This window comes from Sus scrofa, chromosome 18, assembly GCF_000003025.6.
Source record: "Sus scrofa isolate TJ Tabasco breed Duroc chromosome 18, Sscrofa11.1, whole genome shotgun sequence".
Taxonomy (NCBI): domain Eukaryota; kingdom Metazoa; phylum Chordata; class Mammalia; order Artiodactyla; family Suidae; genus Sus; species Sus scrofa.
In genome coordinates this window covers 2,696,907-2,836,376 of record NC_010460.4, presented here as the reverse complement: position 1 = coordinate 2,836,376, position 139,470 = coordinate 2,696,907, and the positions used below count along the sequence as shown (strand labels likewise).

Sequence of the window (139,470 nt, the reverse complement as noted above, 5' to 3'; positions counted from 1 at the left end):
TGGCACTGGAAGGAGAACTACCAATCAAAGGGAAGCATAAGGTCCAGCACCAGGGTGCCCTCTCGTTGCCCTGGCATGAAAACTTAGACGCTCCTTCGACTGCATCGTTTCTGAAAGAAGAAACCCTGGTCCTTAGTGGTCCAGTGATACCCGGACTCTTCCCGTCAGCATCTTGTTCACCAACCCTCTGTGCTCGTGTTAGTGCATCCAGAGGTGTGATGGTCCCCTTGGGCAAACAAAGCCAACCCGCAGGAAGCCACGAGGGGAGGGGAAGGGCTAGATCAGCCATGAACCTGAGATGCGGACAGGAAGAGTCCCAATATCACTGGACCACTAAGGACCTATAGGTTTCTTCCGTTAGAAACGATGCAGTTGAAGGAGCATCTGAGTTTTCAGGCGGCGGGGGAAGCACCTTTCTGCCTCATGCTTCTGCTGGGGTCTGCCACTCTCCTCTCTGGGAACCTGGAGGGTCTCGCAGTGGCGCTGGCTGTTTACACCCCTTCCTCCCAGCCTGCCGCCATCATTCCTCGTATGAGCCCAGGCTCCCGGGCGGGGATGGCCAGAACCAGGCGCTGGGCTGCCCCCGGCTTGGGCAGGGGAGCCAACTAAACTGTTGGGTCAGTGAGAACACGCTCACTCAGGGAGCGGAGCTCTACCTGGCTCTGCCCCTGCAGCAATGCATTCCTTCCCGCCAGGGCCCGTGAGCGGTGCTTTGGGGCCTTAGCGTGAAGGCCCGAGGACCAGGAGCTGCCCTGGGCGTGTGGCAAGTGCAGAGACCTTGGGCCACACTGCCTCCCTGCTGGTTGGATGGCACAGGGTGGGAGTGCCCTCACAACACTGTAAGGTAACTCAAGGAACCCGAGAGGTCAGCCGGAGGTTTCACCGGAGGTCCCCAGCCAGTAAGGCACAGAACAGAATTTAAGTCCAGCTTCTTGATGCCGAAGCCTGCTGACCCTCCACTTCCATGCCAAGCCAGCCCTCAGCCCAGGTGTAGCCCCAGCAGGAGTAGAAGGAGCGGGTCCCCATTCCTGGGGGGCCTCCAGAAGCAGCCAGAGTGCAGGTATCCCCCACCCGCCACCAGCAGGGTGACGCTGAGCTGTGTGTGTTGTGGGGTGAGAAGGGAGCTGGCATGTCTGCCTGGTCTGAGATCGGGGAAGAATCCCTCCAGAAGAAAGGGACGGGAGAGCCAAGCCCCGGCCCTTAAAGGAGGTGCCCAGGCAGGGCCAGGGCGGTTCCAGCAGAGGGGCAGCCTGGCGGAGGCTGAGAGGTGGGGCTCGGCCTGTGGGCGCACCTGTGGGAGGTCATCCTGGCTGAGGCTCATGTGGCCAGTGACCAGTGAGTGGGAAAACAGGAAGAGGCTGTGAAGGACCAGCCTTCGCCCCAAAGAGTTGCCTATAAGCAGTGGTGATGCTGCTGCTGCTGCTGACAGGGATCACAATGACAGTGATGATGGGGAAGGGGGTGAGGATGATGGGGATGGTGGGGATCATTGATGATGGTGATGGTGGGGATGATGATGGGGAATGATGGGGATGATGGGGAGGTGATGGGATGAGGATGGTAATTGATGGGGATGATGGGGATGGGGATGATGGGGATGATGAGGTGATGGGGATGATGGGGATGGGGAATGATGGGGATGATGGGGATGGGGATGATGGGGATGATGAGGTGATGGGGATGATGGGGATGATGGGGATGGGGAGGTGATGGGGATGATGATGGTAATTGATGGGGATGATGGGGATGATGGGGATGGGGATGATGGGGATGATGGGGATGGGGAGGTGATGGGGATGATGATGGTAATTGATGGGGATGATGGGGATGGGGATGAGGATGAGGATGATGGGGATGGTGGGGATCATTGATGATGGTGATGATGGGGATGGGATGATGGGGATGATGGTGTTGATGAGTTAATGATGAGAGAGCATGGAGTTCCCGCTGTGGCTGCAGCAGCTCAGTAGCTGTGGAGGTGTGGGTTCGATCCCCGTAAAAGGGTCTGTCATTGCCATGGCTGTGGCATAGGTCGTAGCTGTGGTTTGGACTCGATCCCTGGCCCAGGAACTTCCATATGCTGGAGGTTCGGCCATTTAAAAAAAAAAAAAATGATGGGATGGCAGGAAGTACAGGTCTCACCCCCGCCAGGAGGAGGAGGTAGAGAAGAGCGCTGACAGGTGGGCTCAGTGCAGGGGGCCCAGGTGGAAGTGTAGATTCATGGGCTGGTAACGGCAGGGAGCGGGCACCCTGCGTGGCCTGAACCTGGCGCCAGAATGCCTCGGGATAGGCAGCAGCCCACAGTGGCCCTTCAGGCAAGGAGCAGGGGCTGCCCTCCTCACAGCTTCCCACCTGTCATTTCCGGCCGGCCCTCTCAGGGCCCAAACCCACCAGAGCCACAGGCAGGGGAGCCCAGGGGGTGGGGCCACAAGATTCCCCCTGGGGCTCAGAGCAGGTGGAGGGCCGAGGGGGCACCGGCAGAGCGAGCGGCCACACTCAGCCCCACCCCACCTCCATGTGACGGGGAAGCCTTGCCACACCTTGGTCCCCCTTATGTAAGCAGAGAAAAGCCCCGAGGTCACCTGCTTACGGCTGTGAGAGGGGCCATCCTGTACCAACAACTCTTCGATGGCTTATTTAAAGATAAGCTTTGGGGGGGGCGGGAATAACACATACACACAACTGTACGGAACAGCTGGTTAATGAGAACCGACTAGAGCACAGGAAAATCTACCCACTGGTTGGTAGTAACCGCTGTGGGGAAAAGAATGGATAGATTTCAGTGTGTGACCAATTCGCCTTGCTGTACGCCTGAAACTACTACAGCATTGTGAGTCATCTATACTGCAGTAACATTAAATTAAAAACAGCAACATGGAGATCCTCTCGTGGCTCAGAGGCTAACAAATCCGCCTAAGAACCACGAGGTTTTGGGTTCGAGTCCCGGCCTCGCTTCGTGGGTTAAGGATCCGGCATTGCCATGAGCTGTGGTGTAGGTCGCAGACATGGCTTGGATCTGGCGTTACCGTGACTGTGATATAGGCCGGCAGCTATAGCTCCAATTTGACCCCTAGCCTGGGAACCTCCATACGCTGCGGGTGCGGCCCTAAAAAGACAAAAAGACAAAAAAAAAATAAAGAAGAAAAACAACAACAAAGATAACCAGCATCCAGGAGCCCTGGCCCCTGCAGGGGGCCTCTGGCCACCAGCTCCCACCCCCTTGCCATTTCCCATCCTTCTTGCCCTCGTTACCTCTGGCCCGTGGTGCTGGCAGAGGGGGTGGGCTGGGTGGGTCCAGAAGGCCCAGCAGTCCTAGAAAAGCTCGGGGAAGTGCTTCCTCCTTCCCCGGTGGCGCTGGGGGAGAGGCCACTGGGAACACAGAAGGGAGCAGGCGTGTCCAGGGACTGTCGCCCTGGGGTCCTGGCCCCTGGAAGCGCTAAAGCGGTCCTGTTGCTGAGCCAGGCCAGGGGGAACCAGACTCTAACTTCTCCCTGTGGTATTCCTTCGGCTGCATTTCTACCGTGAAATAGGAGAGGGAGTCTGCAGACATGCCTTGGCTAACGCTTAGGAATCTGGTACGGGAGGCTCGGCGTGACCTGGCTGCATCATGTGGACAGAGCTACAGAGGAGGATGGACAGACAGACCCAGGCAGCCCCACTCAGGTCAGAAGTCCACTCTGGGACCGAGCACCAAGGGGCGGGGGGCAGGGGCCCGACCCCACACACATGACTGAGGGGTCATGACTTCCAAATCAAAACAAACTCGGCTTGCTTTCTTGAGAACGTTTTCGCAAGTTGTGTATGTTTGGGTGGGAAAACCAGTAAATGTCACAGAATGCTATCTCTTGGAAACCACGGCAGAATGAAAAGCAGAGAGCATACGTGTATTTCCCAATTTGATTTAAAAATGACTGTGACCCCCACCCCCACCCCGCGCCCCCGGTTTGGGAGGGCAGTGTGCTGCCCTCTGCCGGCTGGGCTGAGAGTTCACAGTCCCCAGCCGAGCTTGGCTGGGAGGCCCAGGGCTGCGAGTCTGTAAAATGTCTTTCTATATGCACGGCTCAGACGCAGAATTAATAATGCATGTCCCCCTTCGCAGCCACAGGTTCTCCAGCTGCAGACGGTAGCCAGGGAGGCCCAAGAAAGCAGCCCGCCGCAGCCTGGATTTGGACCCTGTGGGGCCTGAGTGGGAGGGAAATTTGCAAGTCATCCAGAAATCAGGGGCCTGCCTGCCCCTGCATCCCCCCTCAGGCCTGGCGGCAAATGGCTGTAGGACCAAAAATCCGTGAGCCTGTGGAGGATCTGGAAAGCCACAGCCCCATCCCCGAAGTCGGCTCTCATTCCCTGGGGAGGGGACGCTTTCTCCATGAAGTCCTGGGAGTGGGTCCGGGTGAGTGGAGTTGAGGACGCCGAGGGAAGGCCGGGGCCTCCAGAGGGAGGAAGGGGGCGGATGCCTGGATGCTCCAAAGGGTGAAGAGAGGCTCCGAGCTGAATGCTGGTGCACTGCAGCCTGAAGATGGAAATAGTGAAACGTCGCACTCCGGGATTCTGTAAGGTTGCTGTGGGTTTTTTCTTTTTATGGCTGCACCTGTGGCATGTGGAAATTCCCAGGCTAGGAGTCGAATCAGAGTAGCAGCCTCCAGCCTACACCACAGCCACGGCAGCAGCAGACCTGAGCCCCATCTGCAACGTACGCTTGCAGCAACCCCAGAGCCTTAACCCACTGAATGAGGTCGTGGATTGAACCCGCATCCTCATGGACACTATGTCAGGTTCTTAATCCACTGAGCCACAAAGGGAATTTCTTTTTGAAAAACGTATTTATTTATTTGGTCACAGTGTGCAGTGGCTTGAGGTGGGATCTCAGTTCCCAGACCAGGGATTGAACCCAGGCTGCAGCAATGGAAGTGCCAAGTCCTAAGCACTAGGCCGCCAGGGAACTCCCCAAATTCTGTAAGGTTTTTGGAATTTCGCAACGTTGAAAAGGTATAAACTTTTTAAAAATATTCAAAAAATAAACAAATGTAAAGGAAAAAAAGCCATCCACCACTACTCCGAAGAAAGAATATAAAATGGCTTTGTTTGCCATAGAAAGAATGAAAAAAACAGTTTTGTTTTGTTTTTTTTTTCCTTCAGGAATTGGGCTGGACTTTGAAAGCTGGGGAAAAAAATTAAAACTCAATTTTACATGAGTGGTGCTTTCTCTAGAATCCCCGTTCCGTGCCCATCACCCTAGCAGCACAAGGTCACATTCTCCTTAGATGCCAAGGTGACTATTTCACTCAGAAACTCAGGAGCCGCCCTTGGGGGAAGCATCCTCCTCTGTCTCCAGCAGCAGCGGAGGGGCAGCCATTCTGCCGTGGATCTCGGCCAAAGAGGGAAACACACCTCTGTCCAGGCTGGGTCGGAAAGGTGTTCCAGGCTTGCTTCTGGAGAGGCTCAGGTTCATCTTCAGCGGCTCTCAGGTGACCTGAGATGGTGGCCCTGAAGGATCCCTTGGTGGCTCTTTTCAGCCACAGGCATCCTGGCAGGACAGGGGGGTGGCTGCCCGCCTCTCCCAGCTCTGGTGATGGAGCTGCCGGTGGCCACGATGCTCACTCTGGCCCCGAGACCCACGGCTTTGGACCATGGGGCTCAGGTCAGCCGCACCCTCTGCAGGAGCAGCGTCTGCCTGAAGCCTGGACACCTGCCCCGTGTGGCATCTCTAGCTGTGTCCGGACCCTGCAGCCGGTTCCTTTCCTCGAGGCTGGGCTGGCAGGTCGGGGGTGGGGAGAGGGTTGGGCGGCTCCAGGAGCAGGCACTGCCCTTTGCTCCTGAGTGTTTGACTCCAGCAAATCAGAGATGCGGGCACTTGGTGCTCCCCCACCCCCTGAATGCCAGCTCTGAAGAGTGCTCAGCGGAGGGCGAGGAAAAGAGGGCAGTCACACAGCCCTGCCGAGGACACGGCCGACTCCGCTGGTCCCTCTTTTCTCCCCAACACTGCACAGCCGCGCCACTGAGCCCCTTTGTTCCTCTGACTGCCGTTCCGAATTTACAGTATTTGATTTTAGCTTGATCCCGCTTAAAATGGGTCACAAAGGCACGCCACGGAGCTGGCAAGGGGCCCAGTGTGACTGCCCAGCCAGGCAGAGGGCCTGGGGGCAGCAGCACAGGGTCCCTGCTGCCCCCAAGACCAGCGCGATGGGTGAAAACCCTCCTGGAAGGGAGTCCCGCTCGGCTATGCTTTTAACACCCACCTTAACCCGGCTGTGCTTTCAGTGTACGTCTTAACGCTGAGACGAGCACCTGGGCAGGTTGGGGGCTCCTCTGGCTTCACCCCCAACTGCTAAAAGGCCAGTGGGTGTCATCACGGCGTAACCCTCCCTCCACAAATGAGATCTTCAGGGAGCACTTAGCGAATGCAGGACAAGGGGAGAAACAGACCCGCACGAAGCCTTCAGACACCTCCTTCTCCCTCCCATGTACAAGTAAGTCGGTCTTTCCCGCTGGGGCCGGGGGCGCTGAGCTGCGAGGGAGCGTTCTCATTTACTGCCGCCTTCAGCTTTCTTTGAGCCGGAGAAGCCGCTCTCTAAAGGGGACCAGCAGCTTCTCAGAGAGCCAAGGGCAAGGTGAAGCAGCCTGGGTGAGGTGGCCACACACGGGCATCCATGTCGGCAAACTGCCTGAGTCCTGCCGCACACTAACTGTGAGACAAGCAACTGATGTCATCCTTCTGAGCTTCCACTTCCTTCCCTGTGCAATGGGCTTCAACGCGGAGGCAAGATTGTGGGTCTCAAGCGTTCCCCAGGGGGCCGCTGTGCTTGGCACGTGTAACCTTACCTGCTGCCCCGTCGGATCATTTCCGTGTAATCCAGGGGAGGGGAAGGGCTGGGATGAGGAGCCCGGGAGGCTGCAGACCAGATCAGACCAGATCACTGATGAGCGGGGACCGAAAGGGAGTGGAGGACAGTGCCTGGTCCCGGGCAGCAGGAGCTCAGGAGGCTGGGTGGTGCCTGGGGCCGGGACAGTACTGTCCACTGGGTTTAGTTGTCCTCAGGGTACTTTGCCTGCTCTTGTTTCGGCTGCTCGACTCTTGGTATGCCTATTTTACAGATGCGGCAGCTGAGGCTCGGGCAGATTGAGCAGTTTGTCTGGGGTTGTGTAGCCAGCAAGCACTGAAACCAGAATGCAGCTGAAACCAAGTCTGGTGCTGGGTCAGGGTCCCAAGGAGTTGAAAACAGGTGATGCAGGGAGTGTGTCCCCACCCCCGTCCCCTGTGGGACCTGCCTCCTGGAGACAAGGGCCCCGAGGGGGGTGAGGCCACCACCGGCACTGGTGGCCGCATGGCACCTGCTTTGCCCACCTGCAGCTCCTCGTCAGCTCCAGGGCCTGGGGCCCCCCACGCACGCTGCTCGGCCCGCAAACGTCCTCATCCTTGCTTTCGGTGAAAACTCAGTGTGGTAACATGGCTCATCTCAGTCTCTCAGGCTGCCCCAAGTTTTTACTAAATAACAGTCTCTCTGTGAGATAAACTATTTCAACCATGGAATCCGCTTTGGGAGATATTTTCAAAGGGGGTCTAAGAGTGAGAGGGTGGAAAACACCTGTTTCTTTTCTTTTTAGGGCCGCACCCACGGCATATGGAGGTTCCCAGGCTAGGGGTCCAGTCGTAAGTGTAGCTGCCAGCCTATGCCAGGGCCACAGCAACGCGGGATCTGAGCCATGTCTACGACCTACACCACAGCTCACGGCAACGCTGGATCCTTAACACACGGAGCAAGGCCAGGGATCGAACCTGCATGTTGGGAACTCCAAAACCACCTGTTTCTTTATTCCTTCCCTCCGCCCACCCCCCATTATCCGTGTCCCATCCCCACCCCCCACCTCCAGGCCCAGCCCGCCCTTGGCGTGACTTCCCGTCCCCTTCTCAGCTTTACTGCTTGTAACCACCTTTCAACATCTGTCCTGCCTGCCGGGGGCTGTCACCTGAGAGGGGTCCCGGCTCTTCCAGTCGGTGAACATGCTTCTGGACGTGCAGCCTTTTCCCCCCGCTGTAGCTGTTGTCTGTCTTTGCTCCCACAGCCCACGCTTGGAGCTTCGGCTGCAACAGTAGCTCCTTAAATACAAGAATAGGACTCACCTGAGGCGGCAGCCAGCAAAGGGGGCTGAACCAGAATCACCTGGGCGGTTCTTTTGCCAACACCCTCAGCCCGCAGGGCCCGTAGCCAAGGCACAGGAGGGGCTTGACGGCAAGCGTGGTGGCCTTTGCTCAGGAGGTTGGGACCCAAAAAGACACAGGTGGGGGTACCCCGGAGGCGGTGCATCTCTTTGTAGCTCCTTGTTTAGTCTTCAGTCTTTTTTTTTTTTTTTTTTTTTGTCTTTTGTCTTCTTAGGGCCACACCCATGGCATATGGAGGTTCCCAGGCCAGGGGTCCAACTGGAGCTTCAGCTGCAGGCCTACACCACAGCCACAGCAACATGGGATCCGAGCCGCGTCTGGGAGCTACACCACAGCTCATGGCAACGCCAGATCCTTAACCCACTGAGCGAGGCCAGGGATCGAACCCGCATCCTCATGGATATGAGTCGGGTTCGTTAACCCCTGAACCACGACAGGAACTCCCAGTCTTGGGTCTCGAGGTTTGACACTGGCCTCGGTAGGAACATTTCTGCCACGGAAATCAGCAAACCGCACAACCCCCAGCACCGCCACCGCCACCCCCAGCAAGGGGCGGACGTTCCCCAGCCCGGCTCTCTCTGCTTCCAGTGCAGGCCCATCCTCCACGGGTAGAAGGACCACCTGGGACACGAGAGTGAACCACGTGTCTAGGGTTTGTTTTTCTTTGACCCCGGACACCTGATCAGGTCAAATGAAGCGGGAAATGGTCTCCACGGCCTGATTCTGGTCCTTTCTCTAGCCCCGACCTCCCTGTTAGTTAATTCAGTGCAGAAGCTCATAAAAGTTTCATAAAACGCCCGTACCCACTCATAGGTAATGTTTATTTAACAAAGTACGTGCTAGGCTCTGGCAAAGGACTTCACGTCCACTCGCTGGTTCATTCTCTCTGGAACCTTCTGAAGCTAACACTAGTTCTCACATTGTAGATTGGAGGAAACTGAGTATTATGAGCTGAACTGTGTCCCCAAAAGATATGCCACAGCCCTAACCACCAGACCGAAGTATGTGCCCTTGGCTGGCAGTTGGGTGGTTGCAGATGAGATTATGAAGCTGAGGCCATCCTGGGGCAGGTGGGCTCTTAATCCAACACGACCTGGTGTCCTTGTACAGAGGGACGTCTGGACACGGACACGCGGGGAAAAGTCCGCGTGGCGACGGCAAAGGGGTGGAAGCGGGAGACCTCCAAGGGCCCCGGGCTGGGCGGGGGGTTCAGGCCATTGGGTGTCGCATGGCTGGTGGGCCCGGCCAGGACCAGAACGTAGAAGGCCAGGACCCAGGCTCACCAGGCCCCTGCCTCTGCTCCGTCCTGACCCCAGCTGCCCTCCTGGGCCGCAGCATCATCCGATGGCGACCCGGCATCTGAAACGTTTCTCCAGCCACCGCGGAGTGCTGCCCGTTCCTCCCATCCCCCGAAGACCCAGCGCCCTGGAGCCCTCTGGTTCCTTGCAGGTGGTCTGAAGGCTCTGTGTTTTCCCAGAAGAGAGAAACGTGATGCCTTCTCTACACTGAAAGTGTCTTTCTCCATTCAGTTCTCTGGACAAGGAGGAAGCCTCGATTTTAACTTCCAGCTGATGTCTCTCACGCAGTAGAGCCCAGGTGGCTGCCAGAAAAGGCCCTGGTGGGACAGAGTGACAGCAGAGACGCCTCCTAAGGCGGGAATTCTGGAGGGCACCCAGCATCTCTGAAAAGCTGGCAGGTCCTTCCTCTCCTTGGGAAGTTCCCTCCCTCCCCCGACGGCACATCCAGTGGCTCTAACACCCACTGCACCCCATCACCGGGCAGCCTGGGGTGACAGCTGCAGAACCTCCTCTTTGGGTGTTTTGTTTTTTGTTTACACCCACAGCATATGGAGGTTCCCGGGCTAGGGGTCGAATCTGAGCTGCAGCTGCTGGCCTATGCCACAGCTACAGCCACGCCAGATATGAGCCACGTCTGCGACATACACCACAGCTCTCGGCAATGCTGGATCCTTAACCCACTGAGCAAAGCCAGGGATGAAACTCTAGTTCTCGTGGATACTCGTCAGGTTTGTTACCACTGCACCACGACAGGACCTCCGTGGACCTCATTTTTGAATCTGAGCCTCACATGGTGCCTGGCTCCCTAGAAGCTTCAAGATCAGCCCAGTGGGTGGGAACCACACAGCCTGGGCCCTGTCCTGTTCCTGCCACGTGCCTGCTCTGTCCTTAGCTGAGCTGTGTAACCCACGTGAGTCTCAGCTTCCTCCCGTGTAGGGGTCAGGACGGTGCTGACCCCAAGCATTTGTGGAGATAGGGAGAGGGGTAGTGTGTGCAAAGGGCCTGGAAGGTAGGAAGCAGCACACCCCCAGCCCTCAGCCTGCTTGTCCAGGGCTGGGCATCTGGCTCAGGCCCACTGCCCCCGCAGCAGCCCACGGGGAGGGTCATGCGGGGTTCAGACGCCTTCTGCCCTGTTGCTCTGCATGCGTGTCCTGGAGCGCTGGGCACACTGAGGTGTCACTTGTCCTCGCTCTGGGGAGGGGGCCGAGAAAGGAACATCCAGGATAAGGAGTTGCCTTTGTGAGGAGGCGCCCTGGTGCACCAGCTTTTCCCACTAGGCAGAGTCCCCCTGCAGCTGCAGTCTCCCTCTGTCCGTTGTCCTGCTGACACTGAACATGCTTCTGTTACTAAAAGAAGGATGGGGAGACCAGAGGCTGGGGGCAGGGGGCAGGGGGCAGACTCAGCCCCAGAGTCTGAAGCCTGAGAGAGTTACCATCTTGAAAGCGAGATATGGCATGGGGTGAAACGGGGCCGGAGGAGCCGGGGGGCTTGGCTAGCCCTCACCTCGAGGACTTTCCGTGCATCTCCTACTGAGCATTCATTTCCTAAGCGCGATCCATCACAAAGGATGGCTTGTGCCCACAAGGTCACGTCGTGCTCACAATGACCCCGGACACCGGGAGGGTCCCATTTTGTAGGGAGTCTCCCCAGGTTTGTTTGTTCAGTATCACACAACCCACCCTTCTTGAGTCAGACTTGAACCCAGGCCTGGATCCCCCCTCCCTCGAGTCTGCTTTATGCATAAGAATCAGCATAAACACAATTTACTGATGAACAGGAAACGAGCATGATTCGATTGGACTTGAGCTGAGACTTTGGAAGGAGTCGGAGATGCTCGCTTCAAATACCCCTGGAACTTCAAACAGCACCATTAGTCCTAATCAAATGAGAGCTGATCTAACATGACTTTCCACGCCAGCCTCTTTCAAAAATGCAGGTCACGTGGGAAAGTCTGTGAAATGCTGAAGGCTCCGCTGTGTGAGCTGCAAAAAAAAAAAAATCAAAGTTTTCTGACTTTGCCAGCTCGGTAACACTGCCAGGTGCCAGCTTGTGGCGTTTCTGTCAGAAACCCAGCTGGCATGAAAGTGGGTTTGTAATCCAGCCTGGAGTAGCCTCCTGCACTCAGGGGTTGTCGGCACAACTACCGACGTTTAAAGCAGGCCTCGCTCTCCCCGGAGCTAGAGGAGCAGGGACGTGAGGTCTCGGAGACAAGGCGGCCCCGCTCTGGGAACCAGATTAACACCCACCCCCCCGGGGTTGGGGGGGCGGCCCAGCTCTTCAGCCCCCCCATCACAGCACCCCTGCCCTGCCAGCTGAAAATGACAGCTGGGGAGGGTGGTTATTCAGCCTGGGATTCAAGCACAGTATTGAAACTTAAAGAGAAAAACTCTTTGAAGAGATGAGATGCAACCGAATTTAAGAGAAATAATAAAGTCTGTGGCCAGGTCTTGCTGCCTCCGTCTGCTCTCCGTCGCGGGTCCCAATCTAGCCTGCTAAGCCCTGGTGGAGTAATTCCTGCCCAGGTCCATGGTGTAACCTCCTGCTTAGAAGGCTTCGGCTCTGGCCCATCACAGGCCGAAGAGAGTCCAAACACCTTTGTTTGAGTCTCCCTTTGTTTCTGCCTCGAAACACAGAACACTTTAGAAACTAACAAGGATGGTTGCTGTCGGCCCGCCCTGGGTCCCGGGCCACTTCCGTCCGTGGGCCTGTCTGTGGTTCAGGCTCAGGGCTCAGGTCCTGGAAGCCGCGGCTGGGGCCTGTCCCTCGAGCAGGGAGCCCAGCCTGCACCCTGGGCCCAACCAGGGTCCCTGCGGCACAGCTGACCCACCGGTCACATTCTGGAACACAGACCTGCCACTGAGGCCCCAGCATGGCAAGCAGCTAACTTGTGAGTTTCTCTGCCCAGGCCCCCATGGCCTAAACAACACAGTTTTTTTTTTGTTTTTTGTTTTTCCATTTTGGGCCTCCCCAAGGCATATGGAGCTTCCTACCAGAGATCAGATCTGAGCCGCAGTGGTGACCTAAGCCACAACTGTGGCAACACTGGATTCTTTACCCATTGTGCCAGGCTGGGGATCGAACCCACATCTCAGTGCTCCCAAGACACTGTGGATCCCATTGTGCCACAGTGGGAGCTCCCAGAACACAGTTCTGATCTGGCAATGAAGCCTCTAAGGCCCACCTTGGACTCACCCCCCTCCCCACCAGCCCCTGGCTCTCCTCGCCCTCCACTGGGCACCAGATTTTCAGTCCTCACACCCTCACCAGCAGCTCCCTTCAAACCCAGTACCCTCCCGTGTCCCCACCTGCACACACCTGCTCCCTTCAAGGTCCAGAATATGAGCCCCTTCTTCCAAGAAGACGTCCCCCCGACGGATCCAGCGCGTTGCTCCCTCCGACTGGCACAGCCAAGGACAGCACCGCTCTAACCTTGCCTGGGGCTTCTTGTTCAGGGCAAACATCACTGCCAGAGATGGCAAGTCCCTACAAGCGGGGGGCTGTGTTGTTCACCCGCACATCTTCTCCTGCTCACGGCCATGGACACAACCATGGCCATGGCCACGCACCTAAGTGGGGGGTGTCATGCCCCCAAGCCCTGTGTTGAACCCCAGCTCCCAGGACTCAGGATGTGGCTGTGTTCAGGGATGGGGCCTCGAAGGCAGTGATTCAGTTAATCTGAGGTCATGCAGGTGGGCCCCCCTCTAATCTGGGGTCCTCATGAGGAGATCAGGACACAGACACACACGGAGGTACGACAGCGTGAGGACACGGGGCCGAGGCCTGGTGGGGGAGCCAGCCCCGCCCACACCTGGATCTCCACTCCTGTCCCAGGAGCCTTTGCTTGTCATTCAGAAGGCAGCAAGTGGTCGGCGGCCGTCCTCGTCCTCCTTTGTAATGTGTGTTTTGTTTTGTTTTTTTTAAAGGGCCGAACCTGCAGCACACAGAAGTTCCAGGGCTAGAGGTAGAATTGGAGTCACAGCAACACAGCAACGTCAGATCCGAGCCTCATCTGTGACCTACGCCGCAGCTTAGTCCTTAAGCCAGATCCTTAACCCACTGAACAAGGCCAGGGATCGAACCTGCATCCTCATTAATGCTGGTCGGGTTCATAACCCACTGAGCCACAACGGGGACTCCATCCTCTTTTGCACTATGAGGGACGCAGGAGAAGCTCCTGAATGCGACATGCCTGCTGGGCAGTGGAAGGGCCTGGCCCTCTCCAGCCACGCGGGTCCCTAAGGAGCCTCTGACCGTCACTTATGCCGACAGGCACCTGTCCTGAGGCTGAGTCACTGGCCCCCAGGCGGGGTGGGTGGGACCTGGGGGCAGGGAAGACCCAGGGGAGGAGCAGCTGAGGCTGGGGGCCTGTCTCCTGCTCCGGAGTCTCCCCCCATCCCCATCTCCCTCCCAGTGTGACAGACAGCCCAGCCTGGTCTTTGCTGCTCACACCCCAGCATCCGCACCCCGGCCACACCCCTGCAGGAGGGCTGCCCCCCACCAACCAGGGGCAGGAGAGCCGGCAGTTGGTGCTGTTCTGAAGATGTCAGCATACAGGCGGATCAAACGCTGAGCCCGGAGGCTGCTGTCAGCTCCTCAAGCACATAACTTCATACAGTTCCCAGCTCTGCGAGCAGGCCCGGGGGGGGAGGATGACGCTGGGGTGGGGGGTCGGGGCAGCACGGGGGTGGGCGGAGGGACGGGGTCGGGGGGCCTGACCTCTCACCAGGTTCTCTGGGCCCTCTGGGGTCGCTAGTGAAACAGACGGGGCAGGGGTGTCACCTCGACACCACCCCTCCCCAGGGGCCGCTCAGCAACGCTCTGAGCCGCTGCGCCAGCATCGCCTGCTCCCAGGCTTCCCCAGAACAGTCTCGAGAAGACAGTAATTATTTTCTCCACCAGGCAGTTGAGAAAAGTCGAGAATTCATCCAGGAGCTGCCAGGACCAGAAGCCTGGCTCTTTCCCCGCCCACAGCTATGACTGTGGTGTAGGCCTGGAGCCAGGAACGGGGTGGGGCTGTGGCGGGCCTGGGCACAGTGCAAACCCAGGACTGGAATCGGGGGCAGCTGGTGGTGACCGACAGCCACATCCTGCTGGGTCATTTGAGCATTTCTGCAGGCGTTCACACCCCAATGGGTCCCTCGGTCCCCTCTCAGCTCCAAAGTTTTATTCGGTGCCCCCATGTCCTCAGCAGGCTCTGAGCTCCAGGCTGCGGATCCTGCCCCCTCTTGATTTTTTCCTGGAAAACCGAGATCAGAGGCACGCACAGCAGGCTGAGTATGCTGTGATGTTGGCATTTATCTCATTTGACAAACATGGACGTAGCACGTGCCACGTGCCAGGCCCTGTGCGAAGTGATTTACAAATATTCACTCATTTCAGCGGGTCCTCAAAATAACCCTAAGAGGCAGGTCCATAATTACTCCACTTGAAAGACAAGAAAAGCGAGGCACAGAGAGGGAAAGACGCTCAGGGCTGCACAGCCAATCAACGGCAGAGGCGGATTAAACTCCACACAGCCTGGAGTTCCCGCCGTGGCTCGACAGGCTAAGAAACCAACACCATGTCTATGAAGACACGGGTTTGCTCCCTGGCCTCACTCAGCGGGTTAAGGACCCAGCATTGCTGTGAGCTGTGGTGTAGGTCGCAGAGGCGGCTCAGATCTGGCGTGGCTGTGGCTGTGGCCGGCAGCTACAGCTCTGATCTGACCCCTAGCCTGGGAACCTCCATTTGCCGCAGGTGCAGCCCTAAAAAAAAAGAGATGAGAAACAAAACAAAAAACTCCAAGCTGTCTGAATCTAGACTCATCTTTTTTTGGCTGCACCTGAGGCACTCAGAAGTTCCCAGGCTGAGCCTGAGCCACGGGAGTGACATCTTTAACAGCTGCGAGGTCCTTAACCGCGTGGTCCATCAGGGAACTCCAGAATCTATCATTTTAAGTGTTTGCTACAGGAATGAGCCTTGATTTTTTAAACCTTTCTAACTGTAGATACCTACATAGTAACATGTCACCACAATGCCTGCATTTTGCTTTTGAGAAGAAGTCCTGCCCAGCTGGCAGTGGCCGGCTCAGAGTGGGCACAGTGGGGGAGGGGAGCGGGGAGGGAGTCCGCCTGGACCACTGGGTTTTGGCTCCCCCCACCTCCTCTGCCCCAGATGCAGCTCTGCCCAGGACACAGCACAGGGAGGCCCTAGTGGAGAGGCTCCTGTGAGCAAAGCAAAGCTCACCCCAGGGAGGACGCCTCTAGTTGTGGAACCACAGGCAGGTGACAGCATGACCAGAGAGTGCTGGTGGGGAGGACCCCACTCGCCACTCAAGCCCCTGCCCCGGATGCATCTGAGGACAGCCCAGCCCCCAATGGTCTGGGGACACAAGTCAGAGCACCAGGCACACAGGGGGGCAGTACCTCGAAGGCGGAGGGGCCTGCGCCCTGCTGGGGTGACCGGTCCTGCTGTGCACCAGGGTTTGCGTGGGTTACTGCTTCCTGGCCTTCCTCCTGGCCAGCCTGGCCCCAGACTCTCCCACTTAACCCGGGGTGCCAGGAGCTGGCGGGAACTCAGAGTCCTGACAATGCGGGTGCTTGGTTCAAAAAGATAAAGAGAGATGGGAGTTCCTGCTGCGGCACAGTGGGCTAAGAACCTGACTGCTGCGGCTCAGGTGACTGCAGAGCCACAGGTTTAATCACCTACCCGGCACAGGGGTTAAAGAATCTGGCATTGCCACAGCTGTGGCACAGGTCTCAGCTGAGGCTCGGGTTCAATCCTTGGCCTGGGAATTTCCGTATGCCGCACCCACAGCCATAACATTTTTTAGAAAATAAATTTAAAAAAGAAAGAAAGAAACGCAGGCTGACTCTGCAGCTCACAGCCTTTGGGTCACAGCTCCTGGATTAAGGTCTCGGCAGCTGAGCAGCTGGAGATGGTTTTAGGGTGTGTGTGTGTGGGGGGGGGCGCGCATATTCACACGGGCAAGTCCTTGTCTTGGACCAGCCTGCTTTAACAAGGATTTCCCATCTCCCAGCGGAATCCCGTAAGCCTGGGGCTCTTGGGGCTGGTCTTTCAGAGAAACCAGCCACTGAGATTCGCTCTGCTCTGCTGGTCTCCAGGATCCCAAATCTCTCTGAGCCTGAGCCCAGTCGAGGCATGTTGGAGTTGGCCACATTTACAGATGCCCTCGTCTGCATCGCATCCGCCTTGGCTACACGGCCTCAGAGACAGACAGCGCCCGACACCCCAGCCCCACTCCAGGAACTCCCCAGGGCCCAGCGGCTGCCGTGGCCACCCTGGGGCCCCCTTACAGCCCTGGGAATTGGGGGTGGCAGCTCCCCTCCTGGGGGCCCAGAGAGAGGTGGCTCAGTCCCTGAGCACTGACCCTTTCCTGCCCTGTCCCCGCCCGCCAGTCTCCAGAAGTGCACGTGCAGAGGGAGCCGCTCAGACAGCACCTCCCCGCTAACCCACGCCTGGAACCGGGGGTGGGGGACGGGGAACCCCTGTTCCGAGGGAGGCGAGTGAGCGTCCCAAACTGCATTGCCTCGGGAGACGTGCCGTTTCTCCCCTGACCCCCTGCCTCTCTCTGCAGCTCCCATGAATGGTAGCGCGCCCTCCCCTCCAGCCCTTGCAGACCTGCGGGAAGGCGTGAAGGAATCGGGTCCCGGCTTCATGCTCTTCCACATTCTATCCGTGCCTGTTCCCGCTGTGACCAATTGCCACCAACGCAGTGGCTTGAAACAACACAAATTTATCATCTTACAGTTTGGCAGGTCAAGTTCAACACAGGACACACCGGGCGGATCCCTGTAGGCCAGGCTGGTTCCTGGAGACTCCGGGGACAAGTCGTGTCCTGCCGTCTCCGGCTTTAAGGTCCCACGCTCCCAGGCCCGCGGCCCTCCCTCCGTCTTCAAAGCCAGCAGCCTTGCGTCCTCCAACCTTCCTCCAAGGTCCCATTTCCCTGTGACTGTGCTCTTCCAGGGACCCGGGGCCTAGGTGGGCCGCCTGGATAATGGCCTTTTACTTGACAGAAGTAAACACACACCCTAAAACCCAACTGTCAGCCACATGGATCTCCCTCCCACAGAGCAACCAAGGCTGGCTGGCCTCCTGCCGCCAGTGTGATGCTACTGAGTCACTCTCTAGGCCTCAGTTTTCTTATCTGCGAAATGGGGGTGGCCATGATACCGACCTTGCAAGGCTGTGAGGGGCCTCGCTCGGGGTTTGGTGAATTTAGCCATCATTATAGCCATCACCACCTCCACCGTAGTCGGCGGCGGCGGCGTCACGGTCAGGATTATCCCAAGAGCACAGGTCAGCACCAAGGGCACCTCGTACGCGCACATCAAAGGCGCCCAAATGGGGGAGGAGGCGCCCAGGGCCCCAGGGCGCTTCTGCCTCTGACAAGGTGCAGGGTTTGACCGAGTCACCTGTTCCTCTGGACCCTCCTCTCCCGCCAAGTGGGGTGACAACACCTGCCTGTGTCACAGGAGGGCTGAGAACCAAGCAGGGACAGGACGAGGTTTGGAAAGCGGCGAGCGCCTTGCAAATGGCACAGGGACCCGCTGCTTCTGGGATGAGGTGCGGCACCGAGAAGAGGCAAATGGAAGCGTTTATGCTGCGTGGGTCCCCGCAGCCTGGAGGTGACCCCCCCCGAGTGTCCCCTCCTTGGACACTTAGAAAGCCCATCCTGTGGCAGAGGGGACAGGGGCACGCAGGCAGGGGGCGCTTCTGCGGGCAGCTGCGTGCAGAGCCCAGTGCTCCTGTCACTGGGTGACACCTGGAGGATCCCCCACGCTGAGAGAGGAATGGTTCAGAGGAGGGGGCTCCGCCAGGTGCACATGTGCCTTGAGGCTGGGACCATGGCTCAGGCCCTGTCCCCACACTGGAGGAGCTGACAGGGACGTGGGGGACCCTAGGGGTGCACGCGTTGTGCCGCTGATCTGGAGGCACAGGAAGCCCCCAGAGGAGGGGCGTTGAGTCAAAAGGAAAAGGTGAGACAGGGCTCCTGGCGCAGCTCAGTCCCCATGCACACAACGTCCCCGAGGGGTGATACGTGGGTGCTCCAGAGCTGATTGCCTCCCAGAGCCGCCGCACCTCTGGGCACGGCTGTGAGAAGGAGGCCCCTGGAGACCGGACCCCTGGAACCTCTGCCTCTTCCTTAAGATGCTGGACAGGCCCACGGGCTAGGAGCCAGCTGAGATCAGGGATCAGGACTTGCTGATGTTGGTTCATTCGACAGGTGTGGCACGAGTGCCCACTAGCATGGAGCCGGGCGCTGCGCCATCTCCAGCGCAGTCTGAACGGCGGAGCAGCAAGCATCACACTCTGGAAAGGACGCGGTCCTGTGAACGCACCTGGGGGTCATTCTTCACTCGCTCGTTCACATGACAAGTGTCCCTGGGGCCCTCCGCCATCCTGGGTGCGGTGAACACGACGGCGAACAGGACACGCCCGTCCCCCCGGAGCTCAGACCTGTGATGACAATGACCGGTGTTCTCTCGCTCAGACCTGTGATGACGAGTGGTGACAATGACTGGCATTCTCTCGTGTCTCCTTGTACAGCAACCACAGGTGGAAGAAGGCCTGAATTGCGAAGGAAAAGCCCGGAACCAACTGAATGGCCTCATCAGTTCTGGGGGGGGGGTACAACTGACCAGTCACAGGTGAGGCTGAGTCCAAAACTAAATAGGAACAATGTAAAATAAATAAAAACACCCATCACACCTCCTCCCCCTCCCCACCTGAAACGCTGGTGCTTCTGCAGACACAGAAACAGCCCGAAATATAAACTGTTGATTTCCGTGGTTAACACGGGCTGGTTCTGCAAGGCATCTTGGCTTCTAATGATCCTAAAATGATTTCCAAAATTATGGGTTTTGGAGTTCCCGTTGTGGCTCAGTGGGTTAAGAACCAGACTAGCATCCATGAAGACGCAGGTTCGATCCCTGGCCTTGCTCAGAGGTTAGCGATTCGGGGTCGCTGTGAGCTGTGGTGTAGGTTGCAGACGCAGCTCAGATCCAGCATTGCTGTGGCTGTGGTGCAGGCCGGCAGCTGCAGCTCCGATTCGACCCTAGCCTGGGACCCTCCATATGCCGCAGGTGCCGCCCTAAAAAAATATGTATGTGTGTATATATACATGTAATTGTTTCTGTCATGAAAAGTCAGTGTCCTACTAAAGTTTGTGCACAAAAGGGAAGCCAGAAGCAGCATAAAGGACAGGTGTCCCTGCCTCTGGGCCCTGCCACCCCTCCCAGGGGACAGAGCGAGCCTCGCCCTCCTCTGCCTGGGGGCCGCCTCTGGGCCTGGAGTGTGAGGCCAGAGTCCTTCCAGAAGGAGAAGAAATGAGGTGCTCCCAGGGCTTCAAGGCCAAGAGGGTGAGACCCATTCCAACTGGTCCACGTCCTTGTGTGTCCTTGGACATCAATGCCTGTGTCCACAGGGTAAGTTACCTGCAGGGGGTCCTGCCCTGACAGGCACACGCGTTTTTTACGTATATTGTTACCATCGTCAGATCACGTGCTCCAGACTGTGCAAGAGACCGCTGTGCCCACATTCTCACCAGACACGCATGACGCTCTTTTTAAAACTCTTATTGGAGTTCCTGTCGTGGCGCAGTGGTTAACGAATCCAATTAGGAACCATGAGGTTGCGGGGTTCGATCTCTGGCCTCGCTCAGTGGGTTTAAGGATCTGATTAGACCCCTAGCCTAGGAACCTCCATATGCCGTGGGTGGTGGCCCTAGAAAAAAGCAAAAAGACAAAAAACAAACAAACAAACAAAAAACCACTCCTATTAAGGAAAATTTCAAACTGACACCAAAGTCCAGAGACTAGAACAATGAACTAAAATACGCTCATCACCAGCTGTAACGACCACCCACTCCCATTCATCGCCCTGCCATGTTTTTGGTTGCCATATAGACATCTGTCTTTTTTAGGGCCGTACCTGTGGCATATGGAAACTCCCAGGCTAGGGGCTAAATCAGAGCTGCAGCTGCCGGCCTACACCACAGCCACAGCCACACGGGATCCAAGCCTCATCTGCGACATACACCAGAGCTCATGGCAACACTGGATCCTTAACCCACTGAGTGCAGCCAGGGATCAAACCCATGTCCTCATGGATCCTAGTCGGGTTTCGTTACCACTGAGCCACACAGGAACTCCAGTTGAAATATATTTCAAACAAATTCAAGGAGTTCCCTTTGTGGCTCAGTGGTTAACAAACCCAACCAGGATCCATGAGGATGCAGGTTCAATCCTGGCCTTGCTCAGTGGGTTAAGGGGGTTAAGGATCCAGCATCACCATGAGCTGTGATGTAGGCTGCAGGCGTGGCTTGGATCCCATGTTGCTGTGGCTGTGGTGTAGGCCAGCAGGCAGCTGTAGCTCTGATGCAACCCTCAGCTTGGGAACCTCCATATGCCGCAGGGGTGGCCCTAAAATAACAACAACAACAAAAATCAAGACATTAAGGCATCTTACCCAGATATGTCAATATGCATTTCTCTCTTCTTTTTCCCTTCTTTTGGCCACCCCGAGGCATATGGGGTTCCTGAGCCAGAGATCACTCCAAGCCACAGCTGACCTATGCTGCTGCTGTGGCAACACTGGATCCTTAACCCAGCATGCCAGGCCAGGGATCGAACCTGCATCCCAGCGCTCCAGAGACACCATCAGTTCCACTGCACCACAGTGGGAACTTCCACGTGCATTTCTAATAGAGCCATTATTTGTTTGTTTGTTTGTTTGGGCCCTGCCTGCAGCATGCAGAAGTCCCCAGACCAAGAATTAAACCTGAGCCACAGCATGACAAGGCTGGATCCTTAACTGCTAGGCCACCAGGGAGCTCCCTGATAGAGTTCTTAGCAACATAACCACTATCCTGTATCCGCCTGATGAACTAACATGATCCCATCCCATCAGTGAATGCAGGATGGCGCTCCTTAGCCGGCAGGTGAAAAACGGCATCTCATCGCATTCTCAAAAGTCAGAAAGTCCTCCCAAAGGTTGGCAGGGGCCCAGCAGCAGGCTCCTCTGAGCTGCCCCGGGGGCAGGACTTACAAACTGCTTCCTCTGCCTCCAGAGCCTCCCTTACCCCCAACCCATCCCTCCCTGCTCTGCTTAGAAACCAACCCTCAGTCTGCACAGGCTCCCTGGGTACCAACTCCATCGGCTTCCCCACTGCTCATGTGACCCGCCTCCCCACCCCGGGCATTCTCCCATCTGGCTTTGTACCCTCTTAAGGGCCCTTATCAATTGGACCCTTCACAGCCAGAGTCCTAGTGCTGGAGTTGGCAAAGCAGGATTCTCACCAGGGTCCCACCCAGAGAAGGGGCAGCAGGGCTGAGCCACAGCCTGACCGAGCCTGGCCACCCAGCAGGGGCTTTCTTGGGCCATATGGTCTTTAGCGGTGTCACAGGTGGGCAATTTGTACCGCAGGCGGCCACCCTGGGAAGGGCGTGCAGTAAGGGCTGATCCTGGAAGAGGTGAACAGCTGGAGGCGGTGGAGGGTTAGAAGGGGTGTGGTCAGGGCCTCTCTCTCGTGGCCGACCCTGGAGGCCCAAGCAGGCCCTGGGGTCCTGGGAGCCCTGTGGACCAGCTCACTCAGCCTGGGGTGGTCAGTGCTGCCGCTGCCTGACCTCCATGGGGACCGGGCCGCTGTGTGAATTCTTCTGCTTCGCTCTCTCCTCCTCTGGGCAGTGAGGCTGGGGGCTGACATTGTCCCCTCTGACCCTGGCTGCCATGCAGAGGCACCTGGAGCCCGAGGGGCTGCTTGTGGCCTGTGTGCTGCCCTGGAAGGTGTTCAGCAAACTCACCTTAACTCGGATTTGCAAACTGCTCCGAATTTTAGGTTGAACACGGGTGTGTTACAAACTGGTAATTTGGTATTGAGCTGCAGGAGGTGTTTATAAATTTTGGAGATTAATCCCTTGTCAGACACTTCCTTTGCAATACCAGAAAAATAAACAACCCCATCGAAAAATGGGCAGTAGATCTAAACAGACAGTTCTCTGAAGTAGACACACAGATGGCCAAAAAACACGTGAAGAGATGCTCAACATCACTCATTAGAGAAATACACATCCAAACCACTATGAGGTACCACCTTACTCCAGCCAGAATGGCCATCATCCAAAAGTCTACAAACAGTAAGTGCTGGAGAGGGTGTGGAGAAAAAGGAACCCTATCACACTGTTGGTGGGAATGTAAATTGGGGCAACCACTGTGGAAAACAGTTTGGAGATGCCTCAGAAAACTAAAAAGAGAATTACCATTTGATCCAGCATCCCACTCCTGGGCATCTATCCAGAGAAAACCATGACTTGAAAAGACACACGTACTCCAATGTTCACTGCAGCACTATTTACAATAGCCAAGACATGGAAAGAGCCTAAATGTCCATCCACAGAGGAGTGGATCAACATATACACAATGGAATATTACGCAGCCATTAAAAGGAACGAAATACTGGCATTTTTAGCAACATGGATAAACCTAGAAATTATCATGCTAAGTGAAGTCTGTCAGACAATGAGACACCAACATCAAATGCTTTCACTGACATGTGGAATCTGAAAAAAAGGACACAATGAACTTCTTTACAGAACAGATACTGACTCACAGACTTCGAAAAACTTATGGTTTCCAAAGGAGACGGGTTTGGGGGTGGAGGAATAGGCTGGGGTTTGGGATGGAAATGCTATAAAATTGGGTTGTGATGATCATTGTATAACTATAAATGTAATAAAATTCACTGAGTAATAAAAAAAGAAAAATAAATTACCAGAGCACCAAAATATGAAAAACAAACAAACAAACAAACCTAGTAATTCATGGCTTTGTTCTCCAGACTGTGCCCGTGAGCCCCGTGGGCCTGGGCAAGCCCTTGGGTTTTGTACTGATTTGAATTGTCCCTGTCCTGGACCGGAAGGGTCAGCTCCGTTGTCGCAGAGGGTCACTGACCTGGCTCCTTTCACAGAGGAGACGGGAAGCGCTTGTCTTGCCAAAGCTCCGAGTCACCAGCGGGATCATTTGCGGCGTTTGGCACCTGCTAGGGAGGCTCTCAGGGAGGTGGAAGGAGGGTGGTCCCCAAGGCCCTCGGGCCGTCTGCGGTGCTGCCCTCCGGGCTCCGGGCCGCCCTGGAAATGAGGGCGGGGCTCAGACCCCGCCCAGCGGCCCATCCCCCTCGGGAAGGCGGGGCGGCCCCGGAGCGTGCGGAGGGGCAGCGGCTCCCAATGGACCCAGCAGGGCTACTGGGTCTGAAGGAGTGGGTGTCCACCGGCAAGAGGGCCAACCACGCTGGGCCTCGCTCTGGGCCCGAGGGCGCGCTCCCCGCACACGCATGCGCACGCACGCATGCGCACGTAGCCGCACGCACGCACGCACGCACACGCACGCACGTGCCGCAGAGCTCAAGACCCAAACAAGCAAAGCGAGTCAGCCCCAGTGCCCTTCAATGGGACCAGGTTCTCATTGGCACAGAGGCCTGGAGCCGAGATGGACCAATGGCCTTGGCCGCCTTGGCTGGGTCCCCAAGAGCTCAGCCAAGCAGGACAGGGGTGTTTTTAAAGGACTGTTACCTTGTTCCTGTAAGGCCTCCGGTTTCATCCATATCCAGGCTTACCCTTAAATTCAGCAGGCTCAGAGCTGAGGACTTAGTGAGAGATCTGCCACTCATCTGCCGAGGAGCCGCAAGGCCGGCTGTTAGGGCTGATAGACTCATCAGCGCTGGGCCCTGGGTCCCCAGGAGGAGGGGAGCGCTGGAAAGCCAGAAGGAGAGGCAGGAGAGGGCCGGGGAGAATTAGCTGCGGGAAAATGGGCCAAGGAAGGCTTTAGAAGCGAAATCTTGGGGATGGAGAGACACAGGCGGCCTGGCTTCCTTGGAGGAGGGGCAGGCTCAGCCCTGCTCCTCAGAGGCCGGCAGCTGCGTGGATGGGGAGGAGGCTGCTCCTCTGCTTCAGTTGAGTGCTGCATCCCGGAGTTCCTTTCGTGGCTCAGTGGTTAACAAACGCGACTAGGATCCATGAGGATGTGGGTTCGATCCCTGGCCTTGCTCAGCAGGTTAAGGATCTGGCATTGTGGTGAGTTGTGTAGGTCGCACACGTGGCTTGGATTCTGAGTTGCTGTGGCTGTGCTGTAGGCCGGTGGCTACAGCTCTGATTCCACCCCTAGCCTGGGAACCTCCATATACCACAAGTATGGCCCTTAAAAAAAAAAAAAAAGGAGTTCCCGTCGTGGCGCAGTGGTTAACGAATCCGACTAGGAACCATGAGGTTGCGGGTTCGGTCCCTGCCCTTGCTCAGTGGGTTAACGATCCGGCATTGCCGTGAGCTGTGGTGTAGGTTGCAGACGCGGCTTGATCCCACGTTGCTGTGGCTCTGGCGTAGGCTGGTGGCTACATCTCCGATTCGACCCCTAGCCTGGGAACCTCCATATGCCGCGGGAGCGGCCCAAGAAATAGCAACAACAAAAAGCCCAAGAAATAGCAACAACAAAAAGACAAAAAAAAAAAAAAAAAAAAAAAAAAGAGTGCTTTGTCCTAATTCCAGATCCCAGCTCTTTGGCCCCTAGAGCCCAGAGTCCCTGCCAGCTGTGCAGGGCCTGGGAGGAGGAGAGAGCCACTGCCCAGCTTTCCTCTGCACCCTCCACACCCACGACCACAAGGACCCGGCCACCACCCATGCCCACACAGAGCCTTCCCTGCCTGCGCGGCTCAGACCTGCCCTCTGAGGGGTTCAGGCCTTGAGGGATTCGAGGTCGATTGAGCCCACGTCTCTACAGAGCTTCTCAAACAGAAACAGAAGTGCTTTGGTTTGCATCTGCCACCCTCCACGTCTGCCACCAGCCTGGGTCCTTCAGGAGGGACCTGAGATTCCGCGGGGCGTGTGGTAGGCAGGATTGGCTGGAGAAGGCCTGGCTAAGAGAGGCTGTAAAGAAACACCCCACCCAGGGGGCTTATACACAACAGTTCTGGAGTCTAGAAGTCTGAGATCGGGGTGCCTTGGGGTGGGGTTCTGGCGAGGACCCTCTTCTGGTGTCTTCGGCTGCTTGCCAGGTCCTCAGGTGCTGGGAGGAGGAGGGGCGCGCTGGGCTCCTTTTCAAGAGGACACAGCCCGTTCATGTGGGCTCTCCCGTTATGACCTTGTCCCCTCCCAAAGGCCCCCCCCTAATGCCATCACCTCAGGGGTTAGGTTTCCAGACAAAGATTTGGGGAGGGGGCACGCACCACATCCCAGACCATAGCAGGTGGGATTTGGGATCAAGGGGAAAGCAATATGAAGAATGTCGTGATTTCAAGGGAATGGGGTGGAGAGCTGTGGGCAGAAGTGAGACAAGGACCCTGAGCAGAGGCACATGGCGACGCCCGGGCTGAGGCTTGGGGTTCTGGTCACCACGCCATGGAGGGCTGACACTGCCCCCACTCCCTTGGGAACCACGGCCGCCCAGCCGCTCCCCTGTGTCCCACCTACAGGAAAAGCACTGCATCCCCCTTGCCCCTGAGCTCAGGGAAGCCCCAGCCACCGCTACACTCCCACTTGGGAGGCGGGTTCCTAAATCTCAGCCGGTGAGTGGCCCCGACACAGCGTGTTGGGTCGGCCATCTGCCTCCTGGACAGCCACGTCCAGTCCCCTGGGTGTGTGTGGAGGCCAGGCCGCTGGACTCAGAGCCCAAGGTCCTCGGTTCTATTCCAACTTCACCAAAATCTTCTGTGATCGTGAGGTGGACAGTGAAAGTCTGGAGACACAGACACCTCATAATTCTCGGGCTCCTGGCTCAGGTGGATGGGGAAGAGCCTTTTACTGCCTCATGTTCCTGCCATTGGTGGCTCTGGCCCCGGCTGGCTCCCTCAGCGACCTCAGGTGGAGTGGGACGCCCCCACCCCCGGTCCAGGGTGATGTAATCCCCCAAGGATGTAAATTGACCAGAAAATACAACATGAGAAGACTGCAGCCTGGACAGCCCTGCCGTTCCTTACCAGACCCGATGGTGGCCTTCCCCACACCTCAGCCCCCGGGGGAAGCACAGCCAGGGCCCCCAACCACAATGGCCTGGGAGGAAGAAAGGGCCCCGGGACGCAGGAACCCGGGAGGTGGAAGGACGCAGGCGTGTCTTCTGTCCCAGGCTTTTCTACAGAAACCATTGGGCCTGAACCCAAAGGCCAGGCTGACCTATCCATCTGCAAACACCTTAGAGCACAATTGCCTGCTGTCACACCTGGATCACGAGGTACCTGATGGCATCATGGCAGCCTAGCCTGGAAGCCTCGGGTTGGAAGCAGCCTGGGGTACAGTCAGCACCTGTTTCTCCTTTCGTTACTGGCTGAGCCTGTACCTGGGCTGAGGATTGGAGGCAGGGCTGCCGGACTCTGTGACACAGTCAGGCAGGGTTGGCTCGGAACGTGCTCCCAGGACAGTGAGGGCCCCTGGGGACAGTGAAGCGGCCCCTCAGTTGTCCCTGACCCTTAGCGTCGTACCTCTCTTAGCACAAGCCACACCTGCTGGACTCAGCCCCGCTTTTCCCACCAGGTAGAAAGAATGTTTGATAAAACGCGAGGCTTGCCGTGCCCAGCGAGATGCTCTGACCATAAGTCCCTTCTGAGGGCAGGAGACCCTGGCCTCTCCAGGCCCCGGAAATGCGTGGAAAGGCCAGGACTTGAGGGCAGAGGCTAGAGGTAGGCCCCTGCCCAAACAAGCAACCAGAACCTGGCACAGGAGTGCCTGGCACTGCCTGGAAGCTTCCAGGCTGCAGGGTGGCCTGTGGGCCTTTGTGTCCAACACAGCAGAGGCAGTGTTGCAGGGGGTGGGGTGCCCAGATGTCTCCACCCAAGGCCGGTTCCAGCTTGGGGTGAGAGCGGAAGAGGGGTTCCCACGAACCAGTGAGGGGGCGCCCTCTTGGATTCCCCAACCATCAGAAGAGCAGCCAGGAGTTCCCGTCATGGTGCAGTGGTTAACAAATCCGACTAGGAACCATGAGGTTGCAGGTTTGATCCCTGCCCTTGCTCAGTGGGTTAACGATCCGGTGTTGCCGTGAGCTGTGGTGTAGGTTGCAGACATGGCTCGGATCCCAAGTTGCTGTGGCTCTGGAATAGGCCAGCGGCTACAGCTCCAATTCGACCCCTAGCCTGGGAACCTCCATATGCTGCGGGAGCGGCCCAAGAAATAGCAAAAAAAAAAGACAAAAAAAAAGAAGAAGAGCAGCCAGAGAGCTGCCACCCCATGCCAGCGAAGGCTGAGGACAGCTGGGGACTGAGGAGACCCAGAGACGAGGCCTGGGACGGGCTGGCCCTCCAGAAGGAACCAGCCCACCCCCACTTAACCTTGGGCCTCCGGCCTCCAACTGCAGGAAAACGAATTTCTGTGGTTCCAAGCCACACAGGGTCCGATGCTTTGTCACACCAGGCCCAGGAGATGCACACAGGGACCCACCCTGTCACCACTAGGACCCCACTGTCTCCACACGCTACAAGGAGGTGGGGGACAGCCAGATTAGAGGCGAACTTTTCCAGAAGGGACTAGGCTTCCCCCCCAAACATCTCTTGGTGATGGGCAAATGCAGGATAAAGGCAAAGCAAGACATCAAGGCAGGATCTCATCATGGAGACCAGCTTTGGAACAGTTAATAACCAGATGTGAGGGCATCTGTTCATGGCAGACACTGTGGGTTGGGTGACCCAGTGCATGTTTCCATCCACCTTCTCTCTCGCTGGCTTGTATTATAAACGCCTAGAAACCCCTGCCCGGCTTTCCTGCAGCTAAGGGTGCCCGAGTGACACAGTCTGACCCTTGAGGCATGACCAGCAACCCCCGGGCATCCAGGACAGCACACACCTATCCCCTCTTTACTCGACCTTGACCTCTGACCCTGCATCCTTTTGAGATCACGGTTGGAAAGGAAGACACGGGCCACGAGAACCACAGGCTGGGCCCCCCACATCCTCAAGGGCGGTAGCAATGCCCCCAGAGCCCGAGCAGGAAACCAAGGACGGATTCCAGCCACCGGAAGTCAGGCTTCCTGCTGCCTGACAGTGAAAGCTTTCCTCCCTGATCAAATGGTTCATTCTGAAAAGGCTGGAAATGCCATTATCTGTCATCAAGAATCTCCCGGGGAGGGGTTCCTGTGAGAAAACGAGGCCCCTCTGGGAAGTGGGGGGGGGGCACTGCCAAAGATACAGTGGATCTGAGACCCCAGCACCATCACTCCTTGTACTCCTGGCTGTCGTGCCAATGAAGAATGAACACGGTTACGCACGGAGTTTTCCTAGGGAGACACATCTTGGTTGAAAATACCTTCCTCCCTCCTCTACCGCCCCCCATGCTGGGCTGGACATGCTCCCAAACATGATGCCAAGGCCTGTGTTACTGTCTCAGAGTCTCCCTGCCTGCCGCCCGCGCTGGCCTGGGAGCACCCCCATCTCACACTGTCTTTAGGTCAGAAAACCTGGGGCCGGGGTTCTCCTGTGGCTCAGTGGGTTAAGGATCTGGTGTTATCACCACTGCGGCATGGGTTCGATCCCTGGCTCGGGAACTTCTCATGCCTTGGGCTCAGCCTATAAGGAAAAGAAAAGAAAAGAAAAAAGAAAAAATCTGGGGCCTGTGCAGGGCTGGACCCAGCTGAGTGGTTGCTGCACGTGGCTGAACAGGTGAGAAACATACGCCAGGCTTGGAGGCCCCTCACAGGCAGGAAACGGGTGCCTGTCCATTTTCTGGTGATGGAGACAGGCCCACTTCAACGCTGCTGACTCGTGTCCCCCAAAGCTATGCTGAAGCACCTGTGGACATGGCCTGCCAGGAAGTGGCGTCGCCCTGAGGCCACCAGGGGAGAACACCATACAACGACAGGTGGAACCAGGGGATGGGAGGGGTGGCCACGAGCCAAGGAGCCCTGGGGACCCACCAGAAGCTGAAAGAGGCGAGGAAGGGTCCTGCCTCACAGGCTTCAGAGGAAGCACGTGGGTGTTAGAGCCCCGGCCTCCAGAGATGTGAGACAGCACGTTTCTGTTGTCCTAAGCTACCAAGTTCATGGTCCTCCGTGATGGCAGGGACAGGATGCTAATATAGATTAAGGATGCCTGGGAACGCCCCTACACTGTGGAAACCCAAGCCCCAACCCAGAAATTTGGCTTAAGGAGCTTCAGGATGAGGCCTAGACCCTGCACTTTCATAGCTCTGCAGCCACAAGTTCTGCTTTCAGGAAGAGAAGCATGCTGGGCAGTGAGCTATCGCTCTGTCCAGGACAGACGGCCCCTGGGAGGAGGCAGCGCCCCGCACCCCGTTTCACTCTACTGGACCCGCAGCCAAGATCAGACCGCAGCCCTCAGTGCCGTGCCTTTGACCACCCTGGGGCCGCCCTGAACCCCAGGTCTTTCCACGCCTCCTCCTGCCTAAGTTCCAACAATGCCTCCTTGAGCCAGATCACAGCAAGCCAGTAGATGCCTCTGTGCTCAAGACAGAAAACTCATTAAAGGAAGGCTTCAGGTAAGATAAAACAAATTAGCTCTCTGCTTCGTCAGTTTAAGTCCCCGAACCTTGGCACTAAGTTTACTTAGGAAATCTCTGAGTAAAAGAAGGTATACCTTAAAAAAAAAACGGAAATTAAGTGTGTATAAAGATGACACGAATGGATTCAACTTTAGGAACTAGGTCAAAAATGAGGTTTTTGCCCTCTACGTGGGAGAACTCGGCAGCCGTTGAATTATTCATGCAACGTGAGCTCTGCTGTTTTAAACGAGACAATTGAACACTGGTTTGGAAGGTCATTAACACCCAGGAAAATGCAAATGGTTTCTCCATCTTTTTAATTGTCATAGCATGAGAAGCACCCGCACACGGAAATGAGATGGAAGCGGGTCCCCTCCCTGGTGGGGGCGACAGCTCACTCTTGCCAGACGCTTCTCGGAGGAAGACGAGAGACGCTTCCCCTGGGCACCTGGTCTCCACGGAGACCCGCCCGATGGGTGAGGACACAAATTGAGGTGCTATTTAAAGCCATCTTCTCATACGTGAATAATCCAGAGCCTTTTTCTCGGATCGGGTGGAATTGGGGGCAATGCTCAATTAGCCTAGAAAATATCCCCTCCGCCTGGCCACCTGTGGACGGGAACAGTCCCAGGTGGCATCCTGGTGGCAGAAGGGACTCGCCCTAAACCTTCGTCTCAGAAGCACAAAGAGGTGTGGGGATTCGCCCAGAGCTGCTCAGGGGCTTAATGACTGTAGGAGCGGGTTCCCCTCTTGTGCTCCTCCCAGCACCCCATTCACTGTATCTCCCGTCCTGGAGGAGGCACAGACTTGAAGCGTCATATGCAGAACATTTAATATCAGCCAAGGGCGTGTGGCTTGAAAGAAATGATTTCTTCTTTGCACTCCAGTCTTCAGGAGGCTCTGAATACAAATCATAGTTTCTGTATCTTAAATCCCCTCAGGTCAGTGGAGGCATCACGGGTACCCACAACCGGGCACTGCAAGGTGCAGCCAAGGGCTCCGGGCTCCTCCGACCAGGACCTGCAGGCTCCATAGCTGCGGGCAGTGTGGGAAAAAGACTGTCTCCTCCAGGAACCCACTGTCGTTGGAGAGGCAAACCCACCCAGAGAGCGGAAATAGGGAATCAGGGTGCCCACTGGTGCCTAGGGGAGGCACCGCAGGGTGGGGGTGTGGTGCCGGGCTTTGCTCTGCCTTGTTTGCTGGTCCCCACCACATTTTGTCTAGAAGAGAGATGATCAAATCCTAGCGTGCAAGAAACAACCCGACGGCTGGTTGAAAATGCTGATTCTGGAGTCACAGCCTGGACCCGAAAGTGGTGCCTCCGACTCCGTAGGGCTCGGTGAGACCAAGAGTCAGCTTCGTAGGGAGCCGCCCAGGTGCCCTTGCGTGAGAGGACCCAATTCATAGAGGCATCCCTGCAGACATGCTGTATCCCACAGAATGGCCCCCAAAGCTGCCCGCGTCTCAGTCCCCACAAGCGGAGAACGTGTTACAGCCACAGACTGAATGTTTGTCCTCCCCAGTTCATGTTGGAGACTAACCCACGCAGTGATGGTGTCGGGAGGCGGGGCCCTGGGGGAGGGGCCTGTGGGAGGCGGGGCCCCGGAAGGCGGGGTCTTGAGAGGCGGGGCCTGTGGGAGGCGGGGCTCTGGAAGGCGGGGCCTGTGGGAGGTGTTGAGGTCCTGAGAAGCCCCTTGAGTGGAGGTCAGTGCCCTAACAGAAGAGACCTCAGAGAGCCCCCTCACCCTTCCCCACCGAGGACACAGCAAGCAGCTGCCATCTGTGACCCAGGAGGTGGGCTCCCGCCAGCCACAGAATCTGCTGACCCCTTGATCTCAGACGTCCGGTCTCCAGACTGTGAGCAACAGGTGTAGACTGGGTAAGCCGCCCCGTCTGTGGCGCTTCACCACGCCTGCCGGGCGCTAGGACAGGGACCTGATGCGGCCGAGGGGACTCTGCAGATGCGACCGAGTCTGGAGGTGCTGACCTGGGAGTGTCCGGTGCGCTCACCCGCGTCTTCATAAGAAGGAAGAGAGAGGGTCAAAGCCAGAAAAAGGGAGTGAGACCGAGGCAGAGGCTGGAGGGCTGGGCTTTGAAGACGCAGGCAGGGCCACGAGCAGCGGAAGGCGGTGAGATGAAGGCTTCCAGGCTGGAAGAAAGTCAGGCTCCGCAGGCCGGGGCGGGCCCAGGACCCTGCCTTCCAACTCCTGTGGATCCGAGCACACCTTGAGCCTGTGGGTGACGTGGGGATGCCCTGGCACACAGTCCGGAAACGCTAGCCCCGGGGAACAGTCAGGGCGGGTTTGCGGAGGGATTACCGCCTACAGCCAGGTGGCTCTAAGTGAAAAAGCCCCTCCCTAACTAGGGCCTCTGCAGTCAGCTGTAGGCCCAAGAGGGAGCCCCAAGTTTCCCAGGGAAGGGGAAGCCACCCCCCGCCTGCGGAGTCAGCTCCCCCTGAGCTCCCAGCCTGCAGCCACCCCAAGGATCCCAGATGACGGGCCCACCACCTCGTGAACTAACTCTCCAAAACAAATCTCTTAATGACTCTTCCTGTTGGATCCTGGAGAGCCCTGACTGGTACAGGAGCCCGTGGGCCCTCGGGATTTCAACAAATCCCCCAGAGAAGATTCTAGAATGGTACCAAGGACACAGCCTTCACTCCACCAGTGAGACCTGTTGCAGCTGCTAGGTTCTGGGGACAAGCCATCGTGGTCCCTGTCCTTGGAGACTTCTCCAGCAACCACACATGTGTCTGCAGGCCCAACACAGATACCAAGAGGGTGGGTGGGGGGTTGTCTCTGAAAGCCAGTGACTGTGAACTTGGCGGGGGGGGGCAGGAAGGAGGGCATGCAGGGCAGGAGTGGGAGACCCCAGCAGGCCAGGGCACAGGGCCACCCAGAGATGGCGAGGCCAGTCTCTAGCCCTCCTCCTTCCCCCCACCCGCCTCCTCCCACCTTGACCTCCCCAACCACGCCCTCTGTCCACCCATCTTCTCGGCCTCCCCTCTGTGCTGTGGGCTCCCCTCGTCTTGTCCCTGTGCCAGGTCCCAGCCACTCGAGCTGCAGGCATCACTGCTGAGCCAGGAAGCCTGTGCAGCCAGGGGTCACCCCTCCCGGCAGTCCATCCCACACTGGCAGCCCCACCCTTCACCCTGTCTTAGCTGCTAGGGCAGCACCAGAGATGGGGCGGCCTGAGCAGCATTCATTTCCCGCTGCCCAGAGGCTGGAAGCCCAGACCAAGGCACTGGCTGAGTTGTTGTCTGGTGAGGACCTATTCCTGGTCCATAGAGTGGTCTTTCCGCTGGGTCATCACATGGGGAGGGGGGACTCCCTGGGGGCTCTTCTGTGGGGGCCCGAATCCCACTCACGGGGGCCCCACCCTCCTAACACCATCATCCTGGGGTGAGGATTCCTCATGTGAATTCTAGGGGGACACGGACGGTTGTCCTGGAGAACGGCCGCCCTCTTCCTCGGCACAGAAGCGTGTGCTGGCCTTGCTCCCTTCACACCCCCCTCCCGCCCTCCGCCCTGCTCTCTGCCCCTCCCCCTCCCCTCCACCATCAGGCTCACAGGTTTGGGGGGGTGGGGGATGGCAATCCCACCTTCCTTGGCTCTTACTCGGCCTCTTCCTGGCTCCCACCCCCGCCCCTCCTAGTACCACCAAGGACTCTGGCCTCATCTTCACTTGACATGTCGCTAGTGAGCCCGAGGAACCGAATTTCTCATTGTGTCAAGTTTAATTAACTGGAATGCAGACAGCCACGTGGAGCTGGGGGCAATGCATGGGGCGGGGAGAGGTGGCAGGAACAGTGTGGTTCTAAGATGAGGCTCACCTAAAACGGGGTTCTGAAACAGGGCGGCTGCATCCCACTCCGCCGCTGAAAACTCTCCATGGCCTCCCTCTGCCTTTAGGGGAACGTCCCTACAAACAGCACGTGCTATGCGCCAGGCCGTGCTTCAGCCTAAGCTCATTTGACACCCAGTAAGCCACTGCCACCCTCAGTTCATAAACAGGGACTGAGGGATGGGTGGGGGGTTAGGAATGGGCCACAGAGGCGGGTCCTCAGCAGAGCTCGAAGGGCTGAGGGAAGCGAGGTGCCACCCACCTCCCGTGCTGTTCCCCAAGGGCTGTGTGGAGTCGTATCCCCGGGTACCTAGGAGAGTGACTTGGCAATCAGGGCTTTGCGATGTCATCAGGGTTAAGATGAGGCCATGCCTGAGAAGGGTGGCCCCGATCCCAGGTGACTGCGTCCTTGTAGTTGAGGGAGGGGACACAGCCACGGGGAAGATGGCCTGTGACCACGGAGGCAGAGCAGGGGTGATGTGGCTTCAAGCTGGGACCTTGGGGGACTGCGGGCAATATCAAAAGAGGAAGAGGTGGGAAAGATCCCCCTACAGGTGTCAGGGAGCATGGTCTTGGACTTCTAGCAAGTTCCTTAGAGCCCTGAGAGAATCAGTTTCTGTTGCATGAGGCCACCAGGATTACGGGCTGTTGTTTCAGCAGCCCCAGAGTCTGATAGACTCCCAAAGCCACCTCCCTGCCCCCGCCTCGAGTAGAAAACACACCCGCCCTGACAGCCGCTTGGACCGCCACCTCCCTTCCTTCCCTCTGCTCTGGCCTGTGATGTCACGCTTTTTCCTCCCTAATGGGTGCAGGCTCGTTCTTCTGGACCCACACAGTCCAAGACACAAAGACTGTGCCCGTGAGTAATTTAGAGTTTTCTAGCAGCTGCAGGAAGAAAACTAAAAATAAAACAGGTAAAATTAACATTAATTTTGTTAGCCTGATCTATCCGAAATATGTAACATTCAACATGTAATTAACACAAAAATCAACAGGCTATTTTAACTTTCAGGGTTTTTTGTGTACTAAGTCTCAAATTCCCCGTGCATTTTGCAGCTAGAGTTTATCTCTAGAGAGATAAGCTTGTAGAGCTGTGAACAGGATCTCAAAAATATATTTGCACACCCAGGTTTATGGTGGCATTATTCTCAGTAGCCCAAAGGTGAGAGCACCCAAGTGTCCAAGAGGGGATGGTGGATAAAGAAAACATGGAAAAAAAAAAAGAAAAAAAAAAAAAAAAAAAAAAAAGGAGTTCCCGTCGTGGCGCAGTGGTTAACAAATCCGACTAGGAACCATGAGTTTGAGGGTTTGGTCCCTGCGCTTGCTCAGTGGGTTAACCATCCGGCGTTGCCATGAGCTGTGGTGTAGGTTGTAGACGCGGCTCGGATCCTGCGTTGCTGTGGCTCTGGCGTAGGCCGGTGGCTACAGCTCTGATTAGACCCCTAGCCTGGGAACCTTCATATGCCGCGGGAGCGGCCCAAGAAATAGCAAAAAAAAAAAAAAAGAAAAGAAAAGAAAACATGGGACACTATGGAATATTACTCAGCTTTAAAAAGGAAGGAGGAGGGAGTTCCCGTCGTGGCGCAGTGGTTAACGAATCCGACTAGGAACCATGAGGTTGCGGGTTCGGTCCCTGCCCTTGCTCAGTGGGTTAAGGGTCCGGCGTTGCCGTGAGCTGTGGTGTAGGTCTCAGACGCGGCTTGGATTCCTCGTTGCTGTGGGTCTGGCGTAGGCCGGTGGCTACGGCTCTGATTCGACCCCTAGCCTGGGAACCTCCATATGCCGCGGGAGCGGCCCAAGAAATAGCAAAAAGACAAAAAAATAATAATAATAATAATAAAAAAATAAAAAGGAAGGAGGGGAGGATTTCCCTTGGTGGCTCCGTGGTTAATGAATCTGACTAGGAACCATGAGGTTTTGGGTTTGATCCCTGGCCTTGCTAAGTGAGTTTCAGGATCTGGGCATTGCTGTGAGCTGTGGTGTAGGTTGCAGATGCAGTTCAAATCTGGTGTTGCTGTGGCTCTGGTACAGGCCATCGGCTACAGCTCCAATTAGATCCTTAGCCTGGAAACCTCCATATGCCATTCATGCACACCTGAAAAAGACAAAAAAAAATTAATAATAATAATAAATAAATAAATAGGAAGGAGGGGGGTTCCTGTCGTGGCGCGGTGGAAACGAATAGGACTGGGAACCATGAGGGTGCGGGTTCAACCCTGGCCTCACTCAGTGGGTTAAGGGTCTGGTGTTGTCGTGAGCTGTGATGTAGGTCGCAGACGCGGCTCGGATCCCGCGTTGCTGTGGCTCTGGCGTAGGCCGGTGGCTACAGCTCCGATTCAACCCCTAGCCTGGGAACCTCCATATGCCGCGGGAGCGGCCCAAGAAATAGCAACAATAACAACAACAACAACAACAACAAAAAAGACAAAAAAAGACAAAAAAAAAAAAAGTTCCTTTTCAATCTTAGGATTTACAGTTTGGGGGAGTTCATGGTGACCTGGTGGTTGAGGACCTGGTTTTGTCACTGCTGTGGCTCAGGTTCGATCCCTACCCCAGGAACTGCTGCCCGCCACAGGTGCAGCTGAAAAAAAAAAAAGGATTTACAATTTTCAAGCTGCCCAAGTCCTGATGGAACTTGGATTCTCAAGAGTGACACGGAAAGAAGAAAAAGCCTGGAAGCTGGAAGGCGTGGGGTGTGTTCAGCCCTCCCAGGGCCCTGAGAAGCTGCAGTTCCACATGGGTGGGAGACACAGCGCTGGGTGCTAGGGGCGGGGGCAGGGAAGGAGGCCCAGGGCCCCCCCAGACCTGGATCTCCGCATCCTGAGCCCTGGTTGGTGGGCTGCACCGTGCAGTGTAAGGAGAGACTGCGGGAGCAGAGGCACAGCAACCCTGGACCCCACTGCCCCAGTCTGAGTCTCACTTCTCCTCCCAGCGCTGGACCTCCGGCTGGGCCAGCTGCTAACCTCTGTCCCCAGTGGCACCCTTGGCCCATGACAATGTTGATAGAGGACTTTGACTACAAAACTCAAGTGCTTTTGAAATGAAAGCCACTTTCGAAACTTCAGTGGTAGGAGTTCCCATCGTGGCTCAGTGAAATGAACCTGATTAGCGTCCATGAGGATTCAGGTTTGATGCCTGGTCTTACTCAGTGGGTGAAAGATCCAGTGTTGCCATGAGCTGCAGTGTAGGTCGCAGACACGGCTCAGATCCCATGTTGCTGTGGCTGTAGCATAGGTCGGCAGCTATAGCTCTGATTGGACCCCTAGCCCGGGAACCTCCATATGCTGCGGGAGCGGGCCTAGAAAAGACAAAAAAAGAAAAGAAAAGAAACTTCGGTGGCAAAACCTGACCTGAATGGTGGTGAGGCTTCTCATGGCTGATGTGCCACAAATGCAACTATTCCTGAGCTGCCATGGCAGAAACAGTAATGGGTTTGATTACAGGCCCCGTCACCCCCACTGGTCACACACACTATGTACCCTCTGTCACCTTTCCAAAATCAAAGACATTCTGAAACACATCTGGTGTCAAGAGCAGCAGTAAGGACTGTGTATCCACCTCAGAAGCCTGCAGTAAAATGCATTCATTCAGGAGTTCTCTGTAGGCCTAGGGGTTAAGGATTCGGTGCTGTCACTGCTGTGACCCGGGTTCGATCCCTGGCCCAGGAACTTCGCCCTAAAAAATGCATTCATTCATGAAACATTCCTGGAGTGCAGCAGTACTCAAAATGCGGTTGGCAGATCCCTAGGAGCCTTCAGAGGGTTACACACAACTATCTGGACAGTTCTGCGGATTTGTTTTTTACCGTTGTCACCACTCAGCCACGGGCACGCAGGCCAGTAAAAGGCCGAGGCCTCAGCAGGACGGAGGTCAAAGCTCCAACCGCACCAGCAGGCGTTGTAGTCACAGTCATGAGCTCAGAGTTTTGCTTTAAAAAATGCCATTCCCTTAAGAATGTCCTTGAAGAAACAGCAAAAAGTATGAGCTTTATGAAAGCTTAGCCCTGGAGTCCACCTCCGTTGTCCTGGGGAAGAATCAGGGTGGGGGCTCGCATTCACAGGGCTGCACCCAGAAGCACAGGAGTCTGGAGGAAGAATGCGCCACAGATGGAAGAGCAAGGACAGCGAGAGGGACCCTCTGTGAGGTGGGAAGGCTTCGCTGCCCGGAGCCAGCCCAGGGACCAGCCATCCTTGGGTGAGGGAGGTGGCAGAGGGAAGTCGCATGGGGCTGTGAGGGGCATTTTAGGACCGTGTCTCATCCTCAGAATTCCTGGGAACTGCTGGTGTAGATGAAGGGTGGACAGGGAACAGACCACAGGGGCCAGTGGAGGCCGAAAGGCCAGCCCTCCAGGTGGGAGAAGAGATGGCAGCAGAGGGCGGGAAGGGGTGGAAACGGTGACTGTAGGAGGGGCTTGGAAGACAGAGCCTGCAGGCCAGCTGAGGACCCGGGTGATGGAGGAGGAATCAGGCCTGTCCGCGAGGAGCGTTGTCAGAGCAGCTGGGTGAATGGTGAGGAGAAGGACTCAACAGATCCCACCTGGACGGTTAAATGTGCCACTATGCCCGTTAGACCCGGGAGCAGAGGTGGCCAGGAGCTGGTCAGGTGCAGGGGTCTCAGAGCGGAGAGAAACCTCTGTTGTCATGGGGCAGAGATGCTACGCAGTTAAGGCCCCATCCTCAGGGCTGTGGGCAGGGGGGGCGGTGGGGTGGGGGGCGGAGGAGGATTAAGTGGCAAAGGATGTATCTACCTTGCAGTTTCCTTTTACCTGACTGCGCAGCTTTGGGAAGTCTCCAAACGTCAGAGCTCCTCTGGTGGCTGGGAGCAGTTCCTCCCAGAGGGAATTTATGCTGGGGAATCTGGGGAGGGGGACGCAGAGGGGGGCCTTCCTTCAGGTCTTCCCCAGCCGGTACCAGCGGGGGAGAGGGCAGAGGCAGGCCCTGAAACAGCCACCTTCTCAGAGGGGCACCATTCCCTGGGTGGAAGCTGAGTCTGGGGACCAGGTGCAGGTGAGAGGGCGGCCTCTGCCCCCGCCCCTGCCAAGGGAGACTCTCCAGGGGGTGTCACCTTGGGACGAGGCTGCTCCTTTTTCTCCTAGGTCTTCTAGCTCCCCACCCAGGCACCCTCTGGATTCCACGGTCTGTGCCCTTCCATTCCCCTCTTTGCGACAGGGACTCTCCTGTCTTCACTGGACCCACGCCCGTCCCCACCCCCCAAATTCTTTTTTTAAAAAGATGTCTGGATCCCCTGATTCAGGGATTCCGTCCCTTGGCCACTGAGGATGAGCGGAGCCACTAAGGCTTAATCCCTCCTAACCTCTGACCTCTCCCTCCTTCCCTTAAAGCAGACGTCCCTGCCCCCACCGCGCTCCAGGCTCCCCTCCCCCTTCCCCATGGCTCCCCAGGAAAAAAACAGTGCGCATACTTGGAAAGCGGGCAGCGGAAGCGGGGGGGGGGGGGGGCAGCTAAATGCGGGGTTAGGGGGTCTTTTAGGGGCGCGCTGCTGGAGCGGTGGGCCCCCTGGCCAGCGGGGAAGTGGAGAGGGCAGAGGGCCGCTTTACGCAGGCATTTCTCTCCGGAGGGGCTCTCCCCGCGCCCCCACCCGCAAGCAGAGAGACCGGGTTCCTCGGCGGGCCACCCAATTGCGTGCCCTCTCCCCAACAACCGGAACACGAGGCGGGCAACGAAAGACATTCGTTTCAAAAGGTGGGAGCATGGGGGAACCTTTTGAATCATCAGGCTGCAGAAGGAAGTGGGTCTGGCCAGACCCTCGAGGCTGTGGATACCCGAGCGGGGATGAGACCGCGCCCAGGGGCCCTGGGGGACGCGAAGGACCCGCACAGGGAGGGCCAGAGGCGGCCGGAAGCTCGGGTCACTGCGGTCAGGGCGGCCTGTGGGCGTTTCGGAGGTGGGGGTGGGGGAAATGCAGTTTCAGACGGTGCCACCCCGGAGCGCCACCCTTTCACTGAGCCCGAACGAGCGGCTTTGAAGTCGCGGCCTCGGCTCGGCCCCTCCCGCGTCCCCGCCCGGCGCAGCGCGGAACCGCCGAGCCGGGCCGTGGCCGGCTTTGTCGCTAAGCGCTATTGCAGCCGCTCATTGGACCACGTCGGTGGGGCGATCGCAGCCCTCTGATCTGTGAGCTGCAAAGAGCTCAGCGGTTCATTCACAAATCCGCGCCGGGCCGCGCCAGCCCCAGGCCCGGAGCTCCCGGGGAGTTGGGCCCCGCGGAGGGGGCCCCCGCTCCAGTCGCGCCCTTAGCCTCCTCGCGGGTGCCCGGGTCTCGCAACCCTCGGAACTTGGGGCCCTGAGGGGACAGGCTTTCAGCTCGGAGGGAAGTTCGTAGCCAAGTAGGCAGGCTGTCTCAAAGATTCGGGCTCCGACTCCCAGCACCTCACTGTCAAGCCAAGCGTCTCGTCTGGGCCGGGGTCCCTTCCTTGCCAGAGGGCAGGAACGTGGCTCGGGCGCATCCCCAGGGGCCTGCTCCGAGCCAGAGGGCGCGAGTGTAGACCCTCACGGGCTCCAGGGCAGGGCCGGCGCCGGAGCCACAGCGCCCCCTCCCTCCCTCTGGTGGTGTTGCGGGGCACCCGGTCAGTGTCTAGGAATCACTCCTACATCCAAGCTCGCCCAGGGTTCGGGGCTTACTCTGACGCTCGGCGTGGCGGGGGCGCTCTGAGGAAACTGGCTTAGGGCCTCCTGGGGCTCTCGCACTCCAAAGTCCAGCAAGGGATCCCGGCACCCAACCCGATGTCGCAGGGAGACGGGGAAGGGACTTTGGAGACGGGTAGAGGAGCCGCGCCTCCAACAGAGGCTGCCAGTTCTGGAAGCAAGAGACCAGGTCATAGCCGAGCCAGCAAAGGCCGGCGCCCCCACCTGCACAGGCCCGCTCCCGCCACGCGTGCGCGCACCGAGGGAAAATCCGGCTTGGGGCGCCCCATCCCCGCTTCCAACGGAGACCGCTACCCCCGGGCGGAGAACCCTGGTGCTGGGTACTCGCCGAAGCACCTCTAGGCGACACTGGGAGATGCGGGGAGCGCGGAGCCCCTCCCCCTGCCCGCTCGGCGGAGCAGATGGGATCGCAGTGGGTGCCGGGTGTGCTCTCGCCCTGCCACCCAGGACCCCAGCAAGGTCTACCCCACCTCGCCCCCATCCGCCAGCCCCGACGCGGGAGGCTCCGGGGTTCCCGGAGAGGGAGCTCTCCTCGCGCCCCTCGCTGACCGGCAAGCGCTTTCTTTTGGCTCGATTTCGTGCTTTCCAGGAGTTGTTTCCATTACGAAAAGGAGCTTCTCGCCCGGGCGGAGATCCTGCAAACCTGCACGCGGCCCGGTCTCAGTCCTTGGCAGATGCTCGCCTCTGGATTTCGTCTTGATCCGAAATCCTTTCTGGCCTCCGATTTCGGGAAATGTTTCCGGATCGAGGTTTCCTAACGGTCGAAGCTTGGTTTCACATTCTATTTTCAGGGCTGAGTTTTTCCTGGCTGCTTTGCACGAGCAGCAGCTGTATATGCATCTGCACCTAAGAGAGAAAAGCGTCGCCCCAAATGTATCGTTTGTTTGGGGAATCTGCGCTTTGCCGCCGGAGCGTGTTGGCACCAAAACTTCAGTCCCCGCTGGCGGCTTCAGACCCTCGCCCTCGGCGCGGGCCCCCAACATCTGAAACCCAGGGGCTGCTCCGCGGCCGCCAAAGTTAGCCCTGGCCCTGCACACGGAGAGCTCAAATGGGTAGTTAATTAGGCCAGCTCGCATTTCAGGCTCCCGGTAGCTGGGGTGGGGTGTCAATCCCTAGGAATTTAAGGGCATTAGCTACATATCTGGGAAATCCTGGTGCATATCGCGTTTCTCTCCCCAGCCTGTGTTTATGCTCCAGATGGCATAGCGTTCCTCCACTTTGCCGTCATCACAGGGGCTGCTGTGTCTTAGGGGATTAACTGATAGGAGACACAAACCCCTGAAACTCTTCTGCAACACAAGATGCAACACAAAGAGCTGCCTGCAGAGAAATATACTAATATTTTTAGAAGGCCTGGGGAGAGGGAAGGGGGGGGGAGAATGAGCACTTCTAAAATGTACTTTAACTTTAAAATATTGCTTTGGTGGGCTTTTCCTTAAGTGGGCAAGCTGTGCTGGGATGTGGGAACAGAACGGAAGTGAAGGCAGGGAGAAGCAGTGAGGAGAGTGGCCAGAGCTGCCCAGAGGGCTGTGGGCCCTGGTACGCAAGCCCTGAGTGCAGCCACCACGGGCTGGCCAGGCATCCACCAGGCTGGGTGATGGCTCATCACCAAGCCTTTGTGCTCTTAAAAGCCACCACTCCTCTCGAGAGTGTTCTTCTTAGCACAGGAATGTACCGAGGGACATACCCCCATACTGTACACTGAGAATGTTCATTGCTGACTCACGCTAAAGAAACAACCAGGTTTGTCGAACTCGGTGTAATTGATCAACAATTTAATCATACTTAGCAATGTTTTCATTTCACTTCACCATTTAGGTTTACCCTTTTATATCAAACTATAAATGTTAATATATTTCCATTCGATAAAATAAAAGGATACAGTGTCATGACTAACCTGAAGATAGGTTTCAAAAAAATCAATCTCCCCCAACTCAGCCAGTACCTTCTTCTACATGAGTTCCCCCAGGGAAGCTCTGTTCAGTTGTGGGTATTTGGGGGTGACGGTGAAAATCTTTTCTTCCTGACATAAACCTAGACTAATGAGTTATGTGTCTCCCTAACTATAGGTGCATTGGCTGGGCTGGATCCAGGTGGTCTAAGTTAAACCTGAGCTTGTCTCACATTCTGGAACTCTCTAGTCACTCAAAACATGTTTCCAAAATTTGGGTGAAGTCAGCATCCCTGAGTTAGGCTACACTAGCCTCTCTGTGATTTTCTGTGGCTTCTAAGGAAAGAAAGAGAAGAAACTTCACACTCTGGGAAGGAAGCAGGTGTTCCAAGGTTCCTTTGGACTCTCTTGTTTTCCTTGCAAAGATCAAAAGAAAGACCGCGGATAGATACTAGAATGTCTTCCCCTATGCGTAAGTAATTGTAAGAGCGGAGAGGGTGGCTGATTTTCTTCATGACTCATTATCCTTTCCTGTATCTTTTCCTCTTGTTTTCATGTGATTCGTCAGCTCAAGCTATAGGTGCCTCTCTTCAAATTCCTTTGCCAAACCAGTTCTGCTGATTTGCCTCTGGATTTTTCGAAGATGTCACTTCCTTCTGGGTTGCTGCACCTGTGAGGGGACATTTTCTTTACCGTGGAGGTGTGAGGTCATGGGCAGCTCCCAACCTTGACCCTGCAAGGCTGCTCCGTCTGTTTGGAGGGGATACTGTGGTCCGTGGGGAGTGGAAATGGGTCCAGCTTCCAGGGGCATCCAGATTTTACAGGAATGGACACGAGCAGTGAAACAGAGTGGAAGAGCTGGAAAGGGGCCCCCAGGGCACAAGGTGATTCCCAAGGAATCCCAAGGCAGGTCCTGTAAGGCAAGAGCCACCTGGCCCTCGAGAAAGCCAACAGAGAGTGGGTGGAGGGGCCCAGGAGGAAGAATGATATGGGGTGTGGGTTCCTAAGCGCTAAAGATGTGACACCCCCCCCCGCCCCCATTCCCCTTTAGAAGCATCCATTTCCCTGAAAAATCAGCTCAGGAGCGGTTTCTGCAGCTTTGGAGACCTGCCCATAATCCACCCATCTCCCCAGCCCTCCCAGCCAGGCGCTGCGGCTAAGCGACAAAACTCGGTTCTCTCCCTGTGGCTTGGACAGGCGGGCGGTCTCCAGTGGGTGCCTCACCCACTTGGTGCTCGCGACTCCCCGGGGCTTTGGCCGAGCACAAGCCGCTTCCTCTCCCGGTCTCGCGGCAGGTCCAGACCCGGATGCCGCTCGCTATTCGCCGCCCTCCTCAGCCGGGTCTCCGCGGGCGCCAACCTACCCGTCGGCCTGGCTCGGGCGCCCTGCGGGGCCTTTAGGGAGCTGAGCGCCCTTTGCCCGCCCCCCGGGCAGGGAGAGGCGCCGGTCCGGAGCGCCCCACTCTCCTTGATGCTTCAGGCCGGTTACAGGCCTTCTGCTGCTGCGCTTAACCCCTTCCTCCCTGGGGCTACTCGGCCGAGGTTCCTGACCCCAGCCCCAAGTTCGCTGGGTGCGTCCCGCGGAGGGTGCGTGGCTGGGAGGTGAGCGCACAGGCACTTCCTCGGCGCCGCCGCCCCCGCCCGAGCCGCCCCCCTACTGCGCGTGCCCCTTCACTTCAGCCTTTGTCTGCAGGCCGGTGTCACCCGGGAGCACCTGGAGCCAAGGGTGACTCTTGGCTGGCTGGGCCCTGTCTTCTCGCTCGCCCGGATTCCCCAGCCAGGCGCCCAGGATCCGGCCGCGCGGAGCTGGCTCTCGGCCACCAGCGCGGGGCTCCCCGGTCTGATTCTGCGGGGGTTGAGATTTCGCTCTACCAACCCAGGGACAAGGACCCCTGCAAGCGAACGGCGCTCACATTGCGTTCCTGGCTTTTTTTTCCTTTTTCCTTTGAGTGTACCCACGCCCACCCAGAGAAGTGAGGGGACAGCAAAGTGGCTGGAAAAGTCACCCTCCGTCTGCCTAGCTTTAAGAAAAAACCGAGGCTGGATCTGCAGCCAGGAGCCCAGCGTCTCCAGGAGCGCTTCTGCTACCCGCTGCTCTGCACAGATTTTATTTGGAACGTTACCGCAGTGCTATGCTCCACCGGGTCCAGACACTGCCTTGCCCTAATACTCTCCAAGGTCTTCCTTTGTGCAGAGGGCCCGGGAAGGATGGAGGCTGGTTCTCTGTAAGCAGGTGGTTGGGGGCACTCTCCTGGACCTGGCCGGAGGAGAAAGGATGGATGCTCCGGGCCACAGCCTCACTTTATGCTGGGCAGAAACAAACATCTAGTGCTGGTTCGCCTGTTCCCATAGAGAAGCCGAGCTGCGGGGTCGCGGTGGCTGGCAGGGTGGGAGACTGGGGCAGCGGGGCTCGGTGAGCACACAGCCTCTGCACTGCGGGTCCGTGGTCTGGAGCAGAGACTTGGAAATGTGGCCCCCCATGCACCCCCTGGAAGCACAGCCAGGCAGTGGTGGCCCAGATCCCACCTGGCTGGTCAGGCCTCACGGATGTTTTAGTGCTTCCCGAAACCGCTTGTTGAGATTTCTGTGTCTGTAAGATGTTGCAGGCGCTCAGGCCCAGTACAAACCAAGTTTCTGCTATAACATTGGGTGGCACCCACTCTCAAGGGGCACTCCCTTCTGGAATGACGTTCATGTTTGGGTTGGCTTTGGGTGGCCTGACACTCTCATGCTTTCTCTCCCCATCCCTTTCTGCCCCCCCCCAACCAGGCCCTTCCTCCCCCCAGGCCAGTAACTCAAAAATCAGTCTGCTTCCCCACACCAGCCTGACCTGCGGCCCAGAGGCCAAGGTCTGCCAGTTGCTGCCCCACCCCACCCCCAAGGGAGGGGGCCTGGACAGGACAAGGATGCTTTGCAGAGTTCATCCTAGAGCCAGTAATTTGGGTCTGGATGGCAGGAGAAAACCCAGCAGAAGTGCAACACTTGGGCTCAGTTAACGCCAAGACAATCAGAGGCAGAGATGGCCCAGACATTGGAAAAGACTTCTCAGGAGCGGGCCTACCTGGTTTTCATGGGACAGGGATGGTTTTGCAGGAACCAGCCAGCCCTGGGCCCTCCCTCTACCCACTTGGTGATCTGGAGACCCGGCGTAAGTGGATATTTCCAGAGTTGCAGGAAATTTTCCTCCTACATTTTAAACAGGCATAAAGAGCGTGTTCTCCTAAACCTCACCAGCCCCATTTTTCCAGGTGCAGCAGGCTAGGGGTTTCATTTTTTGAGACCCAGGTAGGGTGGCTGGTGGGTGTGCGCCTTGCCCGATAATTTGGTGAAGCTCTCTCCACTGGGGTTGGGGATTGGAGAGGAAGAGAGAAGAGTCACCCCAAGCAAGACGTAGCTTCTCCACCTGCTCCAGTCTCACAGAGGACCACCGAGCCTCCCCATCTGCCTCCAGAGCCTCCCTCACCCAGCCACCTACTGCACTGAGTGGCCAAGTGAGTCAGCCCAGAACTGCCTCCTGCCCGCTCCATGCCCCTCCTCCACGGGTTAACTTTCCCCAGAGTAGCACCTTGTAACTATTGCTTCTAGTTCAACTCCAGGCCTCAACCTGGAGGCTGTAGTGGGAGAAAGGTAGAGCCGGGGTGGAAAGAGAGTAGAACCAGGGTGGGGACCAGAGGAAAGCTGAGCCAGGCCAGGGTCAAGCCTTCAAGCCTCAAGGTGGCCTGGCGGTCACACGGCCAAGAGGGCTGCTTGTCCAGACCCTACTCCATCCTTCCTGGCCTGACAGCATCCTGCTGGCTGCCCCAGGCCCAGGGCAGCTCCACAGTGGCTTTCAGTGGCTGGGCACTCCACAGCCACCTGGGAATGCCAGACCTAGGGCACCCAGCCCCTCCCCATCCACTTCCCACCCGGCTCCAGTGTGCTTTTATTGTGCCAGCGCTCCAGCACCCTCAGAGTAGCCCTTTTGGATGTTTCTCAAGCTCCAGAAATTTCCATGTAAATTTTAAATGATGGACAGGCGTGGCTGGGGTAACAACCTGGTGTTTGGTGGGGGTGTCTGCAGCTGGAGGAAGGGAAAGAAGAGTGAACACAAAGGAGCCAAAAGGAGGAGAGAGGGCAGAAGAGGAAACAGAAGTTCAAGTTGGACATTCTGACAGCAGCTGGAAAGGAAGTTCAGAAAGGGATAGAGAAAAGGGGGGAAGGGAGAAACAATTTGGGGCCCCCACTCCACCATGTGACTTCTAATTTCTTTTTCAGATGGACCCCGCTCTCCTGAAAAACTAGTTTAAAGGATTTTAAGACAAAGGAAATTGGGAGAATGTCCTCCTGGTAGCCCCTCTGCCAGGACTTGGGGGAGGGGGCGGTGGGCAGATGACCGGCTGGGGACTGGCAGGAGGCCACTGCTCTAGAAGATTTTCTGTCCACGTGGTTTTGAAGGTTTGGCTGAACTGCCAGCTCTCCCTTTCTTTCCAGAAAAGAAGACTCAGTTAGAGCCCCCTATGCTCCTTTCTTTCTTTCCCCACACGGAGTCCCAAGCTCTACTGGATCTGCATGCATGTTTCAGGAGGGATCGGTGTCCCGGTTTGGAATCCTACCCTATGCACGCGGCTCCCTGCACACGCACACGCGCGCACACACACGCACACTTACAAGCAGGGTCTGTAGGAAGAGGTCCTGCGCGCCAGCTCTGCGTTTAAGACAGGCATCTGCCGGGTGACCAAAGTCAAACGTAAGTGACAATCCCCCCCTACACCAGCAAGGAAGGTGGACCACAAAAGTCCCTTTGTATCTCGGCAGCTCATTTAATGTTATTTATGCATTTTGTGCAAGGAATTGTGGGATTTTTTCCCCCACGGTAAACAATATGGAAATGTTAAAAATAGCAGGCTTCCAGCGCTGGTCCGCCTATGTACGCTGGGGTGACCTGGCGGGGCTGGCACGAGGGTATCGCAGATCCCTGAACCAAGAAGCGGCGGGGGTAACACGCCATCGAGGGCCGGGGACTCGGTCGCGGTCTCGCCGGTTCCGGCTCCCGCACCGGGAGCGCGAGGACACGGCCGCTTTAAGGGGGGAGGGGCGGCAGCGGCGGGGAGGGGCGGCGGGAGGCTCCTGTCACCCAGCGGCCGCCGGCGCGTCACGTGGGCGCGCGGCGCCGCGGCCATTGGCCCGAGGCACGTGTCCAGGAGACCGGCCCGCGACGTCACTCGAGGGGGCTCTGTTAAAAATAAGAACAAAAATCCAGAGTCAAAGTGTCTCAGGTTGCGCTAAGTGGCCTGGAAATTTCCGAGCCCGCGCGGAGGCCGAGGCGGCGAGGGCGCGCAGACGGCGAGGGAGCGCGGGCGGCCCAGCCCGGCCCGGCCCGGCCCGCGCCTCCCGCCGCTCACCCATGCGACTCGGGCCGCGGGGCTCGGCGGGGCTCGGCGGGGGCGCGGCCGCACGCCGGTGGGGCGCCCCGGCCCGCAGCGGGGCGGCGGCCGCCCGGAGGGGGCCCCGAGGCCGGCCGAGCGCAGCGCGGGCCCGCGGGCCTCCATGTGCGTGCTGGCGGCGGCGGGCGCGCTGACCGCTCGCGCCGCGCACCCTCGAGGGCCGGCCGGGGCGCGCGGGCGGGGGCGGCCGGGCGGCGGCGGCGGCCCGAACGGGCCCCGGCGGCCGTGAGCGCTAGGGAGCGCGCTGCCTGCATGCGCGGAGCTCCAGCCCCGGGCGGCCGCCGCTGCAGCGCCGGAACCGGGGGCAGCCGGACGTGGAGAGGAGCGCGGAGCCCGGCGGCGCCCCGAGTCCACGCTGGACCTTTGTGACTGTCTAGCGCCCGGGTGCGCTGCAAAGACGAGAACCGGACTCTTTCCAATCTCCCGGCATCTGGGCGCCGGGCGACTCTTCCTATTTTCTAACTCAACTCGTGGATGAACGTGGCTCGGCTCTGAGCGCGCCGGCGACTCGTAGGACTCCAGCCCTGGCTGCGGCCGCTGCGCACGCCTTCGGGAGACTCGGCGGGGTAGGGACACGGGCTGGCCGCGAGAGTCTGTGTACAGAGCGGGCGGGCCGAGGGCCGACTGGAGAGTGTCCTCGGAGGACCGGTTTGGGATTTGGTGTGAACAGCATGGAGGAGAATGACCCCAAGCCCAGCGAAGCTGCGGCGGCTGTGGAGGGGCAGCAGCGGCAGCCGGAATCCAGCCCCGGCGGCGGCGGCGGCGGCGGCGGCAGCAGCAGCAGTAGTAGCAGCAGCAGCAGCAGCCCGGGCGATGCGGACACTGGCCGCCGGCGGGCTCTGATGCTGCCCGCGGTCCTGCAGGCGCCGGGCAACCACCAGCATCCACACCGCATCACCAACTTCTTCATCGACAATATCCTGCGGCCCGAGTTTGGCCGGAGAAAGGACGCGGGGACGTGCTGTGCCGGCGCCGGAGGAGGCAGAAGCGGCGGAGCTGGCGGCGAAGGCGGCGCGGGCGGCGCGGAGGGAGGCGGCGGCGCGGGCGGCGCCGAGCAGCTCCTGGGATCCGGCCGGGAACCCCGGCAGAACGTGCTCGGCGCGCCCGGTGCCGGCGGGCCGCTGCCCGGCGGTGGCGGTGGCGACTCCCCCGGTGACGGCGAAGGCGGCTCCAAGGCGCTGTCGCTGCACAGCGGCGCCAAGAAAGGCGGAGAGCCAGGGGGCCCCCTGGACGGGGCGCTCAAGGCCCGCGGCTTGGGCGGCGGCGACCTGTCGGTGAGCTCAGACTCGGACAGTTCGCAGGCCAGCGCCAACCTGGGCACGCAGCCCATGCTCTGGCCGGCTTGGGTCTACTGCACGCGCTACTCGGACCGGCCTTCTTCAGGTGAGCCCTGGGAACCCGGGTCCCGATCCGCCGCGGGGTTGCCGGCACCGCTGGCCTGGGAACTTACCCGGAGGAAGAAGACACCAGGATCCCTCTCCCCTAACACAAAGACGCACACACAGCGACATTGTGTGCGGCTGACGCTGACCGCTGATGGGGCAGTGGCCAGGAGGAGAGGGGGCAGGAACAATTCACAAGGGGGTACGGACGTCTCAGAGCCGCAGAAGCACCAGAACCTCCTTTCTCTCTTGCCTTTTAGGGGTCTCTCCTCGCAGCCCCGAGCCCATCCCTCCCCTGTCTGAAGTTTATTTGGGGGGGGGGGATGGAAAACATGCCCGGAAGCTCACACTCTCAACCCTTCTCTTCATCCTTGCAACTCAGTCCAGCCCCGGGATCCACACCCAGCCTGCCCCAGTCCATGACTCTTCTTATGACCCAGTTACCCCAGATGCAGCCCGAAATGAAAGCAAGGCTGGCCGCCCTTCCTCAGTTGGGGCTAACTAAGGAGGCGTGGGGGCATCCAGGGAGGGAAGGGATGAAAACAGAGGCACTCTTTGCCCTGTGCCTGGTTTTATTTGCAGAGCCGGCGGCGTGCACACAGCTTGGAGGAGGGCGGCCTGCAATCCCCAAATAGAAAGGACCTTTCCCAGAGCTTCCCTGGGGCAGCTCCCTGTAGGAAAAGAGCAGATTTCAGAGGGAATGTTGGGGGGGGGGAGCCTGTAGAGGTGTGCAGAGCTTCGGGCGTATTTTTCATAAATCTGAGATATTTTAAAGCTAAGTCCATAACCCTGTAGAAAACATCAGCCACATTAAATGCGAGTCTGCGGCTGTGAACCGCCATTAGGCGCAGACTCCATTTGTCCCCGAGCTGGCAGCACAGACCAGACCCCCGCTGCCCCCCTCCAACCCTCGACTGGTTTGCGGGTGTTGCTGACCTAGTGCACGGCGCAACTAAGTCACCCCTTGGCCGCCTTCCTGCAGAAATGCTGTGTGTGGATCTGAGGCCATATCCGAATTTCTCCAGCTAGATCTGAAATTTGCTCCATTGTTCTCGCCACTCTCCTTTGTTAATATTTAATTAACATATAGGCTCACAATGCGGCCAGCGAGGAGCCTGGGCCAGGCTTTGTGCGGCGCCCGAGTCGCGGCCCAGCCAGGCCCCAGTGGCCCTCGGGAGCGGGGCGGCCAGGCCTGGCTCCGTTGCTGGTCCTCCTCCTGGACTTAAAAAAAAAAAAAAAAAAAATCCCCATCAAATAAGATGTATGTTTCTTGGTGTTTAAAAAAAGCAGCAACACAGTTTTCTGGTGGGGGTTGGTCTTGTTTCGGTGACTCCATAAGTGTGTGCATTTTGAAAGAAAATTAAGAAAGAAAAGGAAGTGGAAATTCACGTTATAGGGAGATTTTCTTTCTGTAACATGGTTTGGGTCTTTCTGTGGGCTGATTTCGTGCGGGCAGGGGACCCAGGACCGGAGGAGTTTGGGGGCGGAGAGAGAGGGAGTGGAGGCGGACCAGCAGCAGCACGGGGCTCCCGGGCTACCGTGGGGGCCGAGCAGGTGCGGGGCCGCCCCGGCCTGTCTCGGCCTCTCAGAGCCACCTCCTACCATCCGCGCGTGCCCTGGGGAGGCCGGCCGCCGCCCCCGAATCTGCACCCCGCCCCATAAAAGCCAGGCGGGTGGGCGAGGAGCCGGCGCCCTCGGCGAGTGCGCGACGGTGGTTTGTGAGGGTGCGCGCGCCGGGGCAGTGCGCGTGGTGGGTGTGAACGTGGGTGTGCTTTAGAATCCAAAAGGCCCGGAGTCCTTGGCGCCCCCTCTCCAGGGAGCCCCGGCCCCTCTTTCTGAGCCTGCTTCGGGGAGAGAGCGCCAGGCTCTGTCTTCAGGGGGAGGGAGTTCCCGGCGGGCGCCCCCAGGGCCTGCGGACCGGCCCAGACCCCTCGCTTGGCGCAGCCCCGGGTGCTGGTCCACCCTCCTGGGTCCCAATTCTGCGGGGTGCGGGGATCCCTCCGCCACTGCGCAGAGTGGCCCGGCAGTCCCTGGATGAGGGCGCCGGGTGGGGGCTTGGCCGTTCTGGCGGCCCGAGGTCCAGCCTTCTCCCGCCTCCCGCCTCGGGCGGCCTCGGAAGAAGCTGGGACCAGAAGCCCTGCAAAGTTAACTCACACACTTGACAGATTAAGAGGCCAGACTAGCAGTCGTCACCCCCTCTTCGGGACACCCTGGTGCTGGGACTGACTTTCCCGAAACCAATAAGGAGAAACACTTGGCCCTCTCCCCTCTGCTCTCCTTTCTCAGGCCTTATCACCAGGTCCTAGAAGCCCCACCACCGCGGTCCCAAACCCACCTCAAGTTCAGTGGGGTGTCCCAGCGAGGGGCGGGGCAGAAGTGTGAACCTTCTGCTCAGGGTCAACTGGGCCCCCCAACTCACAAGCGGTCAGGGTGCTCCTCCCCTGGATGGGGGCCGGGGGCAGCCGGGTGGGTTTGAAGGGATGGGAAGCCGGGAAAGGGTATGTGTGCTCCCTTCCGTCCCTCAAGGGAGCAGTGAACTTGGCCCACAAGGGGAGGGTAGCCCACTGGGCCCTTCCTGTTCTCAGGTTCCCGCAGCCCTTGGGACCTGGAGGGTGTCCCCTGTGGGGTCCCCTTACCCCCTCCAGGGCTCTTCCTGCTACTGGGGCTGCCCCACCTCTTCCACTCCTCCCCTGTCACCTCTCTCCCAGCACCTTACCCCCCCCCCGCATCTTTACTCCTGGATAGAACCTCAGAAAGGGCTAGAAAAAGCCTGGCCACAAAGTTTTGGGTGTTCTTTTTTTTTTTAACTCTTCTGCAGGAGTTTCCCTTTTATCTGGAGACTTTCCCCTAAGCCTGCCCTTTATCTGAACACTCAGCCCTCATGCAGACCTCCCTGGCCCCCTCCTCACTCTCAGGAGAGGGGTCCGGAGGTGGGTGGGAGCCCTGCCCCGTCCCAGCCTCACATCCAGCCTGACTTTCCTCCAGGTCAGCCAGCTGGCCCTGGGCAGCCCCTTCCCTCCCAGTCTCTGCATCCTTCCGACCCACTGTCAGCAGGCAGTCCCCAGCCCTCTCACCCACCTTCTCTCTGTCCATCACGCCCCGCCCAGGTCCCAGGTCCCGAAAACCAAAGAAGAAGAACCCCAACAAAGAGGACAAGCGGCCCCGCACAGCTTTCACAGCGGAGCAGCTGCAGAGGCTCAAGGCGGAGTTCCAGACCAACAGGTACCTGACGGAGCAGCGGCGCCAGAGCCTGGCACAGGAGCTCAGCCTCAACGAGTCGCAGATCAAGATCTGGTTCCAGAACAAACGCGCCAAGATCAAGAAGGCCACGGGCAACAAGAACACACTGGCCGTGCACCTCATGGCGCAGGGCCTGTACAACCACTCCACCACCGCCAAGGAGGGCAAGTCGGACAGCGAGTAGGGGGGGCGGGCGCCACGTCCAGTCTCAGTCCCAGCTAAACAATGCAATAATTTAAAATCACACATAAAGGGCCAGTGTATAAAGATTATACCAGCATTAATAGCGACGATATCGTGTATTAGCTATGGTTCTGCAATATTCATTCTATGTATATATAATTTACAGGTGGTGTAAAATCCAACACGTCTGACTATAAAGTATTTTTTTTGTTATTTTTTGTTGTTGTTGTTGAAGAGACCGTGCTAATTTTATGATTTTTTTTTTTTTTTTTGCAAAGGGGGCTGCCTAGGGTTTCATCTTTTTTAATCCCCTAAGTTCCGTTATGGGACATCGGACACTTTTTTTTTTTTAATTTCAAAAGAAGAAAAAAATGAAAACAACTTGCTGAAGTCCAAAGATTTTTATTGCTGCATTTCACACGACTGTGAACCGAATAAAGAGCTCCTACTTGGTCTTTGAGTTCTGCCACTTTGTGTGTGTGGGCTGGGGGAAGACGGCAGGAGGGGCCGCATCCCCAGCCTCGCCAGCGGCAGAGAGAGGGCCCTGGCGGGGCGGATGGTGGAGGCCTGGCCATGGGCAGTTACCGCGCCCAGAGGCCGGGTCTGCCCTGGGCCGGGTCCCAAGGCCCGGTCCCCTCCTCCCGCCTTCTCCCCGTTCTGCTCCTCCTCCTCCTCCTCCTCGTTGAGGCCTGGCCTCTGCCTCCCTGCATGCTTCTTCTGTCTGCGTCTATGTCGCTGTCCCCTGTCCAGCCACCCGGCCGCCAGCACCCACTCTCCCACCTCTGGGCCCAGGGCCGACGGGGCCAGGCAGGTGGGGCGCCTCCTCCTCCAGGCCTGGACATCGCCCCTGTGGCCACCACGGCCCCAGCCCTGCGGCCCAAGTCCGCTGCCTCCACCTCTGGGCAGGCAGAGGCCTGGAGAGGGAGCTGACATTTCCTTCCTTTCCTTTGTTTTTTAATTCCCTTTCTTTTCTTTCTTTTTTTTTTTTTTCTAAGTGGCCGCTTCTGCTATAGAGAGCATTCCTCAAGGTAACCAGGTGTGCGTGTGTGTGATACTCTTGTACACTCACACAAGCAGGCGTGCATGAGTCTGCAGTTCTGGACCGTGTGGCTACCTTGACTTTTAAAAGAACTCAGAATTCTCCAGGATCTAGAAGAAGGAAGAAAAATGTGTAAATAACCTTTTTTTTTTATCACTTTTTGTCTTTTTTTTTTAAATATACATTTTATTTTTCGAAGGTGTGGTACCGTGTAAATTAAATATATTCAATATATCCCCCACCAAGTACATATATATAAACAAACGCATTATCTATCTATCTATAACTCCACACTGTCTTCTGTTTCGTGTATGGAAAAAGAATTATGTCCAAACGTCCATCTGCATGGGGACAGCCCAGGGGGCGTGCCCATGGCTGAGACAGGCCTCGTGGCTGTGCCCCTGCGGACGGAGGGGGAACTTCTCTCTTTGCCTTAAACTTCTTTATTTCACTGCGATACTAGTTTCACTTTGTACATACTAGTGTAAACCTTTTTAAAAAAAAAAACTATAAGAACAAAAGTTGTAATTTAAAATTCTGTGAATAACCATCTGCTGCTTAGGAAACAATGAAAACGATAATGCCTTTTTAGCCGGAAGCCAAGTTCTTGGGTTTTTTATTTTTTTATGTTTATTTTTTCGTTTATCCAACATGTGCATTTTCCAGTTTCAGTAGCAAATATTTATAATCTTATGAGAAATGAATGTTTCTATTTACAACCGTGGTTATCAAAATTGTGAACACTCTCCCCCTGCATTTTTGTGTGTTTCAATTCTTGAAAATTACATTAAATAAAAAAACCCATTTTATTGTAAAATACGGGGTGTCCAAGGTGGAATGCCTAGCTTTTCAAAGTGTGTTTCTGAGTCCAGCCTCCCTGCCCTGGGCGTCCTCCCCTCCCTGGGCTCAGTGCTCCCAGCCTTGGCCTCAGTCGGAGCTGGTGTGCACAGGCCTATGTTTGCAGCCAGAGGCATCCTTTTTCTTTTCTTTTTTTTTTTTTTTTTAACAAGGAAGACACTGTGGGTATCTCCTACGTGAGGACAGAACAACCCCCGCCAGTTAAGTGCATGTTTCTTTGCGGGAAGGAAGGGCTCCAAGAAGTTTGATGTTTGGTTTCTTCACCGTTGCACAAGTATTTAAAATCCTACAGACGCAACAGGTCTCCGACCCCCTCGCTGCTCCCGCGCTGGACAGAGGCGCTCGTCCCCTGGGGAGAGGAACTCTGATCTGACCTGAGACAAAGAGGCTCTTCTCTTTTGTTTTGTTGTCATCCTCACTCCCCCCACCGCCCCCCAAAAGCAAAGGACGTGGACAACATCCCAAGGACCGGAGCTGACCGGATGCCTCCCCCGGAAGCGTTTGCGATTTTCCAGCTCCGCATGCACAACCCAGCAACACCCTGCACACCCAACTGCTCTATTTGCCAACTTCCTGGCTTAGAAGAAGTTTTCGTCTTGCAGTAAAACAAATGCAGAGACTGGAGAGTATCATCCATTCCAAAGGTGACCTCTTAGGCAGCCTTTTTTGGCACAACCGCGGCTTCTGCATCAGAAGGACACTGGGCCTCCTGGAAGGAGCGGAGCCGCCCCCCTCCCCTGCCACCACCCCCGTTGCAAGTACGATCTAGGTCTGCTGAGGCTCTGGAGCTCCAGCAGCCCTGTGCCAGGAGTGTTAATGGGGTACGATCATCTGCAGCGTCTTCCTCAGCCACCACCACCCCCGGCACGGTTCTGAGGGTTCCTAAAGACAAAACAGAAACACACAAGCACAACTTCTATTACCCAGGACCTCTCTCTCTCCCTTTCTTTAATAAAAAGACAATATAGTAACATTAAGCAATCATTATGGGGTTTTGTTTTTTAATCTGTTTGAAAATCATAGCACTGTTATGGGGCAATGTACAGTTTTGCAAGGTAATGAGTTCCCCATGCCCAGAGGCGTGCAAGCAAACACATGGCATAAGATTTTTTTTTTTTTTTGCTTTTTTTCCTCTCTGGTAGGAAAATGGACTGAATGAGCCCTCCGACCTTCCAAACGCTGGGATTCTGCTTTTGCACTTATGTTTATTACATTTTAAAAATTCAACAGCTACCGTCTAAGCTCATAACTCATGGAGAGCCACTTCGGTGCCCACCAGCCGCTTTCCCGAGGACCTAGTGGCGCCCAGAGTCAGGCCTGCGGGAAAGGCCAAGCTCCTTTCTGAAGTCCAGCTGCTGCTTGGTTCCTCCCAGGCCTCCCAGGCCCCACGCATCTGTATCTCCTATCTGGACCCAGACTGCAGCACCGAGGGTCCATGTTGCCCCAGCTGAGCCCCTGCCAGACCGCTGCCCCCGCAGGAGGCAGGTTTCCTCAGTGTTCATCAGAGAAATCTCCTCTATAAAGGAAGTCCTTCCTCCTCCGCGCTGAGCAGCCCCCCACTCCCAGGCCTGGCTGTGTCCCTGCCAAGCCCAGGCGGAGCCCTGTCCGCAGTCCTCCTCCACCAGGGGCAGAGACCAGGCGGAGGCCTGGGAGCCCCGCTGGGGAGGCGAGGGGTGGCCATTCCCAGGCCTGCGGAGCAGACACCCCTGCGAAGGTGCGGAAGAGACCCAGCAAGTTTCCTTGTGCTTAGAGCGCCTTCCTTCTGCTGCTGCCAAAAAGGTCGAACGAGCAGGGTCTGGAATCAGAATCCGAGGGTCAACACGGGTCTGAAGGTCATCCAAAGTGGACCACGGGGCACTTTCTTGGGGCAGGGGGCACGCGGTGACACCACTCTGATCGCCAAGAAGGCTCCGTCTTTCCTGTTTTTCCCTTGAGCGAAAAGAGAAACGGATGGGGGCTTCCGGACCGCTGGGCACAGGTGTGCGGGGCAAACCGCGCACAGCCCGCACCGCAGCACACGATGTATGCAAATGCGCTCGAGGGGCTGCGCGGGCCCGGCCGGGAGGCCGCGTTTGCTCGCTCTGGCTCGGCTCAAAGTCCTTCGGGCTCCCGCTGCTTTAATATCTGACCTCTTTCGTCGCTGCCTGCGCAGCCGCTGCCCAAGCGCCCGGGGAAGGTCCCGGCTCCGCCGACAACTGCCGCTTGCCAGGGCCGCTCGGAGCGTACTAGCGCCTGGCGACCGAGGCCTCGCGGGAGACGGACCCCGACACCCCCGCACCCTGACACCGCCTACACACACGCGGTGCAGCCCCAGGCCCGGCCTCGGGGCGGGGACCCCTATTCCGCGCCTCTCGGTCCTATCAGGGCCGAGGGCGAGGCCTTCTCCCGGGAAGAGTGGGGTCGGGTGGGGCGAGAGGGGCGGTCACCACAGGAGCCCGGAGTCGCCGACCCCACCGGCCGCCCTTCTCGGGAGGGACCGGCGAGCCCCGGATGCCGGCGCCGGGAGCTCCCGGGCGCACCCTCGAGAGCCGGGCCGCGCCAGCTCCGCGTAGACCATTCATGTTTTTATTAATCGTCTCAACTTCTTCATTAGCTTTATGCCGCCCGCCCACAGATAATAAAAGGCCATTCTTGAAATCGCCTGAAATGTAATAATATTCATCAAAGAGATGCCTAATTACGAGATTTAATCAAGCGTGGCTGGTGAGGCTGACTAGGGCCGCGTTGTTATTATTACTGTTGTTGTTGTTAGCCTCCCGCCCAGCCGGGGAGCCTCTTCAGCGTAGGCCCAGTCCCGGCAGAAGGATGTGGGGCTAAGATAAGGATGGGGGGACGACTCCCGAGTCTGGGGGAACAGGTGTGGCCCAGGCTTGCCGCCCTTCGCGGACCCCAGCCCCAGGCCCTCAGGCCTGGGCAACAGCTCCGGAGGGAGGCAGGGTGTCCCCAGGCCCCTAGCCCCTCCGTGTCCCCGGGGGACGCCAGGGCCGGTTTTCGGTGAAGGGAGAACGTTGGGGCCAGAGCCCCAGACTCGCCCTTGGCTGTCCCGCCGACCCCTCGTTTCAGGGCTGGGCCCCGCGCTTCGCCCGGAACAAAGAGTAGCCGAGATCTGCCTCCCCCGCCGCCTTTTCACCCCCTCAGCCTGGAAGGCGTCCCAGAGAGACCCCCCCACTCCGCCCATCGCCCCCGCCCCGGTCTCCGCGGAGACCCGGGAGGGAAGAAGCGCTGAGCGCCCCGTGGGCCGCGGGCTGCGGGGCCTGCGGCGGCGCCTTCTCCTCGGCGGAGGGCTCGGGGTGGGGAAGGCGGGCCGGAGGGGCCCGGACGCGGCCCAGGCTCCTCCGCGGGGCCGCGGGAGGGTGGGTAGGTGGGGGGGTCCCTGGAAGCGCCGCGCGGGCCGCCGCTCCTCCCATCCATCTGCGGCTGCGAAACTTGGCCGCGCGGGCCGAGCGCGCTGCGGGCGGAAGGGGCCGCTCACGCCTTTCAGCCGGCGCGTTCCGTTCGGGGCTCTCTCCTCCCGCCAAGTCCTTTGTCTGGAAGGGGACTGTCAGGCTCTGCGCCGGGTTCGCCCTCCTCCTCCCCCAGCCTCGACCCCCTCCGCGAACTCCCCTTTCTTCCTCGGCCTTTCTCTCCTCTTTGGATGGGTAATCACAGGCTCCAGCTGCCGAGCGCGCCGAGGAGGTGCTGCCCGGCCCCGGGTCTGGGGCCCCTCCCAGCAGCAGCCTGGCCGCTTCCCTCCTGCCTCGCGGCCCCGGCCCTTGCCCTCTGGCGTCCCTGCGTGGCCGTGGCACCGCGTCTGCGTTTTCCCTTTGGGCCAAAACTTTCTCCGGGGACTATTTACTCTCCCACTGCCATCGACCAAACGTGAACCCGGAAGGCTGGCACATCTTTACACCCAGGCAGCAGGGGACAGGGCGTTGTCACCCAGCCTTTTGCAGAATGCGCTCCCGCCGAGGCTAGCGCCTTGACTCTCACTGCCAGTGAGGTGCCCCGAGGCACCATTTCCACCATAACTTAGAGGCTGTGCTCTCGCTCAGATGATGCCCTCCGCCGCCAAGACATCTGGGTGAAAACTGGTCCAAGGTCAGTCTCTAGAAGGAATAATGGACATGCTGGCTTCCAGACCTCTATTTGTTTGGGACAAGACTGAACCCTGTAAGAAAGCATTAGGCTGAGCTCACTTTCACAGGTCCCAAGCTTTGGGTTCCCAGCTCAAGTTTCAGAGTTTTCATGCAAATTCTTATCTCTGAGCACTTTGCTCTGGAGGAAGCGCAGTTTGTAACCCGCAACCTTGCACTCAGACGAAGCTCGACGGTGTTACTTACCCTCCCCATGCCCCCAACCCCCAGCCCAATCATTCATCTCTCCAGCAGAGAGAACATCTACCTAAGAGGCTTCCTATGAGGGGTTTTTGTGAGGAAATGAACAGAAAGTGCCTGGCACCGTGGAGGGCTCGTGACGTGGGCGGCTCTGCTGAGGAAAGCCGCGCTCAGCCCACGCGGTGCCCCACGCAGCGCAGGGCCTGTTTTGGGAGCGTGCCTCCCCTTTTCCTGCAGCATCCATACACCTGTTAAGGGGAAGAGAGAAATTGTGAAATAGGAGAGCCGGGATTGGCATGGTTATTCAAAGCGGAGCAGGGGTGGGAGCTGAGGGAGAAAAGGAAAACAGCAGAGCCGGTAGAGACTCTGGTGAGCACTTTCCAGAATCACGCCCCCCCCCCTTGAAACACTGCTATGTGTGCACTTCAACCCGGGGCTCAAACACGTAGGCACCCGTATGTATTCCTATCAGGGTCTTTCCCCAGGCTTTTCAAAAAATAAGCAAGATGCTTTTGTGCCCCAGGTTTCTGTAGAAGCTCTGCTTTCCATCCAGATTGGTAAGGACCACGCGAAGCTGTGAGCCTCATCTTCAGGAGACAGAGCTGACCCAGGTCCTGGGGAGTGGGCACCGATCTGGACGGTGAGGGCTGGAAGGGAAGCGGTGCCTGGCCGTGTTCCTGGCCTGTGTCCCCGCACGGGTCCCCACTGCATCCGTGCGTCACGCCACCCCGCCCCACCCACGACTTCCTCCAAGAGCAAGCTGGCGTCCTAATGGCATGATGAGCTATTTTGTCTAAACAGTGAAGGGTCTAAGTACCCCTTTTAAATTAATTGCTGTTCCTATAGCTAAAAGCATAACAGGCTTTGATTACATGCTAACTAGAATGAAACATAATCCTGAGGTAATTATGTGGAGATAATTTTATAATTATATCATTCAATTTAAGAAGCAATGTGTTGTGAACCTCCCATTTTAACCGGAGTGGTGATTTAAAATAAAAGTGGTCCTGCATCTGGGCCTTTTGAAAAGCCATCAGGGTTGTCTCTTCCTTTCCCCCAAATGGAGAAACTGAGCATCTGCCCGGGCCACCCTTTGTGACTTTACCTGCGTGTCCCCCCCACCGAGAAAGTGGGAAAGGCTGGGAAGCCTCAGACAAAGAGGAGTGCGTTTCCCTGCGCTGACCTGCACTCAAATGCTAAGGAAGCCCATCTGCATTTCTATTCTGTCGGGCTTGTGTGTGGAAGTGACACCCAAGGTCCCTGACTGCGGAGCCCTGAGAATGCCGGGGTCTCTGAGATGCTCCAGCAGGCGGTGAATGGAGCTGGGTGGGCGAGGTGAAGGTTAAAACCCAGCCATGCCTGCAGGTGGTTCATTTCCTCTCCTGACACTGGTGCCCTCGGAGGGGTGTCCGGCCGCCCATAGGACCCGGCCTGGCCAAGACCCCCTCCCTCCGTGCTGCTCGGGCCGCCCTGGGCTCGAGCCTCAGGAGGTGCCCCCCAGGGATGCCCAGGCCTGTCCCCCCGGCAGGCCGGCCCTCCAAGCAGATCTGGGAGATTCGGGAGGGCTGGGGGCCAGGGGGCCGCGTCTGGATGGAGGGTTAAGCTGTCTGATTCCTTTGAGGTGATCAGAGGTCAGCCAGACATGTCCCCTTTGGGCACTCAGCGCACCCTGGAGTTTCGTTGGGCAGTGGCACACTGCATCCAAGGGGGTGATTCGCTGGCGACACGTCAGCCCGCTGGGAGGAAGGCGGCTTTTACTTGGAGACAGGAGCGCAGCCTGTGGCTCCCTGAGCCCTAAGGAAACAAAACCAGTGCCGCAGAGGATAGATGTCACACAAACCCACCGGAGTCAGAGCCAAACAGCGCCAACGCAACGCACGGGCAATGGCCTTTGTCCCCGGTGCCACGCATGTCCACGCAGGTGAGAAAGTCTCTGGGGGGAGCCACGGGCTGGGGCTCGTCGCCTCTGCCCCAGGAGATGTGCGGCCCCTTCCCTTCCCCCTGCGGGGGTCGTTCGTTCGCACCTTTAAAAAAAAAATGCTTCCTGGTCCAACTTGAATATGCAATGAGGCGCCAGAGCTTTGTGGCGGAAATATAATTAAACTGGCGAAAGATGTAAAAGATGAAGAATGAGGATGACATCAGGCCGATTTCACACTTGGCAGTCGGATAGCTGGGCCCAAGCCGCGCTCTTGCCACGCAAAGCAGATCAAAGTGCCCTGCCACTGCTCAAAAGGGGAGCGGGGACTTAAGTATGCTAATCCCCAGGACAAATATATTTTAATCTTGTTAGAATACAAGTTAATGCTGCAGCTCAGTGGCTGAACTTGGTCAGACTGTAGAGATCCATTTTTATTTTCGCAATGAATGAGGTAGACCTCCTGGTTTATTCATAGGTAGGGACCGTCAATGCATGAAACGAACCCCTCTTTGGGTGCGGTACCCCCACCTTGAGCCGTCTCGCTGGGGGCGGGGAAATTCCGAGGCTCCGAGAGGCTCCCCCGAGACGATCTCTGACACTGTCCCGTGTCCCTCTCTCTTTCTGAAGGAGATCCTGATGCCAGGAAAGGACCCCAGCTCATTGGGCAGAGAAGACGCAGGGAAAGTCTGAAATTAATTAAAAGATTCTCCAAAGCAATCTGTTTCCCTTTAGGCCTGAGGTTTGACAACCCAACCAATTCCTTCCTATCAGGCCTCTCACTTTAATTTTTACAATGTCAATTTTCATTACTATTAATTATTTGCTGAGCTCCAACTGTACATCCGGTGTTGCCCTGATGAGCAAGCAGCCTGCAGGTTCCTGCCTCCGGTTCAGCCCCCGTTCCATGTGCACGAATACATAGGGAAGACACGAGGAGCAGATAGGAGAAGGAACAATGCCAGTCTGGAAGGCTCCCCCTCAAATAAAACGACGATGGTAAAAATTGCCTATGATTTCAGGTAATCTGGGTGTGCAGAGAGAGAGACGGCGGAGAGAGAGCGGGCGCCGGAGAGCTTAACTGTAAGGTTACAGAAAGTTAAACTTCCCTGTAGAAGCCGCCTGCCAGATATTGCTGATGGCAGCCATCTAAAAGGCAATTTCTGTCTTTCTGCTCCAGTGTGTGTTAGAATTCCCTCGGCCTCAGGCATAAACCCCGACTCCCACAAGCACGCATCACATCCCTGCATTCCAAAGCCCCTCCTCTGCCCTCCTGGATCCCAGCCGACCAGCGGTCCCCCCAGGGGAGGCGGCTGCCAGGCCAGCTGGGGGAAGGGAAGCCTGGCAGAACCTCCACCCCTAAAACTGGCCTGGTTTCTAGGATTTAGGAATGTCCATTGCTGCCTTTCTCGGGCCCCCTTCACGTTAGGACGTGGCTTGCAGGCTCTGCAGTTACTGTAAATCCACAACTGGTTCCTGGTAGGTTTCCAAGTTCCAGGAGGGCAAGGCTGAGAGAAGACCATTCCTGGACTCGTTCCTGCTCTCTCTCACCTCCTGTCCTGCAGGAGGTTTCCTTAGAAGACGTCCCAGCCTCTCCCTCGTGGGTCTTCCTCCAGCCCTTTGGTCCAGTCTGTGTGCTTGTCCTAAACAGCAGCAGCACCAGGTGCCCTGACAAAGCTCCACAGACGAGGCCTTAACCCAAGGGGGTTCTGTCTCGGTTCTGGAGCCTGGGCCTCAGGAATCAAGGTGTCTGCAGGGAGTTTCCTTCTGGGGCGCCCAGAAGGGGGCTGTTTCTCAGCTCTTCCAGCTTCAGGCCGTCTACCCCTGGCGCTCCTTCCTTGGCTTATGGACACCTCGCTTCAGCCTCCCGGTGAGCTCACACGGCCTCCTCCCTGGGCGCTTCTGTGTCCAAACCCCCTTTCGTAAGGACACCCTCACCCCGGATTTAGGACCCACCCAGGCCCAGCATGACCTCATCTCACCTTCATTCTCCATCTGCTGGATGCCGTTTCCAGATTAGATTACCTTCCCTGGTTCACGAATGGACATGCTCGTCCAGGCACACTCTCCAGCCCAGTACAGCCAAGACTCCCAACGCAACGTGGATTCTCTTAAACCATCTCCCAGTAAAGCTCCCCCCGCCAGTGGGGGTTGTTCCCACCACAGAAGGGTCAGGCGACGGATCTGGGAGGCCCTCCGGGGTGATGCACAGTGGGTCTGCAGGACACCTCCCCCAGCCACCCCCTCCCCCAGCTTCCACGACTTGACCCCTGACTTAAGTGTCCCAGTGGCCCGCCATCGCTCGTGTAGAACAAGTCGCACGAAGGCACTTGGTGGCCTGTGGGGCTGCCCAGACACACAGCAGTCGCTCCTTTGCTGGGGCCCTCCTTTGCTGGGTTCCCTCCGCCGGAGCCTGGGGAGAAGCGCCCTCCAGGCTCTTGGCGGATTCCCACGAGCTGGCACCCTGAGCTGCATGGAGGGTCATGGGTGTCCTGACGAGACAGATGCTTTTGTCCCCGCAGGAGGCCCTGCAGTGTCAAGGTCCCATGGGGTGCCCAGCACATGCCGAGCCTCTCTGGGCGCTCAGTCCACCTGTCACCACGGAGCTGTCATCATGGCTGCTGCTTTTACCGCCTTGCTGAGCTCCTGCATCAGTGAAACCAGTTTATGGGGAGTGGACCAGGGCAGCCTGGACTGAGCTTCAAACTGGAAGCACAGGGACTCCAGGTGAGACTGCGTCGTAGCTGCACGGAGAACAGAAAACGAGGACACACGCGTGATTCTGTTTTAGGTGCAGATGGAAACCCTTGGGAGGGGCATTAGCTGGACGCCTCCCGTCCCACCCATCAGCCGCGAAGGCAGCTGGAGGGTTCTCCCTGGTCTCTGCTTGCCTGGCTTCTGTCGTCCAGCGGCTCCAGCCCTGATGAACCTGAGCCTGAGCACCCGTCGCAGCAGCCGGGAGGTTTCCCGAACTTTCTCTCGCACTGTCCACAGCAGTCTGCAGAGCTGAGTCCTGTGACTGGAAGACACCAGGGAGGCACCGAGGGCACCAGTGACGTCCCAAAGCCACCCTGTTGCGATGGCAGACCTGAGGGTTACCTCCAGCAGTGTCATGTTTTAAATGGGTCACTGGGCAGGCGGAGGTGCGGCTATGCCCAAGGAGGGACCCCAGCGATGGGTGCCCGGCACCAGGGCACAAAGACGAGTGTGAGGCAGGAGGGCTGTGGGGTGACGTGGTGCTCCCCGAACTTTGGGCGTGCCACTGAGCTCTTCGCCACCTCCTGGCAGGCAGGTTGGCCACAGCGGAGTAGCACTGACCAGTGGTCTTGGGACAAAGCGAGGACCAAGGACCTCAGGACCAAGGCTGGTGAGATGCGAGTTTCCTGCCTTCTTCCTTTCCCGCCTCTGCAGCTCCGGGCACCTTGGCCAGTGAGCCCACCTCCACCTGGACCCTAATGGACCGTCAGGGGCAGAGCCCGCAACTCACTCTGGGCCTAGAGAGTCAGGCAGATGACAGTGTGAGCCATGCAGGTCATTTGTCAGAGCCGCACAAACCAGAGACCTAACTGGAACCCTGTACAGCTGACCACAGTGACAACGGGCTGTCCCCTCTGACTCCGGGGCCAGCCTAGTCCTGAGAAGAGAGACAGCCTCCCTGCCCTTGACCCTTTACCTCTTGTTCTTCATTCTCATCCGTCCCCAGTGCCCTCTGGAATCTCGAGCCCGAGTCAGGAGGAAGGTGGACGTGCAGACATCAGGCCCACACAGCCCCTGGGGTGGTAAAGGCTGCGTGACCCTTGTTAGCAGTACTCAGGGCTTCATTCTGGAGGGGCAAAAGGGCCCATCTGGGCAAAGCCAAGAACGAGGGCAGGGAGCTCGTGACGTCTCTCTGGTACGGAGGCTTATCTCCTGCCTGTACAAAGCTGCGAACATGCCACAGGCTCTACCAGCTAAGACTCGGGGTTGCCAGACTTGAGTTCATTGATACTGGCACCATTCTCGTAACCTCCTCGGTATAGTAAACACTCAAGGCTAGTGTGTTCAATACTCCTACCCCCAACCCTCTTTTGTAATGATTCTGGGTGATGCTTGTGCAAATCAAATGAATTTACATTCTTACCTCTCCTAACTTAGCAAGAGACAACCGTATGTAGGAGTGGATTTGTACAACCCCTCCTACCTAAAAATACAAAGTTTTTATACTGAAAGTTTGTTTTTCAGAGAGCATGCATGGACCTATATTTGTGATGATGTGTTGTTCGTGCAGAGAGAGTGGTAGAGAAACAGGCTGCCAAGTACAGTTGAGCAGGTTGCTCACTGCACAAGCATAGCCCCCTCAAATGGTTGAGGTAAAACCCAGCCTTTATTCTGTTTGCCAGCCTGTTTGCACAGAGCTTCGTCCACCTTGAGGAAGGGAAGCATGGTGCTAAATTGCAGAAAGGTGCCACCCACACATCAAGGTTTGTACTCACAAATCTGTGCCCCTCAGAGGGGGAGCCTTTCTCTAATTTGCCCAAAAACATCAGTGGCAGCCATGGTGGACAAGGCCAGGAGACCTCAGGAAAAGAAGAGGTAGGAGTTCCCCTTGTGGCTCAGTGGTAGAAAACCTGACTAATATCTGTGAGGATCTGAGTTCGATCCCTGGTCCCACTCAGTGGGTTAAGGATCTGGTGTTGCTGTGAGCTGCTGTGTAGGTTGTAGATGAGGCTCAGATCTGGCGTTACTGTGACTGTGGTGTAGACTGGCAGCTGCAGCTCCCATTTGACCCCTGGCCTGGGAACTTCCATACGCCACAGTTTGGCCTTAAAAAAAAAGGACCAAAAGAAAGAGAGAGAGGTAATCTCTGCCTTTTCAAAACATGAGTGCCAGCACCTTATATTTATTTAAAAGTAAACAAGACAAAACTCAGAAGGAAAAGTCACAGCAAGCAGCAGAAAACACCGCGAGGCCAGGGCTCAAACCCGAATCTTCATGGATACTTGGGTTCAACACCCTCTGAGCCGCAATGGGAACTCCTTGGAGACATGGATTGGAGCCATGTCTGCAACCTACACCACAGCCACAGCAATGCTGAATCCTTAACCTACTGAGTGAGGCCAGGGACCAAACCTGAATCCTCATGGATACTTGTTGGGTTCAAAACCCTCTGAGCCACAACGGGAACTCTCTGGAAGGTTTTCACTGATCTCCCTGGCCCAGGTCTTGTTGTTTTTTGGCCATGCCCATGGCATGTAGAAGTTCCTCAGGCCAGGGACTGAACTTGTGCCACAGCAGTGACAATGCCAGACCCTTAACCACTAAGCCACTGGGGAGCTCCCATTTTTTATTTTAAATTTCATGCGAGGCCTATGCCTCATCTCTCAGTAAGTTCTTGGCCCTCACACTTTGATCATTCATAATCCCCTGTGCCTCTCCCTGTCCCTGTTGCCCACTGCAAAATCCATCCGAGCTGCCTAGCATGTTCTCTGCAGGGCGACCTCTCAGAACACACATCAAGATGGGACTGAGGCTGTTCCTGAGGTGGTTCCAGGACTCAGGGTAGGTCTCTGGCCCGGCACAGTGGGTTAAAGGATCAGGTGTTGCCCCAGCCACGGCCCAGGTCACAACTGTGCCTTGGATCTGATCCTTGGCCCGGAGAACTTCATATGCTGCCAAAAAAGAACAAAAAATGATGTGCCTGAGGTTGAACAGGCGGCGACTCTGGCATCCCAAGGCTGGGCCCTGGGGAAGCCCACTCCTATAGCTGTTTTACAGTTTGCATGATGGGACCTTATGTTCTCTAAGACGGAGTACAATCCCTAAGCCGTCTACCTGCTTTAGAGGGTCTGCTCTCCTTCCCCGCCCCCTGCAACCTGGGCCCCTCTGAAGGGCCAGCGGGGCTCTAGAGCCCCAGGGAGTTGCCTGGGGCCACTGTTGTGACTGCATCACAGCCCAGCTCCTTGGGCCTTGGGCCTTGTCAGCCTGGGAGCCAGAAACCTCACTCTGCTCGGGGCCACTGCCCAGGGAGCACCAGCTGGGAAGAGTCTTTGAGAACAGTTTGGGTTTTCTGATTCTTTTCTTGAAAATTAATTAATTGGTGTTCCCGTTGTGGCTCAGCGGAAATGAATCTGACTAGCATCCATGAGAATGCAGGTTCGATCCCTGGCCTCGCTCCGTGGGTTAAGGATCCAGCGTTGCTGTGAGCTGTGGTGTAGGTTGCCGATGCGGCTCAGATCCTGCATTGCTCTGACTGTGGCGTAGGCCAGTGGCTACAGCTCCGGTTCAGCCCCTAGCCTGGGAACCTCCAGAGGCCTCGAGAGCAGCCCTAAAATGACAACAACAACAAAAATTAATGAATTAATTTTTGGGGGCCACACCGAGGCATGCAGAAGTTCCCAGACCAGGGATCAGATCCACCCCACAGCAGTGACACCACCTGATCCTTAACCCATTGATCCACCAGGAACCTCTGGCTTTCGGATTCTTAATTCAAGCCTCTCTCTCTCAATATAAGAATACTGTGTCTCAGAAAAGTGAAAAATATCCTAGAGAAGATGCTGGAGTGAATGTGCAGCTGTAGGAGCGGGGAGGGCTCCCCCTTGTCCACACCCCGACCTTCGATGAGGGTCTAGCCCACATGTGCAGCCCATGCTGTGTGTGCATGTGTGTGCGTGTGCCTGCAAGCCTGTATGTGCATGCCCATTCATGATCCATGTGCATGCGGGCACACACCTGCATGCACTGGGCGTGTGCACACCTGTATGTGTGCATCCATGGAGGGGTGGGTTAGGTGAGACAGGTGTACATGGAGCCAAGCTTCTGTCTGTTACTGTGTTTCATACCAAAGGCTAAGTGCTTTGGGATCTGAAATCAAGTCCTGATGGAGTAAATCGGAAGCTGGAGTTTCTCCCCACTGGCTTTCTGGGAACAGATCAGGCATTTGCTCAGAGCGGTTGAGGTTAGATACCCATGTTCAGCAGGTGGTTGGGGGGCTCCCTGCTTCTAGGTCCACAACCAGGGCTGGGCGATCATCAGCCAGCAGGGCTGGGCGGGGTCAGGACTGGTAACGGGAACCAGGCATCTGAGACAGGACGCTGCCTTGGAAACACCCAGGGTGCACTGGCCAGGCTGGAGCCCCTGCCATGGGGCTGGGAGGAGGATCCGGCTCCTGCAGTAGGGCCGGTGGTCTTGCCCTCAGCTGAGCCCAGAGACGCTCCATCTCTGGGGAAAGAGAAAAGAAGTCAAATCAGGATATGACTCCAAAGAAGATATACAGATGGCCAACAGATGCATGAAAAAATGCTCAACATCCCTGATTATTAGAGAAATGCAAATCAAAACTACTATGAGATACCACCTCACACCAGTCAGAATGGCCATGATAAGTCCCAAATGCTAGAGAAGCTGTGGAGAAAAGGGAACCCTCCTGCACTGTTGGTGGGAATGTAAATTGGTACAACCACTGTGGAAAACAGTGCGGAGGTACCTCAGAAAACTAAATATAGAATGACCATTCGACCCAATCTCACTCTTGGGCATATATCGGGACAAAACTTTCCTCGAAAAAGACACATGCACCTGTATGTTCTTTGCTGCACTATTCACAATTGCCAAGACATGGAAACAACCTAAATGTCCATCAACGGATGAATGGATTAAGATGTGGTATATATACACAATGGAATACTACTCAGCCATAAAAAGGAAAAAATGCCATTTGTAGCACCATGGAGGGAACTAGAGACTCTCGTCCTAAGTGAAGTAAGTCAGAAAAAGACAAATACCATGTGATATCACTTATATGTGGAATTTAATATACGCCACAAAGGAACCTTTCCACAGAAAACAAACTCATGGGCTTGGAGAATAGACTTGTGGTTGCCAAGGGGGAGGGGGAAGGAGTGGGATGGACTGGGGGTCTGGGGTTAATAGATGCAAACTATTGCCGTTGGAGTGGATAAGCAATGAGATCCTGCTGTCTAGTCACTTGTGATGGAGCATGATAATGTGAGAAAAAGAATGGATACATGCGGGTTCCCGTCGTGGCGCAGTGGTTAGCAAATCCAACTAGGAACCATGAGGTTGTGGGTTCGGTCCCTGCCCTTGCTCAGTGGGTTAAGGATCTGGCGTTGCCGTGGGCTGTGGTGTAGGTCACAGACGCGGCTCAGATCCTGCATTGCTGTGGCTCTGGCGTAGGCCATCGGCTACAGCTCTGATTTGACCCCTAGCCTGGGAACCTCCATGTGCTGCAGGAGTGGCCCTAGAAAAGGCAAAAAGACAAAAAAAAAAAAAGTATACATGCATGTGTGCCTGGGTCACTTTGCTGTACTGTAGATAATTGACAGAACACTGTAAACCAGCTTTAATGGAAAAAATAAAAATCATCAAAAAAAACAAACAGGATATGATTCCAAACCATAAGGGGACCGCTCTTTTTCCTCCCGGCAGATTCAGATGGCCCTTCTTGGTCCAGGTGACTCTCACCATCAGCAAGAGGCCCTTTTAAACATCCAAACGTGAGGCTACGGCACGATGGTCATTGTCCTTTACTACCCATTCATGGAGAAAGTCCACGAGGGAAAACACGATGACGAATTAAGTAAGGCTTTTAAATGCACTGATCGCAACAGCATCGCACAGAGCGTTATAGATGCGAACCTTCATTTATCCAGCCTGTTTGGGTTGCTTAATGTAAAATGAATTTACAGCTGTGTCAGGATGCTTTCGGTAACAGAACAGAAAAAACCAGGTCAACCTTGCTTAGACAAGCCCCGAAGTCCAGCGCTAGGATGACTTCAGGTAAGGCTTGATGAAGGCGCACACATGTCCCCAGGGGGGGTTTCCTTTGCCTCTCTCTTTGCCTTGGAGGGTGTTGGCTTCGTCCTAAGGCTTTCTCCCTCAATAGATGATACAAGTGGGCTTCCGGCTGGAATGGGGGCCTTAGAGGAAAAGGGACCTCCACACCTGTGTCCCCTCCTTGGAGAGGGGAGTGTCCCTCCTGGAGGCTCCCTGTGGACCTGTCTTGATGCCTCCCTGGCTCAGATCGGGTGGTGTGTTTTCCTGAGCCAATAGCCAGGTGATGCGGTGGCTGACCTGTCCCATCAGGGTCCTCCCCTTCCAGGCTGGACCCAGGAAGATGGCCACCGGGGGCAGGGCCCCAGCATGCTCCTAAACGGCCACAGAGCCCTGTGTCCCCTCCCCTGCCTCCACCCAACCCTGGCTCAGACCTGCCTGGTCACGGCTGCATTCTTGGCTATTCCTCTTAGGACAGGACGGTGGCCGGATAACTCCTCCGGCTTCTGGTCTCCACCCGCCCCGTCCTGTTAACTGGGAGCCCCAAGTGGGGTCAGCACGCCCCCTTCACCTCCTAGGACGGTGTCTCCTGTGACCAGGCCCGGAGGTGTGTGCTGGGACACCGCATCTTCCCGACTCCCCCGCAGCCGGGTCTGACTTCCCTGCAGGCTGGTCCCCCCTCCCCGGAATCCCGTCCCCACCTCCCTCCCACACAGGCCTCATCATGGGGGCACAGGAATTAGTGCCACTTAGCACAAGGTGCTGGGTGACCTCGGCAAAATGCAGTTCTTGGCTGTGAATTCCCAGGGGGTGTGTTCGCACATCAGAGTGAACTAGGAGCACGGCTGCCTGTGATTTGGAGGCCGCAGGAGGCATGGGAGACCTGGGGTGACGGGAGTTTTACTGTGCAGTGGGCTCTCTGTCGCCTCCCCCCGACTCCTGGCTGCCTCTGGGGAGGCCAAGGGCAGGCTCTGAGGTGGAATCTCCAGTCCTCCACTGCCCAGCTGTGGGCACTGGGCTCGTCTGTCTGTGCCTCGGTGTCCCTGTTGACGGCGGGCTCTTATCCGGCTCTTGGATGGCAGAGGGCACGCCCAGGCCCCCCGTCTGCCTCACCTGCTCCAAATCCCCTGCCCTGACAGCCAGGTCACAGCCTGTCATCCGAAACCAAGGGCCAGCGGTCTGAGCCCAGCTGTGCCCGCGTGACTTGTCACACCTGCTCGCGGGAAGCCACACACCGCTTCCTCCTCTCCGGCCCTGCTCACCTGGGTCAGTCGCCCCCAGTCTTTTCAGGGAAAAGGTCTTTTTTTAACATCCCCAAACTTTAGATCCACAACCTAATGGGAGTTATAGTTTCAGTGCTTTCTGAGAAAACAAAGGGACAAAAACCAACTCTCAGTCTCATGAGACATTTATTTATTTATTTATTTGTCTTTTTGCCTTTTCTAGGGCCGGTCCCACGGCATATGGAGGCTCCCAGGCTAGGGATCGAATCGGAGCTACAGCTGCTGGCCTACACCAGAGTCACAGCAATGCGGGATCCGAGCCACGTCTGTGACCTACACCACAGCTCACGGCAACACCGGATCCTTAACCCACGGAGCAAGGCCAGGGAGCAAACCCGCACCCTCATGGTTCCTAGTCGGATTTGTTAACCCCTGAGCCACAGCAGGAACTCCCTATTTTTTTGTTTGTTTTTGTTTGTCATGGGGCTTTTAAATGACATTTTACCAATCATATCGGCACCTACAGATATCTGAGGACTAATCTATATAAGTGTACATACATATTCATTCAAAAATACATACATTTTACATACATATGTATATATACAAATATCTATGTACACACATCTCTCTGTAAAGCTGGAGTGCCGTAGCAAAGAGGCCCCCAAATACACTGTCCTCGGCCAAGAACACAGGAATTAATTCTCCGGTGACACCTCTGCAGTGAACAGACCTAGATCACGGGCCAGCTCTGTCCCCAGGGACCTCTTCCCCCCTCCCAGCCTGTCCCTTAGACGCTCTGTGGGAATGAAAATGGCCCGGATGTGATGTCCTGTACGGCAGCCACTCGCCCGCGTGCCAATTGGGCATTTGAAATATGGCCAGGGCCACGAGGATCTGAGTTTTCATTTTATTTAATTTTAACTAATTCCAGTTAACTGCCCCCTCCGGGCCGGCTCCTGGGTGCTGTGTTGGACAGCACGGTTCTGCTCCCGCCGGGGTCCTCCTTGCTGTCTGCCTCCTTGCCGTCTGCCTGGTCCAAGCTGTGAGCTGCCTGCCAGTGTAGACCACCCGCCACTGGAGGCGGGTGGACAGCGTGAAGGAGGCAGCCCTGGAGGAAGGTTTCTCCCCCTTCACGCTCCTGCAGGGAGGCGTCTCCAGGCCAGTCCTCGAAGCAAAGAGGCGGGAAACGGCCTGACCAGGCGGCCGCACGCTGGGGTAGAAGGAGGCGCCGTAAAAGGCAGAAGGAGCCTGCTGGACAGCTGGTGGTCTGAGCTATGCTACAAACCCCTGCTCCGTATCAGTTACTTTGACTATAAAGCTAGTGGGCGAAGTATGGATGTAGGTCCCTTGCAGTAACTGCGTCCCCAAGGCGGGGCGACAGAGGGCGGGACCCCAGCTCAAGTCTTTTCTCATCTACATGACGTAACCATTCTGAGCTCTGTGCCGGGTGCAGGGACAATACGCTGGGTCCCCGCCTTTCCATCACTTCCTCTGACCCCCGTGGACTGGATCCCTGGCCCTTGGGGTCTGGCTGCTGGGGGGACCCTGGCAGCCCCAGCCTGGGACTCAGGACAGCAGTGAGATGCTCCCGCCGCTGGGCCTTTCATTGTCAGAGGACTCGGATGATTCTGGTCTCATCTCATGTCCCCAGCAACCCTGAGAGGGACAAGGGGCACCCCCACTTCCCCGATGAGGAAACTGAGAAGCAGCCCCCCGACACCCGGCTGGATGCATAAAGCCCTGGGCAGGATGGAAGGGCTGCTGGACAGATGGCCCCTGCAGTCCAGCGCCACAGATCCTGCCTGGAACTCAGACACCCTGCCCAGGCCAGTGCTTCCCTGGAGCAGGGTCCCCTGTCCCTTTGTCTGTTTTTCTGTCCCACTCCTGGTGAGCCTTCGTGGTGAGGGTCCTGGGCAGGTGGCTGGGGGAGAACTGTGCATGTGGAGGAGGGGACAGAGGCACCCCGGGGGCACTGCAAGGGTGCCCAGGCAAGTCAGAACCACCTACCAAGAGGCCAGCACAGAAAGTGACAGGGGCCCCCGACCTGAGTGGACGACATCAAGGAGCGTGGTGAAGGGTGGTGCTCGGGGGCTCATCTGGCAGCAGACGAAGGACCGGTTGGAGGGAAGTGGCCTCTGAGCGGGGCTGCAGGCCAGTGTCGGGCTTTACGGCCTAGGTGGTGGAATCTCAAGAAAGGCAGCCAAGAGGCAGCAGAGACTGCCGGGCAGAGCAGTGCCTGGTGGCCGCAGGGCACGTTTGCTCCTGTCCAGGCCTCTATCTGTCCCCTCTGGGGACAAACTGTCCTCCCCTGCCCTTCCCAGGCAGCCCCATCCTCCCACACAGCACAGGGGGGACGACTGGCCAGCATCCCGCTGCTGTGACTTGGCTGTTCTCAGCCCGGTCTTGGCGACACAAGCCTGGGTCAGGCACCAGGAGCCCAGGAAGCACCCCCAACCCCAGGATCCCGGCCCCTGGCCCGCCCCTCCCTCCCGGGATTGTCCCGAGCACCAATGACCAGGACTTCATGGTTCAGAAGCCACCAGAAGGCAAAGGGTAAAGGGGCCACTCCCAGGCGGTGAGCCCAGGGGCCGCGGGGCCTGCACGCTCGGCTGCCTTCTCTGTGTGCCTGCGGCCTTCGGGGTGGGGGCGAGGCCCAGGGAGAAAAAGTCACGTCCCAGGAAGTGAGGTGCATCTGCTCTGCCCAGAGGGGCTCTTCTTCATGTCTAATCAGGGCCCGAACCGCAGGGCTCGGTTGGGAAGTGAGGGGGCAGCCTGGCCGCAGTCAGGAAAAGGGGGCTGAGCTTCTCCAAGAAGGACACCTGTCAGAAAGAGTCACTGTGAAGGACAGATGGGGCCCCTGGGCCAAGCCTGAAACGCTCCCTGGCCTGGCACGGCTCCCTGGTTAAGGAGTTATTTTCTGTTACAAAGAGCGGTCTCCTCATTTTTAGCAACAGGCATCATGACTAAAGAGCAAAGCCCTCTTTCACTAAACTCCGCTCTGCGCCCGCAGCCCCAGAGCCCAGCAGCACCCGGGAGCGTTGCCCAAACATCTGGGCATCCAGAACCTTCTTCTTTGACCCCCCTGGGAGTCCTGGGCTGCTCCTTCTATCCCCTCCTCCAAGAAGGAGACGAAGCGGAGGCCCGGAGCAGGCTGATCCAGGCGGCGCGGCCCGTCCTTCCGACGGTTGCCATGGCTGGTCGCAGGCATCCGCGGCGGGTCGCAGGAAACGCGGCTGTGGCCGCGGTACAGCAGGAGAGAAAGGGCCAACGTGGAAGACGGAAATTTTTTTAATGTGCGAACAGTCTCGAGAACCCACAGAAACAAAAGGGAAAAGAGGAGACAACCCAACAAAGGCTGGAAGAGCAGAAGGAGCGTCGGGGAACAAGGCGGAGCCGACAGGACGAGCCGAGGGGGAAGGAGCCGCCGATGAGAGCGCGGACCAGGGCAGGAAAGGCCTTACGGGGCTCCTGGGCGAGGGTGTGAGCCCGGGGGTTGGGGGGCAGCCCAACATGGCGATGTGGGGACACAGGGACGAGGGGCCAGAAACGGGACTGCAACAGGCAGACACAGCAGGGCAGGAGGAGCCCCACAAAGAACCACAAGGACAAAAACTTATCCTGGGCCTCCTCATGAAGGCTATTTCACAGAACCGCGGAGGAATCGAAGGAGCAGAGAGAGGGTCCTTTAGCCCAGCCCTTTGCCCGCGGGGAGGACCTGACTGCCCAGGTCAAGATCGAGTCCTGCTGTGTCCCTCTGCTTCCAGCCCTTTGCCCCCAGGTACCCACCACCTGCCCCTTGCTTATCATGTATTTATTTTTATGGATATTGTTGGCATGTAACATTGTGTTCGTCTCAGGTATGCAAGGTAATGATTCGCTCTCTGTATCCACTGCAGAATGGTGTGATATAAAGCTGCATGACCGGGGTTAACAGCCCCTTCCCGCACGTGGGAAAGTTGCTAAAAGCAAATCTGAAAATCCCATCACAAGAAAAAAAAAAAGCGGTAACATCGCGAGGTGACGACTTACTAGACTTATAATGGTGATACCTTCGCAATATATTCATCCTGCTTTCAAATAGGCTGTGACACTTGAATACTGGAACCCAGAAACCTAGAAGGAGCGGGAATAATGTTACGAGAGCGGGAAGAGTCGACACTGGAGAGAAAACACATAGGTTGGAAGCAAGTAGGGGCAGAACTAGGGCTGGGAGCAAAGGGTGAGGGGGCAGATGCAGGGAAAATGGGGAGGCAGGTGCAGGGAGGACGGGAGGGCAGGGGCAGGGAGGATGGAGGCAGGTGCAGGCAGGATGGAGGCAGGTGCAGGCAGGATGGGGCAGCTGGATGTGAGCTAGGAGGGATCTTAGTCCATGAAGTCTGGTGGATCTGGGGAGGTGGGTGGGGGCACTACGGTGAAAGGTGATACAGCAGGGGTGCGAATGCCAAGGGGATGCTGGAGAGGAAGAAGTGGCAGAGAGAGTGAGTGTCAGCTTCCTCCGTGAGCTCTCTGGGATGCTCAGAGCATCTTGGGTAAAAAAGGGAGGTCTGACTCAGTCAGTAACTCAGGGCGGGGGGATGCAGGAACAAGTGACAAGAAGGGAAAATTCAGGGGAAGTTCCATAAGCCTCTGACTTATGGAAAGGGAGAAAGTGTTCCCTTTTCCTTTAGATTATCATGTTCTGTCCCATTCTTTTTGGCACCTGTTCCTGGAAATATGTGAGATTAGTCTATCTCGCGGGGGGAGTACTTTGCCAGAACACTTTATTTTGTAAACAACTCTGGCAGCAGAAACCCCAAGGACCCAATGGTCACACACCCCCCCTTGGCCACCCAAATATAAGGTGGAGCTTACGGTTGACTTTTTTGGGTAAATATTTATTTATTTAGTCTTTTTGCTTTTTCTAGGGCCGCTCCCGCAGTATATGGAGGTTCCCAGGCTAGGGCTCTAATCGGAGCTGTAGCTGCCGGCCTATGCCAGAGCCACAGCAACTCGGGATCTGAGCCGTGTCTGTGACCTACACCACAGCTCACGGCAACACTGGATCCTTAACCCACTGAGCAAGGCCAGGGATTGAACCCACAACCTCGTGGTTCCTAGTCGGATTCGTGAACCACTGCGCCACGACGGGAACTCCTATTTATTGACTGACTGATTGATTGATTGATTGATTTTCGTCTTTTTAGGGCCGTACCGTGGCACATGGAGGTTCCCAGGCTAGGGGTCGAATCAGAGCTGTACCTGCCAGCCTACACCACAGTCACAGGACCTAGCGATCTGAACCACGTCTGGGACCTACACCAGACGCCCTAGAAAAGACAAAAGGTTCAGAAACTCTGTCTAGAGGGATGATGAACCTTTGCTAAAGACCAGCATCTCTCTAGGACAAAGCGGGGGGAAAGCGAGTTCAGAAGAGTGTTACGACTGCCCCTGCAAACTCGGTGACGTGGCTGTAGGACAGTGTCTGGGCTACCCTTCCAGGTCTGGCTGTGCTGGCACACGTGGGGACTGCGTTGGCCACCACCACCTGGCCGCGTGGGGCCTCTGTGACCTGCCTGCCCTGCCCGCCACGGAGGACTGCAGTGGACGGCGCGGCCCCATGCCGTGCTCAGCCCCCCGCACCCACACGGTGCAGAGGGGGCTGTCTGCCCCCCGTCGACGTGTATTTCCCTGTCGCGATCTTACAGGGGAGATGTCGCTGGTGGACAAGCCCTTGGTGCTGTCCCCAAAGTCCTGCTCCTGGTGAAGCAAAGCCCCACCCATGACTGTGGGGGGGGCTCCCCAGGGCTCCTGACGCCCTCCCTGCACGGGCGCACCTGGCCCTCGGGCGCCACCATCGCCTGCAGGGGAGATGCGCTGGCACTGCAGTGGGGACACCTGGGCCTTTGCCACTGGTCACAGATGCCTCTCCAGACCCTTCTTCATCCGCAAGTGGAGATGATAACCATTTCTGAAAAGGTTGCCATGAGGGTTATGCCAAATGCCCACAGAAGGGATCCATAAACTGTAAAGGGCTGTGCCACGTCCACCACCAGCACTGCCGTTACTACAGCAACGGAGCGCTGGGGCTCAGCCTGCCCCTGGGTGACCAGCCCGACCCCCAGCTTGGGGACTGTGTTGGGCCGGTGTGGTTGGTCCAGGCTCTCTTGTCCTTGGGCTGAGGACATAGGACCTTCTTGGACCAAATTACATCCAAAGATGAAGGAATTTGCCCGACGGGGCAGAATGCTCCAGAGCCAAATGTCCCCAGAAGGACAGGCACTGTCCTAGACTCCAAGGCCTCCCTGAACAGCGAGGAACCCAGTGGAGACTGGCCAGAGTGGCACCTGCCCCACGAGGACCACATGGGACTCAGGCCAGCTCGCAAGCACCTCTGCCCAGCATTCCTGCTTATGGAAATTCATCCACAGGGAATCAATCTTTCTTTTCTTTTCTTTCTTTCTCTTCCTTCCTTCCCTCTCTCTTTCTTTTTGCTTTTTAGGGCTGCACCTGCAGCATGTGCAAGTTCCCAGGCTAGGGGTCGAATTAGAGCTACAGCTGCCAGTTTACACCGCTGCCACGGCAATGCCAGATCCGAGCTGTGCATGAGACCTACACCGCAGCTCATGGCCATGCTGGATCCCCAACCCACTGAGTGAGGCCAGGGATCAAACCCACATCCTCATGGTTCCTAGTTGGGTTCATTAACCACCGAGCCACGAAGGGACCTCCCCACTGGGAATTTCCTTGAACTTGACTCAGCTACCAAAATTCACCTCTGCCTTTTCACAACAATAAAAATATCAAAAATAATCTAAATGATCGGACCCAGGAGATTAAATAAATGTGACGTGTGTGTTACACAAGGGAAACAGTTGGCAGCCACTGCGGTTCATAGTGTGGGAGACTGAATGGCACGGAAAGGCCCTCGAAGCACGTCGAGTGGAAAGGCCAGTCACGGGACAGGACACCCTGTATATTTCACACATGTACACACCGCACATGCACACAGACGAACACACACAAGGTAAACAGTTAGCTGGGGGATAGATTTGAGAACATGTTTATTTTCTTATTTTTTAAATCTGTATTTTCTCAACACATGTATTTCTTTTTGCTTATAAGAAAAAATGTAGGGAAGGTCCCGGTGTGACTCAGCAGGTTAAGAACTAGGATCCAGGAGGATGCGGGTTCGAAGCCTGGCCTTGCTCAGTGAGTTTAGGCTCCAGCGTTGCCGTGAGCTGTGGTCACAGACATGGCTCAGTGTGGCCGTGGCTGGGGCTGTGGTGTAGGCCAGCAGGTGCAGCTCTGATCCAGCCCCTAGCCTGGGAACTTCTATATGCCATGGGTGCAGCCCTGAAAAGAAAGAAAAAGAAGAAAGAAAGAATGTAGGTTTTTTTTTTGTTTGTTTGTTTGTTTTTGCAGTTTTCATTTTGTTTTATCTGGTTTTAGGGAAGCAAACCTAAGCTAATGAGGCAGACGTGCCCTCTGCAGTTTTCCTAGTTGGGGCCGCTTGTCCGGGCCCTGCCTGCTCCCGTCTACACCTGCCTCCCAGGTGTTCAGAGGACAAGGGCTCCCGCAGTGGCCCTGTGGACCTCAGAAGGAGGGAGCAGGGGTGGGAGGCCCTTAGGTGGTCTCGAATGTGGTCCCCCCAGAGGATGGAAAGAAAGACCAGCAGCGTCGATGGAGGCAGTCAGGCCAGCAGGGGAAGCAGCAGAGCAGGGGGCCAGCAGGGGGTCCATGCAGGGAACTCTGGAAAGAGGGAGCCCCCGGGCAGGGCTCTCTGGTTCCCAGCCGGCAGCAGGCTCTGGGTCTGCCAGGCTGCCAGGACACAGACTGGTCCCAGGCCTGGCATCAAACATAAACATGAACACGAAAGGGATCGAAGGCACCCCCGCCTCCGGGGCACCCTGGGCTCTGTGAGAACCTGGAGCAACTACCAAAAAGAAGTGCTTTCTACTCTCCTGAAAGTTACCCAAACTCAATGCAATAATTTTACAATCTGAGCTTGTGTGTAGCTTGACACCCATGTCCCAAGCCCCCAGGTGATCAGAGTTCTATGAAGGCCCAGACCGCAGGTCCCCCAGGACATCCAGCCCTGCGGTGCAGAGTGAGGCCTGGGGGCAGAGGCAGGCGGGCCCCTCAGCTCTGCTGCCAGTCCTGCTGCAAAACCAAGAATAGACGGCCATCGGGCCGTCTTCTGTCCCCCTCTGAGGGTCATGTCCACCTGCTGCGACGCTCGTCCACCCAGGTGTCCCCAAGGGGTGTGGGGCCAGGACACCTGCAGCCTCAGCGCCTGGCACCTGTAGGCTCCCACCTGCCTCCTGGGTGCCTCTGCTGCTTCATTCTCACTACAGGGGAGCTGAGAGTCACCACCACCGCCTGGCCTTACCCGAGGCCTTCCCTCACTCTGACCCACAGCCGCGGACACACTTTCCAAATTCCAAGCGTGTCGCTGGCATGTTTTGTGTTTTCACCGCCTCAAGCCAGGTCTTTCCCGTATCTGCAGCCACTGCTGATAGAGGGGCTGGTCGCCTGGGGAAGAGGCAGCCCTCAGGGGAGAGAGATGGGAGCCCTGCCCGGGGCCACACAAGCCCACCCCCACATTAGAGGGGCTGCGCACCGTCCTGGTCCCACTGGACCCACAAGGGGACACGCAGGGTGGAGCCGCGAGCATACGGAAGGTGCCCCTGGGCTCAGTGGGGCTCACCCAGTGGCCGTGGAGGTGTCGGCAGCGATGCCAGCTGCCGTGGTCGCCGGTCAGAGGGGCTGCATCAGGTCACGGCCCCATCTGCCCCGGGTCAGCCGATGGCCCAGGGGACTCGGGGAGGGGCGCAGGTTTGGGCACGTGGTGAACTCAGATCTACTGATGAAACGCCATTTCTGCAGCCAAACTAAGAGAAGGGCTGCGAGCTGGGCTGGCTCTCGAGGTTCAGATCCAGGATGTCAGGGCCTCCCTTTGAAATGCTGAGTTTGAGCCTAACGGGCTGGCTGCTGAGGTGTCTGCTCCTGGAACTCATGACAAGGACAGCTTGGCTCAAGGGCCCTCGGGCTGCTCAGAGCAAGGACGCAGGACACCACAGACAAAGGGGCTGCACGACCCTCCCCTGCCACACCTGGGGGCTCTGTGTGAGTCGTGTCATGGCCCTCTCCGGAGAGAGGTGGGGGTCTCTGGTCCCAGGGCTTCCTGGCCCTGAGTCACGGGGTGTCCTTGGCACCGGTGAGCGCAGAAGACAAAGCTCCCCACTGCTGGGAATGTCGCAGGAACCACAGGAGGTTGGCTCTGCTGGACCCAAGCTCAGACACCACGTAGAAGGAAAAGGATTGGGGTCTTTTTGTGGTTTGGCTGTACCCACGCTGAGGTTCCTGGGCCAGGGATCGAACCCCAGCCACAACAGCAACCAGAGCCACAGCAGTGACAACTCTAGATCGCCAGGCCACCATGGAACTTCAGAAAGGATTGCTTCCCCGTTTTAGGGCCAGAGATCAGACTCTGGCTGAGCCACAGTTTCCACCTACGCAACAGCGGCAGCCAGGCGGGATCCTTGACCGCACTGGGCCAGCAGGGGGTCAAACCCAGGGCTGCTTCCCTTGCTCCGCAGCAGAAACTCCCTGAAAAGGATTTCTAAAAAAGGAAACAGTATTCCCTTCTCAAGGCTGACTGCATCACACCCCCTCTTACAGACAGTCAGCAGGTTTCCCTGCGCTTTGTTTGAACACACATGCGGCTCCAGATGGCTGTCTGTCTGTGGACCAGCACCAGGAGGTGGGCAGGAAAAAGGAGGAGCTTTTGGTGGTCTGACCAGAAAGAATCACAGCACGTGCCCAGGCACCCAGCGCCCCAGCCCACGCACGGCGGACCCAGCCCACGGCTGACGCAGACCCTGGGGGTTTGCAAGCTCAAAACGGGGTCCAGGTTTGAGTGCACACGAAGGCTCCAAGGTGTCGCTAAGATGCAACGTCTCCTGTTCACCATTTGGGGGTATTGGTTAAAAAAAAAAAAAAAAAAAACCCCGCTCAATCTGAGGGTATTAATCTTTCATCACAGCTTTGATTGCATATAAAGGCTGTTCGAGGGTGTATTTTCACCTAAAGGTCTCATAATTTAATAACACTTATTGAAGCGGCATTTGTATGAGATTTCGCTCTGTTTTAATACGATGTGGCTTTAAATAGGGTCCATTTTTAATGGGGACCAAATAGTCTATTTTTTGGTTCTCTGCTTTCTTCTACAAACCATGGGGCATGAAGGTGCCTCATCAGGGCGCTTTGATGAAGAACAATACAGCCGGAAAGACTGTTTCTACCAGACAATGCCGATCGCCCGATGGCAATCTTCTCTCCCTCCGTGGACAATGGTGTCACCTCCAGGATTCTCGGCTGATAGCAGAGAATATGCAGCAGAGACATCCCCACTTGTTCAGAAAGCAGCTTCGAGGCGAGCCCGTAATATAACATGTCAGGAGTACATTCTAACTCTTCAGGCGCCAACCTCTCCATTCATAAAGTTTGCGGTTGGTATTAATATTTCAGCTTATCCCTTGCAGGATCTTCTCCCGTCTCAGCCATGCTTAATTAACTGACATGGGGCATCCGACAGTCCATTAGGGAACTTGCATTCCTCAGATATGGGTTTATTAACAATCCCGAAAGGAAAAAGAAGTTACTAGACTTTTTTTTTTTTTCTTTCTTTTTTAGGGCTGCACCTGTGGCACAGGGAAGTTCCCAGGCTAGGGGTCGAGTCGAAGCTGCAGCTCCCGGCCTACATCACAGCCACAGCAACGCTGGAGCCAAGTGGTGTCTGCAATCTATACCACAGCTGGTGGTAACACTGGATCCCTAACCCGCTGAGCAAGGCCAGGGATCGAACCTGAATCTTCATGGATACTAGTTGGGTTCTTAACCCACTGAGCCATAGCGGAACTCCGGAAGGTACTAGAATCTTTACCTGCTCCAAACGAAGGCATGCATGCCTCTGAGTTGCATCACAGATCAAACACGCCTGCAGCTGAGGAACTTTGTCCCACACTGTGGTTCAACCAAACCGACTCTCTCCTAGGTATTTGCATTGGACTGCTTGGTGCTATCATGTTGCTATTATTCTACTTTGTGCTGTTATGTTGCAGCGCATAATACAACTTTGACCTATGGTTCCTGGAAATCTGTGTTCCACAGAGATGAGCCATATTATAATAAGATGCTAATACCTTTCCCATGTAACTGCACAGTTTGTTTTCCAGTCACTCCTTCACAGACGGAATGCTTCCTAAATATTTTGCTGCTGTGGGGGTAGAATATTTTCTATGCATGTTATACAGGTTGGGTTATTTTTTTCTTTCTTGAACATCTCGAAAGTCAAGATGGGAGCATAGGCATGATTTTTTTTTTTTTTTCCTTTAAGGAATTAAAGCCATTTCCAGACACGTCTTCTCTGGGCTCACTCTGGAGCAGTCAAAGCTTTAGCTGACGTCTCTGTGTCCCGACTTCATTGATATCTGTGTGTGCAGGTTTGTAGGCTGCGTCTGCGTAGCCACAGTCTTATCAGCCATCCATCTCCCGAGCCCCCAGAGACTCAGGAAGGGCAGAGAGCTGTGTCTGATGTTTTAGACGCACTTCCTCACACTGTCCTTAGGAGCCAAAGCCTGCTTTTTCAGGTGATGGCCCTCCAGACAAATGAGCGAATACTACATCAGACCTGCCGTGTCCTTGGACCAGGGCAGGTGCCGTGTCCTTGGACCAGGGCAGGTCCTGAAAACAGCACGAAGAGGCGATCTGTTTAGGGTAAGGGGGCAGTAAATAGGACGCCCAGAGAGAACCACGTCACTTCCCGCCCCTTTTCCTGGGTACTTCAAGGACAATGAGTTCCTAGGATTTTCATATTTTAATTCCATGTGTGAAATCTGACCTTCAACTCATGTAGTTCCTTGCTCTAAAAAGCAAATCAATGGAGGAATTTGAGAAACTTAGGAAGGAGAATTAAATCACAGCTGAACATCCTAAGAAAAACACACCTGTATCAAATGGGCATACTTTTTATTGTGACCATATAGTATCCTTGGGAACTGCATACTGGTTAAAACTATGAAATGTGCCACCGAATGGGTTTCAAGATTTAAGATGAGGTCAGAGATTTCCATTAGATTTTAAAACAGCTCACACAATCGTATCAAAGAATGACTTTTTCTCATATCCCATTACTCTCTGAATTTTAAGACGGCTACATCGCTTAAACTATTTATCTAGATAATGCTATTACATATATGAATAAATATCCACCAAGCCGAGACACAAGTCTAAAAAATATAACCAGCTATTGACTCTCTTTTTTTTTAGGGCTTGTCTTAGTAAATCAAATATTGATCTCTCCCGTTTGGGACTCTGCTGTATTCCACTCTCTCCTCCTCAGTGACAAGGATGCATTGGTCTTGGCTTATTCTTAGCAAAGAGTAATTCACATAACAAAACATACGCTGCTCATCTCCGCCAATTTGGTTTTTTCTTTATCAGCACAGGGTCACAGAAGGCTTCCATGAAGACCCAAAGAAACCATGTCGTAAAAGGAGACCTTGAAACCATCCGTCTCAAGCACGTCCTCTCCCCTCCTTATTTTAATAAGCATTAGAGCCCCCGCCTCCTCTCCAGGAATGTCCTTTGACCCAGAATTAGGGCGCTGTTCATGGACTCTGAGAAAATTTTCTGTCCCACCTCTTTCTTCTCTCTGGCTTTTTGCTTTGGTTTGCGTTTGGGGTCAGTAGAAGTCATTAGAAAGGGAGGCATGTGGCTGGAGGGGTGGGGAGGCGGGCAGCCAACCTCTCATTATTGCTCATTCGCAAAAGCAGCGCAGCCTCGCGCCTCGCCATGACCCAGAGGGAAACGCAAGAGTCATATCCCATCGCAGCCGTAAGAAAAGCAGTGGCTTATGTCTAGGACTCGAGTGTAGTTTTAATCAACAGCTACAAACACGTGCATGCGTTTAACTAAAGTTTGATTTGGAAAGAAAACATACAGAAGTCACGAGACGGCAAAAATCTTGTAAGAGACAAGAGTGTTTTTACTGGGAACCAAGGCAAAACTGAAAAGCCATAGTTAGCAAAACCTTAAGACAGCAGCCAGCAGAGGCAAGATGCGTGGTTCTTTCCACTCAAAGCAGGAGCATCAACACCCACCCATCAGTGGGAAGAAGGTGAACCTCCCGGCGGTCACGTAGGTTGGAAACAGAAACTCAAATTCTCTTACATTCTAGGATTAGCACATACTGTCTGTATGTGAGAATTTGTAGGGGTTGCCAACAGAAGTACGCGAAAGACGCCAGCAACCTTTCTATAATTTCAAATACTACAGTTTCAGTGGAAACTGTATGCCAGCGTCCCCGCCACGTTCCCGTGAAAAATCGTTCAGTGCATTTACCAAGGAAGCCCAAATTAGGAAAATGTTTGTGACTTACTATTTGAAATGCTCAATTACGCTTAAAGAGGTCAGTTTACTAAAGATGCAGGGATGGCGTTTTAAGTCACAATTTTACTACGCTACTGTAAGATGATGCTCATTAGTCTTAAATCCTATCTCCCCTTTATATCTGCTGCATGCAGGGCAGGCCCAGTAGGTTATGGCAGATAGGATCGGTCCTACCTAACCAGCTATAGACATATCAAAAATATCACAAACCTTCTCAGCTGTCCCAAATACATGACTTTAGCTTAAAAAAAAAAAAAAAAAAAATCTGACTTTTCACAAGAGCTGAAGTGGGAGAGGGAGCAAAACAGAAAGCTCCTGCTTTGCATTGTGGCCAGTGTTTCTTTCTCAACGTGAGATTTGGTTTCTCCCGAAGAGTCAGTTGAGCGCTTTAAGCGGTGGGGCTTCGCAGGCAGCGCTGTGACACATGGCAGAGAGTTTCTGCTCTGGGCGGACAGGACAGCATCCTACCTATAGTCTCAGCAAAAACAATGAGAATTTCTTCTTTAAAACAAGTGGAGACCCTGCCCGGATGTTTGAAACCATGCAAGTCATATTCCAATAAATGTCAACTGAACAGAGACAACGAGGACTTCCAGAGCGAGACTATAACCACACTGGTTATTAACGTGGCCGAACTAACGTCCCATAAGGACCTACATCCCTACCCATCTCCACCCCTGCAAAAACCTCCACAGAAGCAATGAGAGGGTGGTTAGCGGGAAAATCTACCTGCTAAATGTCACCCCAAAAGTCATAAAAAACAAAGGCACAACAGAAGAGTTTGCAGCAAAACAAAACACAGCCATGGGTGTCATTCTTAAAGACCTGATAATAAACCCACGAAAAATAAGTCAGCCTTCTAACTTATGGACTTTAGAATGTATGCGTGAGAAAGGCCAAGCTTGTTCTTGTTCACTAGAAAAGTATTTACTACTTTTTATGCATTTAATTCCAGAAGAGAAATGGGAACGTTTTCAAACCGAAGGTTCCCAGAAATCTGAATTTCATTCTTCATAGGAAGCGAGTTGGTTTCTCTAAGCGAGAGCTACATAGCCCGGAACAATTCCCTGGGAATTTGCAGCAATACGTTTTCTTAATTTCAGGATCAATCAAGTAGTCATGGAAAAAATATCAAGTTCTTCTCAAATAGAGCATCATACGTGTCTAAGTGCATGAAACATATAGTACCTATTATTAAATCCTTATTGCATTTATGAAATGTCTTCCCTTTTTTTTTCTATTGCTGCTGAATGAAAAGCTTCCCTGCCAAGCCTGTGTGTATCAAAAGCCGCAAAGGGAATTTGTTTTCTGCCCTCTTAGGCTTCACCTACGGAAAACACGGGGGGCTTGTCAGGCCGCCAAACAATAGATTTTCAATAAAATATCAGACACGCGACAACGCCGTATAAACAAGAGACCAAGCTTCTCCTCAAGAAGAAACATGAAGACACAGATGCAGACCTTGACCTTTGGGGTCGTGACTTGCCTCCTCTTTAACCAGAAGCACCGTCACTCCTCGACTTCAGGGTGATGAGCAGAAGTGTCACACAGACCTGGACAAAACAGAGTGAGACAGCATCACTACCCACGTCGGCCGGCCGCAGGTCATATGCGTTCTGCAGAATCACACTCTGGGGGACACTCGTGTCTAGGACTCTGGCAGGGACATTTTCCCACACACGCAAGAGCAGAAAGAAGAGGACCGTGACCTTGGCATGGACTGGTCAGCCGCTGCTCTTCTTGCTCCTCCTCCAGTCTTTTTTCCTGGAGCATTTTGAAACAAAGCCTGGGGATTTTATCATCTTGCCTGTGGCCCCAGGAGCCTTTTTGAAAGTGTTTAAGGACTACGTCAAACAGGCCATCAGCTTGCTGGGCATTTTACACCAAGGAGCGGAGAGGCGACAAGGCTTCTCCAAACACTGCATTTCCAGCTGGACGCAGGTAAGGCCAGCTCGCTTCAGCCGAGGCTTGGGATTATTTTAGCTACAGAATGTATTTACAGGGGGGCCTAGGTTAGCCTTTCTATTAGTCTGTATTATGTATTAGCCTTGAAAGTAAGTCTTTTGAATATTAGAATGTAATACCCCCACTAGTGCTCGGAAGTTCATACAGAAAGGGAAAAATGTTTTCACTTTAAATGGAGGCTAAACATTTCTGGATACCTGAGACCCACCTCATTGGCATTCAAAACGATGACGTCACAAACCCTAATTAGTCTGATGTCTTTAAATGTTGAGATTTGATATCAAAGCCGAAGTGATCTGTATACAAAACAGGCTTCTATTTATACTTATATTTACATTTCTATTTATATGCTCGCCTACCTAAAGAACGCCTCCACCAACCAGAGACTGTCCGTCATTCGTGACCTAAGGTCATATGTCTACCCCGAGTGGATTTTAGCTCTCTTTTACATCATGCCCTTATATCTTACCAAGATTTTAAAACATCGTTTTTACTTCAAGGCATCAGAATGACAATCTGGAGAAGCCTGGGTCATGTGCCACAAAATAGTCCACTAAGAAATTCTAAGGAACTTGCTTTTTTTTTTTTTTTTTTCTGTCCAGGAAAAAAAGACACACGTAAGAAAAAACCCACTATTGCTCTTGCTGCCTCACAGCCCAAGAACAGGGTGGATGGGAGAACTTTTTTTAATCCAGTGAACAAAACTGTCGTGGCAGCCACAGATCCACCTGCCATCCTGCAGCCTTTCCCTGAGATATATTCCATTCGTCAAGATGATGACGCATGTTCACGAAACTCTTACGACCGTGTTATTTTTAAATCCAAACACAGTCATCTTAAAATTTACGTATGTTTTCTCCGTTATTCCCCATTTATTTGTGTGTAGGGGGTGAACCTTGGCATCTTCATATTTTAAAGATAGACGTGGGTTAATGAACTAGATGGAGGGGCAATCTTTCACAGTGTACACATATATCCAATCAGCATGAGGTCTGCTTTAAATATCTTACAATTGTCTATGTCAATTCTACCTCCGAAGCTGAAATTTTCAAAAGTCTGGGAACAAGCCACTGTCGGCTCCCAGGGAATCATTAAAAATAAAAGGAAAGGTCTACATTAAATAGAAAAAAGCCAAATTCAGACACACACCCATTAAGTGTATATGAAGTATATAAAAAGACTAGGCTTCCAATCAAACCTCTAGTCCTAGACAGATCTATCTTTGAAAAGAGTATTTATCTTCCTAAAAGCAATGTGGACATTTTACGAGCTTTCGGTACAGTGTCTGGCACATACGATATACGAGGGAAAGGGTTATTGGTTAACTCAGCTTCATAACTTCCAGCACACACACACACACACACACACACACACACACACACACGATCATATCTTTCAAACATCATTAAATCGTGCAGAGTGACCATGGCAAAGCTGTGTACAGAAGCCCAGAGGATGGATGTCATGCTCTGGCAGGGAACTTACTGTATTTGTATTTTGCATCATGTTCAAAAGCATCTGGAGTTTTGCTACAATATGAGAGTCCCACCTTTTACACAATTATCCGAAACCATCCCAATGTGGTCACACATGCTGCTTCTTCGTTGCTACAGTCATGAATAGGAATGACTCTCCTCGCTCGGCTGTTTTAGCTTTTTTTCTGGCAATCATTTTTAAGTTTGCAAAACTCTCTACCTGATTATGTGGTGTTAATGTCCTTCGGTATTGGGGGCTGCGGGGAGAGGGGATTCTTGGCTCTTTGTAGGATTAACGTATTCTCAGTTTTTCATTTATAAATGGTTTAAAACCATCTGTAAGTAGGTTCCATAGAGAAACAACATGAAAAACTCCACTCTGCAGCAGCCATGCAGTGGGGGCTGACGCTTTGGGGTGATTACCTTATCTTCTCACTGGTTCCGGGGCACTGATATTTAGGTAAGTACTTAATCAGTATTTTAAAAGTCAAGGCTTTTAGAATTTCCTGATCATGTTTTATTTTACACTAGTGATCTCGCACATATCTTAAGTTGATGCTTTCTGCTTGTATTTTCTTAAGAATAACATGAATTATTTCCAATTATAAATATGCAGAAGGAGTGGAAAAGAGACAGTTCATATTATTGAAATTAAGTCAGATTGCTGTGCTTGGGAACAGAGTCTTTCCCCCAGAATCTGATTCTTTGAGGCAACTACTGCCATGAAGTGGTGGTGACACTTTACCGAGCCCTTCTGTAGGATCTGAACAGGTGTTCCTAGAGCACGTGATTTGCATCTGCCATCCACGGTTATAGCAAGCCCCAACTCTTTACGAAGAAACAACGGGAAAACAAGGATTTCCAATATCGTGGATTACATTTTTGCTTATACCTAAATGCATGCATAAGTCTCTGGAGTGTTTCTAAAACTCGAAAAGGACTTTCTCTGGTCAATTGTGATCACGCTCTTAAATACTGCATTTTACAACTTACAACAGTACACACCCCACATCAGTGGAAAAAGCTCTCTCACGCTGGACCGTATCATGGCACCAAAGTCTTCTCTGAACGGACAACCAAACTGGATTTTAAACCGAAAACAACCCCAGGATCGCCTCAAGAAGAAAACTTTGTCATCTGGGTGGGAATTCATGACTTTCTTGCTCACTAACTTTTGATGGCATCAATATTTATTTCTGAATGCACAGTAGCTCCTATTTTAAGGATTCTGGCAGAAACTCTGATCCTGTGGATGCAGGTATATTAGTCTTTATTATAATTATAATATCAAGAAAACAATCGCTGAATTCAGAACACTTCAAGCTTCTGCAACTGCCTAAATATTTGCAGTATTTCCCCCAGCTTTAAATCCCTGCCCTCACATATATGATGCATTTTTAAAAAAAGAGCTCTACAAAGGACGTACCATGTATCCTACATTCTTGCAAGTGTATTTGAAAAGTATCAGCATGATACAGACAGAAAGGTTTCTGTTTAACCAAACAGAGGGGCGGGCTCAGGGATGGTCCTGTTTCAACTCAGTATATAGGAAACAAAGTTCCTCAGGCAGTGTTTTCCAGCTTCTGACTGTGTGTTGTGTGTGTGTGTGTTTACGAATACGAGTTAAGTACTCTTTTCCACCCTTTATCAGAAAAAAAAAAAAATTTAAGAAGTAGATATTCTGAAAAGGAACTTGAAAAAAAAAAATCCAGCATCAAATAAACAAAGAGGAAAAAAAACAAAAAAAACCTTTGAAATGTCTTACTAAAGAAAGAGCCCATCTTCTGGGAGCGGAGGTAGCAGACCCATTCGCCATAAAAACACTCGCCTCTCCTGGTCCAGGAGGGAGAACCCAGCTCGAAAAGTTTCAAAAGAGCAAGTAGCCTGAATCCATGCAATTCTGACACAGCATCTGCTGCTGCCCAATTGGCAATCAAGCATTTTTAAAATTCATTTGAAACGTGGAGGGTAAGACAGACAACCAGCAAGGCCATGTGCTTTCTCTCACACGGTGTCTTTTCTGATTCAGTGGAGACCCTGTTGGTTGCAGGGAGACAGAGAGGCTCGAGGCTTGGTTTGGAGAAAAAGAGAGAGAGAGAGAGAGAGAGAAAGACATGCCGCAATGCTGAGCGGGAGAGAGGGGTGGGCGGGTGAGGGCACATGTTACATCAGACACAGTACCTGATTTTTCACTGCACAGCTTGTCAGCGAGGTGGTTTGCCTCCTGGGCGATAAGTGAGAATATTTCATCTTCGTACTCTTCTATTATAGTTTCACACTGTAGAAAAGAAAAACAGCATATGTGGATAGATAGGTGCTCACAGGACCTCTTGTTAGAAGGACTTGTCACAATTTTAGCAGCTGAAAATATAAAAGCAGGTTGCCAAGGTGGGCCATTTTTATCAGCCCTTTTGGGTTAAGACATCAATGATCAACCCATCATCTTCCAGAGATGTGGCTGAGTCCTCAGTCATGCTGCAAGTCGAGGAGGAGGCAGGAAAATGGTTCTTTCTATTTGTTTCTCTTTCTCCAACTGGGATGGAACGCAACGAATAGGGAGCAGGGGCTCCTATTTATGCAGCTGAAAACCTTCCTTTTTTTTTTTTTTTTTTTTTTTTTCCCTTCAAAAACTTTAAAGAACATTGCTCCTTGAAACGGTTAAACCAGTTTCCTCTAGATTTAACATAATAATCCATGGTGTGGTTTTTAAAACAGGGGCTGGGGTGTGAAAACAATTAAGCTTTCTCAGCCATCACAGCAGAGGCATCCTTCGGTTTCATTCTGGCGAACAGGCTTTTGACAGTTTACTCACCAAAGCGCTTCTTCATACCACTTAGCCACCCAGCCATCATTTCCCTTAACGTCCCCCTGCCACCCCAAATCTGACATGGCCGAGAAGAGGGGGCTCAGATTCGCTCCGGTAACTGCAAACCTTAAATTCTGAGGGGAGCCTGGTTCTGAGTTGGGGAGCCACCAGCTCACACGCTCAGAAACTGTGACGCCACTAAAGGGCGTTCACCGGAGGCTTGGAACGCACCTTCCAAGTTCGTTAAATGAGACTCTAACAAAAATTTTAAGGGCATTTTTCAAATATTTAAATTCCATGGTAATAGCTTTATGTCAGACCTGTGAAGTGCAAACACACTTTCTCCCTGCAAGTCTTATTCCACCGTCCGTTCGGCCCTGAATTATTGTCTTTTACTTTTTAATTAACATGCAGTCTTCAAAAGTCAGCCGCAGCCCTTTTCTCAGGGTCTCAGGGTGTCTGACATTTGGGCCAGCGTGTGAACTAAAGACTTTTCTCAAACAGGCTTTCCCGGCCCTTGGTCTGATTCAACAGCATTAAGGAAAGGGAAAGCTCTCACCATATATTTTGCCAGGGACATCCTGGCAAGCCAGAGGCCAGCATGCCCACAAAATAAACATCATGATGGGAGGAGAACGCTGCATAAGGCCAACTCTCATACCTCAGCCTTTGTTTAACTGAGTTTGCGCTAAAATACTTGAATTCACGTAGGGGTAACATGCTCTCCCTTCTGTGAAGTCTTAGGAGGAAAAAGATGACGTGTCACGTTCCCTCCACTGTTTATAAAGACTTGAAAAGGACGTTCATTTTAATTTGGATTTTGAACCTAGGATCCACAGCCCCTGATTCCTTAGGAGGGAACCTGTAGGAGAAGAGGGGACCCTGAGTCCCCCCCAACCCCACCCCCCACCTCCCAGCGTGTCCATGGGAGCAAAGCTCCTTGCAAACTGTGCCTCCAGCTCCCTGGGATTTGCAACGCCCTTTCTGGAAAACAGCACTGCACTGTCTCCACTGAGACAACGACCACAGCCCCCAGGTAGCTCAAAAGGCAAGTCTCTAAGTGCAAGTCTCTGAGGACAACAAAGCTAATAACATGTGAATGGGCACATCTTGGAACTCAAACCCCCCCCCCCCCAACAAACAGCAAAGGAGGCAGAGAATCAGAGCACAAAAGTACGTTCATGGAGCCCAGAATTGCTCAGGGAGGAAGAGCGCTTACCGCGAATTTCAAGGGTCTGTAAGCATCAGAGTAAAAAAAGAATTTTTTAAATTCTTTGTATATTTCGTCTCCCCTCCTGGGTGCAAATCTCTTGAATGTCTTCTCCTGGGTCACCGGGTCTTCTTCCAGCTTGTAGTCGTTCATTCGCTCACACACTTTTTCCAAGAGGTCAGTGAGGAAAGCCTCGGACTGGGCTAGGGGAATCTGTTCAGAAAAACAAACAAAAAAGGAGGGGCAGGAAACTCATCTTCCTGTGAACACGATTTAAAAGACCTTCCCCTGCAGCCGCGTGGAAGCACCCCACCCCCCGTGAAGCGTCTTGCTGTCCTGATACACTGTGTATATACTGTAATAGTATTTACATCATTTAAGGCGTTCGCGGCCAGGCTGCTTTTTAAAAAGTGCCCAGGGCTGAAAGTGGACAGAAGAAAAACTTAAGTTCAAACCAGCGACTCCACTTAATCCAGGTCATACTTTTTGAAAGTCACGGAGCAGGCAGACTCCGGCATGGAGCCCAGAAAATGGCTGTCAGGATCTATTTACTTGCCAGAGACAGACAGACAGGCGGACAGACAGACAGACAGGCAGGGCCAGAGGGAGCACTCGAGTGTCTGGACTCTGCTCCGGCGCAGCGCAAGCTGGGCGAAGCCGCAAGTCCCGCGCTCGGCGGCTGCTGCCCGGCGCGCCGTGGCGCCTCGACGGCCGCTGCGGGCCGCGGGCAGGGACAGTGGCAGCGGGCAGGGAAGAGCCCGGCTGACGGAACGTCCCCTCTGGCAGGCGCGGCTGCGCGGCTTTGGAGCAGCCCGTGCCCGTCTCCGCGCGCCCCTGTCCCTCCGGAATCCAGCGAGGATTCAGAGGACCCTGGAGCCACCCCCTCCGCCCCGCGCGGGGGTCAAAGAGCACCCCTCGCCCTTGGTAACCGGGACAAAACTCGGGGGCCGTCTAGACAGGTCAAGGTGCAGGATGCTGCGTCCCCGCGGCTCCTTCCGGAAGGGGGCGGGACCCGCCAAGGGCGCCGCGGACGCGCCGCGGGCCGGGCCTCTGCGGGCTTTCTCCCTCTCCACCCTCTGCTGATCAAAGTAGGAAGTTTGCATGACAACCATGGTGAAAGGGCCTGAATCGCAAATGAACTCGATTTCGGCGATGTTGATCTATCCAGCCTCCATTGTCCCCTTTCAGGCGCAGTGTGAACCCTTCCGGTGCCAGCGGCCGCGCGGCATTCACAGGCGCGCTCCGGACGCACAAAGGCTCCCCGCGCCGCCCTCCCCGCCATCTGGCCGCGGGTCCGCGCCGGCCGCGGGGCTCCGAGCGGGCGGTGCCGCGCGCCTCTGCGCCCTGCCTCCAGCCCAAACCGCTGCAGGCGCAGCACCGTCGCCCGCCCGTCTCAGGAAGGAAGCAACTTCGTCAAAAAACGCAAAGGAAAGCGCGGAAGGCGAGCACCGCTGATTAACTTTCGGCTGCCCCACCACGTGCGCGGTGACACCATCCCTCCTGCTCCCCGCAGAACTTGGCTGGAGACGGTTCTGAACCGCAATCAAGGCCCCGGCGACATCGTTTCGTAAGCGGGCGTGTACCCCAACATTGTTTATTCGCTAGAATATCAAGATTTAAAAAACACAACACAACACAACACAGGAGGGTTTTCATTCTTTTAAACGTCTCAAGTCAAAAGCCCCTAAAGGAAGTAGCCTACAGGGCACCTCCAATACACAAGTCACGTTTTTATTTACACGGATTTTATTTAATCGGACTACTTGAGCATCGTAAGTTGCCAAAAAAAAAAAAAGTTCACAAACAAATTGAAAATCTGTTCATTAACTTAGAGAAACTCAAGATTAAAAATGTACTGCCACTGAAAAGCTAGAATAAATAGAGGCAACTTCTTAAATTACAATTGACCAGGCAGGTCATGAACAGAGTAACTGTGGTTTTTCCCCCCGCCCCACCAGGCGTGTGCTTTTAGGCTCTTTCTTTATCTGGTCCGTGAGAGATGCCCAGAGTCCTTCCTGGGTGTCCACACAGCGCCTTTTACCCCAAGGTGAAGAGTTGGCTCTTTGATTGAGCAAATCTAGCTGCAATGGAGCATCCATCCTCTCCCCTCTGTGGACCCCCCGCCCCCCCCAGTACACTGGGATGAGAAGGAGGTGGTAGCAGGGGAGGAAGAGGGTCTGAGCCTGGAAGGGTGCCCTCCTAATACACCACGGCTGTATTTCTCAAAGAGCTGAGACCAGCCTCAAAACGGTTTTTTTTAAAACTGGCTTAAGAATGGCTGAGGATATAAGATTTGAGCAAATCAGAATGTTACTTGGTGAGACCTTCCACACCTTACTTTCGAGAGCCATTTGATTTCCTGGGTTGATGCTTTTTAAAAGCAATCCTCCCATGATATCTTTCCACCAGACGGGCTTGTTTTTCTTATTTTGAAAGTGTCACTTGACACATCTGCATATAGTAGCACGGGGCCTCTTTCGATGCAAATATGTTATATCTAGGGAACGAGTTAATTTTGCTGGTTTTCTACATTTTTGAAGGCTAACTGGCTTTTGATGTAATTAGCTGGCTCCTCTTGAATAAACGTTCTTTAATAGAAAAGAGGAAGAAAATGCTGGCAGCGAGCTCAGGAAATGCCATGTTACAGTCTTCACTGAAAGCAAGAAAGGAAAACACCCAACACGAGACTAGGAGTGTTCATTTTATCGAAAAAAACCATTTTTAAACGGATCTAAAATCCCATCACGGCATCTGCATTTTCTAGAAAAAAAGTAAAGGGAAAAGATGCTTATGCATTGCAACTCTTTGGACATTTATTAAAATACACGTGATTAGGATATTAAATGATTCCACGTCGCCGAACTACCTTCAGTACATGGCAAGACTGCCCAGGGAATCACGGAGCCTTTTTCTCGCCTCCAAGTGTTTTGCTTCTAAGAGGGCAATAAGTATCGGGACAAGTGGAATAAAACTGTCTTTCTCTACGGTGAAGATTTTGAATAGTCCTTGTCCATAAAGCCACTGCTATTGTAATCTTTGGAAGGAGGGGCTCAGAGATACTAACCTCATTAAAATATGAATGAAAAGGGCCGCCATCATTGTATCAGGAGAAAACGGAGTCCCTGGCCCGGTTTTCTTATGAGCCATTACTTTTACACGTGGACTCCCTTGGTGTAAGTGATAAATACAGCAAACGCTCTGGGGCAGGTCCACCGCTGCCTTGAAGCACCCTCATCAAAGTCACTGCTAACTTTTCCCATTTTGAAACCTCGCTACCGCTCTGAATCATAGCCTATACGGTATCGATTTTTTTCCCCCCCCACTTTGGGCCTTTTCTGACCATGGGCTTGTTATGTGAGCAAAGAAATGGGCGGCGAGGGTGGGGGGGGGCGAGAGGGAGGTCCTTAACTATTACAACTTGAAAATGGAAAAAAGGCACGGGAAGTTTTGGCTTTGGTTTCTCTGGGACACTGGAGGTAGGGATTTATTCCTGATGGCTATGCCGACCCCTTCACAACAGTCAATTACAGGGTCCTTGGCATGTTTGTTCATTACTGTGTCTCTGTTAATCTTGTAGCAAATTTCTTGCTTGCTAGCTATCACAATCAGGCAGGAGTACAATTATGTTACAGTGTACAGTTGGACGTGAAAACTGTCCTTGTGGCATACTGCCTTCTTCATCACCGCCTGGCAGTCCCAAATAAACCTCACTCATCTGGATCCTTATTTTGCAGTGTCCCTCAGATAGGAAACCAGGACTTAACCTGCTTGGTGACTGATAATTACTTCCACCCTGTTGCAAAGATTTTCTTTCTAGAGGTGTCGGTAGTGCAAAAATGTTAACTGGGTTACAGCAAATATTGCACCTAGTTTAATCACTAACTTTTCATCCACAGACATATTGAAATGACTTCTGATATTAGTTACAAGTCAATATTTAGAAGTGAAAATTCGAACCTCCTTTGCTCTAGGCTACAACAGGGAGAGCATGAATTCAGAAACTCTTGGAAGTTATGAGATCTGTAATTAGCTTGTATGTTAATTGACTGCTATGGGTTTGGTGTCTGGCACTTCTTCATATAATATGCAAATGGCATTGACTGTTTAGTTTTATTAGACAATATAATTAGAAATGTAAAGAAGTTCATTTTGATGAGGAATAATAAAGGTTGATAAATTTTCCACTGTTCTGTATATCAGAAAAAATGAATCCCATCTGGACTTAATCAATAAGAGAGATTTCAAGAGCCTTTGTTCAGAGAGCCAAAGCCAGCCAACATACAACGGAATTAATATTAGTTTTTCCAGTTACATAAATTGGATGTTAAAACAGGTGAATTTGTGCAATCAATAAAACCTTGAGGGCAAAAATACAAAGATTCCAGCACAATTTCCCACAAATGACACAGTAAGTTTATGAAAATAACATCAAAGTTTTGCCTCCTTTAATTTGAATCATGGAAAAGAGTCATTCTTATCATTTGAAATAAAGCGTTTTGCTAGTGTTTCCTATTCTCCTTCATGGACATATTATGTCAACATAGAGTATATGCTCAGATTGTGAGAAAAATAGAAATAATAAACCTGATTTGGGGAGAAATTGTCCCCAGAATTCAAACCTGTTAAAGTTCCTATCACGTGTTTTATTCTGGAGCCTGTTTTCAACTTAACAGTACAGAAAACTTAAAAGTATAGAAAAATTGCATAATGGATCACCATTAATCAACTCCCAGCGGGAGCCATCTAACTCAATTTGACTTTTTCCGAAAATTAAAAAACACATTTTAATCATTAAATGCAAAATTGGCATTGCTGTTTCATTTCTGATTTTAAGAACTATTCTAATGGTCTTTTTTTAAAAAAAACATTCATTTTCAAATATTTTTAAGTGAACAGAAAACAAATACAACCATCTACGTGAAGAAATGGTACAATTTTTCAAGCTTTGTTAAAACTCTCTCTAAGGGAGGATTTAGGACGCCCTTTTCACGCTGTTTCTGAGCTTTGACCTCTGCTGGCATACCCCGGAAGGATTTTGCAGATTAAAAAAAAAAAAAGTAACAGAAGAAAGTGACAGTGCTTAAAAGGGCAGAGGCACTAAGTCCACCACATTAACAGAGATGATGTGGCTTTGTTCATTCAGTCGCCAAATATCTATTGAACTCCATCTCCGTGTCAGACCTCTTCTCTAACTCAGACTTTTAAGAGGGACTCTTCTGCGATTCTGAACAAAAATTAAAAGAAATGCTTGGAAAAGACTGTGCCTGGAAGAGATCCAGGAACTACCAGCTGATGATAACTTGACTCCTTGTCTCTCAGTTGAGCTGACCATCACACGCACACAATCTCTGTGTTCTTATTTTGCAATTTTCTGCCCCCCCCTCAATCTGCGTGTCTTTCACTGTCTTGTTACTGAAAACACAATAGTTGTGCATTTCTAATCACCCCTGAGAAACACTTTCCCAGAATAAAGAAGGTGAAAAGTCACATTTTTGGAATCTGTTGTGGCATTTCCCAGTTTCGTCATCTGTGTACTTATGGGCGAATGGTGAGATTTCCTTAGAAAGCCTTAGAGGTCTCAGAGGGAGAGGACAAAAGAGCCGGCGGACTTAGAAGATGTGGGGTGTGCCTTCTCCACGGTGGAAACATACACGCACACACATACACACACACTAGCTCCTGGTGGCTGTCAAGAAAGCACTCTTTCTTTAAAAATTTTTTGAAATAAAAAATCACCCATTCAGCTGTTTTTTTTTTTTTAATCCAAAAGGAACAAATGGATAGAATAAAAAATAAGCCTGATGCTTATCCCAGACCCTAAAGCCCAGTCCTTATTCCTCCAGAGACATTCTAATGCACCTCAATGTGCAGGAATGAACGTATGGGTGCACGAGCCTCTGCGCGTATGCGTGTGTGCATGTGTGTGCAGGTGTATACGTGCACGTGTGTCTTGTGCATATGGGTCTATGTATCTCTGTGTGTCCGTGTATGAATGTGTCCACATGTGCCTGTGTGTGTCCATGTGTGTGCATGTGGGTCTGTGTGCACGTGGGTATATGTGTCCGTGTGTGTGTCCATGTGTGCATGCCTGTGCATGTGTATATATGTACATGTGGGCCTGTGTGCATGTGGGTACATGTGTCTGTGTGTGACCATGTGTGCATGTGTTTGTGTCCATGTGTGTCTTGTGCATATGGGTATATGTCTCTCTGTGTGTCCATGTATGTGTACACGTGAGCACATGTGTCTGTGCATTTGCCTGTGTCCACGTGTGTCTCTGTGAGCATGTGTACATGTGCACGTGGCTCCACGTGCCCCTGTGTGTGTCCCTCCTCGTCCTTCACGAGATGCGGGCACAGCACACACACCATCCAGTGTGCTGTCTCTCTCTCTCGCTTGGGGACAAGAGGGCTCAGTGGCCTCCAGGGGGCTGAGAACAGTCTATGGACTGCCGCCGAGCGAAGGGAGGTGTCCCTTAAATCCATGGAGATTCCACGATGCCCGGTGTCCCAGAGGCCGACTCTAAAGAGGACCCGGCCCTCGTGAGCTACAGCAGAATCTCTCTGGAATATTTGTTTAAAACCAGCTTGGGGACGCACCTGACCTCATTCCATCCTGAAACTTAGTTTTGAGGGGGACAGGCCCCCGTTTTGCCCCCTTCCCAGGTGAGGAGCCCCAGGCCCTGGAGGTGCCCCTCCCTGGCCTCTGTGATGCAAGGCCATGGCTGTCTCCGCTCTCCAGCTCCTGCACCTGAGGACACAGCAACAGAGGCCTTGGGGACCCCACAGATCACCCCCACTTGTTGGGCTGGGGACCAAGACGCAGGCATGGGCCACTTGAGTCACAGGGCAGAGCCCGGTGGGCACCCAGGGGTCTAGTCTGCTCAAGTTCGGGCCGAGCTATTTCCTGACCAACCACACCAGGTGACCAGGAAGGGCCGCCCACCCCCAGAATTCCTGTGTGGAGGCCCTGACCCCCAGGACCTTCAAAGGTGACCTTGTTTGGCAAAAGGGGCCTTTAAAGAGGTGACCGAGATCAAATGAGATCATGGGGGGCTCTGACCCCAAATGACTGGTGCCCTTATAAGGCGAGGAGATGGGGACACAGACACGCATAGAGGGACCGCTATGTGAGGACACGGGGAGAGGTGGCGTCTCCACACGCAGGAGAGAGGCCGCAGCAGGAGCCAGCCCCGCCCACACCTGGACCTCAGGCTTCGGGCCTCCTGGACCGGGAGACAGGAGGCTTCTGATGTCTCCGCCACCTGGTCAGCGGGACTGTGCCATGGCCCCCTGAGCCCCCCGATAACAGCCCCAGACCACAGAGCCCCCGCCTGCGGCAGCCCAAGCCCATCCAGCTGAATGCTGACAACGAGGTGGCCAGGGGGCTGCCAGGGGACCGGACATCACGAGGGGCTCGGAACACGGGACTCGGGCTGGGCTGCAGCACTGCGCATGCGCTCTGACCCCTGACCGCCGTCCATCCGGGTCCGGCCCCGCCCACCCCTGCGGGGGGGCTGGCCCGAGTCCGTGTCTGTAAGTCTGGCGGAAACGACACCTGCTCTCGCAAAGCGGATCAGGTCCCATGACAACTCCTTGGCGAGTCACACGGCAGATACATGTAAAGGGTTCTGATCACGTTCCCTCTGCTGGGTGCTGACGGCTTCCGTTTGGAGGCGCCTTGGAAGGGATGCAGATCTAAGGAACCCTGGGAGATTCTGCACTCTCCTTACTGATGGGCTCGGAGAGGGGCCAAGGGGTGGGACTGTCTGGCGACCCTGAGGCAGTGTGCCCAGAAAAGGGAGCCCGAGGGCCTCTCGTGGTTTTCACCCCTTCCCATCCTCAGGGCATCTAAGACCGGCCAGCTATGAGCGTCTGGACCCGCGGCCCTCGAAGTGGGGTTCGTGGACCTGCGGCCTTGGCATCCCAGCGCCCCTGGCCCCCAGACCTGCTGGGACAGACCGTCTGTTCCCCAGACTCTCGGGCAGGGCTGCTCAGAGTCCTGCTGGGGGCGGTCCTGGTGGCGATGGCCCATGGGCAGTACGTGCCCTGAGTCTGTAATGTCCTGCTTCATGCTCCCCCTGGAGGGAGTAGAGCCTGAAGGGAAGGCCGTTTGGCACGGAGGGACCCCGAGTAAAAGGCCTGTCCACGGAAGCTCAGGTGGGGTGGCCTGTAAAGGGCAGCTCCGTCCTCAGGCCCAGCGGGCACCTGCGGGAGGGCCTCGCCCACCTGTCAGCGTGACGAGCGCCAGACGGAGTGAGGCAGCAGATCCGCTCAGATGACGGTGGATCGCAGAGGCCTCCTGCGTCAGCTAAACTCCACTCACTGAGTGGGGAGCTGGCGGAGGGGAGCTGGGGGCCACTGGGATGAGAACAGGGGCACTGCTCCAGTGGGCAAGGAGGCCGGGGAATGGCCATCGAGGGGACGCCCAATCAGCGAGAGACTTGCACGAGCCACAGACCCAAGCAGTGAAATCCAGCACTTGGCCCATGGTTTTTGTGCACCTGCTATGTGTCAGGGATGGTGTTAGGTGTGAGGAACAGCAGCGAACAAAATTACGGTGCCCCTGTCCCCCCAGAACTTGTGGTCTGGGCCCCCACATGATCACACAGGGGCATCGTGCTGGCCTTGGGAGACCTGCCTTGGGGGTCCCCCAGCCCACTGCCTGTTCTGTGTCCATGAGCCAAGACTGGTTTTCACATGTACAATGGCTGAAAAAAATCAAAAGAATATTTTGCAACATGCAAAAATGATGTGCAATTGAAATTTCATCACCACCATAAAGTGGTCAGCTCTTTCCAGAAGATGCTCGCCCAGCCCTGTGCTGGCGAGCCAAGCCGCATTGCCCAGCTGGGATCCTGCCCAGGTTTCATCCTCATCAGCCAGCCCCTCCCTCCAAGGAAGGAGGTCCTGTGGCCAGGGCTCCGGCCACTCCAGCATCTTCCCTTCGCTGGACACGCCAGCCCTTCTCTCCTGGAAGGTGTGGTGACAGTCCTTCCAGATGTGTCTAGCACAGGCACACACATGTGCACACATGCACGTGCAGACGCTGAGGGAGCCTCATTGCCCCCAGTGTGGTGTAGAGCTGCCTCTACCCAGGTGAAGGCATGACTGTGTGTGTGACTGTGGTGTCAACCGCATGCCTTTTTTACCTACCAGCACGTGGTGACACCACCGTCACCATGATAGCCTTGCATACCTGCCTCGATCCAATCCCCCGACAACCTAATGGGGTGAGTATTTCTATCTTGTGCTGCAGGCCAGGAAACTGAGGCCTCCAGAAGTTCACGCAGTGATTTGGGGCGGGGGGCCCAGAACGTGAAGAGGCCACAGGCCTGCATCTCCTTCCAGTATCACACAGCCAGCTCCATGGAGGACACAAATGCCTGTGACTTCCTTATCCTCTTGTCTGTGCTCCAGGCCAGCTGCTCAGGAGCCCCGTGAGTGCATGTGTTTGTACACATGTGTGCATTTGTGTGTGTGCACTAAACACATCTGGAAGAACTATTGCCACAGTGAAACCCCCTCCTCTCCATCCACAGGGCTTGGCCCCTGTCCTGTCCCCCCCGCCAACCGAGGTTGGGGACCCCATCCCACTTTTCCAGATGCAGCCTGCACAAAGTAGGTCATAGAACTACACACATGATGAAGCCGAAGATAATCCGGTCCATTTGATGCTAAGCCCTTCTCCCAGCGTGAGGCCAGTGGGAGGGACCCTGTCCAGCCTTCCCGGAGTGTTCTGGGTACCTGCCCATGTCCATACTGCCTGCACAGCCCTGGCAGACACCTGTCACCTCTAGCACCAAGGAGGTACCCCCCAAAGCTGCGTTTCCAGGACAATTAGTGTCACATGGAACTCAGCCTCTCACCTCAGTCATCTTCCCCAAAGGCATTCAGCGCTTTTCTTTCCTCCAAGGAAAGAATGGTTGGAAACTGCCAGACTCAGAGCTGCAGCGCGTTACAGCCAGCTCCCTCATGGGGGTGGGGTGGGGGGTGCTGCCTGGCACCCGCGGCCAGCCCTCGCGCCTTTTGTGCTGGGGGAACAGTGGCAGTCCTCTAAATGCAGCCTCTTTATCCCTTCGTTCCTCCCCGATTTGTGGATTCGAACAATCCTGATTCGGTGGAATAAGGAGCAATTAACAGGACAAGGGATTTATTAAGGATAAGTCATGCCAGACAGTTTTGACAGCTTGTTTTGAGTGTGACAGAATTACAAAATGCATTATGTATTTAGACTTTTGTGCAGCGTCTAATACCAGGCTTGTGAAATAATTCTTGCCAAATAGTCTGAACCAGCCTGGATGAGAACCGTCTCAGGCACGGCAATGAAGGCAAAGAAAGATCAGAGACAAAGGATACAGGATGCTCAGCGGCGCCTCCGGACAGGGGGGCCAGGAAGGGAGCCGAGTTCCCTGAGGGCCACAGGAGTCAATGTTTTGCTTAAGTGCCCCATTCGTGGTACTTGGTGGTGCGAGTCCGGTTCCAGAAATGAACTAATGGTGAGTCCAGTGGCCCAGCCCCCTGGGGGCGGGGTGAGCTGTGAACGCAGGCCCTGGGCAGGAGCCCACTTCCCTCCAGGATTCTGGGCAAGTGGCGGCATTTCCATCCTCTTCAAAGCCCCCAGGGGGCTCAGATGAGTGAGTAACCGCTAGCAGGCCCTTCGCCAGTACCGTTAGCTCCCAGTGCTTCTGTCACTGCTTTTGTTTGTACTGAGCAGTTGGAACACACGCGTGGCCAGGGTTTGGTTGATGAACCTTAATTCTGCGCTAAGCTACTGTAATCTTTCATTCGCGCCCGTCACTTTGTGCCCTCTGAGAATTCTTATTTTTGTCGGTTCAGGGGTCTGGAATCATCTGCTTCATTTCCTCTCCCTGGGGATAGTCCAGCATTTAACCTTACTATTCGCTGCGGTGCTAACGGCGCTGTTTTCGCTCTTGGCCAGAATATTTGAGGAGTCGGAACGTGGTGCTTCTCTCTGTCCGTGTCACACGCTGCCCGCCAGCGCCAGCCCCAGCATGCTTGTTGCCTCGTTGCTGAGGTGGCCACAGACTGGACACGACCTGCGGGCCTCCCTGTAGGGAAGGGTCTCACGGGCCAGGGCCCATCGTCTGTCCAGCCACCCGGAGGGCTCAGTGATGGGTTTTCATGACGGGCGTGTCTTAGCCGGGACCACCAGAACCGAACACCACAGACTGCCTGGATTCGACAATAGAAAATTTTTCCTCCTGGTTCTGGAGGCTGGAGGGCCCCGATCTAGGGGCTGGGTGATTTGGTGTCTGGTGGGGGCCTCCTACCTGGTTTGTCCAAACTGCATCCTCTCTGTGGCCTCACACAGGGTGGGGGTCGGGGTGGGGGGAAGAGAGGGAGAGAAGGAGAGAGAGACGAGGCGGGTGGGGAGGAGGGGGGGAGAGGGAGGGGGAGGGGGAGGGGGGTGGGGGGAGGGAGGTGGGGGGAGGGAGAGCCAGCCCCGTCCCATGTGATGGGGTAGGGTCAGCCCCTACCCTCTGACCGCATCAGCATCACCTCCTCAAAGACCCAGTCTAGGGGTGCGGGAGGGGGGGGCCCAGGGCTTCAACATGTGAGTGGGCGCCTCAATGACTCAGGCTCCAGTGTGAGGAAAGCATTTCAATCCAACATTTACGTTGATTTAACATTTCCACACTTCGGAGGAATCTACAGAGCTTGATTTTATGACTATTTTTAAATGGCAACAAGACAAATGTTTACAAATCTCCGATGAATGTTTTTGCAAGTTTGAGGGGGCGTGGAGGATGCTGGGAGGCAGGTGTCCCGACCTCGGATCCTCTGAGTGGTGGAAGCCGGAGCGAGGGAGGGTCCAGCACAAGCATCCCTTCTCTGGACCGCCAGTGAAAATTACCACGTCCCTTCTGGATTTAATTTTTTTTTCTTTTTAGGGCCACACCTGAGGCATAGGGAAGTTTCTGGGCTAAGGGTTGAATCAGAGCTGCAGCTGCCTGCTTGCAACACAGCAACACTGGATCGGAGCCACATCTACAACCTATGCCGTAGCTCACGGCAACGCTGGATCCTTACCCCACTGAGAGAGGCTGGGGATGGAACATCTGGTCCTTAACCCACTGAGTTGCAGCAGGAACTCTGGGTCCAGGACGTCTTTATATGCCATTGTTTTTTTTTTTTTTGTTACCAACTATCTCCTCTTCAGTCATAGGCCAGAAAACAAAATATGCTAATTTCTCCTTTATCACGCAAAAAACCTAAGAAATCTCCATTGCATACCCACTCAAGCTTGTTTACAGACAGACAGGGGATGCCTCCAGGGGACCGTCCTTGCCCTGAGGGGAACAGAGAAAAAAACCACACAGAGATATGCCTGTGTGGTGACTTGTGGGCGTGGGGGGCACATAATCGCGGACAGATAACCGGGAATTGGGTTTTTCCAAGGACTTTGCCCCCCCACCTCCGCAGTCAGCCCCAAATGCACCTCGACAGCAGCGCCCGTGCCGCTTCCTTAGCCTCCTGCCCCATCCAGAACCGGGCAGTCAGAACCTGCCATGTGTGCAGCTGGCAGTGGATCTGCTTGCTCTGTTCTCAATCGTGGAATGTGCCCACCAGTTAGGGGGTGGGAGTGGGGGGAACACGGAAGACGGTGCCATTTCCAAAAAGATTCTCAAAGCACAGTTAAGGGCTGTTCCCTTTACTTTTGTAAGGACACGCCCAAGCGAGGTGGGGGGGTCCCGGCAACGGCAAGGGAGAGACCAAGGGAGAGACCGTCCCTGGTCCCCGGAAGAGAACCCAGAGGCCCAGCTGACCCAGCGTCAGGACTGCAGGGCACAGGGACGCCTGCTTTGCACAACCCGCCTTGTCTGGCTTCAAAGCTCTCAGCAAAGGCTGACATCAGGTCTGAATTCCACTCGCCCACACGGTCAGGTATTGGGAAAACCTGAGCACCTTTGACCAGAGAAGCAGCCTCTGTGGGAGGAGAGCGATTTTCTTATTTAGGAGAGAAAAATATGCAGGTGGTAAAGTTATCGCCCTGGCAGCAAAGTCTGTCCTTCGCGCCTCGAGCAAACAGGACAAACTTTTAGCTGCTTTGCCCCCTTCGTTGTTTTAACACCCACCAAGAGGATTAAAAACAACCTCTTGGAATTTTGCACCACACACCATTTCCCCCCCCCCCCCCCCCCCGCCCCTACATCCCCTGGGGATAGCATGAATTTTGAATCTCCGCATTTGGGAGGAAGGCTGCTTAAGCCTGTTGAGGCACCAGCCAGGCCAGGATGGAAGCCCCGGGGAAAGGCCCCTGCTGGCCCCGCTGGGAAGAGCACCGAGCCCCAGGGTCCCCCGACCCGGGGCCACCTGCACTGCCCTGAGCCCTGTGGGTCCCGGCCAGGCCTGCCTTGCTTCCCACTCTGCTGGCCGAGTCTCCACGCTGCTCTGAGACAGGGGCTGTGAGCCAAGGTGTCTGTGTGCACATGCACACTCACACCCACATACACGCAGGGCACTCACAGGCATGCATAAGAGGCACGTGTGCCCAAATGCATGTGCCGTCACCCATGTGCATCTTCATGCACGTGCGTGTGCTCACACATCACACACTCGCTCCTGCTCTCCGGGTCTGAGTTCCCACCTTGGCCTCTCTGGAGGAGCTCAGACTGGGAAGGAAAACGGCTTGGCTGCAGCGGGCAGCTCCAGCCTGGGGGGGCAGCCTGAACCAAAGGCCGCGCTTTGCAGGTCCCGGGCATTTCAGAGAGCTCCCCGCTCCAGCAGGAGAGAGGGGTGGGCGTGGGGTTTGGAAAGTGGAGGGGACTCCAGCCTTGGGTGAAGAGCTAGCAGTGCTGCAGGTCACAGAAGCCCACGCAACGGAGCGCAGAGCAGGGAGGGCTGGCTGGGCACGGAGTGAGCCAAAAGCTTGAGCTCACAGACAGGGCTAAGGAACTGAACCGCCGGCCCTCGTGCAAATGTCCAGCTGGCCGTGGAAGCTCGAGTGTGCCACCTCTTCCTGCAGGATGGGGGTGGAGGCGGAGGGCCTCTGGCTCCAGAATGTTCTCTGGGAAGGGAGGCAAAGGCAGCTGGGGAACGGGGCTCACAAGGGAAAGGGCTGGCCGTGCTGGCACCACCACGGAGGGCAGGAGAAGGCTCCTCTGGCTCAGAAACCAGCCAGTGAGCAGCTCCCCTCCCAGCCCCCAGCATATCCCATGACTAGGCCCACCTGGGGGTGCTTGGAGCACCTGCAAAAGTTCCTGGGACAGCCCAGTGTTCAGCCAGGACTTGTTATCCGACAAGAATGGTTTTCTTCCCAGCGGTTGCTATTCCGTGGCCCTCTGGGGATGCTCCCCCGCCCCCCACCTGCCCCCCACCCCCGGAGACTGGGGAGGTTTTCAAGCCAGATCTTCCCTCTGCTTCTCTCTGCCAGAGTTTGAACTCAGCTGGAGGGGTGAACGTGTGGACTCAGAGGTTCCGGGAACATAATTTTATTCACCATCGTTGTCAAAGTAGCATAATTTATTAAGGTGCTCTCCAGGGGCTGACAACACATACAAAACAATTTAGGGGGGTGTGGCCCCCTAATTCCTATTGCTAGCTGTAGCTTTCAGCCCAACAACCCACCTGTACACTGTCTACTTTTGTTTTGTCGGGACGTTCCCAGGCTAGGGTCGAATGGGAGCTGCAGTTGCAGGCCTGCACCACAGCCACAGCAACGCGGGATCCGAGCCATGTCTGCAACCCACACCACAGCTCACGGCAGCTCTGGATCCTTAACCCGCTGAGCGAGGCCAGGGATCAAACCCGCAACCTCATGGTTCCTAGTTGGATTCGTTAACCGCTGTGCCACGACGGGAACTCCAGAAGCGCCACATCCTTAACCCACTGAGCAAGATCAGAGATTGAACCCATATCCTCATGGACACTATGTCGGATTCATAACCCGCTGAGCCCCCACGGGAGCTCCCCATACTGTCTCTTTCTGTTGCTTATCAGAAAATGCAAGAAAGGACCATCTCCTGACCCGGTGGCAGACCCCTCACCCCAGTGAACTGTGAATGGCCTGGTGGCCACCCTCTCCCCCCACTTCCGCAGCTGGCAGACCCACTTACAAGGCCCTCCTGTGCTCAGGCAGGTGCCCTCCAGCCCCGGGGCAGGGCCTCGACTGATGGGGGCCCTCAAGGCGGGGCCCCTCCCTTGCTTGTGATTTCCTGACCCGGAGATTTACCAAGGGGACGGTCTTGGGCGTGGGGCGTTGGACAAACTTCCTGTTAAAAAGGAATATCAGGCAACGCTTTCTTCTTTTCTGCTCCGGACGTTGTTGCCTACATGTGACATTAGGAGCTGGGCAGCCGTTTGGGGACCACAAAGACAAGCGGCCTGGGAGGCTGAGCTGTGCTTATGTGCCAAGAAGGGCAGAAAAGACAGAAAGCCGTGGGGTCACTTATGCTGCTGGGCCTCTGACCTCACCGGTCTGGAGCCACCTGCACTCAGACTTCGTTGTGGGGCACACGCAATGCTCTTAGGGCTTTTAGCTGGTTTGTCTGTTAGTTCAAGTTGAGACCTTCCCACGGCAACTTTAGTTTTGTTTTGTCTTTTTTTTGTCAGGGCTGCACCTACGGCATCTGGAGGTTCCCTTTAGAGCTATAGCTGCTGGCCTACAGCCACAGCCACAGCCACAGCCATGCCAGATCTGAGCCGTGTCTGCGGCCTACACCACAGCTCATGGCAGTGCTGGATCCTTAACCCACGGAGTGAGGCCAGGGATTGAACCCGCCTCCTCATGGTTAGCAGTCGGATTCTGTACCGCTGAGCCACAGTGGGAACTCCACCGGCAACATTGCTGACTGGGTGGTAGTTGCATCATAAAGCCTCCTGTTGCAGCTTCCCAGCTTAGTTAGGCTGTGCCCAGCTTGAATCCCACGTTGCTGTGGCTGTGGTATAGACTGGCAGCTGCAGCTCCGATTTGACCCCTAGCCTGGGGACTTCCGTATGCTTCCGGTATGGCCCTAAAAAAAGCAAAAAAAAAAAAAATCAAAAAGAAAAGAGACCAGAGGAGCTCTCTCTGCTACATGAGGACAGAGGAGATGTGTCCTCAGGCCGGTAGAGGCTCTCACCAGAACCCTCACCAGAACCCAACCCACTGCAGGTGTGCTGCCTCCGCCACTGAGAAGTAAACACCTGCTGTTTACGCCGCAGCTGCCTGCGGCCTATCTTACGGAGCCAGAGCTGCCCGAGGCCTCTGGGGCCGCCCCTTCGAGGGTCTCCAGCAGTGATTAGCGAGCGACCCAGCGTCTGAGCACGTGGACCCGTCTCCCTGGCCGTGCCGACTGCTACTCTGCCACCTCGGGCTTCCTCTCTAAGCTCTGGGCTTTCCAGAGACCCCACGGGGGACAGTCAGCTGTTCACCTCAGGCTGGCATGAGCTGAGAAGAAGGCTGGCGGCTTGTAGCACTGTTGGCAGCGCCTAAAGGGCTCGGGACGAGGGGTAGCTCTCAGTTTCTCGGGACTCCCCCCTGCCTCTCATTTCCCCTCTGCCTCCCTGGGGGCTTGATGTGCATCCCATGTGATTTGCTGGTCACTTCCTGATGTGTGGTCTAAACTTGTCACAACATTTGTGACACCAGGGGTGGGTTCTTTCCATCCCAGCAACCAGCCCTCCACTTCCCTCCGGATACCAGCCGGCTGACCCAGGATTCGATCCAGTTCTGATACTGACTGCCTGGGTCACAACAGAAGGGCTCCGTCCACAGGGCTGTCCCCACTGTGGAGGCCAGCCTAAGTCCAAATTGTCACCTGTGCTTCTGCCTGCTGGCCATCTGGGCCCCCACGACGACCCCCGCTGTGGGTTTGAGAATTTTCTAGAACTACTGACAGAAATCAGGCAGACAGCTTCCCTTGACTTATCATAGAGGACACACCTTAGGGACAGCCAGAAGGAGGATGAAGTCTGATGAAGTCACTGGCCCTTGGTGACCAGACTCAGTCTCCAGGCTTGTCCCCACCTTAGAGGTCGGGGATAGCTACAAGTTCAAACCCCAGAGTCATCTTGGTTCAAAGTCAGGTCTGGTTGAAAGAGGTGCCCCACCCCCTGCACTCAGGCTCTTCAAGGGTCTTGGAAGCTCTTGTGCCGGAAACTAGGGTAGAGGCCAAATCCCTTTCTTGTTTTCACACGCGGTGCTCACGGTGGTTTGCCCTGAGCTCTCCGGTCAAAGAGCTACCTCCTTCGAGGTCAGAGTTCCTTCTCCAGTCTACACGCAGCACAGGCTCGGTGTGCACCTGGAGTGTTGACTCAGGGCGGCTGGGGTGCCTGCCCACTACTCCAGAGGCTGGGTGCCAGGCCACCGAGGCCACCGCCAGGCTGGAAGACTTCAGCGGTGTCCGTGGCGCCCTGCTTCCTTGGTCCGTGAAATGCCTGTATAGACCAGCAAACACAGTGCTGCGTGGGCCATGATTCCTGGTCTCCGAGAGTTCTGGTTATTTCTGCGTGGGGAGGCAGGAGTTATCGTGGCACTGACTGGGTTCTAGTAATCCTCCCACATAAAAGAGCTTGAGGCCACAGCTGCTACGGTGGCTCTCAATTTTTTTGGACATGACCCACTTTTTACCATGCAACTCCTTACATGAATTGTCGCAAGACAGCACTTTCTTCAACTGTAAGATGCATACAGATACCTATGGACATTTTTCTTGGCTGGTTTCACCCCACTCTACCCTGATCGATGGCCCGCTGGCGGGTGGCCCTGTGCAGTCGCAAAGTTACGGAGGGACAGAATGCCCCCGGCTTCCTTGCTAACCTATTACAACAACCCGCCCTGTCTTTTCGCTCGTTAACAGGCCACATGTCCCGTCGCACAGCTCATGTACTGCAGGTAACCCAGGGTTGGGCCCCAGGATGGGGTACCCTATCAATCGCTAAATTGACTTATCAGCTAATTAAATTAATACCAGTTTCTCAAACTTGAGTCCCTGAAGTTCGTGTTTCTACCACGAAGCTAATTAAAGTGGCCCAATTTACCTCCCGAAGTCATTCAAAGAACTACCAACAACAACGAAAAAAGAGCATTCGCGTCTAGTCTCAACCAGATAGCGGTCTCATTGTCCCCATTATCGATGGCTGCCGCTTTCTGTATTTGAACTTGACGGTGTGCAGAGAACGTGGCGTGTTTCACATGCAGGCAGACGAGGCGAAGGAATCCTTCGGGGTCCATGCTTTGCTTAACGCTCATCCACTGAAGAAGGGGGCCCCTGGGCCCCTGCTAGGGAACTGCTGGTCCCACGGCCAGGGAGCAGAGTTCAGGGTCCCCAGGTGTAAGACTAAACGGGAACCCCAAACCCTGCTCCCGACTCCGGGTCTCCACCAGGAGAACAGAAATTCATTGATGCCCTCATTCCTGGAGGTCTGGCTTTCATCCCTTTTTTAGAAGATGAGGATAAACCCTTGCTGGAAAAGCAGACGTAAAACAGCTTCCTCCAAACTCTGTCGTGTTGTATCTTCTTGTGCCGATAACCGTGTCTTAACAAAACCGCCACGAATCCAGGTTGTTAAACACAACGACGTGCGCTCGGGGCTGACATGCGGCTGTGTTTTGCTGATCAGATTTTGCAAAACGCAGGGGAAATGTCCACAGGAGATGGTCCCTGCCCTGGCGTCTGTGCCAGCGCCACGGCCGCCTCTGCAGACCCTTGTCCCTGCGGCGTGGCGGGTACGCGTACCTGCGCAGGACGAACAGAGCATCTCAAAGGACAACACGGAGCAAAAGCCGCCGCGTGGGAACCAGCGGCTTCTTCAAGGAAAGAGAGGACAGCGCCAAAAACCTCAGCAAAGAGTATCTCCAGATGTCACATGTCACCAGGTCCTGCGACTTCCATCCTCCTTCTCAATAGGTGCCCCTAAAATGGGGAGCCCAGCAGGCTCCACCCTGCCTCGAGGGAGGCCAGCAAACAAGGCTTATGGTCTCATCACCCCCGCGCCTCCACCCACCCCTCTGGCCTGTCCAGGGGCCGGGAGCCCAAGTCAGGCTTGGAGGCTGCAGAGTCCCTGCAGGGCCTGTGGCAGGTCCTGCTGGGTTACGGCTCCGAGGAAACAGGGGCCTCTGCCCCAGGGCTCTCCCTGCCCACCCGAGCAGGAGCTGGCGTGGCTGAGCCAAAGGCAAGTGGGGCCAGCAGTGGGCAGGGGCCAGGCAGGCCTAACCTAACCGTGTGGCCGGCCCGCACTCCCCAGGGTTCAGCCAGGCTGGGGCTGCACGGCGGGGATGCACGAGGCAGGTCAGGGCAGGGAACAGGGCTGGCAGAGTGTGCAGAGTGCAGAAAAGGCGGGAGAGGGAACATCCCAGCAGGGGCTGGGGAGACCCACAGAGCGCCGCGTCCTCAGGGATGCTTCAGCCATGGGGACGGCGGCACCAGCATGTCATCTGGGGGACCCGTGGCCCCTCGGGCACCTGCCCTCGGCCCTTGCCTCGTCCTCCGAGCCCATCTTTACAGGGGACAGAGCACATGGCCCCGGCCGCCTGCAGCCACTGCCCGGAGGAATCAGGAATCGTGTGAAGGGAGGGGCTGTTGAAGTCTGGAGAAACCTAACCAGGCTCCTTGGGCTTTTTGTGCCCCTCGTTCCTGAACTTTCTGGAAACATGACAGGGAAGGAGGCCTCTCTGGCCGCTTGGATTGTCTGAATGAGGTCAGTCTGGAGAGCTTGATGTGGAAATGTGGGGTGAAGGGCTGTCTCGGATAGTCCGGGGGGCCTGCTGGTTTCCACTAACGAGGTCATCTGTTTAGCCCCCCAGGGCTCTGAGGCTGTCCTGTCCCCCAGGGCAGGTGATGCTGCCTAGAAGCTGCCTCCTCCCACGCCACCCTCCCTAGAGCAGCCCCAGCCCCAGGCTGGACACAGGAGTAGCGAGAAGGGACCCCAGCCACACTGCGCTGGAAAGGCCAGCTCAGGCTGCTGCCCCTCAGAGCACGGATCCTCAGGGGCGCTTCCCTCCACCAGGGCCCTCGGCTTGGAGGACGCAGTGTGCCGTCGGTGTTTCTTTCCATCCTTGGAAAAACGGAACGAAAAAGAAAAAGCAGGAAAGGGCTGGAAGACGGTGGCGAGGCCGTTGGCCAGCGTGCCAGGGACCCGGGGACATCCCAGATTCGAGGCCTCCCCAGCCAGGGCACCTGCCCCTGCTCCCTCCGCCTGGCGCTTCTTTTGTGCTTTTCTTACGCTTCCCGAATGCAAGCTGAGCACACACATGCTGCGCTCACAGCAGAAGGACGCAGAGATGCCGCTGCATCAGCACCACCAGCAAGAACGCCTGGACCGCGTCCAAGGCGGAGGCTCAGGCCCAACCGCGCGCCGCGAGGCCCCTGCATTTCAAGTTTGGCCCAGCAGCCCGCTGGCCGAGGGAAACAAACGCCGGGCTTTGAAGCAGAGGAGGGTTTGCTGAGATCGAGGGAAGGTGCCTGGAGGCAGGAACCCTGACCTCCACCCCGACCCCAAAGCCACACGATTTGCAGACACGGGGCTTGAAAACCAGCCTCTCCGTCACTGCAGACCCTCCCGTGTCTGCACGGAGAGTCGGGCTCCAGGGCCGAGGGCCGGAGAGGCTCCCGGAGGCGACCCTCCCTGCCCCAGCAACTCTGAGCAGAACATGGCCCAGGATGGGCCTGCCCAGGGCCCCCCGGGACCTTGAGGTCACCCTGGTCTAACTGACAAAGGCAGCAGGATGAAGGCTTTCGCTGCTTGGCAGACGGAGCACCAACAAAACACAGGTGATTTCAGCCTGGTTGTCTCAAAGCCGAGTAGCCTTAACCGTGGGGGCGAGCAGGCCTGGTTTCGGGTAAATGTGAGTCCGTGTCGGGGCTCAGGGTACCTCAGCATCGACCCCGGCAAAGACCCCAAGGAGGCAGGGTGAGCGCGCGGGTCCACGTGCCCACTACCCGAGCCCCACGTGGCCCTCCGTCCCCAGGGCACTTTCCCATCAGAAAACATGCTAATTTGGCAGGTCGCTGTCAGGACTAGAACTCTCTTACAGGGTGTCACGGCAAGTTCTTGAAAAGAACCGCCAGCTTCCCTGTCTCATCCGCGTTCCCGCCTCTGCCCCCCTTCCCTGGCCTCCAGGTCACAGGGTCACTCTCTCCTGCCCTCTTATCCTTTCGACAAAGACATCTTCCTCTCCTGGCCCAGGGGCACCACCAGCAGGTCACCTAATGCAAGGTGTCACCTCTTGCAACGCTGACACTCCGTCTAATCTTTGAAGCTGGTTGGCCTGGGTGCACACACCATTGTCTCTGGCTCTGCCTGACGATGGGAACCCGAGGTGGCTGGTGTCAGGGACTAGGGCCATTCCTTCTCTGTAGGTCGTTCTGTGACCCCGGGGGACCCGTGGCTACAGGGAACGGAGCCTGCAGTGGAGCCACGTGGACATTCAGCCCTGAGTTATCACCACTGTCCCGTGGAAGCCCCCGAATCCTCAGGGTGTCTGATGATTCTGGTGGGTCATCTGTGGAATTCTGGGAGACGGTGGATGTGGGAAGGGAGGTTCTGGCCTTCTCTCTCTCTCTCTCTCTCTCAATTTTTACTTTTTCAGCGGCACCTGTGGCATACGGAAATTCCCAGGCCAGGCATCGAGTCCAAGCCGAAGCTGCAATCTGTGCTACAGCAATGGCCATGCTAGATCCTTAACCCACTGTGCCTCGGTGGGAACTCCTCTCTTGCCCTTCTGAAGGGGGCTTCCCAGCTCAGGAAAATTAAAAGTGCACGTAGGCCTTCCTCGCACCCTACAGAGTCCCCCGGTGGGTCTTGTCCAGCCCTGTCCCATGCTATTCGATGGACACACAATTCCAGGAAGAGGTGGGCAAAGCTGACAGCCCTCCTCGGTCACCTACTTGCTCTAAAACTGGGTACAGTGTGCCAGCCCAAACTCAGCAGTGGCAAACCCATCCTGCCGAGCTCTGAGTGAGCTGGCTGGTACTGGGGATCACGCTTGCAGTATTTCCTTTAGGGTGACAGTGGCATCGGCCTCCTGTCTGAGCACTTGGCCCCTGAGCGCTGGGTGGGGGGAGAAGACACCGCCTTCAGGGTGTCCCCGGCTCTTCCCTCGGGCTTCTCAGGCCCCCACCCTCCCAGCCCCTGGCACCAACGCCCAGGCTGGGCCCCTCTGGGCTGTGACCCCTCCTTCTGCTCAGACAAGTGCCCGAGTCTGGCCGGAGGTGGGTCTCACATCCTCACCCCCACGAGGAAGCCCCGCAGATCTTGAAGGTGGGGGGCAGGGGCCCAGGGGAGGGCGCTCGGCCTCCTCGGGTCTCCAGGCAGCCCCCAGCGCCGCTCTGGGTCCCCTGCTGGCCTCGCCAAGAACCATGGAAGCGCTATTTTTATCCTGATGAGAGCAAGAGCGAGGAAATATCTTCCGACTTGACAAGACACAAAATTTAGGTGCCGGGAAGAGAGCCTTCAATTTCAAGCTTAAAGATTACTTTGGGTCCCCCAGGACTCAGAAGCAATTTAGAACTGATACCCTGAACAAGAGAAAGGTTAGAAGATTAAGACCAACTGCTGTTTGGATAAATGGCTGGTAATTGCCCACATCCGCAATTATACACTGGCACATAATTTCTTTTCCGCTACCTCTCTCTTCTCCTGCGTCCCGTCAGGATTGATCCGGACGGAGCCCACCTTGGTCTTCTTCTGCCGCGCCTTGGTGACGTCGTGCTCCACCTCGTCCATCAGCGCCCTGCACGCTAAACAAGGCACAGAGCCTGTGTCACCTCTGGAAGGGGTGAGGCTCCCCAGCCCCTCCCAGCAGGAGCCAGCGAGCCACCCACCCCCACCACCCAGGGGGCGCTGGGCTGGGAAGGGCTGTCATCATAGGGTCCCAGGCAGAAACGTGTAGAGTTTTCAAAGACAAGCCGACACCTGTTTTCTTTGTCTACCTAGGTATACTGTTTCTTCAAACCACATATATTTTTACGTTTTCACTTAAAACACGCTTTTTCTTTTTCTTTTTTTTTTTTTCTTTTTCAGCTGCACCCACAGCATATGGGAATTCCTGGGTCAGGGATTGAGAATTGAAGCCGGAGCTGCAGCCGTGCGAGATCCTTAACCCACTGTGCAGGGCTGGGGATTGAACCGGTGTCTCCACAGAGACAAGCCAGATCATTAACCCATTGAGCCACAGGGGGAACTCCCCACATATACTTGTTTTAAAGAGTAAGGAGGCTGCCCCCACCCCCCAGAGTCTGTCAGAGACTCCAGAGCCACACTGACTTTCATTCATTCCACCGCCTCTGCCCCGAGAGTCTCTGCAGATGGAAAAGCTTTGTCCAAAACTGGGCCCTGCTGCCAACAGCCTATCTGTCTGAGTGTAAAATCTCAGGGAGCCTCTGAAACGTCCCTCTAAAGGGCCAGACAGTTGATGCTGCCCCTTGGTCAGGGCAGGGCGTCCTTCTTAAGAAAACTCAGTGAAGAGATGCCTCCAACTTTAGCCTCGTTCGCTCAACAGGAAACTGATTTTGCTTGCGGACAAGGGCGTCGGTCACAACCCCTTGCCTGGCATCAAACGAGGAGAGAACATGCTGCGTCTCAGCCAAGCTCTGCATGGTGGGGTGTCTTTGGGAGGAGATCACAGCCTCTAAAAGACCAAATCCGAAGGCTGGCTCTGCCCACCCAGTGTTTTCAGTGCTCTTTCCTGGTTTTGCATCACCACGGGGCGGCAGGTGCCTTAACCGTGGTCGATGGCCACCGAGACCAACCCCAGTCACGACGGCGCTTCCTGCCTTCCGTGTGCCGAGGGTGCCCCCCACGGGCCCCAAACTCAACGCGCATCACGGCCCCTGAGAGCGACGACCCCGGGACCATCCCCGTTTCACGGCTTAGAGAGATCGGCTTAGAGAGATGGGGAACTCGACCCCGATCCTCTCGGCTCACCCATCGCATGTCTGTGAGTGTGCGCGGCAGGTCAGCTGATGGAGAGCCAGGCTGTGGGGTCCCACGAGCCAGACTGCCCCTGCCTCTGCCCCGTACTGGCCAGATGCCCCTCAGGCAGTGGGAGCTGCTGGTTGCTATGGTTACCTTTTGTGGTTACCTGCTATGGTTACCTGTTATGGAACCGTAAGCCCATCGAGTGGCACTCAGTCCTTCTCAGGCCCCCCGGCCCCCAAGGGGAGTGTCTCTCCAAGGCCACCAGCAGGAGAGACAGGCCCCTCATGCAGTGGGCAGAGGCTGCATCCCCCAACCTTTCCAGCTCCTGCGGCCACATAACTTGGCTCCAGAACCACATGCCTGGACACCTTCCTGAGGGCCCTTGGCCTAGGGTTGCCCTCCTGTCCCACTGGCCCCTGGCCCCTGGCCCCTGGGCACCATGGGGCCGGTCTCCCACCAACCTGGACGGTCCTCCTCCACCATCTCCGAGTTAACCACTGATTTCCAGGTCACTTCTCTTGCAGCAAATGTGACCCTGTGCTCCTGTGGCCGTGGGAGCCCGCCGGTGGGGACGGGGCTGATGGGAGGGTATTTTCTGGGCCACCGCCCAGGGCCACTGCCCAGGCCTCTCGGGAGGAAAGCAGGGTGACCACTACAGGCGGAGGGGCAGGGAGGACCCCCGGGGACAGACAAGAGTGGAAGAGAAGGGACTTCCTAGAGGTCCTGACATCCTGTCCTCCTTGGTCCCTCGAGAGGGAGGACAGTGGGAACCGTCTCCTGGCAGCAGGGAGGGAACCGGCCTGTGTGAGGGCGGGCTGGCTGGTCCGGCCCCTGGGCAATGGAGCTGCTTCTGGGGGAGCAGCACCCCCGAGAGGGATGTGGCAGGCTGGCGGGAAGGGTACCAGAGGGCAGGGTGGACCCCTGTCCTGGGCACTTTTCAGAGCCTGCCCGCTGTGGCTTCGCTCAGCCAACCTCCCTTGCAGTTCTGTCTTCATCGGAGGGTGAGGACAAGTTCACAAGCACCTGGCACGCGTGTCCCTCGGCCAGGGGCCAGGGCCACCCCTTCCCCGCTCCTCGGCAAAAGTCCACTCTTTTTTTTTTTTTTTTTTTTTTTTTGTCTTTTTGTCTTTTTAGGGCTGCACAGGCAGCATATGGAAGTTCCCAGGCTAGGGGTCGAACTGGAGCTACAGCTGCCGGCCTGTACCACAGCCACGGCAACGCCAGATCCCTAACCCCTGAGCGAGGCCAGGGATCGAACCCATGTCCTCATGGATCCTAATCGGGTTTGTGAACCACGGAGCCACGACAGGAACTCCCGTGAGTCCACGTTCTTGAACCCTCAGCTTGACCTGGCGACCGGCCCAGGAACCCGGAACCCTCCGCAGCTCTCTGCTCTGTGTCTGCAGACCTGGGCTTCAGACCCTGGCGGTCTGGGCTGTCCTTGGCTCTCTGTCCTTGGCTCTGGTCCCCAAACACCCGGTGGTCAGAGGTGGCCCTCCCTTTCTCCTCTCTGGCACCAGCTGCCTGGAGTCCCAGCCTCCAGGGGCCAGGAGTGTCCACACTCGCAGGTCAAGCAGAGCGACCCAGGGGCAAAGGCGAGCCCCTCCCGCACGGACAGAGGGGCTTCCAGGACAGCCCAGGAGGGGCTGAGGTCCTCCCGGTCCACCATCCTGACCTCCCCACGGAGGGGAGGGGCAGCTCGATGAGAAAAGATCATTTTAAATGTTCGCCCCAGGTCACAGAACAAGTTAACGGAGTCACTTCAGCGACCTGGGCCTCCAGATTTCTAGTCCGGCGTTAATTTAAATGTTAATCTGAAATCTTCACTTAAGTCACTGGAGTTTCGAGTTTATTAGAGCAGGCGGCGGGAGTGGAGCCTCCTGGGGGGGTGGCGGGTCACGTCGCCTGCCAGAGGGCGAGCCCTCCTCCCAGCTGGGCCCGCCAGCCTCCGCCCGTCTGTCTGCCTCCTCCCCTCTCCAGCCCTGTCTCTTTCTTGGAGTGAGGGGAGATGGTGGTGGTGGGTGGTTTGGGACTGTCCCTAAGGGCTCAGGGGTGTCTGAGCTCAATAGGGCAGGTTGTGGGCACACGTCCTCCCAGACCTGCCGCTGGGGACAGCACCCAGGCAGCCCGGGACCTGCCAGCCCCGTGGCACTGCAAGCATTTCACGGTCTGGACTCCCTTCCCACCTGCAGCCTGCCAGGCACCCTCGCTAGAGCTTCCTGAGTTGACTGGAGGTTGCACACCAGCTGTCTTCAGGATGTGGGCAAGGTTCAGGGGTCCCCAGGAGTAGGTCATGGCCAGGCCGTCAAGGAGCTCGCCCCTGCCAGGAGCATCTGGTCAGCGGGCTCACTGACTAGAGCGAACCTGTGCCGTGGGGGCGGGAGTCAGGCACCTGCCGACCCTCCCAGGAGGCCAGGAGGTTGAAGAAGGACACCTGAGCCATGCAGGGCACTGGTGGCTCTGCATTCCGGGCATAAGCGCCGGCGACCAGCAGACTCACCTGGGCAGATACTAAGACACAGAACCAGGTTCCAGGCTTGGAGGTTGCTGGTCAGCGCTCTGACTGATGCCTGGTTTTTGCCTGCATCCTTGACACACCCAAAGTCGGTGTGCACCTGCGACTGTGGGACAGCCACCCAAAGTCCCACGGTCTTCCCACGGCTGAAAATACCAAAATGTGTACTTTGGGAAAGACAAAGCCATGATGTCTGGAAAGCACTGGCCCCACCCGTCTGCAAATAGTACTCGGTCTCCTGTGCGAGCGGCTTGTGCTCGAGGTTCCCTGGACACACGGAGGGGCTATGACGGGCAGGTGAGAAACAAGCCAAGAGATGCAGAGATGAGGCGTGGGGTTGAAGCTGAAAGAGCCCGGCCTGGCCAAGCACAGCCTCTGGGGTCCCTGCTGGGGCTGGTGACACTCTCGGCCTAATGGAGAGGTGAGTGCCAGCCAGGCGGCCTGGGGAGGGAACAGCAGCTCTTGCAGCAGCTCCCTCCCCCACCCCCATGTTATAGGCAGCACTGTGTCCCCAGAGGGTGTGCACATCCCCACCCATCCCCCACCTCTGAATGTGACCTTCCAGAGATGGGGTCTCAGGTGAAGATGCACTCATCAGGGTGGACCCTGACCCAGGGGAGACACAGAGGCCGACACCCACAGAGGGGGGCCGAGTGCCACACACGGGGAGGGCCATGCACTACAGATGCGGAGCTTGGAGCCTCGTGTCCACGTGCCAAGGGTCCCTGGCCACCACGCTGCACAGGAAGAGGTGAGGGATGTTCCCCTAGAGGTTTGAGATGGGGGTGGCCCTGCCGACACCCCACTTTTGGCCTCCAGAACTGAATGAACATCCCCGTTGTTTCAGGTCCCCCCCGGCACCTGCACCTGAGCCTGGCAACAGAGACGCAACCCTGAGATGGCGTGAGGCGGGAGCAGGGAGAATTACAGGGGCTTCAGGGGGTCCCCATGAGGAGGGACCTGTGAGCTGAAGCTCCGAGGGCAGGCAGGAGGTGGCTGGGCTGGGACCCAAAGAGACCTGTTCGCAGGAAGAGGCACGGCCACCAGCGGAAGGAGCTGAGCCAGGCAAGATGCACTATCAAGTCCTGTCATCTTTTCCTCATTTTTATTTTTCTTTCTTTTCTTTTTTAATTTATTTATTTATTTTTGGCTTCTTCGGGCCACATGTGCACCATACGGAGGGTCCCAGGCTAGGGGTCGAATCAGAGCTATAGCCGCCGGCCCACCACGCAGCCACAGCAACTTGGGATCTGAGCCACATTTATGACCTACACCACCGCGCAGGGCAATGCCGGCTCCTTAACCCACTGAGCGAGGCCAGGGCTCGAACCCACATCCTCATGGATGCTAGTCGGTTTGTTAGCCCTGAACCACCAGGGGAACTCCCCTTTCCTTCCTTTTTCTTAATCCGTGCTGGGGCGTGTGCCCACTGCAGTCTCCTTAACTCTTCTGCCTGCGCCGGCGACACTCCTGCAGACGTGGAAAGGGTGGGTCATTTAGCCCCACAGAGAGCCCCTCATTTGCAAAGACAGCCGCCTTTTGGAGTTAACCGGGGCCAGAATTGTGTCTCATTCATGCGGCCAATCAGTAAATATTAAAGTCCTGTCTTCTGGGCATCGCATGGAGGGTGGAAAGGGGCCCCACGGTCCTCGCCGCAGCCACTCAGGAGTCCACAGATGACCAAGAAGGACTGACCAGCTCCAGACGGGAGCCTCGGGTTTAACCCACTGCCCTTTGTAGCATATGGAGAGGACAGAGCCCTGCTGCTGAGCGCAGGAAGCTACGCTCAATATCTTGTAATAACAGACAATGGAAAAGGATCTGGAAAAAAGTATATGTATGACTGAATCACTTTGCTGGGCACTTGAAACCAACACAACCGTGTAAATTCACTCTACTGCCATAAAAACGTTTTTAATCAATAAACATTAAGGACAAAATAAAAGGAAGAAGATCCTCCTGTGCTCTGAGGTCCCACGTGACAGGTGGGGCGCAGAAAAGGCAATAACCGCTCTGCGTCCATCTCCCCGACGGATGGGCTGGGCTGGGCTGCAGCCTGCCTGGACCGGTGCAAGCCAAGGGCGTGCAGGGTGAGAGGTCTAGGCCAGGCCTCAGGCTTTGACCTTTGCCCTCCTGGAAGTTCTCTGGCCATCATGCTGGGAGCTCAGGACTGCTGACTGAGAGTGCCAGCACCCAGGCCCCTGACCCTCCAGTCGGGGCTGGGGGAGGGGTGCAGTAGTAAGCAGGACTCAGGGTGCGGGAGTGAACACCCGTGAGACCAGAAGACCCCAGCCCACTCCCCACCTGGGGGAATACTCAGTTCAGGTTCAAGCCTCCTGATGGTTACGCACAGGTGGATATAGGTGGGCTGGCCCTTGTCTGGAAGGGAGGGTCCCTAGAAGGTGATGGGTAAGCCCTGGGGGATATGGGGCATCTGCCAAGTGAAGGGAGGCCAGGGTCCAGGAGAGAGGGAAGGGCATATGCTAAACCCCATGCCCACGTGACCTCCTTGGCCTAGAACTTTCACAGTGAGTCTGGGGTCGATAAAAACAGTAGCCCACTGACCTGAGGAGCGGCATAGGGCAAGAGTGTGGCGTGTGATGAGGCTGCGTGGTGGCCAGACAAGGCAGAGCCTCACAGGCAGAGGTGAGGTAGTGCATCCGTATTCTAAGCCACAGGGAGCCATCGTGGCATTTCATGTAGACTTGAAGACATCTGCATTTGGGATGCCGGGAAGAGACTAGAAGGGATCAGAGGGTGCAGAGGGAGGCTGATGGGCTACTGCAACAGCCCCAGCAGGAAATAACTGTGGCTTGGATTATAGTCATGGAAGAGGGATGCAGAGAGATCAATGAATTCCAGGACTCTTTGGGAGCTAAATCATCAGGCTCAATGACTGGCTACACAGCGGGGCGCAGACCCTGCCGGTTGAGACCCAATGACCATTTCTGTTCCACGTGTTTTTTCTGTGTAATAAAGCACCGCTCATATCCAGTTATTGGCAGCCACACGTGGCAGGAACCTGGCTTCTTCTGGCTCAATCCCACCACAGTACTTCGTGCGCTTGACCAGCTGTTGGTGGGGAAAAGGCGTGGGCTGTCATTCTGGCCAATGAGAGAGGAGAGGGCTTTGCTCCCTTCACAAGAGAGGCAGGAACTTTCCTGCTTCTGCAGTGTCACTTGCAGGGGCAGCTGGGGACATGGCAGCCATCTGGCCACCTGGAAGAGCCAATACACGGAGTGCGCAGGAGGGTGGAGGAGCCCGGGTCCCTGATGACGTTGCTGAGACCATGTGGGCTTCTTCAGATGCTGACTTCTCAGATGTGCTTTCATCAGTCCTTTCGCGGTCGAAGCCACTGTCAGTCCAGGCGGATGCCATTTGCTGTCCACGTCTGTCCTGGCCTCAGTGATGGTTTAGTGCTCTAGTGCTGCCAGAGCAAAGAACCACTGCCGGGGCACAACAGATGTTAAACAACAGAGATTTATTTTCTTACACTTCGGAGGCCAGTCATCCAAGATGAAGGCATAGGACTGCTGATTTCATTCTGAGCCCCTCTTCTTGGCATGTATGTGCCCTCACGCGGTCTTCCCTCTGTGTGTGTGTATCTGCGTCAAAATTCTTCTTCTTGGAGTGCCTGTCGTAGCACAGCGGAAACAAATCCAACTAGGAAGCATGAGCTTGCAGGTTCGATCCCTGGCCTCGCTCAGGGGGTTAAGGATCCGGTGTTGCCATGAGCTGTGGTGTAGGTCGCAGATGTGGCTCGGATCTGGCGTTGCTGTGGTTGTGGTGTAGGTACAGCTGTAGCTCCGATTCGACCCCTCGCCTGGGAACCTCCATAGGCCGTAGGTGCAGCCCTAAAAAGACCAAAAAAAAAAAAAAAAAAAAATTCCTCTTCTTATAGGAGACCAGTCGGATTGGATTATGACTTGCTGGTCGGCTGTTGGCATCAGTGAGAGCTGCACCTGTCCTGCCCTGGACAGTACTGGGCAGAAAATCACCTCTCTGTTGCCAGGGCTTTGCAGGTACTGTTAATGGTCATTGGGTCTGGGGGCCTCTTGCTCCGTCAGCCTCTGAAGAATCACGAAGATTTTCACCGGCGTATTCCCGGCACCATGAGACCTCCTGGGCTGGGGATGCTCTCCTGTTTCCAGGCACTGACCCCACACCCCGGGTTCACTGTAAACCTGCCCGGGGGGCCCTCAGCGGCGGGGAGTATAACTGCCAATACTTCCAGAGGGTTGCCCGCCAGGCCCCACCCTGTAATAAACTGACCCGTTGAGAATCCAGAGCTGCCTGCGTCGTGCTTTGTCTCAAGATGCCACTGCAGTGCAGTGGGCACGTTCCGTTCCCACCATCCTCTACCAGTGACCGATTCTAATCCACTGGGTTTTTTTGGATTTGTTTTGGTTTTGGTTTGCTTTTTAGGGCCACACCCGTGGCCTACGGAAGTTCCCAGTGGAATCGTAGCTACAGCCACCCGCCTACACCACAGCCACAGCAACGAAGGATCTGATCTGCATCTGGGACCTACACCACAGCTCACGGCAACACCAGATCCTTAACCCACTGAGTGAGGCCAGGGGTCGAACCTGTGTCCTCATGGATACTAGTCGAGTTTGTTACTGCTCAGCCCCAATGGGAACTCCTAATCCAAGGGTTATGATTATAATCTGAATCCTCACTAGAGTTAGGGCCTCTAAAGACGTCATTTTAATTATCTCTTTAAGGACTTTATGTCCAAATAGCATTACATTCTGAGGAATGAGGAAGGTAGGACTTCGACATATGAATTTAGGGGAACACAATTCGGCGATAAAAAGTTTATTTCCAGATATCTGGACCTCCTCAGGTTGGTTAGCTCAGCACCGCAGTGACAGCCCAATCGGCTTCTTGGCAGCACTCCTGAGCCACAGCAGTGACGACGCTGGATCCTTAACCCACTGCACCCTAGTAACACTTTCCTTACAAACAGAACCTGTGAAGTTGTAATTGTTTTTTGTTTTTCATCTTTTTCCATTTCTAGAGCCGCACCCGTGGCATATGGAGGTTCCCAGGCTAGGGGTCTAATCGGAGCTGTAGCCGCCAGCCTCCACCACAGCCACAGCAATGCGGGATCCAAGCCGTGCCTGCAACCTACACCACAGCTCACGGCAACGGCGGATCCTTCACCCACTGAGCAAGGCCAGGGATCGAACCCGCAACCTCATGGTTCCTAGTCGGATTCGTGAACCACTGAGCCACGACGGGAATTCCCGTGAAGTTGTATTTGTAAGGAAAGCGTTCCCAGAGCCCCTGGCACACTCCCTCTCTCATTGGCCAGAATGCCCTACCACCTGGCCCGACCCAGTCCCCGACATGGAAAAAGTATGATGTTTTGCTTAGACCCACTGAGATCTATCTTCTGGGGCTACAAAAGTCCAACCTGTCCTTTAGCCTCTCTGTAGCTGAACAAAACCAGGGCTCTGTTATGTGTCCAGCCCCGGGACCCCAGGAAATGCCTTATTCCGTGATGCTCTCAGCACTGGGCAGTGATTCAGGGAGGCAGCAGATGGAGGCGGGGCCTGGAGAGAGGAGGCCCGCCAGCTGGTGCTAAAACAAAGCCCAACCCAGAGGCTCCTGCGATCACCTCCGGCCACGCAGCTCCCCTCCCCAGCACGTCACCACGGCAACCCCTCGGCCTGAGCGACTCCCCATCGAGTTTTAACCCAAATTATATTTTCCAGATCTAAAAACAGAGGCACTGTGAAAAGTCACATTAACAACCTCAAGATGCTCTGGCTGGGAGACAAAGATGAGAGCCGGACGGCAGAAAAGAAAAAGCGGATAAGTGATCATCTTTCATCGAACGGGCAAACCCTGGTTACTCAGAACCCAAACGACAGGCATTTTCCTTCCACATTCTCTTAAGGAAAAGAAGCAAGGTGAGGTTTCGTTGGCCGGAGCATTCGTTTTCCAGGGAACATTCTAGCTTCACTCTAATTCTATTCGCCTCCCGTCTTATTCAATCATCCTGGATGTTCAGGATAATGGCCTTTCGTCACCAAGAGAAGCGATAATTATGACCAGCAGGTGCTGTTTACTCTGGGACAAGTGAGGGCAGACACACAGTTGAGAGATGGCTGGGCCTGGCACACCACTGGCCTTCAGGTGGCCGGGGGTCCGACCAACCAAACCACTGCCTAAGTCTTGCTTATCATCACTTTCCTTCACTCAGACGACTCTCGCTTGGTCCCTCTTTGAAAGTTATGATTCTGCGTGTCTTGAGTATTCCATTTCTTTTTTCTGAGACTTGGTCATATTAAAAAAAAAAAAAAAAGTCTTGGAAAAGCATAAAAAACCGGCTTTTTGTCACTTACCTATTTTCACCAGGTGCAGTCAGAGCTATTTGAGGGGCTTCCAGACTCGGGTGCCCAGGTGAAAACCATGCTGCGATGACTACAGGTCATCAGGGAACTGAATCTGGCCCGTCCGTGGGGGGATGGGGGCGGGGATCCACACGCAGGGGTGGTAGCCTCCCCCCATGGGCTCCCACTGTGCGCTGACTCCACAGGGGGCCCTGCACGTGACATCACACACATGGAAGAGTCTGGAGCAGGTGCCGTGGTTGTCGTCCCACTGTGCAGATGGGGACCCTGAGCTGCACTTTGCTTCGAGTCACACGAGGCTGCAGGGCCGAGATTCAAAAGCAGGTGCATCTCCAGAACCATCACTGCGCCGAAATGCCCTCCTCGTAGAGAGGCGTTAAAGCAAGCCCGCCACGGTGAGACCTGACACGTAGGGCCATCCAAGGACAACGGCGAGAGTGCGCTCGCACAACCACGTCATCTTGGCACCCTCTGTGGACACTGTCACGGGCCCGTCCTTTCCACCAGGAAGAGTTCGGTCATAGAAAGAATCTTAAATGCAAAACTGGCATGAGTTTTAATGGGCGGGTTAAGAACTAGCCCCGGCTGACTGTGCCCTATGCAGTGAGCCCAGCTGCCCAGTCCCTGGATGCCACACGGGCCTCACCAGGGGCCTTCCAGTCCCACAAAGGTCTCTTGCCTCTCCATTCAGACACCTGCTCTTCCCAGGAAGTGACAGAGTTCCCAGTCACGTGCTGGTTCCAACGCGACCACAGCGCCCCTGCCTGAGGGGGCTCTGCTGCCTCCATCCTGCCTGGGGTCGGGGGCTCTGCTGCCTCCATCCTGCCTGGGGGCTGTGTGTGGGGGTTCTGCTGCCTCCATCCTGCCTGTGGGGGGTGGGGGGGTGGCTCTGCTGCCTCCATCCTGAAACCCAGATTTATGAGCAGAGGCCCTGCATCTGCATTTCTCACTGGGCCTCGCGAGTTACACAGCTGGTCCCATCACCGGGGAGCTACGTGGCCAACAGCTGATCGCCGGCTCAGAGCAGGGGCCAGAGCAGAAGGCCAGGCCCCTGTGTCAGGCCAGCCCCGGACCTGGGGTCGGGAGGAGGTGGGCAGTCAGGTGGGGCCGTCAGAGAGCCCAGGGTGCGGCCCTGGCACCCTGGACAGTGGGCCCCGTGGGGAGATTGTTACCCTGTCACTGCCTCCCTAAGGACAGCTGATGCTGTCCACAGGTACGCGCGGGCCCCCAAGACGTGGGGTCCCCTGGCCAGGAAGATCCTGGGCTCAAACTGAGGTCGACCCAGGAAGGGTGGGGAAGCCAGGTGGAGAGCGCTGAGCTTCGCTGTGAAGAGGGAGGCTGAGGCCTTTCAGGGACAGGACCGGCAGCCGCTGCTGGTGGGTGGGAGGTGGAGGGAGAGCCAGGGCCCAGACGGCCTGCACTCGGGGAGGCCCGATGAACCACACTGAGCATTTCCAAGGGGAAGGCCTGGTGGGGACCCTGTCGGCTCTGGTCTCTTTGGAAAAGGCCGTCCCACGCACCAGGCTGAACTTCACTATTAGAGGGTGGCTTTCGACCCTCAAGGTCCCTACAAGTCACCTCCCCCCCAGGGAACCTGATCGGAACGGGGCCGATCTCTGCTCTGAATGAACTTGTTAAAGCATCTTTAGTGGAATGAAAACATTAGATCAATTCCTCGCAGCGATGCTTGTCACTAAATCAATAGCCTGTTTGGTCCATCCCGCTGACGGCTGCCACACACGCGGGAAGGTCTGTGAACAATTGGGGGGGTTGCGGGCCCTCCAGGACGCCGTGGGGAGAGGGCATGGGGGAGGGGAGAGATCCGGGAGGTGACGGGATGCTCCGGCGCCCCGAGAGCCCCAGGGACCGTGCAGGGGTCGGGACGAGCCACTCTGCGCGGGTTGCTCGTGCAGCTGGACGAGAGCAGCGTCTCCCCTGGCAGGAGTCTCACCACCCAGGCCACCTTTTTCTCTTCCCCACATGAGTCCAACAGACCAAAGAGAGAGGTTCGGGGAGAGGGGGCCTGGGGATAGCACTGACGGAAAGCCATCGTTTGCGGGGTAGGTGGAGGAAGTGGGTGGAGAGGTGAGGACAAAGCCTGCAGCGAGGTTGTGGCAGCTGGGGCTCAGGCTTTGGGAGCCTGGACCGAGTGGGGCTGGGCCAGGTGCAACCCCCAGACCCAATCCGGCCCTCTGCCGGGTTTTATAAATAAAGCGTTATTGGAACACAGGCCTGTTTGCCAAGTGAGGCCCAGGGGATGGCAGGACACCTGCAGGCTGCTGGTCCCACCCCCACCCCCCAGAGGACTGTAGAGGCGGGTACACCCCCACACTCATGCCACAGATGCTGGACACAGTCAGCCGTGACCTTGTGTGTCAAGCTATCGGCCTCTCCGACGGGGCCCCAGCAGCCCAGGAGGAGTCTGGGAAGCTGGCCAAGGGGGCAGCTTTCCTGCCTCTCACTGCTGGTTCTCCACCCAGAGCGAGGGTGGCCCGCTTGCCCCTGCCCCGGGGAAAGAGTCCCGGGTTCGAGTCTTTGGGGGACAGAACTGGGTGAATTACTTGAAGATAGGGGCAGCCGTTAGCATCCGCTGCTGGGGCTGGGGTTCAGGGCCGTCTGTGTGAGAGAGAGACAGGGACTCAACCAGACAAAGGGTCGCTACCCCCGCCCCTGCCTCCCAGGTTCCCCTAAGTGAGCTGGGCTCTAATGGAAAGAACAGCTGAAGGAGAATTAAAAAGAGCAACGCAGAAAGAGGAAACCCTGACAGGGGATCTTCCCCAGAGGAGCCAGGCTGGAGGGTGAGCCCCACGCAGGGCCCTCCCCAGCCTGGGGGCACCTAGACCCACCCCTGGTGACTTCATTGGTAAGTAAAACTTTTTTTTTTTTTTTTTTTTTTTGTCTTTTTACCTTTTCTAGGTCTGCTCCTGCTACATATGGAGGTTTCCAGGCTAGGGATTGAATCAGAGCTGTAGCCACCAGCCTACACCACAGTCACAGCAACGCAGGATCCGAGCCGCGCCTGCAACCTCCACCACAGCTCACAGCAACGGCGGATCCTTCACCCACTGAGCCAGGCCAGGGATCAAACCCGCAACCTCATGGTTCCTAGTCGGATTCATTAACCACTGAGCCATGATGGGAACTCCCAAGTAAAACATTTTGAATATCCCCAATATATGTCTATTTGACATGCTATCCGTGTGTGCTAAAATACGTTTATATACCACGTAGTGTGTTGAGATCAAATACACCCAAACAGACGCACTGCCATGTCCCTCTGCCAGCCCTCTGGGGCTTCCCAGCTCCTTCCCCCGCTTGCCCTGCTGGGCGCCCCCACGGCCCCGAGACCCTGAACGGGCCAGGCAGCCCTGCTTTCCACCACTCTCCGTAATGGGTTTCTGAGTACGAGTTCATTTGAAGAGAAGGATCTGTGGCCCCCAAGAACTTCGAAAGCCACGGCTCTGGAACATCCAGAGGGGCTCTGTTTTGGTTGGAAATTACTCTGCCCTAGATCACCCGACAAGTAATCTTTCTCTCTTCAAGAATTGCAGGGGGTTCCCTGGCCTGGGTTACAGGTTTGCCTTTTAGCAGGAACTTTCTGGAGGTGATGCTTTAGGGTAAAAGCACTGGGTACTGGCAAAGGATGATGTGTTTGGGGTCGGGGAGATCTTTTGCTTCATCTGAACTCACCCACCTCAGGGTGCCTGTGGATTATGGGTGTGGGTGGGGTGGGTGGGGATCAGCTCTGAGGCTGCAGGGAAAAGACTCAGCTGACGCCCCAAGGGACCCCCGCCTTGGGGGCTGTGACACCGGTCTTCCTCTGTACCCCACCCCCCTGCCCCGCTTTCACTCCGTGGCCCCCCGCTCAGTGTCCTTCTGTTTTAGCTCCGTGGCTCCAGCCCACCTGCCCCTGGGGACGCTGCTCCCAGCCCCGGGGCCTCACACCATGCCTGGGGGATTCCTTCCCCCACCCTGCCCCGACCCCATCCTGGAAACCAGCAGGGAAGCCCACCCAGGTCTGCGGAGTGTCCTTTAACTGCCAGGAGTCCAGAGCCAACCAGACATACCCAGAAGCTTCTGCCCCATCCTGTCCCCACCTCAATGGTCGGTCAAAGCACCCGTTCTCCTCACCCAGATCCCCCGACTCTCGTGGGTCACGTGCATCACCTCAGTGTGCCCAAAAGGACACCCCTTCTCCTTTTGTCCTTTAAATGACTGAAAAAAACTAAAAACCACCTGCAGATTCCAGAGTCCAAAGGGCAGATTTACAGCCAGAAGACCTGGGCACACGTTTATTCAAATCAGTTGTAACTAACTGGTACCCAACAGTAGTAGCCCCATAAGAGGTGTCCCCCAAGCACTCCAGGGCCAGCCTGCCCCCCACAGCAGAGAAGGCATCCCAGGCCCCCGAGCCGGCGCCAACAGAGCCTCGAGACCTGAGGGCCCAGGCACCTGCTGGTGCTGGCAGAGGGGTGCAGCCGGATCTCCAAAGCAGCTGTCCCTGGACCCAGACCCGGGCCAGTGGGGCTGGGCCGAAACCCCAGAGAGCATCTAGTTTTGGGTGCCGGGCACAGGTAAGGTGGCTGTCCAGGGTTTGTGCCGGTAGGGAAGCTCTGGCTCCTGCACCTCGGCCTCTGCGACCCCTTGCACTCACCTCCACAGAATACGTTTTCCTGGGGGTCCCAGGTGGCCGTCGGCCACGCCAGCAGGGCCAGCAAGGCCACAGGCAGCAGCGCGGGCCCCATTCTTGCAGCAGGCCTTCTTCTAGCGTCTGGCCTCTGGGCGCCCCGCAGGGAGTGGCAGCAGAGGTCCAGCCCCCACCCCCACCCCGCGTTGCCCGGGAGACCGGTGCCCTCCCTGCAGGTGCAGCACCTGCCGGGCATCCAGGTGCGCAGCAGCCTTGACCCCACCCCCACCCCAGTCCCCAGCACCACGCCAGCCACCAGCCCCATCCGGGGTCCCCATCCCCCTCCCGGATGTCCAGTCTCCTTCCCAAGTCTCCCGTCTCCCATCCCTTGGCCCCCACGCCCACCCCACGTCCCCACAGCTCCAGCCCTGAGCGTCAGCTTTTCCCGTGCAGAGTCCCTGGGAGCCACAGCCGCTCCGGTGCACACCCCCCTGCATGCCGGTGAAAGCGGGAGTTCCCTCGGGTCACTTGGCCCCGATGGGCCTTGTTCTCAAAGCTGCTGCAACAAGCACAAGGATTGTCCTCCCGGGGGTTCTGAGAAGGCCACAGTCACCCCCCCCCCCCACCACGCCAGGCTCTGAGAGGATGCTGGCCCTTCCTTTCCCAGTCCTCCCTATCCCTTGGCCTGCTCTCCACCGTGCCCGGTCCCCTTCCCTTTCGTCCTGTCCCTTCCCACCCGGTCCCCACCCACCCCAAGAGCTCCTTCGAAAGGGGCCATCAGGGCAGCCTTGGTTGCAAATGAATCTCATGAAAATCCCTGTAGGCAAAGCAGCCAGATGGGGGCCCTGGGTAACCGGACCTCCTTGCCTGGCCTCAGCCCTCCCCGCCCTGCCGCTGGAGAGAGGAGGATGGGCCTTTTGGTTCAGTGAAGGAAATGCTTTTTTTATTTGTTATTTATTTTTATTTAATTATTGTTATTATTATTATTTTGCCACCATGAGGCATATGGAGTTCCCGGTCCAGGGATCAGATTCGAACCACAGTTCTGACCTAGGCTGCAGCTGTGACAATGCCAGATTCTTAACCCGTTGTGCCGGGCCAGGGAATCGAACCTGCTCCCTGATGCTCCAGAGACTCTGCCGATCCTGTTGTGCCACAGCGGGAACGCCAATGCTTTTAAAATTTCCTCCAAATACTCTAATTTCCTCCACATTCACCTGACCTCCGTCTTCTCTGAGGGCACAGAAAGTGCCAACTGTGCAGTTTGAGTGTGAGCACCTGGTGTCTGAAACAAGGCTGGCCCACCGAAGGGGAGAGGCGGGAGTATTTCCAGGGAAGGGAGTGAAAGGGGAGCGTTGAAAGAAAGAGATAAAAAAGGAAACGGTGAGAAAGCGGAGGGAGGCACGTCCCAGGACCACCGGGTAACCACAGCCCCATCCAGACGGGCCGGCGCTCCAGGGAGCCCTGGTACATTGTAGTGGAGAACGCTACTTGGAAACAAAGTTTGGGGGTACTCGATGTTTATTCCTTTGGGGGGGGGGTCACTGGTCCCAGGATCTCTGGGAGAAAGATGAGGAAATCTGTGTGCAAAGCACCATGCAGCACTCACGCAGACACATGTGGCTGCATCTTACCACCGTGCAGACATGCTCACCTGTGCACGCGCACACACACGCACACACACACGCGCCCCTCGGCACAGCAGTGTCTAGATGGAAGAGTGGCCACTCGTGCCAGCAGCACGATCCCGCCCTCAGGCTCCTCCTACCGCCCTCCCTTGCTGGTACGTAGGTCTCGCCTCTGACAGCTGGGAACCGGGCTCCTATTTGCCTCCTAATGTCTCTGCTGCCCCGTTCTCCTGCAGATGTCCCTGAGCGTCCGGTCACCCTCGTGGCCCTGCTGCCCACCCCTTGGTCCCCAGCTGTGTCATGCGGTCAGGACTTAAAGAACAGGGCTTGGTTTGGAGGAATGCTAGCCTCCTGTTACACTCATCCTCTCGGCAGAGTCTGCATTCCACAGACGGCAAAGGAGCCTAAGGGAGGCTTGGTCATTTGCCTGCGTGCATGCGTTTGCCTGCCGGGGACCAGGATTTTCTTTGCAATCGGGGCAGCGGTGTGCCCAGCCATAGGATTCCAGTTTTGAGTCCCCTTGCTCCCAGGCATGGCCACCGGGCTAAGCTGTGGCCAGTGGGACGTGGTAGGAGTTGGGAGGGAAAAACTCACTCAAAGCAGGACGGCTGCCCTGGGCCCTTCCTACCTCTCCTTTGTTCTCCTTGTCTCTTCTCTGGGATGTGGACGCGGTGGCTGCAGGCCTCCCGCAGGCCTCCTGGGCCCTGAGGCAGCCTTGAGGCTGGAGCAGATGCAGGGCCAGAGCCAGAGCCCCCGATCTTGATGCCTTCAGGCAGCTTCCAGACCAGCCTGTGACGGCTGACTTTGACCTTCTTTTAACACAGAAGTTCATTTCCACCGAGGGCTAAGCCGTTGTTAGTTTTAGTACATGTGGCTAGAAGCTGAATGAAATTCCCAACCAAAGCAGAGCAAAGCAATCCCCGCCACCTCCGTTTGAGAGTCTACTAAGGCCATAGTGCAGAAGTGGAGAGCCCAAGGTCCCCTGCCCCTTGGTCCAGCTGATAGGAAACGGGGGGACACCCAGTTTCAGAGGAACTGGTCAGCAAGCTGGGCTGGGCCAGTGCAGTTTGCAGGAGCAAGAGCCAAGGGCCTTGCTGGGGAGCCGGGAGGAAGAGAGGAGAATGGAGCAGGGGGCCAGGTCCCACGCCACCCCAGGTGCGACAGCCTTCTAAACCCCACCCGGCCTGGCTTCCCTTCCTCAGCACCAGGGCTCTCTGGACCCATAACAAACATCCAGTTTTCTTTTACCTGCGGGCCCACCATCCACCTGTCACACAGCCTAGAAACCAGCAAGCTGTCCCTAGCCCCTACCTCTCCCTGAGACCCTGTATCTGATTCATTACCAGTCCTCCTGATTTTGTGTCCCGAACATTCCTAGAACAGGTCTCCCCTCCAGCTCCACCACCACCACCTCTCCAAGCAGCATCCTTCCGGCCCGCAGCTCCAGGAATCCTGGCTGGTGTGCCTACGGCCCCTGGACCACCTGACCTCTCCCTGTGCGTGGTCAGAGAGAGCTTTCCACAAACAAGCCTTAGGCTATGATGAAGGAGGTGTTTCCAGAAGGATATTCAATAAATGGTCTCAGGATACATGGCACACCAGGAAAGGTTCCAGATGGATCTGGAAACAAAATCAGACAAATAATAGAAGAAGTTATAGAATAATTTTTTTTATACAGCTGAAGAATGGAACAGGCCTTTCTAATAATTACCAAAAGAAAACCCCCCCAAACAAGAGAGAAAGTACCCCATTTTAAAAAAACAGGGAGTTCCCTTTGTGGCTCAGCAGTAACAAACCTGACTAGTATCCATGAGAACCAGAGTTCGATCCCTGGCCTCGCCCAGTGGGCTAAGGATCCGGCGAGCTGTGGTGTAGGTCGCAGATGCAGCTCAGATCCTGCATTGCTCTGGCCTAGGCCGGCAACTGCAGCTCCAATTCAACCCCTAGCCTGGGAATTTCCATATGTCGAAGGTTGCAGCGCTAAAAGGACAACAACAACAAATCATTCGGCTGGAAGCAGAGGATTTGGGGCCATAAAACCCTCTGGACAATACTGACATTATGCCTTTCTCCAGACCCACAGAAGGTACAGCTCTAGGAGTGAAGCTGGATAAAAACCGTGGATTTCCAGTGATGATGACGTGTGAATGCGGGTGCATCAGTTGGAACAAATAAACCAATTACACACATGTGGGGATGCTAATGGGGGTGAGACTGTGCATTTGTGGGGGCAGGGGGACATGGGCAATCCTTGCAATTCTGCTTAGTATTGCTGTGAACCTAAAATTGCCCCCCAAATGAAGCCTATTAAAAAACAAAAAAGTAGGAGTTCCTGCTGCAGCACAAGGGGATTGGTGGCGTCTTGGGAACACTGGGATGCAAGTTCGATCCCCAGCTCAGCACAGTCGGTTAAGGATGTGCTGTTGCCACAGCTGCAGCTTTGGTTGTGACTATGGCTCGGATCTGATCCCTAGACCCAGACTCCATGTGCTGTGGGGCAGCCAAAAGCAGAGAAAATAAAATAATAAAATAAAATAAAACAAACAAAATAAAATCTAGCAAGCTAATTGAAAACTGAGTGGGGATTTGAACAAAAAGACTAGCAAAATTTAAAAAGCTGAATCAGAAAAGATGGGGGAGGAGTTCCTGTCATGGCTCAGCCATTCACGAATTTGACTAGCATCCATGAGGACGTAGGTTCGATCCCTGGCCTCGTTCAGTGGGTTAAGGATCTGGTGTTGACGTGAACTGTGGTGTGGGTCACAGACATGGCTTGGATCCTGCATTGCTGTGCCTGTGGTGTAGGCCGGCAGCTACAGCTCCAATTTGACCCTAGCCTGGGAACCTCCCTATGCCGTGGGTGCAGCCCTAAAAAGCAAAAAAAAAAAAAAAAAAAAAAGAAAAGGGATGAAATGAAACACTGGTGGGAGTGGAAGCAGATTGGACTCAGCAGAAGGCATCTGCTCACATCTGAATAGTCACTTAAATCACAAGTCCACACTGATTCCATTTTGCACCTGTGCACGGGTGTCTGTGGCCCAGACCCAAACAGGCCACACACACACACATGCACAGGTGCAAATGACACGTGTAGAAAGTCATCCGTTGCAGCGTTATTGGAGCAACCACGACTGGAAGCAACTACCCATGATTAGGAAGTGGTTACCGCACAGGTGCAATGAACTGTTCTGTCAGGAAAGACAGAAATCTCATGAATAATGATGGCATAATCCTCAAAATAGATGTTTAAATTTTTTAAAAAGTTACAAACCATTGTTATAACGTAGTATGTTACCCTATGGAAAAATACAGTGTTTCTGGAAGGATACTAAAATACTCTTTTGTTTGGTCTTTTTGTCTTTTTAGGGCCACGCCTGCGGCATATGGAGGTTCCCAGGCTAGGGGTCCAATCAGAGCTGTAGCTGCCGGCCTACACCACAGCCACAGCAACACCAGATCCAAGCCACGTCTGCAACCTCCATCACAGCTCATGGCAATGCCAGATCCTTAACCCACTGAGCAAGGCCAGGGATCAAACCTACAACCTCATGGATGCTAGTTGGGTTGGATAACTGCTGAACCACGATAGGAATTCCCTAAGAGAGTCTTAATATCCATCTATCTGGGTAGGAAAATTGGTAGCTGGAGACTCAAATAAGAAAGGATGTAGCCGCTGCAGCCTTGGAACTCCCCAGGTGACAGGAGTGGGTGTGTGACTCAAGGTGGCCCTGAGAGTTTATGCCAATCGGGGAACCCAGACTTTCAGGAAGGGGTTGGTCACTAGAGGACCAACTATTAGACTGGTGAGATCCTGCTGTATAGCACTGGGAACCATATCTAGTGACTTATGCTGGAGCGTGATAATATGAGAAAAAAAATGTATGTGTGACTGGGTCACCTTGCTGTCTAGCAGGAAATTGACAGACCACTGTAAACCAGCTAGGATGGAAAAAATAGAAATCATTAAAAAAAATTTAGACTGGTTAGAGGGTGAGGGCTTTGAGTCACGTGCTCTCAGCCCCTCCTCTGACTCCCCCCTCCCCGGGGAGGAAGGGGGCTGGAGAGGGAGCTCGGTGTTGCAGGTGGAGAGCCAGCACTCCTGCTACATAAAGAAACACCCGTAACAACTCTGGACACTGGAGCTCAGGGCTGCTTCTGAGCTGACGCACACTGGCACGCAAGGAAGGCACTGCACCCCAGCTCCACCCAGAAAGGTGGGGGGCTCTGGGTTTGGGACCCTCCCAGATCTTGCCCTGTGTGTCTCTCCATTTGGCTGGTCCTGTGTGGTGTCCTTTATGATAAAACTGAATCATAAGCACAGCACTTGCCAGAGTTCTATGGATCATTCTAGTGAATTATCAAACCTGAAGGGAGTCGTGGGCACCCGGAGATACGGAGAGAGTTTGTCAGAATTCTGGGTGGCCTGGGGACCCCGTGGGTGGCTGGTGTCTGCAGAGGCAGTCTTTTGGAGGAGGATGAGCTTTTGCTGTAACTATTTGTACTTTTTTTTTTTTTTTTTGGTCTTTTTGCCATTTCTTGAGCTGCTCCTGTGGCACATGGAGGTTCCCAGGCTAGGGGTTGAATTGGAGCTATAGCTGCCGGCCTACGCCACAGCCACAGCCTTGTGGGGTCTGAGCCACGTCTGCGACCTACACCACAGCTCACGGCAACGCTAGATCCTTAACCCACTGAGCAAGGCCAGGGATGGAACCTGCAACCTCATGGTTCCTAGTTGGATTGGTTAACCACTGAGCCACGACGGGAACTCCAATTTGTACTTTTTTTTAAAGAATATTTCCTATTTACAACTAAAATACATAAAATTGAAAGCAAGGTATTTTGAACTCTAGGCAAGAAACAAATGGCTGTCCATGAAGGCGTGGTCAAAACCCGAAGCAAACGAGAATGAAGCAGAATTTTGAGCAGCGAATGGACCTTAAGAAAAAAGACTTTTCTCCGTTGATTCGTGGTGGGACGGTCCCCGTGGAGGGGTGAGAGGTGAACACGTCACTGCATTGTGTATCCTTGGCAGCTTTCTGCTTTCATCCTCTGTCTGATCTCGCTGAGCCTGGAGCACACAGACCGCTGGTCCCTCCAAGTCAGACATGCTGCAGCCGCCCGGCGCGATGCACCTGCAGAACTGCGCAGGCGGGAAAGGGATTCCCACTTCTCAGAAGCTGGTCCCCAGCCTGGAGACGCCAGCCTGGGGCGTGTTGGATGTCACCACCACGGAGAGGAAAGCCTTGTCCGAAGCAGCACAGGAGCTGGAGAAGCAGGGGCACAGGGGGGCGGGGGCAGCCGGCCCTGCAGCAAACCCTCCCCGCCTGGCCCAGCAGCACCCCCATCCTTCCGCTCTCCAGCTTTTTCCTCCTTTTTGCACCCTTGCGTCTCCTTTTCTTGCTGCACAAAACAGACAAAGAGAAGGAAAGCGCTTAGCTGGTCGTTTCCCCAGGCCACGGGGAATCATGGGGCCCAAAGCTGGGCAGAGCTGGGAGACAACCGAATCTGTTTTGGGGACAACCCCAGAGCCATGTGGTGTGATCATGCCGGGCTGGGTGTGGGTGTCAGTTTCTGACTCACCGGGTTAACCTGGGCGCATTCTCCGAGGTAGTTACCTGTGCCAGGTGGGCGTGTAGTCGTCCTTTCCTGTGGGTGAGACACGTGGCCGACGTGGCCCACCTGCTGAGGCATCTCCGCCCTCTGCTGTCCCCCACTACCCCCCCAGCCCTGGTCAGGTGTCCACAGAGAGGCCCACCCTCTGTCCTGTGCAGAGTCCCTCTGGTCACATCCTGACTCCCCTGTCCTGGCAACTTCCCGGAGCAGCAGGAGTCCCGGGTGGCCTCCACATCCCAGCCTCACCAGAAACACCCTCCTCGGGTATTGCCACTGCCCCTCCCGTCCGGGCCGAGGGACAGCTCTGGGGCAGAGGAGAGACCCGATGCCCTCTCCTCCTCCTCCTCTTCATCTCACACCACTTACCTGGGCATCAGAGCCTCGATTTTGCCAGGGACACCCTAGCATTTCCGTAGCCATTGCCACTTCTGGTTCCTCCTGGAAGGGCCTCAGGACTTAGTTTGGGGCTGGGTGGGGCCTGAGCCCTGGGAGAAACACTGCCTGGTCCCCCCATACCCTCCCATCAGCCAGAAGAGCCGAGTCCTGTCTGGACCTGCTGCCCTGGCGGCTGCGAGGCTGAAGGGTCCTGGTTGTGCTTAAATAGCATCAAGTATTCGAGTTAGATGTAAGGTGAGTCCCTCCTCTGAACTTGATAAGCGGCGATCAAGGACCCCAGTGGTGTTCCCTGGAGCCTTCAGAACAGCATCCTGGGGCAGGGGGAGGTGCATACCCAAGGTGGCCCCAGCTCTTTGCCGGAAGTGACAGACCCTCCTGCGTGCTGGGTCCTGGGGACACCAGAGGAGAGGACAGCTCGCTTGCTGCCCGTCCACCAGCCTCTCCTTGAGTCATGAATCCTCGCCTTGTCCCTTGTCACCTGCTGAGCGAGCAAAGGGTGCTCATGCTGCTCTCAAGGTGAACAGGTCTCGGGAAGAGAAGGCCCCTCGTTACCCTGGGCTGGGAGGTGTGCGGGCCGGGGACGTGCTTAAGCTGCCTGGACACGTCTGGAGCTGGAGAGGCTGCCCTCTTGGGTGCCACCTGCCAGGAAGAGGCCTTACCCTGCAGGTGTCGCTTTTGCTGGGGATAAGACCCACCCGTCACACTGTCGGTGTAGGTGCTGCTGGAAGAAGCAACACAGAAGGAGCCCTGGAATTTTCCAAGGCACAGCGTGTGAGGCCTCAGCCTCCACTGGCCTCTCGCAGCTCTGGGCTGCAGGGGTAGCGGCTGATGCCAGAGAACCTGGCAGGTGCAAGCTGCCTCCCTCCTTGCTGCCCCAAAAGCTGTGTGAACCTATGATCCTGCGTCCAAACCAACGTCAGTGCCAAGTGGCCATCTCCACTCAAAACCAGTGTATTCCATTTTCCCTGGACCCCGTCATCTTGTATCAAGGCAGCGCTTCATGCAGAAAGGGTTTTTGTGGCAAGATAGGGCTGAGGGTTGACCCTCAAGGCAAGAGATCGTGTTGGAGGAAAAAGCCCCTCTGAGATTGAAGGCACCACCTCATTTCCTGGGACAGATATTTCTCTTTCTCGGAATTGTTTTGTCTCTTTTACTCAGCCTGGAAACCTCCTGGGCCAGTGTGGCCCCTGCCCCCAGGCAGAGCAACAATAATATTCGATGGCTTTAAAGGAACTCGCTGAGCAGAGAGGCCCTGGGGATGATGGGAGCAGAAGACGGCAAGACAGCCCACCTGCCCCCTGCTGGACCCCTCCCTGTGCAGACGGGATGGGAGCCCCCTGGGGTGTCCTGGGGACCCCTCTCCTCTGCACCTGCACCCGCCCCAGCTTTGCTTCTAAGAAGCACCGTCCTTCACTTTAGCAGAACCCTGTGGAGCAACAGTCCTGGAAAATCAACTTGGCCGAGAAGCCAAGAACTGAGCTTTCACTTTGGGGCAGGAGAGACGGATGAGGGCTCTCCTCCAGCCCGGCCTCTGGAAGGGGAGCAACAGAGCCCAGGAGCCTCCGCCTCCCTTCTCTTTTCTTTCTTAAATATATTCGACCGAAGGCCTTCTCTTGTGACCCTGGTTGCTGCAGGGGTGCCGGTTTGACCCCTGGCCTGGGAACTTCCACATGCTGCAAGTGTGGCCAAAAGGAAAAAAAAATCCATTCACCAGAGAGACTGAAAATCAGAGGCTGATTTTCTGGGAGAAATCCTGTCAACTCTGGAGCTTGTCACACAGGGCCTGGAGAGGCAGGTGGGCTCGAAACTGGAGATGCAGGTGGAGACTCAGGCCTCACGGGGGCAGTGCCCACGGGAGAGCCAGGAGGTGGCGGAGGGGGACCGAGGGAGCAGGGGCAGTGGTGGGGGTACACAAAGTCTGAGCTCCTATCTCCTGGCCCCAGAGCTGGACCAGGGTCCTCAGGGTGCCCACAGCAAACAAACAGCAGGTGCAAACTGGGCGAGTCAAGGAGACTTTCCTGAAAGGCTGGGCACTGGGCAGGGCTTTCGCAAAGCAGGGGGGCCATGCAGCCTCTGGGTGGTGACCGGCCCTGAGCCCAAAGCAGGGGCTGGAACCTGGGGAGGACAGTGGCAGGGGACTCAGCTGTTGACAGTGACCTTCAGCAGAGAGAGGTTTGCCACCTGTACCAGCCCACGAGGAGGGCACCAGAAAAACAGCCGTCTTGCGGCCCCTGCCCACTGCCCTCACCAGCCCTGGAGGACATGGAGCCTCCAGGGCAGCAGGATGGAGGGAGGGGCTGGGGAGGGGATGAGATGTGCCCCTCGGGGGACACAGGCCACTTCCTTCCTGGACCCCTCTAAACAGTCCTTCTGTCCCCCGTCCCCTCTTCTCCCGGTCCTTATTCCTCCCCTCTGTCACTGCCGCCTCTTCCAGGCTCCCATGCCAAGCTGCTCCTGCTCCATCTTTCAAAATCAAGAAGGTTGCCCACCGTCCAGTTCCACAAAAACCGTGTCACTGGCCACGGCGGCGGCCCACCCACCGAACACCCCCAAAGGAATTCAAGGGGAGACCAGGATGGGGCCCGCTGTGCTCTGGGAAGAACAGCAGAACCAGCCCTCAGACACTTAGATGTTTTCAGGAGAAGATCTGTGAACCAAGATTCTTGCATCTTCCCACACTCAGAAAAGCAAAACTTTAAAATCATACCCGAGATGTCTGCTCTTATGACGGCAGGAAACCTCGTCCCGACATGTGTGCAATTCCCCTTCTCCAAAATCACCCGTGTCCTCACCCTCCCCACCTTCTCAGAGGAGGTCCTCAGAGCCCCTGAGAGCCTGTCTCCCAGGCTCTAGTCCTCAGGAAGCCCCCAAGCAAAAGTGAACCCACGGCTCCACGTCGTGTGTT

The 139,470-nt window shown here is 55.6% G+C and overlaps 3 protein-coding genes and 1 long non-coding RNA gene across 17 annotated transcripts; 1 reads left to right on the top strand and 3 right to left on the bottom strand.

The window, feature by feature from the left end:
* Positions 3,773–8,342, bottom strand: LOC110257578. 5 transcript variants are annotated; one of them, XR_002340380.1, is made up of 5 exons: positions 8,288–8,342; positions 7,930–8,095; positions 6,820–6,889; positions 5,389–6,683; positions 3,773–4,510 (listed from the first exon to the last, which is right to left on the bottom strand). It is a non-coding gene; the product is annotated as an uncharacterized LOC110257578 (long non-coding RNA). The 5 variants fall into 5 exon arrangements; XR_002340381.1 differs by adding an exon at positions 7,343–7,483 and having other exon boundaries at positions 7,966–8,333; XR_002340379.1 differs by having other exon boundaries at positions 7,930–8,333.
* On the bottom strand, positions 8,961–23,759 carry LOC110257571. 5 transcript variants are annotated; one of them, XR_002340357.1, is made up of 4 exons: positions 23,407–23,759; positions 18,798–19,026; positions 12,772–12,939; positions 8,961–9,773 (listed from the first exon to the last, which is right to left on the bottom strand). XR_002340357.1 is itself a non-coding variant. In XM_021078928.1 (2 exons), exon 2 carries the CDS (start codon positions 18,760–18,762, stop codon positions 17,674–17,676), a length of 1,089 nt encoding a protein of 362 aa, XP_020934587.1. In that variant the 5' UTR covers positions 18,763–19,026; positions 23,407–23,759; the 3' UTR covers positions 16,308–17,673. The 5 variants fall into 5 exon arrangements, 2 of the variants coding, with proteins under 2 accessions (XP_020934587.1, XP_020934588.1); XR_002340356.1 differs by lacking the exon at positions 8,961–9,773 and adding an exon at positions 11,224–11,438; XR_002340358.1 differs by lacking the exons at positions 8,961–9,773; positions 12,772–12,939 and adding an exon at positions 16,308–17,174.
* EN2 (engrailed homeobox 2) lies at positions 47,936–54,400 on the top strand. Its single transcript, XM_003134527.4, has 2 exons — positions 47,936–49,122; positions 52,229–54,400. The coding sequence occupies exons 1-2, from the start codon at positions 48,411–48,413 to the stop codon at positions 52,543–52,545; spliced, it is 1,029 nt and encodes a 342-aa protein (XP_003134575.1). The 5' UTR covers positions 47,936–48,410; the 3' UTR covers positions 52,546–54,400.
* On the bottom strand, positions 67,059–129,071 carry CNPY1 (canopy FGF signaling regulator 1). Of its 6 annotated transcripts, XM_021078816.1 has the most exons (5): positions 114,129–114,231; positions 91,567–91,770; positions 89,723–89,819; positions 85,563–85,654; positions 67,059–67,872 (listed from the first exon to the last, which is right to left on the bottom strand). In XM_021078816.1, exons 1-4 carry the CDS (start codon positions 114,225–114,227, stop codon positions 85,611–85,613), a joined length of 444 nt encoding a protein of 147 aa, XP_020934475.1. In that variant the 5' UTR covers positions 114,228–114,231; the 3' UTR covers positions 67,059–67,872; positions 85,563–85,610. The 6 variants fall into 6 exon arrangements, with proteins under 6 accessions (XP_020934475.1, XP_020934478.1, XP_020934474.1 ...); XM_021078819.1 differs by lacking the exons at positions 67,059–67,872; positions 114,129–114,231 and adding an exon at positions 128,956–129,071 and having other exon boundaries at positions 82,667–85,654; XM_021078815.1 differs by lacking the exon at positions 67,059–67,872 and having other exon boundaries at positions 82,667–85,654.

Bases quoted from the DNA above. Each gene is read 5' to 3' on its own strand.
- LOC110257571 (XM_021078928.1), bottom strand. From the start codon at position 18,762: ATGCTTGCTGCTCCGCCGTTCAGACTGCGCTGGAGATGGCGCAGCGCC.
- EN2 (XM_003134527.4), top strand. From the start codon at position 48,411: ATGGAGGAGAATGACCCCAAGCCCAGCGAAGCTGCGGCGGCTGTGGAG. The intron at 49,123-52,228 runs GTGAGCCCTGGG...CGCCCCGCCCAG, and splicing joins CTCGGACCGGCCTTCTTCAG to GTCCCAGGTCCCGAAAACCA.
- CNPY1 (XM_021078816.1), bottom strand. From the start codon at position 114,227: ATGGACGAGGTGGAGCACGACGTCACCAAGGCGCGGCAGAAGAAGACC. The intron at 89,820-91,566 runs GTAAGCGCTCTT...TCTTTTCTACAG, and splicing joins ACAGACCCTTGAAATTCGCG to TGTGAAACTATAATAGAAGA. The intron at 85,655-89,722 runs GTACTGTGTCTG...TGTTTTGTCCAG, and splicing joins GCTGTGCAGTGAAAAATCAG to GTCTGTGTGACACTTCTGCT.